Here is a 144,179-nt window from a genome sequence, read left to right as displayed (position 1 = left end):
GGATATGAAATGTGAAAAAATAGTCTCTTCAATAAATGGTGTTTGGAAAACTGGACAGCCACATGCAAAAGAGTGAAACTGGATCACTATCTTACACAACACACAAAAATCAACTCAAAATTGATTAAATACTGGAAGGTAGGAACCAGGAGATAGGGGATTAGCTCATTGACATTGGTGTTGGAAATTATTTTTTTGGATTTGACACCAAAATAAAAGGCAACTGAAGGCAATACAAATAAATGGGACTACATTGAACTAAAAAGCTTCTCTTCAACAAAAGAAACCATTATCAAAATGAAAACGCAATCTACAGAATAGGAGAAAATATTTGCAATCATATATCTGATAAAAGGTTAAATCTCAAATATATAAAAAACTCGTACAACTAATAGGAAAAAAAGCAATCCAATTTTAAAATGGGCAGATAATCTGAATAAACATTTTTCCAAAGAAGACATTCAAATGGCCAACAGGCGTATGAAAAGATGTTCAACATCGCTAATCATCAGGAAAATGCAAATCAAAACCATAATCAGATCTCACACACCTGTTATGATGACTGTTATCAAAAGGTCAAAAGATAAGTGCTGGCAAGACAGTGGAGAAAAGGAAACATGTACAGTTGGTGGGAATGCAAGTTGTTACAATTATGAGGAAATATAGTATGAAGGCTACTCAAAAAATTAAAAACATTAACAATAAAAGACCCTGAATAGCCAAAGGAATCCTGAGGAAAAAGAACAAAGCAGAAGGTCTCACACTCCCTGATTTCAAACTATACTACAAAGCTATAGTAACCAAAACAGCATGACACTGGCACAAAAACAGACACACAGATCAATGGAAGAGAATCGAGATCCCAGAAATAAACCCACACGTATATATGGAGAACTAATTTTCAACAAGGGAACCAAGAGCATACAATGGAGAAAGGAGAGTCTCTTCAATAAATGGTGTTGGGAAAACTGGACAGCTCCATGCAAAAGAATGAAAGTAGACCATTACCTTATACCATGCACAAAAATCAACTCAAAATAGATTAAAGATTTGAATGTAAGACCTGAAACCGTGAAACTTCTAGAAAAAAACACTGACAGTATGCTCTTTGACATCGGTCTTAGCAGCATATTTTCAAGTACCATGTCTGACTGGGCAAGGGAAACAACAGAAAAAATGAACAAATGGGGGGCTGGCCCCGTGGCCGAGTGGTTAAGTTCGTGCGCTCCGCTGCAGGCGGCCCAGTGTTTCGTCGGTTCGAATCCTGGGCGCGGACATGGCACTGCTCGTCAGACCACGCTGAGGCAGCGTCCCACATGCCACAACTAGAGGAACCCACAACGAAGAATACACAACTATGTACAGGGGGGCTTTGGGGAGAAAAAGGAAAAAATAAAATCTTAAAAAAAAAAAATAATAAGTTTGAATTAAAAAAAAAAAATGAACAAATGGGACTACATCAAACTAAAAAGCTTCTGCACAGAAAAGGAAACCATCAACAAAATGAAAAGACAACCCAACAATTGGGAGAAGATATTTGCAAAAGATATACCACATAAGGGCTTAACATCCAAAATATACGAAGAACTCATATGTCTCAACAACAAAAAAAAACAATAACCCAATTAAAAAATGGGCAGAAGATCTGAACAGAGATTTCTCCAAAGAAGATAATGGATGGACAACAGGCACATGAAAAGATATTTAACGTCATTAGCTATCAGGGAAATTCAAATCAAAACTACAATGAGATATCACTTCACTCCAGTCAGAATGGCTATAATTAACAAGACAGGAAACAGCAAGTGTTGGAGAGGATATGGAGAGAAGGGAACACTTGTACACTGCTGATGGGAGTGCAAACTGGTGCAGCCACTATAGAAAGCAGTATGCAGTTTCCTCAGAAAATTAAGAATCGATCTGCCATATGATCCAGCCATTCCACTGGTGGATATTTATGCAAAGAACTTGAAAACATAAATGCATAAAGATACATGCACCCCTATGTTCATCACAGTCTTACTCACAAGAGCCAAGACTTGGAAGCAACCTAGGTGCCCATTAAGGGACAAATGGATAAATAAGATGTGGTATATGTACACAATGGAATACTACTCAGCCATAGGAAATGATGAAATCCGGCCATTTATGACCACATGGATGGACCTTGAGGGTATTATGCTAAGTGAAATAAGTCAGAGGGAGAAAGTCAAATATCATATGATTTTACTCATAAGTAGAGGATAAAAACAATGACAAACTAACACATAGCAACAGAGATTGGATTGGTGGTTACCAGAGGGCAAGTGGGGGGGAGGAGGGCAAAAGAAGTGATTAGGCACACTTGTGTGGAGATGGATTATAATTAGCCTTTTGGGTGGTGAACATGATGTAGTCTACACAGAATTCAAAATATATTACAATGTACATGAAAAAATTAATTAATGAGTTAATTAAAATAATAATAAAATTAAAAATAGAACTACCATATAGTCCATCAATCCCACCTCTGAGTATATATCCAAAGAAAATGAAATCAATGTCTCAAACAGATATTTACATTCCCATATTCATTGAAGCATTATTCACACTAGCCAAGATATGGAAGCAACCTAAATCTACTGATGAATGAAAGGATAAAGAAAATATAATATAATATATAGTGTAATTTATTTAGCCATAAGGAAGGAAATCCTGCCATTTGTGATGATGTGGATGAAACTGGAGGGATTATACTGAATTAAATAACCCAGAAAGGGAAATAGCAATACAATGTGATATCATTTATATGTGGAATATTAAAAGAAAAAGTTGAAATCACAGACTCACAGAATAGAATGTTGGCTGCCAGGGGTTGGGGGTGGGGGAAATGAGGAGATATTAGTCAAAGGGTACAAACTTTGCATTATAACGTAAATGACTGCTAGAGATCTAGATGTACAGAATGGTGACTATAGTTAATAATACTTTATTGTATACTTGAAATTTCCTGAGAGTAGATCTTAAGTGTTCTTTCCAGGACCAAAAAAAAAAAAAAGGTAACTATGAGATGATGGATGTGTTAATTAACTTGATTGTGGTAATCGTTCACAATGTATATCAATCCATCACATTGTACCTTACATGTATTTTTTACATACATATTACATACAATTTTTATTGGTCAATTATACCTCAATAAAGCCAGAATAACAATATGAAACTTCTATTTAATATTTTTTAACATTTTCTGTTTTTTATGCTGGAATTCTTCATCTTTCCATTTATATTTCTATAAAAATTTTCACCATACTTGCTATATTGCCACTTTCAGATAATTCTACAACTTAGACTTAACAGATTTTTCTTTCTATGGTCTACTCTTTATTCTCACACCTTTGTAAGTATCTTGTTTTCTGCAGGTTTGTTTATTTGATTTATCCTTTGCTCTGTTGGAATATAAAACCCATCCAGTAAACTGCACTGATTTTATGTAGACATTTTGGTATTTTACGTATGTATACACCTTGTACATATCTATGTCCAGATCTAGAACATTTTCCACCACCCCAGGAGGCTCTCTCATGGCCTTTTCCAGTCCATTCACCCTAAGGAATAAACCATTATTCTGAATTCTGTCAACGATAGTTAGTTCTGCCTATTCTAGAAATGTGCAAAAATAGAATCTTACAGAACATATTTTTTGATGTCTGCTCTCTCATTCAATCTTATATCTACGAGATTCATCCGTGTTTCCACTGGTAGCAGTGGTGTGTTCTTTTTTACTGATAGTAGTATTCCATTGTATGAATATGACATGATACGTTTATCCGCTGTAGTGTTAATAAACATTACATTGGTTCCAGTTTGGGGCTACTATGAAGAAAGCTATTGTGAACACTCTTGTTCAGGTATTTTCTTTGACGTATGCACAAATTTCTCCAGGGTATACAACTAATAGTAAAGTCCCTGGACTTTAGGGGTAGGCACATGTCTAGATTTAGAACATACGGTCAAAGGTTTCAGAGTTTTGAAACAAGTTATGCCCCCACCAGCAATATACAAGAGTTCTAGTGGTAGCACATTCTCACAAACACTTGGGATTTTCAGGATTTTTTTTTCCATTTTAGTAGGTATGCATTAGTAATTCATTTGTGGTTTTAATTTTTATTTCCCATATAACTAATAAAGTTGAGTACCTTTTCTCATGACCATATGGATAGCCCCTTCTGTGAAGTGACTGTTCAAACATTTTTCCCAATAAAAAATATTTGGGGCCAGCCCCATGGCCAAGTGTTTGAGTTCGCATCTTCCGCTGTGGTGGCCCAGGTTTTCACCAGTTCAGATCCTGGGCGCCGACATGGTACCACTCCATCAGACCATGCTGAGGGAGCATCCCACATGCCACAACTAGAAGGACCCACAACTAAAAATGTACAACTATGTACCAAGGGGCTTTGGGGAAAAAAAGGAAAAAAAATAAAATCTTTTAAAAAAATATTGGGGGTGTTATTTTTTTTTCAGTTCTTTATGTAATCTAGATATAGGTCCTTTCCTGGATATATCTATTGCACATATTTCTCCCAGCCTGTAGCTTGCCTTTTGAGTACCTTAAATGATACATTTTGATGAAAAGGAGTTTAAATATTAATTTAAATCAAGACCTATTTATTCATCTCCTACAATTAGTTATTTGTGTGGCATATTTTAAAAAATTGTTTGCAGAGTTCAAGGTCATAAAGACTTGCTCTTATGTTTTACACTAGAGGCTTTATAGTTTTATTTTTCACACTTCTGTCTATGATCCATCTCAAATTACTGTTTGTAAACAACTTGTAGGGAACAAATTGAGTTTTCTTCTGACTGAATACCCATTTTGTCTAGCATCAATTATTGAGAGTATCCTTTTCCTACTAAATTAAGTGGTACTCTCATTTGATTATATATGTGTTAGTCTGTTTCTAAATTCTACTCTATTCCATTCCAATTTGCTATCCATGTGCCAATACTACATGGTCCTAAATAGCATAGCTTTAAAATAAGTCTTTACACCTGATGTGTGAGTCCTCTGCCCTTCTTCTTCAATATTGTCTTGAGCATAATCGCTTCTTTGCATTCCACACAGATTTTAGAATCAATTGACCAATTCCCACAGAAATTCTGGTAAGACTTTAATTGAGAATTCGTGAACTTTATAGTATGCATTGAGAACTGACACCTTAACAATATTAATTTTAATTTCTTTCAATTTACGAACATGGTATAACTCTCCATGTATTTGAGTATTCTTTAATTTCTCCCAGAAGTATTATGTAGTTTGCAGTGTTGAGGTGTTACACATTATACAATAGACATATTTGCAGGAATTTGAGAGGGTTTTAGGTTATTTTAGATGGTTATTTTAATAATATCATCATCTAATTATTTGTTGTTAGTATAAAGAAATTTATTTTTGTATTAATCTTGTATCCAGGTCCTATAGCAACACTTCTTTACCACCAGCTGTTTATTTCTTCTATTCAGCTACACATTTACACCCTCAAGACCTATAACATTCTTTGCAGTTTACTTTGTTTATTTTTCTTTCATGACTACTCTGAATTAATTTTGTAAAGTTTCTATTCTTTGTCATGTGCACCCACTAAAGCCGCTGCTCAGTTAGCTTAGTGGTCATCTAATACCTGGACAGATATTTCCTTAGTAGTCTAGACCAATAAATCTCCTAGTCCTTGCAAGATGCTCAGTGTGTTTGTCGGAACATGCCTTCAACACTCATCCAGGCAGTTTAGAATTCTGCCTTAGCCTTCACTCCCTCCTTGCACAGAGCCTCAAAGTTAACCAGAGATGAGAGCTTAGAGTCTTCTCAGGTCTTTCTGAGAATGTATGGACTTGTAACGTCTCAGTAATATGTCAGAGTTTTTCAAAGCCTCTTATCAACATCTCATTTCCCAGCTTTTCCTTGTAAGTTTTTTGGTTAATCTATTGATTTCCCCAACTGCTATCCACAGCTTCAGGCACCCACCCTCTTCAAAAATTGCCTCAAGTTGTTTTCAACAAAGTCCTCTGGGGAAAAGGCTGTTTGTAATGGGCAAGCTCATAGTCAGATAAAATAAAGACAACCCTGCATGTGGGGTGTTCCAAGGAACCATACGATAGGTCAAATAATGACAATTGTCTCGTTAGAGGGCTTTGAAATAGCTCTAACCCCATTCTGCCACCTCCAGCGGCTGTTAGGCTGCTTCTTTTCACCATGATTATGGGCTATAGCTTTTCAAGTTACCTCAAGGCAGGAGACGTAATGGAAGGGAATGAGGCAAGTTAAAAGACCACAAAGGTCACTGTTCTTACTGAGATTTATTCATTTCACTTCAATAAACATTCTGCAGATTGTTGTAAGCCTTTGGCTAATTTTCAGAATTCTGAAAAAATTGATCTGTGCTTTCATTGTTTTTTACTGGAGAGAATTTTCAGAAGTCATTACTTCACAGCATTTTGCTGACATCTTTCAGTCTAATATTGAGTAGAAGAAATGAGAGTGGACATCCTTACTATTTTCAAACTTATGGGGACAGGATTGAATATTTCACTATTATGTAAACATTGTCTAGGATTTTGGAGATATCCTTTTTGAGATTTAGGAAATTTCATATTTTTCTCAATTTTCTAGAGTGTTTATCATAAACAAATGTTGAACTTTATCAAATTTTGGACATTTATTGAGAAGATTACATGTTTTGTCAGCTAGGTTTTCCTTTTTATTGTGCACTACACATTGTATATCAGATAATGCAATGACAATTTGGGACTCTGGGTGACCTTACCTTTCTCCAGCCAAAAATATGCTCTCAGCAAGCAGAAAACATTTAGGGGTGGAACAATGTAATGAAATCAGTGATTGAAATTATTTAAAGCAGGACTCTAGTCTTATAAGGATTCTTCAGCTTCAGGCTGATTCTTAATCTTTGGTTGCAGACCTTCATTCTCACCTTCAGGCTTCAACTGAAGGCAAAATGTTTACTTGGTCTTTCCTACTGGGCTACCTCTGGGCTCCATTTTTTTTCCTACTATCCCTGGGGATGTGCCAAAAACTCTTTTCAGGTTCTAAAGCTCCTAAGTGACATTTTATAATCAGCCTTTCAGCCTCTCAGCTCTTGATTTCAAATGAGCCATCACCTTAAGGGTAAAATCACATCAAAAATCATTCTTCCCAATGTGGATTTTGCAAATGCTATATTACCTTGTCCCCACAAATCCTCACAACTTTCATCACTTTCCCATACTTACAAATATTTATATAAATATATGTGTGCATATGCATGTGAGATGTCAGACAGAAGGAGATCTGTGTATCTATGAAAAATAAATGTGCACCTATATGTGCAGCCACATCACATCTAGGAAACTATCATGAAGAAATAGTACAGGAATAGTACTATTCCTACTAATACTAGTAGGAATAGTTAGTAATAATAATTAGTAGTAATACTAGTACTACTAATAGTACTTAAAAGATAAATGCACATAGTAGCACATAACAAAAGTTTGAAAGTTGCAAAAAGTCCAAAATAATCTAAATAACCTAGAATAATGGGATAATTTTAAAATTATTATATATTATAAAATTATTATAGGCACTCAAAAGGGTTTTATGAGATAGTTATTTATACTGCTTGTAAAACTATCCATATGTTACTATATAAATGTCACCATCAAATCACAGATATATATAAATATATATGTATATATACATATTTATATTACATATATACGTGTGTATATATGTATATATGCACAAACATAGACATAAAAACACACATGTATTTCAGTATGTGTGTGTTCAAATATAAGCATTCACACATATTATATTCTGCTCTTTGCCTTAATATGGCTGTATGCATGTGTCTTTAACTGTTGGGAAGAAGAGGAGAGATACCCTTGGACAGATCAACAAATTCATGCTATTTCCTCTGGACGGAATGATCTTCCCTTGTTTTCTCCCCACATGTATATACATATACATACATACACCTATACAAACATACATATGCAAACATACAAAGCACATGCATAATTATATTTTTAAAACCATAGGGAAAATATAGAAATTGTACACGCCAAACTGTCAAGAAATCGTTCCCCTGGAGAGCTAGGTAGGAATAAGAAATGAGTGAATTTCATATTTTATTGTTTTTAAAATATTTTACCTCATGGAATAATTTTCCATTTTTAATTTTTAATAAAACAAAATGTGATATTTATACAGAGCCTTCCATTTTGTGTACACTGCAGATGAGATATAGCTTGAGATCTCAAAATTGTATTACAACAAGAAGTTTATTGGAGACAAAACAGTGAGCTTTACTTCATGCAGAGAAATTTGAACTGAATCTTAACGGATGGGGAAAATTAGAAGAGACAGGGCTCAGGAACGTCATTTCTGCTGTTAAGGGAGAGTGGATAATGGCTAACAAACAGGACAGAAGGCATCTGGCTTGTTTAAATAAGGCTAGAGAGGCTGGCTCTGTGATCCGGCAGCCTGCCCTTTCTTCAGACTGGAATGAAACAGAGCTCATAGAAGGGTGGTACAGCGGTTATCCCACTGGCAGGTGGGGTAGTGTTAATGTCCTTTGGGTCAACCAGAGGTTTCAAGGTAAAATGCTGTAAAATATTGGTCAGGAGTAGAAACAGCTCCATGCGGGCCAGGCCTTCTCCAACGCAAACTCTTTTTCCTAAAAAGTGACATATAAAGTAAATGTTCATTTAATTCTATTTCTGAGTTAGCACACAGGGAGGCTTAAATAAATGGAATTAATCAATTAATTAATTAAGGACTAATTAACTGATGGCTTCTTCCATCTACACTCAAACCTGGCTTCCTTCATTTCCTCAGCATGTATTTCTGTGCACATGCTCTATAAAAAAGTCTTTTCCATACCCCCACATTGAAGTTGTTTTGCTGAGGCTTGCCAGTGAAATCTTTCTATACACACACACAAACACAAATAGACACTTACCTATCTCAATCGGCATGAGACACACACTATACATCTACCTCCCAAGACCCAACAATAGATTTATTTCTCTTTATCTGGATTCTAAAGGATAATCTGAATCTTGTCATGTCTCTACTTTAAAAAATTTCCAGAGCTTATCATTGCCAAGTATAAAAATAATACAGTAAACTAGCCAAAAGCATTACTAAGTCTTCACAAATCTCCAAACAGACTGGTAATTTCAAATATTATCTGAGATTCCAGTCATTCCTCAACTGAAATAGTCTTCCTCTCCACTCTGCCTGATGATCTTCTCCACACGCTTCTAGAATGAGCTCAGATGTCATTTATTCTAAGCAAACTTCCTTCACCTGCTCAGGGTATACAATTCACTCCCTTATCTGTTCTCCACAACACTCATTAGTGCTTTTAATACAATACATTTCACATGAAATTATGATTATTCATCTGTATCACAGACTGGAGTATAAACTCTTAAGGTAAGGCCTTAGATCTTGTCATGATTGCCACAATGTCAGGACAAAAGCAGGCCTGCGAGCCCTGTGAAATGAATAGAAATCTTGAGCAGGCTCGTTCTGCAATGTGGGCCCAAAATACAAGAACAAAGTCCGGGAGTAGTACAGCAGTATCTTGCTTTGAGATCATCTCTAGACACTGCAAATGATCCTGGGACCACAATACCAAGAGTTCCAGATACCCATTTCCTTACATATGGGTATTTTCAACAAAGAGCAAATCTCCTATTTTTGTCCCAGTCTCAGTTACTTGAGTAAGAGAGGCCCGTCAATCTATACTCTTCCCCACGCTTCTCCTTTGGACTGCGCTGAATATTCTTCATTTTCCTTCCTTCCAGATCCATTCTGTGTTTGTTTGTCTTCCATGCCTAATGCCTACTCTGTGTTCAGGAAGACGATTCTATGAACTGCACAAACCCAGAAGTTAGTTCCCTTTCAGGATCTGAAAACATTCAGAGGATTAGATATCGAAAGGGTCAGAGTATGTATTCTCTCAATCCCTCCCTGCCAGGACACAGTTTAGGCACTGGCTCTAATCCTCTACTTATAGATGCACCTGCTGTTGAGAGATCCACTCTCTCCTTGCTAAAGGTCTCTTTGTGTTCCAGTCATTCCAGTAAAAAGCTCCTTCCCTGGATCCTTCTGACCTAGCATGGCAACATCTTCCTGCTGATGGTGATTCCTGAGTACTTCACCATACTTTGTTACTTCCCTTAATCCTGCCCACATCTCTGAAAACAGTCTGTTCGTTAAAATCTCTTTAATTAAACTTTTTCAAGGGTGTACCCGTTTCCTTCCAGGCCACTGACAAATTGAAGGAAGATATTCAAATGCTACTTCCTGCAAGAAAATTTGCCTTACCCTCCAACTACTCTACCTTCTTTCCCTGCCCTGCAAGAGGCAGGAGTCAGGAGCTCCTCTCTCTGGGCTCCCACAGCTGCACCTCAAAGAGCATTTGTCACTCAGGAGTCTCATTGCCTGTCAATTTGCTCTCCCCTCTCCTAGAGAGAGGATCTGTTGCTGATTCACATTTGTGTCCCAGGATCTGAACATGCAGCTGTTACATATAAGGGTCTCAGTGAAGTTTACTGAGTGAACTGACTTCTTAGGGGCGGTGAAAAAAGTCTTAGCAGAATTGGACTTCTAGGAGAAACTCTTAAAACTCTCAGTGGTGGGTTATGAGGCAAATATAGTGAATGAAGCCTCCAATCCAATGAGAAATAACCTGGGCTTTGCGAGCAGTGTCTCTGGCCTCATACACATGACAATTCATCCAGCCCAGAGTAGCCTTCATGCAATGCTCTTCCTCATCTCACTTGACCCCTGTTGACAGATAAAAATGAAGTTTGCTTGCCTGCTGAAAAAGCCATGAAGTAGTCACTCTTCTTAAAGTTACCACTTGCATCAAGGAAGTGACCAGGGTCAAACTGCTCTGGGTTGGGAAACTCTTTGTCATCGTGCAGGACAGAAGTCAGAGACAGTAATATTGCTGTGCCCTGATACAAAGAGAAACAGATAAACTGGATTATAAAGAAGGTCATGCAGCTTGAAAACAAAAAAGCCCCTCATCTAATCCTGTTGCTTTATGGAAGAGGAGATTGAGGCACAGAAAGGAGAATTTATTTGTTTCATGTCACACAACAAATTAATGATCAAGCCTAATAGGTCTTATATCATATAATTTCAGTCCAGGTACTGTTTCGGGACTCCATCCTCTTCGGTTTGTAGCTGGACACCAGCACTTCCATTTCAGAAACCACAGAGCTCTCTGGAGTGCATTGTTCTTGACCAATAAATTGCAGTATTGTCTAAAAGGGCTGATGTCACTGAAAATCTAGTTCATTTATTTAGAATCAAGTATTCAGTCTTCTTCAAAATTCTGCTTCAGCGGCCATATTCTTGAAAACCCTTCACTTTCTTATCAAGATGAGACCCTTGGTAAGTAAGGATCCCCCTCCTTCTGCGATGTTCTTTCAACTGAATTGTTGCATATTCTTGTGGAAATGAGAGAGCATTTCTGGTTTCTAGTAGAGTTTTCCAAAACCCAAACATACAGTATAACATAATGATTTTGAGTTAATTTTCAGAATCAATCGAATCTTTCTCTCAATGACCATAAGTAAGTTGTTTAAAATTCCCATGCCTCATTTTCATCACTAGTAAAATGTAAACAACATTTTACTGGATCAATTTATTGAAAACATAAAATGAGGTAATATATTAAATACACCTTACACAAATATTACTACACTCTAAAATGCTCAATAAAGAGAAATTTTGTTAGTTATGGGGATAATGATTTCACTTACGATATCTTGGGATCTTTTAATAAAGTCATACATTTCTTACATAGCAGAGACAAAATTAAAATCCACGTCTGTCTGAACGCATTCTAGTATACTGTATGGCCTTTCCAAATATATGATGCAGTTCTCATTCCAGAAAGGTCATGGATAGAATGCACAGACTGTCATTTCCATGTGGACAAATGAAACAGAAACTGAAGTTTCAGTCTGTCCTAAACCTCTTCCCTATAACACAGCTACTCTTGTGATTCATTTTCTGTCCTCGGTGGACTAAGAGAAATGCCCTGAATATGAAATATAGGTATGATAGTACGGTCAGTCCTAGAACAGGCTTCCTCATAAACTTAATTTGGGACAAAACACTTCTCCTAGTTGATGGGACCATCGACTTCAGGCTATAATACGGTAACTGCTTTGGAGTTGCTCTCACAACTAAAATGGATGAAAATTCAGAAAAAAAAACATATGAAATAAGAGTTTTCCAGCATTGAACAAGAGGCAATCCAGTACTGTGATGCTTTACTGAAGAAAATTAGGCAGGTAATACAATCGTTCTAAGTTTCTATGTGAGAACACTTTCCTCATAGAGTGCAGGGAGGTAAGGGCCAAGTAAAGTGGTGCTTTTTTAAGCTAAAGAGACAGAAATCAAAATGTGGGACCTAGAATTCATGACAGGAGAAATCTAAAAACAGGGAGGATGTCAAAATTGAAACTATTCTCTGCAAGTCTGTGGCTTTGTGTTGGGCGGCACATATGCAGGAGGAAACCCATGAAGCCTGTCAGAGTATGACTGCTGGAGAGTTGAGAACTGAATATGGATACTAGATGTTGTGCAGTGATAGAGATGATGGAGTTCCAACCCAGCTAGTGTGGAGAGAATGTTCTTGACACCTCAGAATTTCTGTGGTGACTCCAAAAATTCTAAGATGTTGGATTGAAGAACCCACTCTGGAATAAGGGCAATGCCCAAAGACTAAATTCAAATTTGAAATTACTCCATCATAACAAACAATTACAGGAAGTCTAACAGACTGGAAAACATCTGTGGGTCATTTACCTGCCTGTGAAAATAAAAGTCAACATTCTTTAAATCCAGAATCCTCACAAGGCATCACTTCAAAAGTTCAGCAGCCAATAGGTGCACTGTTTGATTGTTTATTTGAAGTTTTTCTTGTTTCTTAAGGCAGGCTTGTATTGCTATAAACTTCTTAGTATTTCTTTTGCCCTATCCCATAAATTTTGGCATAACATATTCTCATTTTCATTTGTTTTGAGGTATTTTTGTATTTCTCCTTTGATTTCTTCATTGACCTAATAGTTCTTCATTAGCATTTTGTTTCACCTCCACATATTTATGGCTTTTCAAGCTTTCTTCTTGTAGCTGACTTCTAGTTTCCTACTGTTCAGCTCAGAAATGAAACTTGGTATTATTTCAATCTTCTTAAATTTATTGAGACTTGTTTTGTGGCCTCATGTGTGATCTATCCTGAAAAGCATTCCACGTGCATGCAAAAAGAATGTGTATTCTGCAGTTTGGGGATGGAATGTACTGCATATATCTACTAAGACAGTCTGATCTAATGTTTCATTTAAGGCCAATGTTTCCTTATTGAGCTTCCGTTTGGGCCATCTATCCATTTATGTAAGTGGAGGCTTAATGTCCCCTACTATTATTGTGTTACTATCAATTTCTTCTTTTATATCTGTGAATAATTGCTTTATATGTTTAGGTGCTCCTATGTTGGGTCCATAAATATTTACAAGTGTTATGTCCTCTTGTTGGATGTTCCCTTTATCATTATCTAGTACCCTTCTTTGTCTTTTGTTACAGTTTTTGTTTTAAAGTCTATTTTTTCTTTAAAAAATATTGCTACTAGCTTTTTTTCATTGCTATTTGCATGAAGTATCTTTTGTATCCCTTCACTTTCAGTTTGTGAGTGTCTTTACATCTAAAGTGTGTCTCTTGTAAACAGCAAATATATGGGTCTTGTTTTTTTATCCATTCAGCCACACTATCTCTTTTGATTGGAGCATTTAGTCCATTGACATTTAAAGTAGCTATTGATAATAATGTACTTATTAACATAGGCTTACTTTTATTCTGGGTGTTTTAGTAGTTCTTTTTTCCTTTCTTCTTCTCTTGCTGCCTCCTCTTGTTATTTAATGGCTTTCTTTTATATTGAACTTGGGTTCCTTTCTCTTTGTTTTTTGTGTATTTATTATAGGTTTCTGGTTTGTGATTACCATTTGGTTCACATGTCAGAACCTACGTAAATAAAAGTCTATATTAAGTTGATTGTCTCTTAAGTTTGACCTCTCACTAAAAGACCTACAATTTTACTCTCCTCCCCACATTTTATGTTTTTCATGGCATATTTAACCTCTTCTGTGTGTGTGTGTATATGTGCGTGTGTATTCCTTAACCTCTTATCATAGAGATAGATATTTTTAGTACTTTTGTCTTTTGACCTTCATACTGCCTTCATATGTGGTTGATCCACTACCTTTAATGTGTATTTGCCTTTACCAATGATAATTTTTTCTTTGACAATTTCCTTAATACTATTTGTTGTCTTTCCTTTCCCACTTAAATAAGTCACTTTAACATTTCTTATAAAGACAGTTTACTGGTGATAAATTCCTTTAGTTTTTGCGTATCTGGAAAACTCTTTATTTCTCCTTCCATTCTGAATGATAATCTTGCCGGGTAGAGCATTCTTGGCTTGTTTTGTTGCCTTTCAGCTCTTTGAATATATCACGCCACTCCCCTATACCCTGTGAGGTTTCTTCTGAGAAGTCAGCTGATAGCCTTATGGATTTTCCTTTGTATGTAACTTGTTGCCTTTCTCTTGCAGATTTTAAGATTCTCTCTTTATCTTTAATTCTTGACATTTTCATTATAATGTGTCTTGTGGGTGCCTCTTTGAGTTCATCTTGTGTGGTGCTCTCTGTGCTCCCTGTAACTGGACACCTGTTTCTTTCCTTAGGTTAAGGATATTTTCAGTTATTATTTCTTCAAATAGGTTTTCTTCCCCTTGTCTCTCTCTTCTCCTTCTGAGACATCTATAATACAGATGTTACTATGCCACTGTTGTCCCAGAGGTCCCTTACTTTGTCTTCTTTCCTTTTAATTATTTTCTGATTTCTGTTCAACTTGGGTGATGTCTTCTAATCTTTCATCTAGATAACTCATCCATTCATTTGTGATGTTTAGTCTTCTGTTGCTTACCTCAAGCGAATTTTTCTTTTCCATTATTGTATTCTTCAGTTCTGATTCGTTCTTTCTTATATTCTCCAATTCTTTCTTGAAGTTCTGACTGTGTTCATCTATTCTTCTCCCACAAGCACTGAGCACCCTTATGAGATACTTCATACTCTTTAACAAATACATTGTTTATCTCTGTTTTGTTTAGTTCTTTTTCTGAGGATTTGTCTTGTTCCCTTATTTGGAATATATTCCTTTGTGTCCACACTTGGCCTAATTCTCTCTGCTAATATTTATGTATTATGTATATTGGCTATGTCTCCTGATCTTGGAAATTTTGCTTTATGTAAGACTAGCCTTATGGGGCCCATCAATATGCTTCCCTCATGTCACCTGTTCAAATATTCCAGGAGTTTCCCCAGTGTTTGTTACATGAGCCCTTCTGTTGTGGCGGGCGTTTTTTTCTTCTTCTTTTTTGCTTCAGGTGCATGCATAGGCTAGGCTGGCCCCAGGCCAACTGGTTTTAAGGCTCAGATATGTGTAGCTGCTATGGTCACCTTATTGGATGAGGCCTGCCCCAGCATGGCTGCCTGCAATGTCAAATATCACACAACTACTGCTGTTTTGCTTTTAAGTGAGTCAAGCACCCAGCATGGCTGGTTGCTAGGCTCAAGGACTCACAATTGCTGCAGGCCCCCAGAGTAGCTCTCTTTAGCATGAAGTTGTTTTCAGCTCTCTTAGGAGCAACTATGGGAAGGGCCAGCCACAAGCACAGCAGCACAGAATCTTCTCAGCTTTGGATGTGGGGCAGGTCCCCTGTGTGTCTGTTTGACCAAAACTCAATGTTCGTGAAAGGAATATAACTGAATCAAGAGTTGCTACAACAAATCATTCAAAATATCTAGGATAAAATCCAAAATTATTAAACACACAGACACACCAGGAAATTGTGACCCATACTCAAGAGAAAATGGAGAATAACACTAACAGTAAAATAACATTGAGAATAGAATGGACAGTAAAAAAATTTTGAATGCTCTATTATAACTATAATCAAGGAAATAAAGAAAAATTGTCTCACAATCCATTAAAATACTAATTGCTATCATCAAAATATGTTACAAAAAGAACAAAATGTAAATTCTCAAACTGAAATTTACAATTCATTATATTAATTAGTAGATATGCTTTACAGCAGTTTCAATATGACAAAAGAAAGAATTCGTGAATTTGAAGACAGATCAATAGAAATTTCCTGCTCTAAAGAATAGAAAAAATTGAAAAGAATACACAAAGTCTCAGAGACCTGTGCAAAAATATCATAAGGTGAATGGAGTGCCAAAAACAAAGGAGTGGGCAGAAAATATTTGAGGTAATAATGGAAAAAAGTTCTTCAAGTTTAGATGAAGACAAGCAGAATAAATAAAAACAAAACCACATAAACATATTGTAGTTAAAAGTCAGTCAAAGATACAGAGACAATTTTAAAGCAGTCAGATAAAAATGGCACATTACCTACAGAGGAATAATTACTCAAATGGCTGCTGACACCTCTTCAGAAACAGTGGAAACCAGAAAACACTAAAATTAAATATTTAAAGAGATGAAAAGAATTTTAACTCTGTCAATCCATTATTCTATATCCAGACTTCCACCTGTTTATGTAAATAAAGATTTATCGGAAAACATCCATGCCAGTTTGTTTATATATTTTCAGTGGTTTCTTTCATACTACAGTGGCTGAGGTGAGTAGTCACAACAGAGAGCATATGGCCCATAAACTCTAAATATTTATTATCTGAACTCTTTATGGAAAAGTTTACCAACACTCGTTTAAAGCAAAAACTATACTATTGATGGTAGGTTTATAATATACATAGATGTTACCTATGTGATAATTATAGCATAAAAGAAAGTGAGAGGGTTAAATAGTTATCTGTGATTGCAATGTTCTTGTATTTTTAATTGAGATATATTTGACATAAAATCATGTTAATTTCATGTGTACAACATAACGATTCAATATTTGTATGCACTGTGAAGTTTCTTGTATTTTCAAAATATTTTTTAGTATTGATTTCATGAAGGCTATGTAAAATGAAGGCTGCGTATTGTAATCTCTGGAGAAATCAGTAAAAAGAATAGTTAGGTGTCAATGGAAATTTACAATTCTAAATACAGGAATTCAGAAGAAAGCAGGAAAGGACAAACAGGAATATAAAACAGAGGAATTAAAAGAGAGCAGTCCTTTAAAAATGCAACTATTCCAGAAGAAAAGGAAAGGAGTAGTAATGGAATATAAACTGAGAAGATGAACAGGAAAAAAATGATAGAATTGTTGACATAAAACCACCGTATCAATAATTACATTCCATTTTAATGAACTAAACATTCCAATTTAAAAAGTGGAAAGCACTTAACAGAGATACAGAGCATTCAATTCAAAAGCAACAGAGTACACATTCTTCTCAAGCATGCGGGGAACAATCACCTGGATAGGTCATATGTTAGGGAAAAAGACAAGTATTAATAAATTTAAGAAGATTGAAGTCATTTCAAGCATCTTTTCTGACCACAATGGTATGAATCTATAAATCAATTACAAGAAAAAAAACAAAAATTTTTTGATTCTCCAACTAACATGCCACTGAAAAACCAATGGGTCAAAGAAGAAATCAAAAGACAAAGTGAAAAATACTTCAAGAAAGTTGAAAATGGAAACACCTCATACCAAAGCTTGTGGGATGCAGGGAAAGCAGTCTAAGAAGGAAGCTCATAGTTATGAATGCCCACATCAAGAAACAAGAAAATTCTCAAATTAACAACATAATGTTACACCTCAAGAACCTAGAAAAAGAACAAGTGAAGCCCAAACTTAGTTTGTTGTTAGTGCATCAAGTCAATTCTATCTCCTAGCAACCCTGTGTACACCAGAGAAGAACCCTGCCAAGTCTTTTTGTGCCATCCTCTCACCTTCTGGCACTGTATCTGACACTACTCAACTGGTATTCAAAGAGTGTCCATGGCCGATATTTTTGGAAGTTGGTGTCCAGGTCCTTCTTCCTGGTATGTGTTAGTCTGGAAGCTCCATGAAAGCTGTCCATTACTGGTGACCATGCTGTTATTTGAAATACTTGTGGCATAGCTTTCAGGATCACAGCCACAACATGACAACTGACACACAGGTGGTATAGTTCCCTGACCAGGAAACAAACCCAGGCCATGATGGTGAGAGTGCTGAATCTTAACTGCTAAATCACTAGGACTGGCTCCAAAGTTAGTAGAATGAGTGAAATAACAAAGATCAGAGTAGAAATAAATGAAATTGAGACTAAAGGACATTTTAAAATATTTATGAAACCAAGAATGGATTTTTTAAGAAAGGTAAACAAAATTGGCAAACCTTTAAATACAGTCACTAGCAAAAAAAGAGAAGACCCTAATAGAAAAATCAAAAATAAAAGAGGAGACATTACAACTGAGACAACAGAAATACTAAGGATCCTGAGAGACTACTATGAACAACTATACAACAAAAGTTTGAACGCCTTAAAGAAGTGAATAAATGCCTAGAAACATACAACTTACCAAGACTGAATCATGAAGAAATGGAAAGTCTGAACAAACTGATTACTAAGAAGGAAATTGAATCAGCAACCAAAAGTCTCCCAAAAAACAAAGTCTAGGACAAGATGGCTTCTCTGGTGAATTCTAACAAACATTCAAAAGAGATTTAATACCTATCCTTCTCAAGCTATTCTGAAATATTGAAGAAGATGCAGGCTTCCTAACTCATTCTACGAGGCCAACATTACCCTGATACCAAAACCAGACAAGGACAGCACAAGAAAGGAAAGTTACAGTCCAATACCACTGGTGAGCATACATGCAAAAATCCTCAAGAAAACGTGAGCAAATTGAATGCAACAATACATTAGAAGAATCATACATCATGATCAAGTGGGATTTATCCCAGGGATTCAGGGATGGTTCAATAGCTGCAAATCAATCAATGTGATACACCACATTAACAAAATGAAGGATAAAATCATGTGATCACTTCAATAGATGATAAAATATAAAAAAAGTTTGACAAAAATCATCATTTATTCGTGATAAAAATTCTGAAAAACGTTGGTAGAGAGGAAACGTACCTCAGCATAATAAAGGCCATATATGAAAAGTCCATAGCTTATGGCATACTCAACAATGAAATGCTGAAAGCTTTTCCTTTAAGATCAGAAACAAGAAAACTATGCTCATTCTTGCCGCTATTATTCACCATAGAACTAGAAGTCTTAGCCAGAGAAATTTGGCAAGAAAAAGAAGTAAAGGGCATTCACATCAATAAAGAAGAAACGAAACAGTCACTACTTGCAGATAGCATATTAGAGATGGAAAACTCTAAAGACTCCACCAATACTGTCAGAACTAATAAATGAATTCAGCCAAGTGCCATGATACAAAAATAAGTGTGCAAAAATCTGTCATTTTTCTACACACTAACAAGGAACTATCAGAAATAGAAATTAAGAAAATAGCATCAAAAAGAATGCTTTACCTAGGAATAAATTTAACTAAAGAGGTGAAAGACCTGCACATTGAAAACTATGAGACACTGATGAAGAAATTGAGGAAGGCACAACAAAGAGAAAGATAGTCTGAGCTAAGGACAGGAAGAAATAATATTATTAAAATAGCCATAACAGTCAAAGTCAACTACAGATTCAATGCAATCCCTATCAGGATTCCAATGACATTTTTCAGAGAAATAGAACAAACAATCCTAAAATTTGTGTGGGACCAAAAAATAATCTGAAAATTCAAAGTGATCTTAAGAAAGAAGAGCAAAGCTGGAAACATCATGCTTCCTGATTTCAAACTATATTACAAAGTTACAGTCATTAAAATAGTGTGGTACTGCCATAAAAACAGACACATAGACCAATGGAATAGAACAGACAGCCCAGAAATAAACTCAAGCATGAATGGTAAATTAGTTTAAAACAAGGGAGCCAAGGATTTGAAACAGGGAAAGGACAATCTCTTCAATAAATGGTGATGGGAAAACTGGACAGCCACACAGAAAAGAACAAAACTGGACCACTACCTTATCCCAAGCTCAAAAATCAATTCAAAATGCAGTAAAGACTTGAAGGTAAGAGCTATAAGATAGGGGATAAGCTCAGTTTTGGCCATGATATTTTTTGGATTTGACACCAAAATAGGAGGCAACAAAAGAAAAAAGAAAAGTAAGTGCAAATACGTCAAACAGAAGAACTCCTGGACACCAAAGGAAACTATCAACTGAACGAAAAGGCAACCTACTGAATGGGAGAAAATATTTGCAAATCATTTATCTGATAAGCAGGTAATATCCAAAATCTATAAAGAACTCATACAACTCAATAGAAGTAAAAACATCCAATTAAAAAATGAGTAGAGGAGGATGGCAAGGGAGCTGGCCCAGTATTGTAGTGGTGAAGTTCAGTACACTCTGCTTCAGTGGCCCAGGTTTGTAGGTTCAGATCCCTGGCACAGACTTACACCGTTCATCAAGCCATGCTGTAGCAGAGTGCCATATATGAAATAGAGGAAGGTTGGCACTGATATTAGCTCAGCGCCACTCTTCCTCAAGCAAGAAGAGGAAGATTGGCAACAGGTGTTAGCTTAGGGCTATCCTTCCTTAAAAAAAAAAAAAGAGAAAACAACACTGGAAAGCAGGGAAGTGAAGAGCAGATTGGTTTAACGGACAGGCAGAGTGTGGAGCTATCAATGTCCAATATTGCGGTGGTCTAAGCACTATCATATTTACAAACTTTTATCAACAAACTGGAAGGGAAGGAGCATGTGGTCAAAGGGTGAAATGCCTGAGTTATGATTGTGCAAGATCTGTGGAAGGTTAGGCAATCTGTAATTGTACAACCGTGATTGTTGTTATTCTAAGACCCCTAAGGTAGAGTTTAAATGAAATATCTCTTACCTTGGGAATTAGGTATTCTCTGAACTTAACGTCCCAAGTTGTTGCATGGGGCACATTGTTGGGGACGAGGTCGATGTATCTCTGGATCTCATGCACCACAGCATCCGTGTAGGGCATGCGGCTCCTGTCCTGCATGCATGGGCTCCGGTGTCAGCCAATCACACGGTCAATCTCTTCCTGGACTTTACCTGGCAAGGTAGGAATCAGAATTCATGTGAAATAGAAAAGATTTTTATCTGATCTTCTTAAGCAGGGTTACATTTAGGTGGGAGGTAGGGAGAAGGGATAGTTATGTATGGCTGCCACCACAAGAAAAAAATAGAAACAAAATTTAAGTTTCCTGAGCAAACTGGAATCTCATTAGAGACTTAAACAAATGTACGTGTAAAACACAATTGTACCATGAAATTCATTTCTCAACTCTGAATTCTATTTTGTATACTTTAGTCTGATAGACTCAGGGATCTATGATCTTCAAGGTTCACTATAGACCCTGTAGTTCAATCAGTTCATGTATGCCGGTTTTTGATTTAAAAATGTAAGTTCCAAGAAAGAAGGAACTACACAGTGCAGTAAATGCTTCAGAAATACATCAATTGAATAAGATGCTTAGTAGACTCAGTACATAGGAACAAGACAAAAGTTGACATTTATTTAGAATGAAGACTATGACAGGCATGCTGCGCTATTTGTTATTATACTTTATAATTCCTCAAAATAGTTCTGCAAGTTGGGTATTACGTTGTGCATCTTAAAAATGACCAAAAAGATAACCCACCAACTGGGAGAAAACATTTGAAAATCGTACATCCGACAAGGTGTTCATCTCCACAACATATAAAGAACTCACAAAACTGAATAACAATAAAACAAACAGCCCGATCAAAATCTGGGCAGAGGCTATGAGCAGACATTTTCCCAAAGAAGATATACAGACGGCCAATAAGCACATGAAAAGATGTTCAACATCACTAATCATCAGGGAAATGCAAATCAAAACTAGACTAAGATACCACCTTATACAGGTTAAAATGGCTATAATCACTAAGACTAAAAATAACAAAGGTTGGAGAGTGTATGGAGAAAAGGGCACCCTCACACACTGCTGGTGGAAATGCAAAGTGGTACAGCTGCTATGGAAAACAGTATGGAGATCCCTCAAAAATCTAAAAATAGAAATGCTGTATGACCCAGCTATCCCAATACTGGATAGCTATCCAAACAACTTGAAATCAACAATCCGAAGTAAAATATGTGCCCCTACGTCCATTGCAGCTCTGTTCACAACAGCCAAGACATGGAAGCAATCCAAATGCCCATCGACCAACGATTGGATAAAGGAGATGTGGTATATATAAACAATGGAATATTACTCAACCACAAAAAAAGATGAAATCATCCCATTTGCAACAACATGGATGGATCTGGAGGGTATTATGTTAAGCAAAATAAGCCAGGCTGAGGGAGACAAATACCATATGATTTCACTCATATGTGGAGGATAAACAAACACACATACAAAGACAACAGTCCACTGGTTACCAGAGGTAGGGGCTGAGGGGTGGGCACAAGGGGTGAAGGGGAGCACTTATATGGTGACGGACAAGAAATAATGTACAACTGAAATTCACAATGATGTAAACTATTATGAATTTGATTTAAAAATCGATAATAAAAAAATGAGGAAATATGCCTGGAAAACTATATGTATTTCTTAAGGAAATAGAGTTACTAGAGTTTTTAGAGTCTATAACACATTTTCTTTAATATCAAGTTGCTAATTTGGTCAAATAGTATTTATCTACTACTTGAGAAATGTGTCTTTGTAATGGAGCATGTGAAAATTCTATGGTTTAGTAGCTACAAAGAAGAAAATTTTAGGGACTTCAGAGAAGTTTTAAACTTCACCTTCTCAGGTGAGAGGCTGGAGTTCTATCTAGAAGTCAGTGGTTATATAAAATGGTTAGGAACTGCTTATAAAATCAGAAATCTCAGTAGAATAGTACAGTAAAAGATGAAGATGAGAAGAAAGAAAAGGAAAATATGAATGGATATAGGGAAAGAATAAATCCAAATGGAAAATGAAAAGGGAAGCATGGGGAAATATTACACAAGAAGGGCTCTTGCAATGTATACAAGATTTAAAGGTTTGGAGAAAAATTTCATATACTATTTATAGTCATAATCAACATAGGTCTCATAAGGGTGAAATTATTTGGCTGAAACAGTCTGTTACATCAAAGAAACACAGCATTGTCATATCCTACAATGTGTGTGAGCAAAAGAATTTGGAGGCTATGCTTCTAAATTGTACCATTTGGAAAGCATCTCCTATCTATAATGGAATGGCAGAAGGAACTTCAGCAAAGTAGAAAAACCTGGTGCTGATGTCAGGGAGATAAGCTTATGAGGTTTAATTTTCCTAAAAGTGGCTTTACGTGCCAGAGCACAAAACCTGATATAGGAGTGAAGGAAGCGTCCTCTTATATGAGGACTCAAGGAAAATAAAAAGAGGAGGAAAAATGTATATAATGTGTATAATTTTAATTAGAGAGTGAGTCTCTTTGATAGAGAAATATTGTAATTTTCTTGAGTTCATCTTTGCATTAGAAATGCGTTTGAGTGGAAATATCTTTTAACAGAAATATATTTATCTGCACATGGAAAGTACATCAAGCGATATCTTTTTAGAGAAAGGTTAGTTCTTTCCAGATCCTAAGACAAATGAGATTACTACATCTGTCCCAACCCATATCAAGGAGACCTCACCATGGCAGTGTGAACAGTGACGTCTGCCCTTCAAATCTCCACTGCTGTTTAAATACCTCATTCTCTTTTTGTACTATAATCTAATTTGAATTTAATTCATCCAATAAGAAGATGTACTACTTGCGGGAAATTTTCTTGTACATTGTCTAGACAGGTAAAGAGTGGAATAATTATCAGTCTTGCCTGCCAGTTTCCACCTGGAATTTCAACCTACCCATCATCTGTGATCGTACCTGTGACCTCTGGATGCTTCAGCAGGAGCAGGAGTCCATATCTCAGGGTGGTGCTCGTTGTCTCTGTTCCCGCGCTAAACAAATCCCATATGGTAGTGATCAAGTTGTCCATGGTAAATTCAGACTGTTTGTTGTGTTTTTCCTAGCAATGATGTGTTAGAATTAATTGAGAAATAAAAAACTTTAGAGGTAACATAAAATACCTCAATATAACATCATTATTTGCTCAATTTGCTTATATGGCAAATTAAAGCCAGACATTAGAGACTGCTGTAGCTGAAAGCAAAAGTACATGAGTTGTTAGGCTTCCTTCTATCAGTTAGAGTATAATCAGTTACAAACTTTCAACAAGTCCTTTCTGATTCCTCACTTTTTCACCCACTAGCCAATCAGTTTCTCTACAATTTCTTTCAACATAATTTTTATCAAGTCATCACTGATACTCACTGTCAAATCTAGCATCTATTGTCTACTTTATCATGTTTAAATTTCACGTTCAAGCCTCCAGACCCAGTCACCCTCAAACTGCAACACTAGTCCCAACCTCATCAGTCACTACACCGATGACAGCTCCTCCATTACAATCAAGATAATCTCTTTGAAAATTCGACACACTTGATCACTGCACTTATCATTCCCTGGACATATTTTGTCATCTCTGTTCATCTAAGCCAGAGTTTCCTCAAAACCTACCTCATCTGGGACGATTTCCTAGTATGTATCCAAGGGCAAGCCTTTCTAGTTTCCTGTCCATTCTTGTGTTCCCCCTTGTGTTACATCTTCCATTCATGGAACTTATTTTATAAATGATAATATGTTCTCTATCATTAACCTTGGATGTTTGTGTGTATGTGTATTTTAATCTACCTCTAAATAAAGAACAAGCTTTAACATGGTAAATATAAAGGCTTCTAAGTTATTTTCAGACAGAATTTAGAAATATCTCAAGACATCCAATACGGTTTTCACAAGCAATAGATTGCACAAGGAATTAATACCTCTTTAGGAAGGAGTATTTGCTTTAAAGTCCCAATTTCACTGGGAAGAGCAAAGCTAATCTAGGAGTCACATCTCATACAAAGATGAAGTTGCAAATCAGAGTCACATGATACCTTTTCCATTTTAATCAGGAAGTAGTCAATAAAGTCTCGAGGGTTATTGAGGTCCAGGGATTCTTGGTGTTCTTTTATTTTCTCCAAAATAAACTTTTGTTGGCCAGCAATGTTGTTAAATAATGCATTATGACTTCCTGGGAGATAATGTATTAAAAAGGGGAGAGCGTTGTAGAGCGGAAAGAGGAAAGAGTTATTTTTTAATTCACTCGGCAAACTCTTACAGGCCCATATTACATCTCAGACCGTTTGCAATACGCTGAGTAGATAAGAATAATAAAATATGCTTCCTGCACTAGAACATACTTGGAGTTTGAAGGAAAAGGAACTAATAAAACGGCCATACTTGCAGTATGCACAAGTTACAAAGCAATTTCAAAAACATTTAAATGCATTTCATAACCGTAATTCTCTGAAGGAATTCAGCAGCATGCCACGTCTTTCCAAATGAGGAGACTGACGCTCAGAAAGCTTAGTCAACCTGTCTAAAACCCTAAACTATGATAGAGCTAGAACCCAGTGTTCATCCCATTTACCTTACACATATTTCTACAAAGAGTCACCTGAAAAGCTTGCAGGGCTCATATCCTTTCATTATAATGAAGAAACTACATCAGAAAGATTAAGGAAATACCAAAATACTTAGCCTACTTTTATTTAGGCATTTTACATCCTCAGGAATGTGCACATTGCCCATATTCACCTGGCCATTCCCAATCCTAGAGTTTACTGACTCTGCTTTAGACAGCACCTTCATGACTTAAAACCCTTGGTAGACACTGAAGCAATTTAGTCAGTCTGGTAGCTTCTATCAATCTAGAGAACTGAGAAATCTAACTTCTAGGTCTAGCTCATTTCATGTCTTTGCTACACTACTTTGCAAAATATGCTTAACATCTCTGGGTGAGAGTTTCGTGTTTGAAAGGAATGAGAAATAGGCTATTTGTTCTCTAGGATCCTTCCCAGGTGGAACACATCATAACCTTGTGATCCATACAGGATTTTAGTTGTTAGTGATTGCACAATTAGGTTACTACCTTTCTCTGACAGTGTACTGTAGTAAGAAATACATTTTACATCACCACCCTCTTCATCTCTAGATATAAAAATCAAAAAGTTTATCAGAAAAATACCTTGCTATAATGGATGATTGATGATATTATAGTTTTCTTTCTATCACTATATGGCATGCTTTAAATTTCATTTTAAGACATTAAATTGATTTGATAACTCACTAATTGATTACAAGTGCTAGTTTGATAAACATTACTTTAGCCATTTGGAAACAGGGCAAATGGACGAGGTAGGCATGAACAATAGATTACCTAGAAAATTAATTTTGACATAAAGAGAAACTTGACGTTACCGTTATCCAGGCAGTGCTTGCAATTTTCATGTTTTCATCAAGATAATTTAACAAGGTTAGCAATTTCTCATCACTGTACTCAAAGCGACAGTGGAAAACAACGGAGCAGATCACATTGCAGGGAGCACAGCCCAGTAGTAAAGTAGGATCACAGGGAGATGCTGAAAACAACGTAAGTTAGAAGTTAGAACACAATTTTCACGTAAATCATAAGCTAACTGTTTTAAATAATTGAAAAGGTTGACTTCTAAGATTTTTTTAAGCATAGGAACTACCTGGACCTGCCATCATCAGTATAAACTCAAAATGCTTAAAATAAAATTCATTGTGTTTCCCCAAACACAGCTGTTTAATCCAGTGCAATTTCCTTATTAATTTCCCCAAAGTATTCTTGTATTTACGTCATTCTCCAAATAAGAGCCACAAGGTAATTCACAATAAGGAGGTTATTTAAAAATGACTTTAAATTGTAAAATTTAGCTCTCATCGTGGATACTTCATTATGCCCAGGAGGAAGTGAGCAACATAATAAGAAAATCAGGAGACTGAGGGAACTTGAAATCATATTTTCCAAAACATAGTGGAAAAAAGTTGGGTGTATTTTACTTGCAGAAGAGAAGAATAATGAGAGAAATCAGAGTTACATTCAGAGATATTCAAATATCCAGAGATATTTGAAAGAAATATGTTATAATATTGGAAACAGGCTTTCTCTATGTAACAAAGAATGTGTTCCAAATTTAGGTGTTTGGCTGCTGACAGCTTTTAAGCCCCACATTTTCTTCTTTTCTACTCACATCTAGATAAGCTGATAAGAAAGCTCAAGTGCTCCCTCCTTTAGCACAAGCAGGAAGTTTGAACCACAAAACCCTGGCTTCACACAGGAACACCTATCCCCTCCCCACCACCTAACCACCATGAAAACCTCAAGCCAGTATCCTTTTATTGATCTTTCTAGCTGTTTTTGGATCTGCTTAGGAGCCACTCTATCCTCCACAGAAAGATTCATCTTGTAAGTAATAAACTTTTTCATATCAAATTGGGGTGTGTGTGTTACCATCCTCCTCTGTGAGGGGACAACCACAACACAACAATTTAAAAAATAATACACATAGAAGGGATCAAAAAAGTAAAAATTACAAAGAAAAAATGTTCTGCTCAACATGTGAAAGAAACTTCCAACAGTTAGAGTTATCCAGTGATGGAATGGGCCAAGAGTTTGGGGTCCCCATAGCCAGGTGTATTCTAGCAGAGTCTCGGTGATCATAGGTCTGGAAGCTGACAAAAGGTCATATTCACTATGGGAAAAGCTGAACCAGTTAACAGAAAATTGTGCTTGAAATATAACTCAAGTACACAAAATTTTTATGTTACTAGCAACATAGAACAGAAAACAGTCTATCTGGCAAAAAATAAAAGACTGGTGAAATAAACGATGGTACATTCAAAATAACGTAATACTGTACTACTTCAGTACTAATGCACTTAATAAACATTTAAAAGCTACACATGTGGAAATATTTATTTAATATATTAAGTTTAAGCATAAGGTTATGACACAAACTACGCAGAATAAGCCTCATGTGCCTATCCCTTCTTCGGCCAGGTCTCCCACCCATTCCTAAGTAATATGCATCAAAAGTCCAAACGATGTTCATTGACACTCTGCTGCCATTCCCAGAAATTTAGTCTAAGGAAAAATCAGAATCATGCAAATATTTGTAATAATTGCATCTTTTAATATTAATATCAGAAAAAAGCGAATCAACTATGTGGACAATAACATAGCAGTTAAAGAACACAATGGCAATTCACCACACACAATACAGTAGTACCAAGTCAATAATGTTCTTCAAAAAATTTTCAAGTATTGAGGTTTAAAAAACCACATATTTCTTATGATTCTGATATTACTCCTTCCTGCCAAGTCTTCTGCCCTCCCCTTTCTCCTCTACCCCCTGCCAGTCCTGCATGTGCATATACACACACACACGCTGAGCAGATTTGCACTACTGCAGCTCCCTCTCTCCCTCTCTCACATCCACTCTCCTCCAGGCAAGCTGTAATGCATCCCCACGATGACAAGGATTTGGTGTGAATTCCTCTACTGAATCACCAATGCTTTCTTTTTCAATTTTATTGAGATATAATTGATATACAAGACTGTATAGTTTCAGGGGCACAGCATAATGATCTGCCATACGTATATTAAGAAATACTTGCAATTTTTCTCAAGAAGTTACTAGAAAAATTGCTTACTTTTTCAAAATACCGTGGCCAAAACTACTAGCTGATTACTAAAGTCCATGTTCTCCTCTTCTTCCTGTGCACACAGATAGCCACATTTCCCAGCCCCTCTCACAGTCAGTTGTGGCCCTGTGATTGAATTGCAGCTCAGGGAAAGTGAAAGAAGTCTTGTGTGCCACTGCATTGCCTGGCCTATTAAAAGCATTATTTGCTCTTTTCCTCATTCTTTTCTCCTCCACTAGATGCAGAGAGATGCATCATGGGTGACACTGGAAGCCACATGTTGAAGATCTCAAAGCCCTTATCAACCTGGTGCCTGAAAAGACTGTTAGGCCAACCACTTCACCTCTCACTACTGTTATCTAAGCAAAAGTAAATTTCTGTTGTACTTGAGCCATCATATCTCTCGGTAGTATAACTGTAATAGCATTTAACCTATCCAAATTACTACTGTTAATGACACGAAGAAATACACACCATTGGTTTTTCTTAATGCTTCCACCAGACACAAGGCTTCCTCTTGAATTCTGTCTTCGATAGTGTTCTTCCCCATCCCCATATTCTGCAAAACTGTGAGGGAGAAACGCCGGGTTTGCTTCCACCTTTCTCCATTACTGAAAACAATTCCTGTGATGACAGAAAAATAGAGAAAGATAACTTCCATTGTCATGAATTCTAGCTGAGAGTCTTTACCTTAGGAAATAATGACACTTAAGCAGGGAGTCTTAAGCAACATCAAGAATTTCCATCCATCCCTACTTCACCTCCCTCCTCTCTTGATCAAGCCTACTATCTTACTGTCAGGACTCTTGGTTTTACATATTACTAAACTCTTCATCCATTAGCTCCTGCAAAGCTCAGAATAACTCTGTGAACCAAGCATTCTGTCCCCATTTTACTGATGAGGATGCCAAAGATCATGGAGGCAATATGCTTGCTCTGTAATCAAACAGCTATTAAACCATGATGAGTACAAATCATAGGTTAAATTTTCAGGAATGACTTTAATGCATTGTAAGGGAAGTGTAGGAGAAGGAACAAAAGGAGTCAATTCTCAAGGAAAAGAGAAAGCGCTTGTGCATTGGAAGGAAGTGCAAGAAAATCCATTCCTCAGAGAAAGGAAACAGCCACAGCCCCTCTCATTTAACATTCTCCCCCATTTGTTAAATCTCATCCATGAAATGTGGTCATAACAGCAAAGAAGTTCAATATCAGACAACCAGAGCTAAGACAAGATCGGGGAAAAAACAATGCTCATAAGAAAATTGTCCAGAAAGATCTTAAAGAACAACGTAGAGGAGGAAAGGACCCCATTCAGGCTTTATCTCTTTTTGAAGGAACCCAGTGACACACCGAGGGTGAGACAGCTTAAGTTCAGCTCCAACAACAAATGGAAGATAGTTCAAGTACTTAATTGAAAAAGCCTTACCTAACATCAATTCCAAACCATACTCACCGTGTGTTTCTCCATGATCCTCCTTTCAGGGCATATTTGTGCTTTATGCTCTATTTTGTACAGGACTCAAATATTTCCTATGCTCTTTTAGAAGAATAGAAGATTGAAGGCAAGAGCGGAAATATTCAAAACCCAGGTTGGTTCCAAGCATACTATGTATGCAAACTTCCTAAATTAGTATCTTGGCAACCATGACTCAGGCCAGAAAGCAAAATGTTTGGAGACTAAGCTAATTTAATCATTTCCTCCCTTCTCTTTTCTCTCTGTCTCTTTTTCATTATCTTAACTGGCCATAATTTAAAATGAACATGGTTTAGTCACAAATTCTTAGAAGATTAATTTGCTTTCATAGAAGATAGTTTGCTTTCATTGCTTTTAATGTTTCATAGGGACATTATGCCACCTTTATATTTTTAAATATGGATTAATGATCCTCTAAGATAAATTTGAAATTAGGTTGCTTTCATTAATTCCTCTAAAATACTTACAATTTCTCAATTCTTTAGCCTAGTTGGAGTCTTTGCAACTTACAAATCCACACACATTCGCCAAATGGAAGCATACCTAATCCCTGGGAGACTTTGTCGAACACTGGCATACTGCCTCTGCCAGAAAACTCCTCACTCTGATCAACCAGGGCTTCCTTCACTGCTTCATATCCATGCAAGACCACTGTGGGCTTCATGCCAAAATACACAGTGAACACAGGGCCATAATCTTCTGCTAGCTGGAAAGGAACAGGAGATGCAAGAATAGTGAGAATTTCAAAACTAAACATGTAGATAAGTAAGGGAAATATCTTTAGTATTACCGAACAGATTTTTTAATACTCATTCACCTATTGTAAAAGATTTCCACTCCTAGAAGCAGTAACTTAATAAGAAATCACATTTATTAAATGGTAATTATCATTATATTTTAATAATATTGCTATTATTTTTATCATCGTCACTAGCTATCCTTTCTTCAGCTCCTACTATGTGACAGGCGATATCATGGGTTTTAAGCATTGTTTAATTGAGTTTTTTTTGCCAAGCTTACACTCACAACAAATTTTCCTTCTTTCCTATAGTTACTATTAATGAAGTGTTTCTCCTCCTGTTTAAAGGAAGTTCATCCATTCTCCATTGTCCTCCGTGTGTAGACTAATAGTCATCCCTCATTGACCACTATACACATCTTTTTAGCATCAGAGACCTCTAAGTTTTATATGGCAACATAGTCACAGATATTTCCCAGCTTCCCTGTGCTGTGATGTGACTACGTTTCCATGAACTGATGTTAGGAGAAGTGATGTGTGCTAATCCTAGACTTGCATAAAAGGTAATTGCACAGCTTCCATTTCTCCCTGTACCGGTGGGTTGAAATGACAGCCTGGAGAGGGCCCCACTGTGACTATACAAATGAGCACAAGAGCCTAGGGGCTTTTAGGGGCAAATGATGATAAACTACAAGAATGAGAAAAACTGGGTCTCAGAATGACCTCACGGAAGAGAGGCAGCCCACCAGCACCCACCTCTATATCATTATGTGAGATAAAAATAAGCTCTTGTCTTGTTAAGCCATTGTACTAACGGGATCTTTCAGTTATGGCAGCTTTTTCAGCATACGAAATGGTGCAGGACTTATACTCTTTTGACTTGTCCAATGTTTGAGTCCTTCCGTTCACCTTACAATTCATTCTTGTAAAGCAATCAGACTGATCTTTTCACAAAGCAAAAGTTAACTCGACAGTTTTTTTGGCACATTAATAGCATCACATTGATCTTATACTAAAGACTAATTTTCTTAAAATCCTTTTAAGACCTGCATGCTCTGGCTCTTGCTTCCCTCTCCAATCTCATGTTTTTACTTATTCTTAGGGCTACAACCAAGTCGGTCTTCTTTCAGAGATTCTAAGAAGCAATGCTCCTCCAGATTGAAAAACCTGAAATCTACTTTTACCTGTATTTTGTCTGGTTAAAGCATATCGTTCTTTAGATCTCAGCTCCGACCTTATTTCCTCAGAGAAACCTTTGCTGACTGTTGTTCTCTCCCCTAGTCCTCCAAGCTACATAACCTCTTTCTACCATGTCTCTGTTACAAGGTTTGCAATCATATGCTTATTCACACGATTGTTTCATAAATATGTGCCTTCTCTTTAGACTGGAAATTCCATAATACTAAGGTCTTTTTTCTCAATCACCATCGAAACTCTGCAGCATCTAGTATAGTGCCTAATGCGAAAGAGGCAGAATAGGGAGGGACTCTACCCCTCACCCTTCCCCACCAGATCTGGCACCTCCCAGCCTAGCTGTTTTTGGAGTCAAGGTAAGCTACCTTCCAACAGCAAAACTTCTTCCAAGCAGTCGACCCCAACTCCTGCATGTGTGCATAGCCTGGAGATGACCACTATACGACCTTCCTGGGGTGGCAGTAGTGAGCAACTGAGCCTGAGCCACCTGAATAGACATCTGAGTGATTGATTGAAAAGGAGGGCTCCCTCGGCCTGATCAACCCAGTGCACCATAGGCCAGTTGCATCTCCCCATTGGCCCTTTGTAGACTTGGTGGCCTTTCAGGTGGTGGACAGCTTGCACCTCTCCATTGACCTTGGTACTCAGGTGGTGGATGGGTTACACTGACCTCAGTATTCTGGGATAGGAACTCTTCCTTGGTACTCTGGCCAATGAATGTCTTGTCACTTTATTTGATACTCCCCTGTATTTTTCTATCTTATGCTCGCACACTGAGGGAGAAAAATTTTCTCATTGCTTCTGTCACCTTTCTGTCAACTCCTGTAGACCATAAGGATCCCATTGCTGCCCATGTGAACGATGGTTGAATAATAACCAAATTCCCGCCCTCTACAGCCTGAAATGCCAGTCTTCTCACTCCTTGACTTGTAAAACACCTTGTCTCTTGTTTCTCAGTTGAGAAGGAATTCAGTCTTGATGTAAGTAAGACCTGGACTTGGTGTGAGGTAGAGGAAATCAGAAGGACTATGGAGGTTCAGTCCCAGGGGTCCTTGAGTCTGCTTCCCATCTCTGCCCTTGTCTGCCTTTCTTTCCTCTGTTGTCTCTATGTACAGGCCATTTGGGATTGAGAATGGACTTATATTCATATAGATGCTTGGTCCCAAGATTTACATCCAGCCCCAGCATCCCTGCTGATAGGACATAGATTTATCAATGACCTAAACATGGGAAATGAAATTTCTGGGGTCCCAAAGGACTCTCCCTTGGGATGTATCATTTCTAATTTATACCAAGTCAAATTAGATAGGATTAAAAAGAAAAAACTGATATTCTTTTGCTGAGGCAGCAAGAACTTTGGCCTGAAAATGGTTCCCTCAGCTACAATACCATCCCTCAGTTCAACCTGTTTTGAAAGGGTAAGGGATATGGGAGGAGATCCCCTATGTGAAGACCATTATGAAACTATACCAAGATCCAAAGCTAAGAGATTCTTGCTGGATGTGTGTGGCCTCCATTTCTAGACCTCAGTCCCAAGGAATCTGAACCAGACTTGCTAACAGACTCCCTTTTTCAGGCCCCAGCTAAATTACACCAGTGCAGCCCAACCCCCATATCTCCCTCTGCCCCGGGGCCCCCACCTTATCCCAGCCAAGCCCCAGAGGGAATGGTGCCCCCAGCATTGTCTCCAATGGGGTTACCATCAGGTGCCAAGCTGGCAACCTCCTTTGCCTCACACACAGTTCACAGTTGTTTTCCTCTCTGGGAAGTGGCAGATGGGAATGAGGGAATTACCAAGGTGCATGTTCTTTTCTCCATAGAGAATATGGGGCTGTGCAAATAAAATTTTGTAGATTTTCAGAAGATCCAGAAAAATTCTGGGACTAATTTGTTAGACTGACTTTGGCATTCTCACTAACCTTGTGGGACATTACTGTCATTCTGGCCCACTGTTGTACCTCAGAAGAGAAGGACCACAGACTAAGGAAGGATAGAGAATATGCTGACAGTTTAATGGCCACAAGCCCCTGCCACAATGTTTGTTGGGCAGTGAGGATGTGGTCCCTGGGCAAGAAACCTGTTGGGATCATGAAGATGCTGTTGTCAGGGCTAGGATGGGACACTATGTTACCTGCCCACCAGGAGGGATGAAAAGTGTATAATAAAGCCTGTAAATTATGACAACGTGAGGGAAGTTACTCTAGAAAGACAGGAGACGCAGCAGTTTTCCTGAGTTGTATGACGGAGGCTTTTAGAAAATATACTAACACTGACCCAGAGTTGGCAGAGGGAAGAGCTTTGCTTTCCATGCACTTCATTATTCATTCCATCCCAAACTTTAGAAGGAAGTTACAAAACCTGGAGGCAGGACCCCAGACCCCACTGTTCACCTTGATGGAGGAGGCCTTCAAGCTCTATAACAATAGGGACAGGGGAGAGGAGGATAATAAAGAAGGAGATGGCTAAAAACACACTACTTTTGGCTGCTTTGATTCATCCACCACCTCAGGGTGACCCCAGGAGGCCCAGAAGACTGGACAATTGAAAGGAGAGATCAAGCCTAGGGTGGAACCAATGTGCACACTGCAGGAGGTAGAGACACTGGGAAAAGGAATATCCTGATCATCTTCAAGCACGGCGACCACGGGACAACCTTGGGCAACCTCCCCTCCTTACCAGCCTCTCAAACAAGAGGCAAGCCCTCAAGGATTGACGAGTGGGAAAAGCCCTCCTGGCTCCGACATTGACTTGCTCCATCACCACGACTCTAGTAGAAACTCGGGTCACTCTTGATGTAGCAGATGGGATGATTGAGTTCTTTGTGGACAGCAGAGCCACCTACTCTGTCCTGACCCAGCCTGTAGGCCCCATCTCCAATCGTGACTGCATGGTAACCAGGACAGACAGACGGCCAAAGGTAAGACTATTTCCTTTCCCTGTTACTTGCACTGCCAGGTCAACTACCATCACCTACTCAATCCTCTATGTCCCAGAATGCCCTATTCCTTTGGTAGGTAGAGACTTATTAAGCAAATTAGGAGCCACTGTTTCTCTAGAGACAGACAGAATTCAGGTTCCACCCATTTCCCTCATCTCAAAGAGATTGCAAGCCCTCTGGGGACTATCTAGCCCATCACTAATTCCTAGGACTGAAGGGAAAAAAAGGAAAAAGAAAGGAAAATTGGCCATAAGAGCACCCTCACCAAAAATCTAGCAACTTGAGTGTCTTCTCCACAAATACTAGTAAAAAGGCTTAAAACAAAATTCAAATTCATAACTAGGGAGCCCTGTATTACTCTACCTGATTCATGACAGTAATTTGAAAACAAGAGCTGTGGAGTCTCTGGGTGTGTCTGCCAATATGTATGCCATATGTGTCTATATGTTAAAATATTATACATGTGATATTTTACCTCCAGAAGGTATAATTTCTGAAGAGCTCTATTCAACTGGCTTAATCACTTATATACATTATTTCCAAATGTATTAGAAATTAACACAAATGTCTTTCATGTTAACATGATATAAATTAATCTCTGTAACTGAAAGCTTATTTAAGATTGTTAGTTTGATTAAAATGAACATGTCTTCTGAGTCATCAGCATTGAATATGTTGCAGACATGAAGCCTTTATCGTACATTTATTGGTCAAATAAGCTGATGTTATCTCTATTATGAAACAGGTTAGCAAAAATAACTTAAAATGATAGCTAATTTTGACTAACATCTCATGATGTTTTGTAGGCAAACTAAATAAGTATTGGGAAAGAGTAAACTAAATAGATGTGAAAAAGATAAAAGTATTGGGTGAACTTTTTATGTGTTAAGGCATGTATATTTAATATAACTTCCAAAATTTCTTGAACTTGAAAATTTGAAGTTTTGCTAGGTGAAACTAAATGATAAAAATTCAGTGAGTATCTGGGTCGTTTTTCACATAATATAAAGTACTGAAACATTATCACTAAACATATCCAAGTTTATCTACTTTTATTTCTTCTTACAAAGACATTAAAAGATCTTTGGGGGGCTGGCCCTGTGGCCGAGCGGTTAAGTTCGCGCGCTCCACTGCAGGCGGCCCAGTGTTTCGTTGGTTCGAATCCTGGGCACGGACATGGCACTGCTCATCAGACCACGCTGAGGCAGCGCCCCACATGCCACAACTAGAAGGACCCACAACGAAGAATATACAACTATGTACTGGGGGACTTTGGGGAGAAAAAGGAAAAAATAAAATCTTAAAAAAAAAAGATCTTTGGGTCTGTTAGTAAAAGTCTTGTATTTTATGAAAAGCTTGGACTGGGAAGTAACATGTTTCTAGAAATTATGAGAAGTGTTTGGAATGCTAATGTAAAAGATAGTTCATAGTTGCCTACTTCTTAGTTTTCACTGAAAACCAAGATCTATCAGGGTTAAGATTTCTAATTGATATATGTGCTTAAAGCTATTAAAAACTAATAAGAAAAACATCTTTGTATTCAAGGAAAGTAAGAGGTATGTTTTCAATGAAGAAGGTAAAAAGAGTGGAAATATTCTTGTTTGTTTTGTTAAGAAAGATAAATTTGGCCTAAGGTAATAGAAGGGATAAAAGAAGGCCTGGGACAAATTCTAAATGTGAAAAGAAAGTCATACAAGGTTTTTGGATGAGGAACCCTAAAAAGGGCTTTATGCATGGTCAAGTTGGTTAAGATTGAAGTAAATCTAGTTAAGTGAATGAGTTTTAATGTCAAAAGTAACCTGGCACAAAATTATAATTTGATTTTCTCTCTCTTAAAAGGATAATTTTCTTGAACTTTTAGTCTTCTCTTGATAAACAGATTTTGAAAGATTTTTGTCTTTGAGTAACCCACCAGAAGGGTAGGGATTTTAGGTTTTATCAAAATTAATTTCCTGTATTGCTTTTATCATGTCGTTAATCACAGGTGCTAAGGTTTTTGTTACTGCTATTTAAATTTCGGCAATGGTCTGAAAATCTTTAATTGTCACCATGGTTAAAAGGATAACTGAGCATTGCTTCATAAGGACCTACAATATTATGTAAGTAAATGTTATTGATATGTTGCGGTTTTAAAAAGAGTTATAAACATTCCTAAAATTCTGATCTGTCCTGCTTGTCACCCATATTTCCATTATCTTCTTGAAGTGTTGCGTTTCACAGAAATAGCCAAGTTTCTTTGTCAATTGCCCTTTTGGGTCTTTTGTTGCTGTTTTACTCTGAAGCTTTCCCAATATTTTTCATCTTCAGAGAGATGCGTGGAAAGGTATGTGACACTTACTATAGAATATAGGCTTCTCATAAACTTTCAGATCATAAAACTGAACTGGGTAAGAAACGACAGAACTCTAACAAAGAAACTGATGACTTCATAAAACTGCCAACAGAAGATTAAAATGAAGAATCAATTACACAGGATTGAAGTAATTGGTGAAGATGGTTATAATTTCTATGAATTTCTGTTTGAAATAGTGATGATTTTCTGACTTTTTGTTTTCTAAGGATTTAAGGAAATCTTCTCTTTTCCTAAAGCTAATTATGACTTATAGCAATTTGGTAAAATTATAGCTTTGTAAGCAGATTTGAAATATTTATCTTTTTTCTCCCTACCAGATCCCTCCAGAATTTGGAATCTTTTAATGAATGAGTATTGTTTTCATGCCAATACACTTATTTGCGTAAGTTCAAAAAGAATCTCTTCTCCTTAAAACAGGGCCCAATTGGAAACGTTGCCTATATTACCAAAGCTTTGAATGTAACATCATATATGAGAGAAACATGCAGACTCAGAAATGACAAAATAGTTTTTGAGGAATAAAGGTTGACCTTATGGAAAAGAAACACCTGGAAACATTGGCCTGGTATCTTGCTCACAGGATTCCCAGAAACATTACCGCATGAGTAAACAAGGTTACTTACTGCCAGGTACAAGAATTCTAAGGATATTGGGGAGTACCTCAAGAAAAGAGAGTAATCCACCCAAACGTATAGGTATAGGAGGCAGACTCTGATGACAAGACATTGGCTTGGTTTTCCTGGCCTCCAGAGGCTTTTAAAGTTCAATCTGAGATTCCTTATAAAAAGTTGAAGCAAAGCAGATTTCAAAGAGCCTATATAATCAATTGTTATTTTTGCTGAACTTATGTAAATAATAGGGCCAGTTTGATTGAAACTAAACCAGTTTGGCCAACCAATGAGTCTTAATTGGCTATCTTTGGTAAAAATGAGGGTGATTTTAGAGAGAAAAATTATGTTGCAGTAGAAACTATAATACATCCTTGGAAATTAGTCTCTATTTCTGATAATCGTCCTTGAGATTGTTGTTTTGTATCTATTAACTGGACAGGATCCTGAGTTCTAGTCTCCTGAAATATCTGGCAACAAATCTCCAAAATAATGTTTTCAATTTTCTCCATCATCTTCAATTGGAATAACTGAGAACTGATCCTCCCCTTTTTCCTGAGGACTTGCAAATGGAACCTAGACAATTTGTTATAAACTTAAGAGAGATTCATGTCTGTTCCTGTGTAAGCCACTCAGAAAGATACCTGAATACCTGATGACATCATCAGAGACATTTCAAACAGAAAAAGATTCTTCAAGCCTGACGTCTAGAAACCCTTTGACTGGCTGCTCTCTGGGCTCAGAAACGGGTCTATAATTTTCTACAACTATTAACCTGTTTTCTTATTAAATATCTGGTTCTTGCTTACACAATATAGGCCTAACTTTGGAATCCCACCTGCATCTACAACTGACTAAGAGACTGCTCCAAGGAGATGGAACAACTGATGCCCCTACTCAGCAAGAAGTAGCTCCAGAAGACAAGACCACCAGTCTCGTTACCCTAGAGATAAAGAGAGACTGGGGCCGGCCTGGTGGTACAGTGGTTAAGTTTGAAAATACTGCTTCCATGGCCCGGGGTTCACTGGTTCAGATCCTGGGAACATGGCTACGCACCACTTATCAAGCCATGCTGTGGCAGGAATCTCACATATAAAGTAGAGGATAATGGGCACCGATGTTAGCTCAGGGACAATCTTCCTCAAGAAAAAAGAAGAGAATTGGCAGTGGATGTTAGCTCAGGAATAAGCTTCCTCAAAAATAAAAAAAGAAGAAGGAGAGTAAAACTTCTCAGGAGGGGGATGAGACAGAATAATGATGGCACTCTGCCTCTCACTCTTTGCCACCAGATCTGGCACCTCCCAGCCCAGCTATTTCTGGAGTCGAGATAAGCTACTTTCCAAGGGCAAAACTTTGCCCAAGCAGTCAACCCTGACTCCTGCATGTACATATGTACAGCGCATCGAGAAGAGAGCTATATGACCTTCCTGCGGTAGCAATAGTGAGCAGCTCCACCTTGTTAGACCTACTGGGCAGGTGCAGGGACTGAAACCCCAAGGGGGCATGTGCAGCAGAAGCCACGAGAAAGAGGGAAGAAGAATGTCTCTGGAGGCAGAGAATCATGACACCAGTCTTCTCCCCTCACCCCTGAAAGACTCAGGATAGCTCCTGTCAGAGAGCCAGCCAGAAAGCCTCTTCCCTGTGCTGTCTCTCTTGTGCTTAAGCATAAGCCCCAACAAAACCTCCTCTGAGACTTTGGTTGTGCCTCTTGCCAATCTCTATTACACAGAGAGCCTTAGACCCTAGGGTCATTATCTCAAAGTAGGGATTCGATAACTTGTTGAGTATATTGTATACTCAAGAAACCTATGCAAAATTATTATTATTCACATTTTTAAGAAATATGAATTAAAGCTCAAAGAGATTTTAAAACTACCCAAGGCTCTGTGTTAACAAGAGGATGAGCTGGGATGCTGATATAATCTCTTCAACTGCCAAGCCCAAACCACAGGAAGGATCTTCCAGGGACAGTGCTCTGGTAACTAGCTGTCTCAGGGAAGATAGAGTTTAGATAATTCCTTCAAGAGTTAGAGAGCCATTGCTATAAAAACGGCTAGGAGTAGAGCAGTTCTTCACTCATTCATGGAGCAATTATAATGGAAACTGTGAAATTTCTTGAACCTTTACTTGTTTCCTCAATTTCAAATCAACATGTGTTTTTAGAACAATTTTAGTGTTGTGACTCTGAGAATTAGTAGATTTCTTTAATTGAAAGCTGTTTCATTAGCATTAAGTTCACCAAGGAATAATTACTGGGAAAGGAACCCAGGTCACAATACGGACAGGGAATTCTTACTTTTGGCAATGGCAACAACCATTTCATAGATCTCATTCCATCTGGCAGCCTTCTAGCTGGATACTTTTAAAAATCATGTCTGGGTTTCCAGTGGACATTTCCCTTTAAAACCACCTCTTTAAAACATGGTACCTGGGACCATATAATACTTAGATATAAAGCTGTCTTCTTTACTTTTTTGGAGCAGTTGGAAGAAAATTAATCATACTTACCTTGCTTAGAGATTTGCTGATGTTCTTGGTATTTATCTGTAAAATGTTTCCAACATTTGGCAGAGGAGTGGGGCCAGGTGGCAGCTTCCCTTTCACATAGCTTTGATTCCACAGAAAAAGAAGAATCAAACAAGAAAGACAAATCACCAGGACTATGAAGGGATCCATCGATGTGCTTTGCATAAATGCAATGGAAAGCTTGGAATCCACAGATTTTATAAATGCCACATGCAAGCTGATTACAAAACTTCACTAAGTCTTTGAACTTTGAATAAATATTGTCTTATCTTTAGAGGACTTTGGCCTACAGGTGCATTAAACAGATAGTCACCATAGTATTGATAAACTTCTAAATTTTCAGTTAAATAACCAACTGAAAAATAACTCTCACTTCTTCAGAGTTGGCCTTGCTTTAATAGTGTTCATGAAAGATGTCAGATTTTCAAAAAGATGGAATTCATGATCCTGACAAATGATGAAAGAGAATGTCTCTTGTATCAGAATTCATCATCATATGTGCAGATGAAAGAAGCTCTCTCTTAGTGACTTTTCCCAGAAAATCCAGGGAAAGATCAGAATCAGAGGCAGTAAGGAGGAGGCAGGGTAAACAGATGAGTATATGGCACCGGTTTGCTGTTACAGGGGAGTGGATATATCCCAACTCTCTTGGCAGAACCCTTTTCTATATGTCAGGAGTTCTGACACCACTTACTCCCAAAGGGTGTGCAGGGTCAACAGGCAGTAGACAGTAGACAAGAACCTACCAAGTCAAGGAAAGAAGTCACTCAAACACAACAGTGGAAAGTCACTTGGTCCAATCACTCATCCTTCTCCTTGCACATCCATTTCCACTGAGGGTCCTATAACCAGACCCTACACTGCCTGTTCTTACTTGAGTGAGGAAAGATGCTTGAGCATTCAATGCTATAAATATGTAAAAGTGTCTACAAACTCACAGACATCAACAAAACTCAAAAAATATTTGAGGAAATTCAACAACATAACACATATAAAAATTAGAAATCAGAAAACTGGACACAGCACCATGGACAAGTGGTCAAGTTCACATGCTCTGCTTCGGTGGCCTAGGGTTTCACCAGTTTAGATCCTGAGTGTGGACATGACCCCACTCATCAGGCCATGCTGAGGTGGCATACCACATAGCACAACCAGAGGCACTCACAACTAGAATATACAACTATGTACTGGGGAGCTTTGGGGAGAAGAAGAAGGGGGAAAAAAGAAGAGGTTTGGCAACAGTTGTTAGCTCAGTTTCCAATTAAAAAAGAAAAACCAGAAAACTAATCCATGGAGAAGATAACTTAGAGAAAACAGAAAAATGTTCAGGTAAGTACAGTATCATCAGATACATTTAGCCACATAAGAATAAATTATTAGAAAAAAGAACCCTTGCCAATTAAGAATATGATCGCAAAAATATTTTCTAAAATAAACAGATATGCTTAGTAACAACATGTATTTAGCAGCAGTTTGACTTAGTTAGCAAGAAGCTATTGGGAAAACAAGAGTTTCCTCAAGAATAGAGTACAAAATAATAACGATGAAAACCATAAACAAAGCTAAGCGGGATGCAAAATAGTTCCATAGTTCTAGTGATTTATTATAGGACTTTCTAGACGAGAGTAAAAAATAATCAAATGTAAAAAGAAGCAAAGGAAATTGAAGAAAATTTTCCTAAACAGATGAAAAATCTGAAGGATCCACCACGTTCTAAGTAAAATTAAAATTAAATAACAAAAAAAAAACCCCATAATCTTGTGAAACCAGAGAACACCAAGAAAAACAAAAAAAAACACTAAGAAGTTTTAGAGAAGAAAAGGAATTTATGAAGAATGAGACTCGGTTTAGAATCAAGCTTCCCATAAACAATGCTTATAAATGATAAACCTTAGTGGAGTAAAATCTTCAAATGTTCAACAGGAAATGATTTTCAAAATTATTATTCTATGCAAGATACACTAGAGTTCAAGAATAAGGTCAAAGTACAGACATTTTTGCACCTGTAAACAGTCACACATTTTATAATCTTGAAGCCATTTTGGAAATAATTACTTGAGAAAATTTCAACAAAATAAATCTACATCCAGGAGAAGGGAGAATGTGGGATACCAAAAGAATAATGGGCAAAAGACAAGTGAAACATTTGGAGTCTAAATAATGATGGAAAATGTGGGAGTAAAGCTTAAAGAAATTGTTGTTACTTTTAAAAGGAAAAGGGACTAAAATTCCAGAAGTTTTCAAAAAATATGTAAAACATAGAATAAAGGGGTTTGTTGGCAGTCTGAGAACTGTGTGTTATATTATAGTAAGGCTGTTGATATTAATTATCATCTTTGTATAGATAGATACAAAACAATTAAAATACAAAATTTGTTAACTAAAAGTTTAAAGTACGCCACCTGGAACAAAATACACCTTTCATTTTAGTAGGGCAAAATCAAAATGAAACAAAGAAATCTTGATCAATGCAGCTAAAGGCATATAAAAGTATGAGGTCTATTAAGCATGTCATAAAAATCATCAGGTGAGGGACTATGATTTCTCATTTCCTGCAAAGATTGGATGGGTATTTGAAAGAAGCACCTCCTGAATATATTGCCCAATAACCACTATGAACCATAAATATGAAGGCTAAAAACAAATTCTGGGTTTCAAAAGTGCAAAATAACAATGATGAAAACGACAAAGTTAAGTGGTATGGACAACAGTTCTAGAAGGTTCTTCATTGCTACCAAGTACATCAATAACAGTTATTTTGGATGAGTGTTATCCAAACTTATCCAAAATAAGTGTGTTTTGAATATTTCAGTATCCTAATTTCATAATATTGCTACATCAATATTCAACAAACATATAACCAACACCACAAGAATGAATGAAGAAATACTTTAGAGGCTCTTCTATACCAGATATTTTCCACCCTGTTGGCTCACTGAATCTTCAAAAGATGCTTTGTAATAGAAATTTTTAGGCTGAGTTACCCTGATAGATTCAGATATCCCCCTGGCCAGTTAATAAAGAGTAGGGCTGGAATCTAGGATATCTGACACATCACATATGCCAATTATCATTTCAGAAAAGAAGGAATGAGTTCCCATACAACAGCAGCATGGAGGGAAAGAAGTCCCCATCTTAGCAGCCATGCCATATATACAGCCCAGCACAGGACTCCCAAATGTTGCTTAATCTGCTACACCGCCAGGGATGAACAGTGCTCAGTCGCACAGCAGGAAGAGTTAATCTAGAGGAAGTCAACAAAGAGGTCCTGAGAGACAAGGGCTTCCCTCCATAGCTTCTGTAGCAGCAGAGAAGCAAGGCTAATGAGAAGTCAACAGGTGTGAGAGCTGAGGGTGGAGAATAGGTAACTAACCACATCAAAAATACTTCAGTCTGCAAAGATCACCATGTGTAGATTCCACAGACAAGAATGTAATAGATTTAGACCAGCACTAAAGGTAATAAAATCAAAATGCCACTTTATACCACATAAAAGAATCTAATTGAAGAAGTCTTCTGTAAAACCACTATTAGAATCTTAGATGAAGTGTCTAGAATTGTAAAGTGCTTTGTAAAAGGAAAGAAATTGCTTTCCTTAATTCAAAAGGAATAATTTCTTTTATGTGTGAAGTTTGTGGAGCACTTTGTGAATATCTTATTGTTTGAATCTCATAATGAGCCCATGAGATGGACATTTTTTGTCCATTTTACAGATGAGGAAAATGAGAATCAGAACTGAAAGGATTCACCCGAATCTCCACAAGTCTCCACTTCTAAGATGGGATGAAGACTTCAACTCTGATTTTATAACTTGTGAACTCTACACTGGAAAGTAATTCAATTCAATGACATGTCACAAACATGTGTTGGGTAATTATTATCTATCTTGCAGTCTCACTATGGCAATAAACAATTTCTTCAAAATTAAACAGTTACAGAGTCAACAATTTCACCATGGGTAAATAAAAATGAGAGTTCAGAAAAGTTTGTCCCTTTGTGATCTGTAAAACTTCAGGAAGCCAGGATTCAAAGACTCAAAGAACTTGATTTCAGAGAAATGCAGCTATTAGCTGTCCAATCCCATATCTGATGTACACTGCCTCCTGACATTTCTGGTCTTGGAAGAAGAGCAGATATTGAAACAATATATATTTTCTCTCCCTCTCTCTATCTCTCTCTCTCTCACTGTCTTCAGAGCAGTCCCTTTGCCTGAGGAACTTGCGTCTTAGCTCTGTTTATGCAACATTTCTGGGGGTTCATATGTTGAGCCATGTTACTCTTCATAGAAGAAAGAAAACACAGAAATAATTGAGCTAGAATGGATCTTAGAAATCATCTAACAAAATTCCTTACTTCTTTCTTTTAAGAGCAATGTATTAATGGTTAAGAGAGGCAAAACTCTGCCTATAGTCACACAGTGGGTTAATATCAGAACTGCTAGTTGAAGGGTCTTTGTGTCCTCAAATATAAGATTTTTTAAATCATCCACATCTAAAGAAATTTTAAACCTAATGTTGAATGTAGGAAACATTTCCTTTTAAATTTAACACTTTCTTATACACACACATGAGATAGCTGAAAGGTCGTGAAAGTTTGTAATGACCTGTCTTACCCTAGATGGTACAGACATCAAAGTTTAGGGAGCAGCATTCTTTTACCTGAAACTCTCAATCAGAACTCAAAAAGAAACTGAGGTATTCATCCAAGATATATTCTCTTGCCTCCTGCTCTTGGTGACCATCAAAATGTTTAACAAAAATACCTAGGAATATTTGAGTACAGAATCTACCTTCTAAATACCCTGCCAAGGATTCTAATTTGTGGGTGGGTAGGGGATAGGCATAAGTTCATCTTAAAAATGATCCCACCCCTCAAGCCAGGATTATTCAGTACAAAGAGGGAACTTCCCTGCTAGAAAGAGTTCTCCTACCAGGAAAGGAAGAGCAAGTGAGCAACGAGCTTCTCTAGTTTTTCAGGTCACTGCGCAAATGTCCAGCTTCAGTCTCGCCCCACCCAGACTGGCAAAGCTGAGGTGTATAGGGATGGCTAAGAACAAGGAATAAAAGTAGGGACCACTAATAGCAGCCACACAGCAGGAGTGATTATAATCCACAGTAACCTGCTCAGGAGACAAACCCAGCAGATTTCACCATTGATAAAACCAACAGCCAGCACAGCCACCTTGGACCCCCTGCAGCTTACACCAGCTTTTGCCCCAAGGTATTCACATTCACTGATGCCAGCTACTGGAGTCCCTCCACACTCTCTGACCCATGCCATCTAGAGTTTGAGAACCACTCCAGAAGCCAGTTCAGGCTTCCGATGCCATGGGAGTGCAAGACACTGATATAGACCCCCCGGGTGACACCCATGCTAGGTGAACACTTGGACCTAACCCTCCAGTTGAGCACCTGCAAGTCCCCAGCCCAAATCCCATTGCCAGAATTCACTGCTGTGCACACACTTGGTGGGAGAGTGTGGAGCCACAAGAGAGCATGCTGGCAGTCAGAGTCTGCAACCATTTGTGGGTCCAAATCAGGCCCTGTCTTCTGCCACTGGCCTACATCACCATACACACCTATAGCTAGCCCCTCTAGCTGTGCAACTGCACACCCTTAGCCTAATCCCCATCCCCAACCTTCACCACACTGCACACACCTGGGAGTGGGGAGACTGAGCAGCCATGGGAGGGCATGCGAACATTCAGGGCCCTGCAACTTCCAGTGAGCCCTTAGTTGGCCTGACCCTTGCTGCCTACCCTCGTCCCTACAGACTATATAAGTGTCTGCACTTGGCCATGACACACATAGGAACTGCAACTCAGTTTGTGCATGCTGCTGGCTCTGGCCACCACTGAGGCTTGCACAGGTCCCTGGCCTCTAGTGCAGCCACTGCAGACTTCCATCTTTGACCACCAAGGTCCATACAGCTGTCAATGCTGTGGACTAATACAGCCTGAGCCAGAAAGACATCACGCCCCTGTGCCCTCACTGCTGCCACATGCTCCCACACTTTGCATACAGCACCGCTTGACCTGGGGTCACAGCATTTTCCAGCATGCCCCACCCACAGGTGAAACTCCTCTCTTACCAAAGTCAGTCCATAAACAACAGAAAAGGTGACTGCTTTTTCAAATGTTCACACTCCTATGCAAGCATCCAGAGATCATGAAGAATCAGGGAAAAATGACTCCACTAAAGGACTACAGTAAGTCTTCAGTAACTGGCTTCAAAGAAATAGAGTTCCAGGAACTGCCAAACAAAGATTATAAATAGTTGTTCTATTGATGCTCAGAGAGCTACAAGAGAACATAGATAAACAATTTAATGATATGTGGAAACAATAAAAGAACAAAATGAGATGTTCAAGACAGAGATAGAAAACATAAAAAAGAATCAAAGAAATTTCAGAGCTGAAGAATACAACGACTGAATTGAAGAATTCAAAAGAGAGTTTCAAGAGTAATGTTAAAATTTATATAATGTATAAACCAATGTTAACTCAATGAAAACATTAAGTATTTTAAAAAATGATTTTCTTAAGATACACAAATGAGCAGTATATTTGTGGATCATTTACAGAAACTTGAGATTTGTTGGAACATTTGATTATTACTTATAGTTGAATTCTTTTCAAAACACGCTTACATTAACCTCATTTTTGTTTACGCTACATTAAACATGAGCAAATTAGTTACAAGAATGTACTTTAAATCTGTCTTCAGAAAAGGACACACATATCAGGTTTGTATTCAGTGCTGACGTCTCATTAATGGATCTATATTGTTTTAAGAAATATAGAGATTCAAAACACTTTTTAAAATAGAAAACTTTGAAAATAAACAAACCAATTTTGAAGCTGAAAGATACAATGACTGAACTTAAGAATTCAAGAGAGAGTTTCAACAGCAGACTGAAACAAGTAGAGGAAAGAATCAGAGAGAATCAGAGTAAAAAGAAAAGACAATAAAAAGAAATGAAGAAAGCTTATGGGACATGTGGGACACCACAAAACAGAAAAAATGTATGTATTATTGGGTCCAAGAAGGAAAAGAGAAGGGAAAAGGGGTAGAAGGCTTATTTAAAGAAATAATGACTGACAAGTTCTCAAATCTGGGAAGAGATGTGGGCATCAAATTTCATAAAGCTAATAGGTCACCCCAAAATTTCAATCCAAAATTATTTCCTCCAAAACACATATAATAAAACTGTTTAAAATCAAAGACAAAGAGAGAATTGTAAAAGCAGAAAGAGAAAATATATTTCTCTCATGGAAATAACCCCTTCTCGCAGAAGGTTATCAGACATCTTTGAGACCGGGGAAAATGGGAAAGAAAGAATCAGCCAAGAAAGAATACTTTACCCAGCAAAGTTATCCTTCAGAAATGAAGGCAAGATAAAGACTTTCCCAAATAAACAAAGGCTCAGGCAATTCATCCTCAATAAATCTGCAGTAAAAGAAATGCTGTCCCTGTGTGCAGGCCTCTTAGGCTCAGTTTCTCTGGAGAGTACACCTCACTTTCCTGTGAGAGGAAAACAACTATCTGCTCCAAAAAACTTCCAGAGAGAACCTGTACAATTGTACAAACTTGTACACACTGTAGAGGGAAACTGTCTTCTGAGTCATTCTCCCCTAACTTACTAGACACCTGATACTTCCAAGTAGTGAGACTTGTGAAGATTTGGGGACACAAGTTAGCCTTTCCACAGTGATAAATCTGGTTGTGACATTCAGGTTAAAACTTCATCCTTTCTCTGGAGTAATTACCACCCTCCCCTCTGCTCTCTGTGTTTCAGAAATTTTTTGAAGTCTTGTTAGCTGCTCCCTGTACTCTTCCACTTCGTCTTCCAAGACTAATTAATTTTCATTTGTCATTAGTTTATAATCATTTCAATGAGATCCTGACACAAGAAAAGATAATGAAGTTTTCTAATCTGCTATGTACACTGGAACTTTTCTGAGGTAAATTTCTAAAATAAAGTTGTTCATAAAAGAAAAAATTAAAATAAAAATTATTTACCTCCCTCAAAGTTCTTATTTTGGAAACCTGGTTTCCCAGAAATAGACTTCTGGACTAACAAAATCCTTTAGGTACATCTTCTGCCTAAATGGCAACAGCATTCTTATGAGTCTAACCTTTTAGAATACTTCTCAGACTGTAGAAATTTTTCCAGGCTGTCTCAATAAATTCCTGGAATTTCCACTTATGCTTCTATAAAAAGAGTTCCCATCTTCCCTACCCCAGCATTACAACACTGTATTTTCAGAATGAGGAACGATTTCTGCAAGAACATACCTATCATTGAAAGTGGCCTCTTTTTAGGAAAACCAATATACAATCTTAGGCCAATTCATGATGGCTGTTGCTTGACACAAAGCACCTCCCAGTGGAATCCAGACACTGCACCAAAACTTTATTGCTTTCCTACTTCCCACACCGCCCTTCACTTCTCAGTCACCAACCCCTATTCTACAAAATTGTCTCATTTTTATCCCTTAATTAAATTTGGACAAATGATAGCTAGTGGTACAGAATTTTCAATAATGAAGCTTTTCAAAGAGAAATAAGATGCAGGAAACTAACAGTGTCTTGCCAGATTTCTATTCTGAAATTCACCCCATTTGCCATCTCTAGTCACAGCTGTGACCTTGGGTGCTTTATCAGAAGCAGGAGTGCACATCTCAAGGTGGTGCTTGTTGTCTCTGTCCCAGAAGAAAATAAATCAAATGCAGTGCTTATCAAATTTTCAATGGTAAATTCAGACTGTTGATGGTGCTTTACCTAGGAATGATTTAGTGAAATTATTTGGCAAATTAGTTTGCCAGAATATTTAATAACAATAAATACAAAATAACTTACATTGTTATAAAGTTAAACCATCATAGAAACTGAATAGCACAGTATTAGGAAAAGCTGCTGTATGGTATGGTAGGCTGCAGATTAGTTGGCCCAATCTTCATTTCCAACCACCTTACCCTTTCCTTGCCTAAAAATTCCATTCACCTTCCTTTTTGCAGTTAAGACGGGCATGCAGTATATGTTTTCTGAATGAGATATGAGCAAAAGCCTGTTGGTGTCACTTCTCTTTCCTTCTTCTTACTCAAAACATGGATGCGAAGGTGGAGGTGACGCAGACATCATCTTGGGACTGCAGTATTTAAGCATGAAGATGAAGGACAGCATACTAAGTATGGAGAAAGAAAACGGAAGGAGCCTGAGTCTGTGATGTGTCAGGCCTCTGTACTAACCCTAGACTGACTCACCACAAGACTCCTTGTATGTAAGATAAATAAACAACTATTTTTTAAGACACTGTTATTTGGGCTGTCTCTTATTTGTAAACAAACATCATCTTAATTGGTAAAAAATGGGTAAATTAGGGCCATATCATGGACAACATCAAAAGACTAAATCAAGAGCATGAAATTTTCTTCTCTGTTAAAGAACTTAGTTGGACTCAGTATTACCTACAGACTTGTTATGAAGTTGAAATTGTTCAAAAGCTAATATGACAGCACTTCCTAGAATAGATTATAGAGAAAGAGAATGGAATCCCAAAGACGAGATGGGGCTGACCACTGTTTTATTCCAGATGTGAGGCAATAGGCAACTCGGTCCAGGAAACAAATGCAGGAATGAATAGGAATTACAAATAAAAGGGACAGTATAAACAGGAAGACAGAGGGGTTGGGGAATTAATTATCCAGAAGAGATGAAACTAAGGGTAGGGGTAGTGTGGATGCTGAGGATAAGGGACTGAGTAAACAGTGCTCTCACAAGTTGATGATTATGTGAGGGAATGAACTTGATAAGGACAACTAAGATTGATTTAGGACTGAGGAGATTATGTGAAACAGAATTGACAACAAGGGGCTAATTTTAAATATTGACTAGAGGGTCAAAAGAATTGTGTGTGTGTATATATATATGTATATATATATATACATATTATTATATATTCTAGCCAGTCCATAGGCCAGCATTAATTTATAATGCTCTTATAATCTCAAGGTGACTTGTGGTATGTCTAATATTATGTAACCAACAACACTAAGGCAGGCATTACCCTCTGAACAGGTGTACATCTTAGACAGTTATCTCCCTTATTAACATTGGCTTTCCACAGTTTTCTAGCTTGTCAAATCAAAATTACTTTGAAGTCAGTGAGAAGAGCAGTGTACTCATAAACCAATATTAATATCTCCAGCTGTTGACATGAATTTGGATATTTAGTGGCTACATACACATATCCCATAAAAATTAAGCTATACTATATAGAAAGCAGTGTTAGAAGAAATCAAGGAAAGCCTAAGTAAATAGAAACATATTCCATGCCATGAATTGACTTAATGTTGTCAAGACAGCATTACTAGAGTAATGCTACAAAGACAGCAGAGTAGGAAGATCCTGGAATCACTCGCTCCACAGAAACTATTGACCTGGTGTTAACTGTGTGAAGTAAGGATTTGGGGATTCTGGAGTCAAATGAACACTTACAGCATCCAGAGGAGTGGTTGATAAGAAAGAAGTTGATAAATTTCAGTGTCTAGCGACAACCATTCCCCATACGCCAGGTCCCCTGCAGGCAGCTATGAGGACAGTGCCTCATATACCAGTGGCAGATTGCTAGTCTTCGGGTGACCAACAGGGACCTTGTCCGACAAAAATCAAGGTTTTGTGTTGATCACCTGCTTTTGATTACTGAGGGGCTGGCACAGAGCCTGGCCATTATACAAGGGCCCACAGGCTGAACAAACTTCCTGAAGAGTGTAGGATAGGGGGATTTAAATGGACAGATTGTTTTTTTAAGAAATTCTTATTAGATTCAGGCATTTGAGGAAATCTGGTCAGGTAAATGACTGGCTGTGCAGATCACAGAACAGAGACTTCAGTGCCTACATAAGACAAGAACAATTGTTTGGAAAAATCACTAAAGAAATAGATTACTGAAGACTTTATCAAGTAACAACAGCAATCCCTGGGAGCAGAAAGAATGCCATTTCCAAAGTTACCACATTACATTATTCAAAATGCTCAGCTCTCAACCAAAATTACAACACTTTCACAGAAATGTGAAAGGATGGCCCTTAAACAGGAACATAATAAGAATAAATTAACAGAAGAAAAGAAGAAATTAACAGAAATCATCCCTGAGGGTGCCTGTATATAGGACTTACTGGACAAAAATTTTAAATTCAATGTCTTAAATATGCTGAAAGAGCAGAAAGAAATCATGGAGAAAGAAATAAAGGAAATTAGGAGAATAATAATGAACAAGTAGACTACGTCATTAAAGAAATAGAAAACATAAAAAATAACCAAATATAAATTCTGGAGCTAAAAAGTATAATAGGTGAAAATTTTTTTTAAATTCACTACATTGGTTCAACAGCAGATTTGAGCAGGTAAAAGAAAGAAACAACAAGCTTGAGGACAGTGAAGCTGGAATTACCCAGTTGGAATAGCAGAAAGAAAAAAGAAGGAATAAAAATAAACAGAGACTATGGTACACTGAGAGACATACTGAAAAACACATTATGGGAGTGATATGGAGACTCTTCTACAGGAGAAGAGAGAGAAAGGCTCAGAAATATATTTGAAGAAAGAATGGCTGAAACATCCCAAACTTGATGATTGACATGATTCTACATAACCAAGAAGATCAATGAAATCCAAGCAGAATAAACTCAGACTCATACCAAGACAGTTTTAATTTAAAAAAAACAACAAGAGAAAGAGAGTATCTTGAAAGCAGGAGGAGAAATTTCCTCATCTTGTACAAAGAATCATAAAAAAGTAAGAGCTGATTTCTCATCAGAAACATTGGAGCTCGGAAAACAATGGGAGAATATTTAAAGTGACAACAGAAAAATGATTTATCATGTCAAAGGATCATCAAATAATTAATAAGATTACAGTTTCTGTCAAGGCATGTGAGGAGCTGACAGATTGCAACTCCACCCTAACAACAAATAAAAAGCTGAGCAAACTGAAACATCAATAATTCTTCTTGGATCCAAAGAGAAGTGAAGTCACAGGGAAAACCACTGCTTTCACAATTGGAGAGACAGAAAAGTAGATACAGACAATCATGATTTAGCAGAACAGAAACCTCTGTGGGAACCACTACCAGGGTGGGAAACCTAAACTGCAATAACTATTTCCTGGACGCTTAGTGTGGACAAGTCTGAGAGTTAAAAACTCTAGAGGGATCCAATCATATAGGAGAACCCACACTTCTGAGTATTTTACTTTCAGGAGCTCTAACAGGTCCTCCCAGTTAGTATCAAAGTACTCTTTTGCTTCTGGCAAGGAGAGGAGCCAAGGAACCATTTTGAAATATACCAGAGCATTTCGTTGTTCTTCACAAGGTCCACCCTCAGAAGAAACTATTTTACCAGAGCCTGACCTGCCTGGGTTTTACCGGAGCCTAAGACAGCTGAGTGAAGAGGATACCCAACTGCAGCGGGCTCTAGGCTTCCACGAGAGAGAAAGGACATTCACAACCCCAGTCTCCCCTAGCCATTCTGTTCCACCTAAGAGGAGAGAGGAAAAACTGAGAAGTGCTGGTGAAGTTCACAGTCCAAGGGCACAGGATCAAAAAAAAAAAAAAAAAAAGAATGAGACCTAATTATAGGATATTTAAGTCTTTAATTCATTTTGATTTTATTTTTGTTTATGGTGTAAGATAGTTTCTTTTGCATGTAGCTATCCAGCTTTCCCAATACCATTTATTGGAGAAACTGTCTTTTCCCTGTTGTATATTGTTGCCTTCTTTGTCAAAGACTAATTGATGATATATGGATAGTATTATTTCTGGGCTCTCTATTCTGTGCCCTTGGTCTATGTGTCTGTTTTTTAGCCAGTATCATACTGTTTTATTATTATAGCTTTGTAATATAGTTTGAAACCCGGGAGTGTCATACCTCCAGCTTTGATATTGTTTCTCAAGATTGCTTTTGCTATTCAGAGTCTCTTCTGTTTTCATATAAATTTCAGGATTATTTGTTCTTGTTCTGTGAGAAATGCCATTGGTATTTTGATAGGGATTGCATTGAATCTGTAGATCACTTTGGGTAGTAAGGAAATTTTAACAGTGTTAGTTCTTCCAATCCATGAGCACATTGTATCTTTCCATTTATTTGTGTCCTCTTCAATTTCTTTCATTAATGTCTCTAGTTTTCAGAGTACGGTTCTTTCACTTTCTTGTTTAAATCTCTTCCTAGGTATTTTATGCTTTTTGTTACAATTGCAAATGGGACTTTTTTTCTTAATTTTTCTTTCTGATAGTTTGTTATTAATGTATAGAAATGCAACAGACTTCTGTATATTAATTTTGTATCTTGCAATTTTACTGAAATCATTTATTAGTTCTAATAGCTTTTGGTGGGGCCTTTAGGGTTTCTACATATAGTATCACATCATCAGAAAATGGTGAGTTTTACTGCTTCTTTCCCAAATTGGGTGCCTTTTATTTCTTTTTACTACCAAATGTCTCTGACTAGATCATCCAATACTATGTTAATAAAAGCAACAACTGTGAGCATCCTTTTCTTGTTCCCGATCTTAGAGGAAAGGCTTTCAAACTTTTCACCACTGAATATAATATTAGCTGTGGGTTTGTCATATATAACCTTTATTATATTTAAGTATGTTTCCTCTATACCCACATTGTTGCAAGTTTTTCTCATAAGTTTAAGTTGAATTTTGTCAAGTGCTTTTTCTTCATCCATTGAGATGATCATATGACTTTTATCCTTCTCTTTGTGGTGTATAACATTGATTGATTTGCAGGTATTGAGCCATCCTTGCACTCTTGGAATAAATCCCACTTGATCATGGTATATTATCCTTTTAATGTATTGTTGAATTTTGTTTGTTAATATTTTTCTCAGGGTTTTTGCATCCATATTTCACCTGTAATTTTATTTTTGTAGTGTCTTTGTCTGGTTTTGGTATCAGGGTAGTGTGGGTCTTGCAAAATGCACCTGGAAGCATTCTTTCCTCTTCAATATTTTAGAATTATTTGAGAAGGATAGGTATTAACTCTTCTTGAAATCTTTGGTAGTATTCACATGTGAAGCCATCTGGACCTGGACTTTTGTGTGTTGAGAACTTTTTGATAACTGATTCAATTTAATTGCTAGTAATCAGTCTATTCGGATTTTCTCTTGCTTCCTGATTCAGTCTTGGAAGATTGTATGTTACTATGAATTTATCTATTTCTTCTAGGTCGTCCAATTTGTTTGCATATAATTGTTCATAGTAGTCTCTTATGATCCTTTGTATTTGTGTGCTATCAGTTGTAACTTCTCCCCTTTCATTTCTTTTTTCTTTTCTTTTTTTTTTTTTGAGGAAGATTAGCCCTGAGGTAAGATCTGCTGCCAATGCTCCTCTTTTTTTGCTGAGGAAGATTGGCCCTGAACTGACATCAATGTCCATCTTCCTCTATTTTACATGTGGCACACCTGCCACAGCATCCTTGACAAGTGGTGCATAGGTCCACACCCAGGATCCAAACTGGTGAACCCTGGGCCGCCAAAGCAGAACGTGTGAACTTAACCTCTGTACCACTGAGTGGGCCCCTCATTTCTTTTTTTAAATTATTTATACTTTATCTCTTTTTTTCTTGATTCATCTAGCTAAAGTCTATCAATTTTAGTTATTTTTTCAAAGAATCACCTCTTAATTTCATTGATGTTTTCTATTGTTTTTTTTAGTCTCTATTTCATTATTTCCACTCTGATATTTATTATTTCTTTCCTTCTGCTAACTTTGGGGGTTTTTTGTTCTTCTTGTTCTAGTTCCTTTAGGTGTAAGGAAAGATTATTTAATTACAATTTTCCTTGTTTTTTGAGGTAGACCTGTATAGCCATGAACTTCCCTCTTGGAACAGCTTTTGCCACTTCCCCTAGATGTTGGAAAGTTGTGTTTCCATTTTGATTTGTCTCAAGGTATTATTTGATTTCCTCTGATTTCTTTGTTGACCAATTGGTTTTTCAGTAACCTCTTGTTTGGTCCCAACGTGTTTGTGTTTTTTCCAGGTTTCTTCTTGTAACCGATTTCTATTTTCATACCATTGTAATCAGAAAAGATGTTTGATATAATTTCAATATTTTTAAGTGCATTGAGACTTGTCTTGTGACCTAAAATGTCATCTATCTTGGAGAATGTTCCATGTGCACTTGAAAAGAATGTGCATTCTGCTGTATTTTGATAGAATGTTCCGTACATATCTGTTAAGTGCATCTGATCTAATGTATCAATTAAGGTCACTGTTTTCTTTCTGATTTTCTATCTGAAGGATCTATCCATTGATGTTAGTGGGGTATTAAAGTCCCCTAGTATTATTGTGTTGCTATCAGTTTCCCTCTTTCTGTCTAATATTTGGTTTATATATTTAGGAACTCCTATTTGGGGCACATAAATATTTATAAACATTATAATCTCCTGTTGGATTGACTTCTTTATTATTATGTCATGCTTTTCTTTGTCTTTCGTTACAGTCTTTGTTTTAAAGTGTATTTTGTCTGCTATGAGTATTGGTGCCCTTTCTTTCTTTTCATTTCCGTTTGCAATAAATATCTTTTTCCATTCCTTCACTTTTGGTTTGTATGTGTTTTTAGATCTGAAGTGTGTCTCTCATAAGCAACATATAGATAAGGGGGTTTTCTTTATCCATGTAGCCACCCTGTCTCTTTTGACCAGAGCATTTAGTCCATTTACATTTAAAGTGATCATTTATACGTATGTACTTAGTGCCATTTTGTTAATTATTTTCTGGCAGTTTTTGTAGTTCTCTGTTCTTTTCTTCTCTTGCTTTCCTCTCTTGTGGGTTGATGACTTTCTTTGGTTTCTTTATTTATGTTTGGATTTCTTTCTCTTTATTTTTTGTGTATCTATTATAGGTTTTTGTTTTGTGGTTACCGTGAGTTTCACGTATAACAACCTATATACATAGCAGTGTATTTTAAGGTGATGTTTGCTTACATTTAAATGAATTCTAAAAGTTCTATATTTTTAATACCCCCACCCCGACTTTTATGTTTTAGACATCACATTTTACATCTTTTTAATTTTTGTATCCATTAAATAATTATTGTAGTTATAGATGATTTTACTACTTTTGTCTTTTAATTTTCATACTAGTTTTATAATTGGTTGAACCCCTACCTTTCCTATATATTTGGCTTTACCAGTGAGATTTTTCTCTTTAATATATTTTCTTATTTCAAGTTATGGGCTTTTCTTTTTCACTTAAAAAGTCCCTTTAACATTTCTTGTAATGGTGGTGTAGTGTGATGGATTACTTTAGCTTTTGTGTATCTGGGAAACTCTTTATCTCTCTTTCAATTCCAAATGCTCAACTTGCTGGGTAAAGTATTCTTGGTGTAAGTTTTTTCCTTTCAGCACTTTGGGTAAATCATACCACTCTCTTTTAGCCTGTAAAGTTTCTGCTGAAAAATCTGCTGATGTCTTATGGGGGTTTCTTTGTATGTAACTAGTTATTTTTCTCTTGCTGCTTTTAAAATTCTCTTTTTCCATTTAAGTTTTGGCAATTTAATTATGATTCCTCTTGGTATGGATCTCTTTGGATTTATCTTGTTTGGGACTTTCTGTGCTTCCTGGACCTCGGTTTAGGTTTCCTTCCCCAGGTTAGGAAAATTTATAACCATTATGTCTTCATATAAGATTTCTACCCCTTTCTCTCTTTTCTCCTTCAGGGACCCTTTTAATGTGAATTTTAGTACACTTGATGTCGTCCCATTGGTACCTTAAACTAGTCTCACTTTTTTTAACTCTTTTTTCTGTTTGCTGTTCTGATTGGTTGATTTTCACGACCTTGTCTTGGAGGTCACTGATCTGCTGTATATCATCTAGTCTGCTGTTGATTCCATCTGATGTACTTTTCATTTAAGCTATTGTATTTTTCAGGTCTGATTGGTTCTTTCTTATATTTTCTATCTTTCTTTGTTGAAGTGCTCATTGTGCTCATCCATTCTTTCCCTGACTTCAGTGAGCATTCTTATGACCATTACTTTGAACTCTTTATCAGGCAGGTCACTTATCTCCATTTTGTTTAATTCTTTTTCTGATATTTTGTGTTGCTTTTTTGTTAGGAACATATTCCTCCATTTTCTCTTTTTTGCCTAGTGCTCTGTGTTTATTTCTAAATATTAGTTAAGTCAGCTACCTTTCCAAGCTTGAATGAGTAGCCCTATGTAGGAAATTTTTTATAGGCGCCAAAAACATAGACTTCCCTGGCCACCTAGGCCATGCACTCAAAGGATGTCTCCTATGTGGGATACATGAGCCCTCCTGTTGTGTCCAGGCTGTGACTATGGTTTGTTGCTGTGTGGGACTGGATCTCAGCTCACTGCACAGATGTGGTTGTAACCACTGCAGTGCATTGGTAAGTAGGGCAGGCCCCTGGCCTGGCTTCAGGGAGAATCCACAGCTACTGTAGCACATGATGTGTGGTGCTGTCCCATAGCCTGCTGCTAGGCACATTTCTGACTTCAGCAACACATCGGTGGGCAGAACTCGCCACCTGCCTGTCTGAGAGGCACATCTGCAACTGCTGCAGCAATTTGATGTGTGGGGTGTTCAACCCAATGTCAATAGCAGGTTGGAGGGAGAATTTCAAAATGGCACCCGCCAGCTCCGTATTAGCAAGGTAGCCTGAGATTGCAAAAGTGGCTCCTGTCGCTATCTCAGTCCCTGGGGTGGAGTCTTGACTGAGTCATGCCTCTCTGGCAGATGCTTTCAAGTTAGCAAATCGGTCTTCTTCACCTGTAGTCTAGGCACTTTTCAAACTGGTGTTTTTGTGCTGTTTTCTGGTTTGTATGAATCTGTATGAAAACTCCTTCAGAGTGGGTTTTTCATTCCCTATAGTTTTATAATTTTCCTGGATATAATCCCCATTGATTTCAAAGCCTGGTATTTGGGGTCTCTCCTCTGTAGGATCTCAGGGTTGTGGTGCCTGATACAGAGCATGAATTCCTTGCTTTTCAGCAAAACATTAAACTACTTTGAGACATCTCCCAATTGTACATTGCTGCAGGTGGGGGGTGGTTTTCCTTTGGTGAGCCCCTGAGTCTGCCTCTTTTATTTGTCTCAATTATGACACTTTATCATTTGCTGTGGAGGGTCTGCTCATCTAATCGTCAGATCACTTACAGAGGGTATTAGACCAAAGGTAGTTGTATATCTGTTGTCAGTTGGAGGAGGTGTCTGTGTGAGTTCAGGATCTTCCTATGCTGCCATCTTGAACCTCCTCCCATATAAAGAATCAATTTAAAATGGATTGTTTGGTCCGCCCCAGTGGTGTGGCAGTTAAGTTTGTATGCTCCACTTTGATAGCTGGGGTTCACAAGTTTGGATTCCAGGCACAGACCCTACACACCATTCATCAACCCATTCTGTGGGGGCATCCCACACACAAAATATTGGAAAATTGGCACAGACGTTAACTCTGCAAGAATTTTCCTCAAGCAAAAAGAGGAAATTGGCAACAGATATTAGCTCAGGGTCAATCTTCCTCGCCAAAATAAATAAGTAAATAAATAAAATGGATTATAAAACTAAATGACACAGCTAAAATTATAACACTATGAGAGGCAAACATAGGCATGAATCTTTGTGACCTTGTACTAGGTATTTTTTTCTTAGATATGACACCAAAAGCATGAGGAAATCCCCCAAAAAACAGATACAGTGGAATTCCTCAAAATTAAAAAATTTTCTGTTTCAAATGAAAACATCAAGAAGTAAAAAGAGAACCTACAAAGTGGGATAAAATATTGGCAAAATATCTGATAAGAGATTTCTATCTAAAATACATAAGAACCTTTACAACTCAATAACAAAAACAAATAACCAGAGAATAAATGGGCTAATAATCTGAATAGACATGACTCCAAAGGTTATGTACACATGGCCAATAAAAACATGAAAATATGATCAACATAATTAATCATCAGGGGTTGCAAACCAAAACTACAATAAAAGACCATTTCACACGCATTGAGATTGCTATAATCAAAACTAAAGATAATAACAATTGTTGATGTGGATGTGGAGAAATTGGAACCCTCACACAATGCTAGTGGGAATATGAAATGGTGCAGTTGCTTTTCTGCCTGTTTTCTCCTAAAAGTTTTATTGCTTTAGCTTTTCTATTTGGATTTTTGATCTAGTCACAGTTCCTCAAAAGGTTAAACATAGAGTTACAACATCACATAGCATTCCATGCCTAGGTGTACATCCAAGAGAAATAAAAACATGTCCGCACAAAAACTTGTACACAAATGTTCACAGAAGCATTACTCATAATAGTCAAAAAATGGAAAAGTGAAATGCCCATCAATCTGTGAATGAATAGTGTGGTATACCCATCCAATGGAATATTATTCATCCATAAAAAGGAACAAAGTCCTGATACATGCTACAATGATGACAAACCTTGAAAACATGCTAAGTGAAAGTAGGTTTTCAGTTATGTTAAGTGAAAGAAGCTAGTCACAAAAGACCACATATTGTAAATTCAACGTCTCTAAAATATCCCAAATAAGCTGATCTACAGGGACAGGAAGTAGATGAGTGGTTGCCTAGGGCTGGGATATTTGGGAAAAACTAGGAAGTGACTGCTAAATGATATAGGGCTTTTTTTAGGGCGTTAAAATGTTCTGAAGTTGATTGTGATGATGATTTTGGAACTCTGAAAATACTAAAAAGCCATTGAATTGTGTGCTTCAAGTAGGCAAGTGGTATGATATGTGAATGATGTCTCAATAAAGCTGTTACCAAAAAATAAGTTAATCTGAACCTTAAATACATTGTGAGGCCAGAGAAACAATACTGTTCTTAAGTATAGTGTTCAAGTAATATACACTTGAAATAGAAATACCAGAGATCTAAGAACTAGTCTTGACTTGAGATTAATGAAGAGGCTTCATAGCATTAAGGAATCCCCAATAATTGTGTGCAAAATATGGAGAACTGGTGTAGGTGCATTCTTCTGGAAAAGTGTCCACACATTTAATTAAATTCACAAATTAACAGGACCCAGAAAAGAATAAGAATCATTGCTCTAGCAGAAGATGAGGCAGAGAGCAAAAACAATTTGCTTCTTTCCTCTTCAAGTTTCTTCGAATCATTTCATCTTCTCACTTTATTATATCTAGAGCACATGATTTAAAGGTCTATCTCAAATTCTATGGGTAATACTTTGAATTTCATATCCTTCAGCATCTTTGACTCACTTAACATCTTGCCCTAATAACTCATTTTTCACGTCTTTGCAGTGCTACAAAGTAGTTGAATAAAATAAGGATGACTCACCTCAACTTCTATCTATGAGAATTTGGTACAAACACAAGTGTCCTCATGGTATCTACATTAACTTTGTCATAGTTTTTCAACTTGATCCTACCACTATTTAAATTCACCATCCAAACCTTTCCCTCTTTGGCTAAACTTCACATATGAGACTTTTGGTATCATCCTTGAAATTTCCTAACCAATCCCCGGAAATTTGTTTCCCAACTTTCCCTCTTTACTAAAACCAGTCTCTATAGGAATCCTCTGACACAAAGTCTAGTCAAATCCAACGACCTTTCCAGGGACAGCATTTTTTACTTCCCAATTTTTCTGTTCCGTTTCTTCTGAAATGTTACTACTGCTTTGACTTGCATCAAAGCAGACTTCGGCACAGCCTAATTGATTCTTGTCCTATGACTCTGAGAATATGACAAGATGAAAAACCTTGATTTTGTTTCAGATTCCTCTGAACTTCTGTGGCCCAGATTGTCATCAAGTACAAGTTTAAAGAAATGAAAAATCACCAAACTAGTCTTTGAACCTTATTCTCATCATATAGATCCTTCTATGCACAGGATAATTTTTCCTAATAATTATCTGAATTCCATTCTTGCCTTTGCTCATATTTCTTCCTTATCCAATCAAAATTTTCTGTGACAGCATTCATGCTTACAGATTACTTGGCAAACACTAATTTCCAGCTCTTTATCTTTCCAAGTTCATTTTGGGTTACACTCAATTAAGGCTTCCCTTTTCCGTCTACCTAAATTTATGCACTTCTTTCTCTCTCATTATTGTTTTTATCTTCAGGTCCGCTTTATCTGATATAAGTATGGATACACCCACTTTCTTTTGCTTGCCATTTGCTTGGAGATTCATCTTCCATCCCCTCACTCTGATGCTATGTTTGTCTTTAGAGATGAGATGTGTTTTCTGGAGGATGCATATTGTTGGGTATTGTTTTTTAATCAATCCAGCCATTCTGTCTTTTGATTGGTGAGTTCAGTGCATTTAAATTCGCAGTGGTTATTGATATTTGAGGGCTTAGTACTACAATTTTATCTCTTGTTTTCTAGTTCTTTATTTTTATTGTTTCTTTCTCCTTGTATTTCTATCTGCCATTTCAATTTGGTGATTCTCTGTGATGGTTTTCTCTTTATTTATGATTTGTGACTCCACTCTGATTTTTTGTTTTGTGGTTAGCATGAGGTTTTCATAAATGAGATATTCCTTTTTCTGAAGCCTTATATCTCCATTAGCCTATGCAGGTTCCATCCCTTTCCTCTTCCTCTTCTATGTTTTGTTGTCACAAATTATTCTTATTTGTGTTTTGAACAAATTGAAGTAGTTATACTTATTTTTCATGTTTTTTTTTCTTTTTATCTTTTTGGTTTAATAAAATGTTTGCTAACTTATTCTGACATATAACTGAAATTTTCAAAATTTTCTGTCTATGTACTGGCTCAGGATTTGTAAACATTTTCCTTTTTCTTTCAGGTAGGAGGGTTCCCTTCAACATTTCTTGTAGGGCACGCCTAGTGGAACACAGCTTATCAATTCGTATGGGATGTAGCAAAAGCAGTACTAAGAGGGAAATGTACAGCAATACAGTCCTACCTCAACAAACAAGAAAAATCTGCAACAAGTAATCTTAAACCACACCTAAGAGAACTAGAAAAAGAAGGAAGGAGACCTACACAGTCTGTAGAAGGAGAGAAATATTAAACATCAGAGCAGAAATAAATGAAATAGAGACCAAAAAAAAAAAAAAGCAATAGAAAGGATCAATGAAGCTAAGAGGTGGTTCTTGGAGAGGGTAAACAAAATTGACAAACCCTTTGCCAGACTCACTAAGAAAAAAAGATTCAAATAAATAAAATCAGAAGTGAAAGAGGAGAATTACAATGGATACCACATCTCCTTCCATTTCTTCCCATTGCTGAATGCTATTCCTATCTGAGGGAAAAGAGGAACTAGAAGGGAGATTCTCCACAAGGAAGAGGAAGCAGATACTTGGCAGCCTTGGAGCTGGGCAAAGCTCTGCTGAGGAGATCCTTAAATTCATATTTTCCATCCTCCCCACCCCATTGCCAATGCTGACCATGAACACACACACTTACCACATCCTCTCTTAGCTCTTTCACTCACTGAGAAATGACCTCTTACAGAAAACTCCTCTCTCAGATAAATCTGGGCTTCCTTTACTGCTTCAGGTCCATGCAGCACCACCGTGGGGCCCAAGCCCAAATTCTGAGTGAACACAGGGCCATACAATATTGAGAGCTTGGAAGCGGAAAGAAAATGCAAATATTAGCAAAAGAAGTCAATCTGCATGATTCAGACTTACATTATCATCATATATTTTATGTTTCTATTCAGCCATCACAGCTTTAAATACTTCCGAATTTCATTCATGAATGTGATTATTATTATAGCTGCTACATATGAATGGCCTATGATGTGCCATGCAATGACCTAGGCCGTCAGCACACAGATTATATAATCTTCACGTTGACACATTCACAAGTTTATTTGCTCTGTTTTACAAATAAAGAAACTGAAATCATAGAATTACAAATTCTTTTGCATGTACGATGGCTAAAAAAATAGAAGATACAAATTTGGACTTCTCTTTCATCAATATCTGGTGCTTGAACGATTTATCAGTCTGAATGCCTCCCATGTTTGGAACAATATGAGGCTGATTGCTTCAGGATCACCTGTAGAACTCTAACCATGGGAATTCAGATTTAGTAGTGTTGTAATGAATACTAGAACTCTATATTTTTAAAAATGAGCCCAAATGATTCTAACACCCACTCCAATTTGAAACCAGTGGCATTACAAACACAGAAGGAGAACAAGCATCACAAAGAGAGTGCCAGAAACATGCACCATCTCACGGACAAACAATTTCTTTTATCCTGCAGCATTCATAGGGTACAGACAGCAGCTTTGTGAAAATCCAAAAGGACTCTGTGACCACTCAAGAGATCCTCAATGATTATTTCTTTCATTCATTTATGCTGATCCTGAGCCCATAGCTATTTCTTAAAATTAGACATAATTTTCTTCTTCAGGGAAGTTTAATTTCCGTGATTCGTCAGAACAAAATCTATACCTCTTAAAGCAGATAGCTTTTTTTCTTCATTTTTTATGGTGAGGTAGATTGACCCTGAGCTAACATCTGTTGCCAATTGAACTCTTTTTTTTTCTTCACAAAACCCTGGTACATAGTTGTAGGTCATTCTAGTTGTTCTGTGTGGGATGCTGCCACAGCATGGCCTGATGAGTGCTGTGTAGGTCCACACCCAGGACCCAAAACAGCAAACCCCATATCTCCAAAGCAGAGCATGTGAAGTTAAACACTCAGCCCAGGGCCAGCCCCAGATAACCTCTTGAATGAAATCTCTAATCACAAAACACTTCCATTACCATTTGCCTTCAGAAAAAAATCAAAACAAATGACTATGAAACAATTAAGAGCAGCAGCACTCCAGATATTTGCCACGTTATTATTTTGATCCTGTCTTACAATAAATCAAATATTTCTCTTCTCCCAAAATGCATTACTTCATTCCACAATATGACAAAGGCAAACTAAAGAAACAGTGAAATTGTTGAAATACACAAGGAGTCTTTTCTGTACAATGATCTATTTTAATCATTTGCCACTAGGAATACATGTTATTTAAAAGGATGTGTCAATTTACCTATGGTTGCAAGCTACAGAGGGAGCATAAAGCATATTTACGTTGATTAAAGATTTCCTGATGTCCTTAACATCTAACTGTAGGATATTTCCAATAGTAGGGAGAGGAGGGGGGCCAGGCAGGAGCTTCCCTTTCCTGGAGCTCTGGTTCCAGAGTGAAAGAAGCAGGAGAGACAGAGACCAGATCTATTGTCACTTCTTAGTCAGACAACTGGGAGGCTGAAATCCAATGCTTTTATAACATGCCCTGCTAATTCAACATGTGCCACTCTGAGGTATAAAGTGACCTATCAATCAGCTAGGTCAACTCTAATGCCTTCTGAGTGGACTTTTGGTCCACTGATAAAGATAAAAACAAAGTGTTCTTTAGCCTTGCTTTTCTTTCCAATCTCTTATCTTTGAGATTCTGGGATAGGGCCCAAGAAGTGATAATTAAAACACAAACACAAAAACCCTCAGTTCGTTTCAAGTACAGCCCGGATTAAGAACCACTGAAGTAAGTGATTTGATCCAAAATATTGCTCAATATTCTGGATTCTCAGACTGATGACCAGTTGGAAAATTAGAACTTTAGAGGAAATCAGTGCATTCTATTTCTTACATATAAAAAATTTTACCTTGTAATGTTTTATCAAAGACTAAGATACTTTGTCCTTGAAAATGGAAGTCTTTTAAATATTTTAATGTACTGTGCTAACATTATAGCTGCCTAAACATAAAATAGCTAGCATAACTCACATCTGGAATAACCAACATATATCAGGTCATTATCTAAGTCAATATACACACCTTTTACTATTAAGCCCCCTAAAAATCACAGGAGAATGAAGTCTATTAATTTTTATTTCTAAAATGGATAAAGGGAGACTCTGGAATCACACAGCTCATAGGCGGCAGGACTGAGATTAGAACTGAGACCTCTGATGCCCACTGTGGTGCACTATGGCTTACACCACAGCTGCCTCAACAACAATTTAAGAAAAGGGAAAAAAACCCTCGAAGTACCAATTAGTTTGAATTTACACCTCACTGACCTTGTTCACAAAAGAACAGGCTTCACATCAAATAGATGTCCCTTATATGATGCCAAGGATAAAAGGGCCATAGAGTCTCCACTCTCTCTATCACTGCAGAAGTGAAACATGCTCAGTGTAACTGAGGGAAGAGCCAATCCATGAAATTTAGAGGGAACAGGTCTTGAGAAACTATGGCTTCCCCCGCCTCACAGTCACCTCTAGAAACAGCTGCTTCTGTTGCTTTTTTGGACTGTCATTGTCAGAAATAATGAAATGAAGTAGAGTCAGCAGATGGCGATTGTAGACAGAACAAAAAGCGTGGCTTCAGTGAAGGATGAGAGGCAGGGACTTCATTAAATAGACCCACAGCACGAACCACCACAAAATGCCGTCCTGCCAAGAGAAAATATTTAGTGGTCATGAGGATCTAAATATCACTAGAATGATATAAATTGTAGATAACTAAGGGCAATGTTTATTCAAAGGCATGTTCTGTCAAGATATCATTGTATTTGTTCTAAATTGATTAGTGTAGTTATTTCTAAGCTCTTTTAGGAAGGGAAAAATTAAGATTTGTCAAAACCCTAGTTATAAAATAGTTTAGTTCTCACATTTACAGGGAGACTGACAAAAAAATTTCACACCATAATAAGCGTTTGGTTCTCTAAATTATCTTTGATGAAGGTAAAATTACTCCCATTTTAATGATGAGGAAGCTGGCTTTGGACTTTGAGCATCTTGGTCAAGGACACACAGTCTGCAGGTGGTAGAGTTCAAGCCCCACATCCCCTGAGTCCTGCATGCTATCTCCAAGCAAAACATTGAGTTCAGGCAAGTTCCCCAACAATTACTGAGTGTGGACTATGATTCAGTATTATCTGATTCACTCTAAAAAGTGATATTAAAAATCAACATTAATTTAGTTAATAATTACAGCAACTACTGATTAAACTAGGTTAGAACTTGAGTGAGTCCAGGTCTCATTAAACCCTTTATCTACAACAAAGAGAAACAGTAATTTTCTGCTTGACTCACATAGATGTAAACTCTAAGAGATATTCACTAGCTCAGTCGCTCTCTTTAGAATAATCATTTTATTCCCAAAGCAGCAAGTATCTCTTCCCTGCTCCTCATTCTCTCTACTGAGGCTCCTCCCTGGCCCTTTCTTTGAAAGGCCATAGAATGAAAACTCCATAGATAATTTGAAGAAAGAAGATATCTCTGAGGAAATCTAGTCTAATCATTATTTTTAGGAATGATCAATTTTTAAATCAGTGAAGTGAAATGTCACCAACACATCCATTCAAGACCTTGTCTTAGAATCCAGGTTTCCCCATTCCAGGTCAGTGATTTCTCATGTTGAAGAGATTTCCCATTGCTGATCAAATGGATGGACAGGGGAGCATCAGTATAAAGCCCTCTACAGTCACAGAGTGATGCAAACTTTGAGTTGGCTAGAGTTGTGGATTAGAGCTATTATATATATATTTTTTTAATTAATAGACTATTTTTTAGAGCAGTTTTAGCTTCACAGCAAAATTAAGCAGAAAGTCCCCACATACTCCATCCCACACTCACACAAAGGATCTCCCACCACCATCGTCCCACAACAGAATGGAACATTTGTTACAATTGATAACCCATCATCAAGACATCACTATTAACAAAAGACCACACTATACATTAGGGTTCACTTTTTGTGTTCTACATTCTATGGGTTTGGAAAAATATACACTGACATTTATCCACCCTTATAGTATTATACACAATAATTTCACTGCCTTAAAAATCACATCCCAGTGTGATGTCAGCATCAGGATGGAGTGAGCTTTCCAAGTAATCTCTCCCCTCCACCGTACAATGAAAAAGACATTCATACTCCATCAGAGGATATTCAAACACAACACAAAAGACGTCTGAGAGACACACATAGGCATACAACAGAGGGCAGAGAGGCTGGACCCACCCCCCCACAGAAGAGGTGGAATGAGGTAAGAGACAACTTCACTCCCTCCCTGAAAGACTGGGATGCAGGACCAGGGGCAGCCTCCGAGAGGGAAGGAATGGGGGAGGGGATGTTCCTTCATGGGAACTTCAAAGATCCCTGAGGGCTCTTGCAACCTAGGTGAAAGCCCCTGCCGAGGTGAAAGCTAACATGTGGGCAACCTCATCAAGCCAACAACCCAGGAGAGAAGATAGCAAGGGCAGAACAAGAAAACCCCGAGAGCAAGTAGAAGAAATAGCCCCTCCCCCCACCCACCCAGCACCAGCTCCAGTGCGTGGGATGCCAACAGAATGCAAAGGGTTCAGAATATGCCTCTCTTGACCCCCACCCAGTGCCAAGAGGCAGTAACTGTGACCAAATAATACTATGATGCACAAAAACACAGCCAAGCCCTCTAGCAGTATCAAAAATTATATTAAATATCCAAACCAGTGAGAAAATGACAAGTACCCAGGAATCAGTCTTGAGGACACAGAAACACGTAATCTAGATGACAGAGAATTCAACATAGCTGTAGTGAAAAACCTCAATGAGTTAAAAGAATGTAGAGAAACAATTCAACAAGTACAGGAGCTACTTCACAAAAGAGATTGAAACTATAAAGAAGAATCAGTCAGAAATATTGGAGATGAAAGACACAATGGAAGAGAAAAAACAAAATATGGATTCCCTGAATGCTCAAGCAACATCATAGAGGGTTAATAAGCATAATTGAGGATAGACATGTTGAAATGCTCCAGATACAGGAGGAGAGAGAACTAAGACTAAAAAGAAATCAAGAAAATCTCTGAGAACTATCTGACTCAATTAGGAAATGCAACATAAGAATTATAGGTATTCAAGAGTGAGAAGAGAAGGAGAATGGAGCAGAAAGCTTGTTCGAAGAAATAATAGCAGGGAACTTCTGAAACCTGGGGAAGGAGATGGAAATCCATGTGGAAGAGGTTACAAGACCTCCTAAATATGTCAATGTAAAAAGACCTACTCCAAGGCATATAGTAGTGAAACTGGCTAAAGTAAATGACAAAGAAAAAATACTAAGGGCAGTAAGGCAGAAGAAAATAACCTACAAAGGAACCCCTATCAGGCTTTCAGCAGATTTCTCTGCATAAACTTTACAGGCTAGGAGAAACTGGAATGACATATTCAAATCATTGAAGGACAAAAACTTTCAGTCAAGAACACACTATCCAGTGAAAATATCATTCAGATATGATGGAGAAATAAAAGCTTTCCAAGATAAACAAAAGCTAAGGGAGTTCAAGTCACAAGACTCCCTCCCCTACAAGAAATCCTCAAGAAGGCCCTCATACCTTAAAAAAAAAGGAGAAAGGGGTTACAAAGCATGGAGTAAGGAGAAAAATTGGTAGAGAAAATCAGAAAATTGTAGCTATACATCAGAACAAGTTAGCAAATACTCAAGAATAGCATTAAAGATAAAGGGAAGGAAAACAACAAAAACAAAGATAGTCTTGTCATTTTAACCACAAACTGACAACACAAGATGGAATAAGATGTGACAAAAACAACTTAGGAGGGGAAGAGGAAAGGGATGGAATTGGCTTAGTCTAAGGAAATAAAGAGCCATCAGAAAATGGACTATCTCATCTATGAGATTTTGAATACAAACCCGTGGTAACCACTAAACAAAAAAGAACAGAGACAAAAATAATAAATAAGGAGAAAACAAAGAAACACAACATTTAAAACTGCATAAGTCAATTGGTAGACCAAAATAGACAGGACAAGAAACAAAGGAAATGCAGGAGAACCAGTAAAAGAGTGAGAAAATGGCATCAGTAAGGCCTCACATATTGATAATCACCCTAAACATAAATGGAATTAATTCTCCAATAAAAAGGCATAGAGTGGCAAAATGGATTAAAGAACAAGATCCAACAATATGCTGCCTCCAGGAAACACATCTCAGCTCCAACGACAAATGCAGGCTCAGAGTGAAGGGATGGAAGATGATTCTCCAAGCTAATGGCAAACGAGAAAGCAAGTGTCTGAACATTTCTATAAGACAAAGTAGACTCCAAGATAAGACAGGTAAAGAGAGACAAAGAAGGGCAGTATATAATGATTATAAAGACACTCCACCAAGAAGACATAACACTTATAAATATATTTGCACCCAACACAGGAGCACCAAAGTACATAAAGCAAGTATTAACAAACCTAAAACAAGATATTGATAATAACACAATAATAGTAGGGGAGCTCTACACTCCACACACAGCAGTGGATAGATCATCCAGGCAAAAAATCAGCAAGGAGACAGTGGACTTAAACGAAAAGCTAGACCAGTTGGACTTGATAGACATATATAGAACACTCCATCCAAAAACAGCAGAGTACACACTCTCCTCAAGTGTGCACAAAATTTTCTCAAGGATAGACAATATGTTGGGAAACAAGACAAGCCTCAGTAAATTTAAGAAGATTGAAATAATAACAAGCATCTTTTCTGATCACAACACATGAAGCTAGAAATTAATTACAAGAAAAAAGCTGAGAAAAGGACAAAGATGTGGAGACTAAACAACAGATTATTGAACAAGCAATGGATCATTAAAGAAATTAAAGGAGAAATCAAAAAACATCTGGAGACAAATGAAAATGAAAGCATACTGCACCAACTCATATGGGATGCAGCAAAAGCCATATTAAGAGGGAAATTCAGCACAATCCAGGCTCAACTTAACAAAGAAGAAAAATATCAAATAAGCAATTTCAAACTACACCTAACTGAGTCAGAAAAAGAAAAACAAATAAAGCCCAAAGTCAGCAGAAGGAGAGAGAGAATAAAAATCAGAGCAGAAATAAATACTATTGCAAGAAAAAATGCAGTACAAGGGATCAATGCACCAAAGAGATGGTTCTTTGAGAAGATAAAAAAATGGAAAAACCCCTAGCCAGAAGTACAAAGAAAAAAAGAGAGAAACCACAGATAAATAAAATTAGAAATGAAAGAGGAGAAATAACAACAGATACCACAGAAATACAACGAATTATAAGAGAATACTACAAAAAGCTGTATGAAAACAAAATGGACAATGTAGAGGAAATGGATAAAGTCTTAGACTCTTACAACCCCCCAAAGCTGAACCAAAAAGAGATAGGTAATCTGAATAGACCAATCACAAGTAAAGAGATTGAAATAGTAATCAAAAGCATCCCAAAAAATAAAAGCCCAGGACCAGACAGTTTCCCTGGAGAATTATACCAAACTTTCAGAGAGGATTTAATGCCTATCCTTCTCAAGCTATTCCAAAAAATTAGGGAAGATGGAACACTTCCTAACACATTCTATGAGGCCAACATCACTCTGATATGAAGGCCTGACAAGGACAGCACAAAAAAGGAGAACTACAGGCCAATATCGCTCATGAACATAGATGCAAAAGTCCTCAACAAAATTTTGGCAACCCAGATACAGCAATACATCAAAAAGATCATACAGCATGATCAAGTGGGGTTTATATCAGGGACACAGGGATGGTTCGACATCTGCTAATCAATCAACGTGATACACCACATTAACAAAATGAGGAATAAAAACCACATGATGATCTCAATAGATGCAGAGAAAGCATTTGACAAGATTCAAAAGCAATTTATGATAAAAACTCTTAACAAAATGGGGGTAGAAAGAAAGTACCTCAACATAATAAAGACCATACATGACAAACCCACAGCCAACATCATACTCAATGGGAAAACACTGAACGCCATCCCCCTGAGAACAGGAACAAGATGAGGATGCCCACTATCACCACTCTTATTCAACATAGTACTGGTGGTTTTGGCCAGAACAAATAGGCAAGAGAAAGGAATAAAAGGAACCCAAATATGGAGTGGAGAAGTGAAACTTTCGATGTTTGGAGATGACATGATCTTATATATAGAAAACCCTAAAGAATCCATCAGAAAACTATTAGGAGTAATTAACAACTACAGTAAAGTTGCAGGGTACAAAACCAACTTACAAAATCAGTTGTATTTCTATAGTCTAAAAATGAACATACAGAAAGAGAATTCAAGAATCCAATTCCATTTACAATTGCAACAAACAGAATAAAGTGTCTAGAAATAAATTTAACCAAGGAGGTGAAGGACTTATACAATGAAAACTATAAGACATTATTGAAAGAAATAGATGATGACATAAAGAGATGGAAAGAGAGTCCATGCACACAGATTAGAAGAATAAGCATAGTTAAAATGGCCATACTACCCAAAACAGTTTACAGATTCAATGCAATCCCAATCAGAATCCAAACGACATTCTTCACAGAAATAGAACAAAGAATCCTAAAATTCATATGGGGCAACCAAAGACCCCAAATTGCTAAAGCAATCCTGAGAAAAAAGAACAAAGCTGGAGGCATCACAATCCCTGACTTCAAAATGTACTACAAAGCCATAGTTATCAAAACAGAATGGAACTGGTACAAAAACAGGCACACAGATCAGTGGAACAGAACTGAAAGCCCAGAAATAAAACCTCATATCTACGGAGAGTTAATCTACGACAAAGGTACCAAGAACACACAATGAAGAAAAGATAGTCTCTTCAATAAACGGTGTTGGGAAAACTGCACCACTACACGCAAAAGAATGAAAGCAGACCATTATCTCATGCCATACAAAAAAATAAACTCAAAATGCATCAAAGACTTGAAGATAAGTCCTGAAAACATAAAACTCCTGGAAGATAATATAGGTAGTACACTCTCACATTGAACTTAAAAGGATCTTTTCAAATACCGTGTCTTCTCAGACGAGGGAAACAAAAGAAAAAGTAAGCAAGTGGGACTTCATCAGACTAAAGAGCTTCTTGAAGCCAAAAGAAACTAGGATCAAAACAAAAATACAACCCACCAATTAAGAGAAAATAGTTGCAAATCATAGATCCCACAAGGGATTAATCTCCTTAATATAGAAGGAACTCACACAAATGAACAACAAAAAAAAAACCAGCCTGATCAAAAAATGGACGGAGGATATGAACATTTTTCCAAAGAAGACATACAGATGGCCAATAAACACATGAAAAGATGTCACTAATCATCAGGGAAATCCAAATCAAAACTACACTAAGATACCACCTTACACCTGTTAAAATGGGTGTAATCACTAAGTCTAAAAACAAATTTTGGAGAGGGTGTGGAGAAAGGGAACTCTCATACACTGCTGGTGGGAATGCAAACTGATGCAGCCACTATGGAAAACAGTATGGAGATTTCTCAAAAAACTAAAAGTATAAATACCATATGACCCATCTATCCCACTACTATCTACCCAAACAACTTGAAATCAACAATCCAAAGTAAGACATGTACCCCTATGTTCGTTGCAGTACAACAAATGATTGGATAAAGAAGATGTGGTGTATATTTATACAATGGAATACTACTCAGCCGTAAAAAAGACAAAGCCATCTCATTTGCAACAACATGGATGGATCTGGAGGGAATTACGCCAAGTGAAATAAGCCAGAATGAGAAAGACAAACACCCTATGATTTCACTCATACGTGGAATATAAATAAACACATGGGCAAAGAAAACAGTTCAGTGACTACCAATGGAAGATGGGTGGGGGGTGGGCGCAGGGGTGAAGGGGAGCATTTATGTGGTGACAGACAAGAAATAATGTACAACTGAAATTTCACAATGATATAAACTATTATGAACTCAATTAAAAAATTTTAATTTTTTAAGAAATCTCCTCCCCTGTGCTTCACCTATTCATTGCTCCCTCCCTCAAATGCTTGGCAACTGCTGATCCTTTTACTATCTCCATAGTTTTGCCTTTTCCTAAATGTCATATAGTTGAAGTCGTACAATATATAGTCTTCTCAGATTAACTTCTTTCACTTAGTAACATGCATTAAAAGATCCTCCACGCCTTTTCATAACTTGATAGCTCATTTATTTTTAGTACTGTATAATACTCCATTGTATAGTTGTGCCATGGTTTACTTATTAATTCACCTACTGAAAGAGATCTTGGTTGCTTCCAAGCTTTGTCCATTTGGATGAAGCTTCAATAAAAATTCATGTGCAGGACTTTGTGTTCTCAAATCATTTGGGTAATACCAAGGAGTGTGATTGCTGGATCATGTGGTAAAATTATGTTTAGTTTTTAAAGAAATTCTCAAACTGTTTTTCAAGCTGGCTGTACCATTTTGCATTCCCACCAGCAATTCATAAGAGTTCTTGTTTCACATCTTGTCAACATTTCGTGTGGCCAGTGCTTCAAATTTTAGCCACTCTATAATTATGTTTCAATATTTCACTGTTGATTAATTTTGAATTCCCTAATGATGGATGATGAACATCTTTTCACATGCATATTTCTGATCTGCATATCTTCTTCAATAAAATGTTTGTTAGATTTTTTGGCCATTTTTCACTTGGGTTATTCATTTTCTTACTGTTGACATTGTGGACTTTTAAAGTTTCTTTGCGTATTTTTTATAACAGTCCTTTACCTAATATGATTTTGCAACCATTTTCTCCCAGTTTGGGACTTGTCTTACCATTCTATTGATGATGTCTTTCACAGAGTAGAAATTATTTAATTTTAATGAAGTCTAATTTATCAATTCTCTTTTTTTTTCATAGATATTAGGTTTTGTATATCACCAGACATCAGCAAGATGGGAGAATAGAAGATCTCCCATTCATATCCCAGCAAAGAAACAATAATTTATCAGCAATCCATGCACAAAACTGCCTTTGTAGGAGCTTTAGGATCCAGGAAGGAGAGTGCAGGACCCCAGTGTAGCTAAAGGCCAAAGAAGGCTATTTTGAGAAGGCAGGCCTGCAACCAGGATGCAGGCTTGCCAACCGTGGTCTTGACAACAGATCCTAAAACAGCACCATTCCCCTGTGGACTCAGCTGGAGCCCCATTAGCATTGATCCTACCACCAGCACTGTCCACCAAGGACAAGCTGACAACCACAGACCTTAGTGCAGACCCAGCAGTAATCATGACAAGAGGCTCCAGCCTCACTCACCTGAGACCAGAGACGCAATCCCATCAGCCTAGGACCAAACAGTAGATCTTTACCCATTGAAACCAGTCTGTAAAGACTACAATAGATATCTGTTACTTCAAATGAATAGATACAAATACAAGGCTACGCAGTTCCTAAAAAAATCAGTCAAATTTAACACCACCAAAGGAAACTAATAAGCTCCAATAACCAATCAAAATAAATAGAGATCTATGAATTGTCTGGAAAGGATTCAAAATAATCATCTTAATTAATCTAAATAAAATGCAAGAGAACACATACGGCTAAACAAAACAGGAAAAGAATACATGAACAAAATGAGAAGTTTAATAATGAAATAGAATTCATAAAAAATAACCAAACAGAAGTCCTTGAACTGAAGAGTATAATGACTGAACTGAAAATTTCAACAGAGAGTTTCAAGGCAGACACTATTATGCATAAAAAAGAATCGGCAAACTTGAAATGAAACACTTGAAATTAGATGGTTAGAGGAACAAAAAGAAAAAAGAATGATGCGCCCAACATAGGAGAACCTAAATATATAAAGCAAATATTAACAAATCTAACGGGAGAAATAGCAATATAATAACAGTAGAGGGTTTCAATAACCCATTTTCATCAAAGGATATATTATCCAAACAAAAAATCAGTAAAGAAACTCTGGACTTAACTGACACATTAGACAAGACAGACTTAAAACATATTTACGGGGCTGGCCCCGTGGCCGAGTGGTTAAGTCAGCGCGCTCCGCTGCAGGCGGCCCAGTGTTTCGTTGGTTCGAATCCTGGGCGCGGACATGGCACTGCTCATCAGACCACGCTGAGGCAGCGTCCCACATGCCACAACTAGAAGAGCCCACAGCGAGAAATATACAACTATGTACTGGGGGGCTTTGGGGAGAAAAAGGAAAAAATAAAATCTAAAAAAAAAAAAAAAAACATATTTACAAAACATTCCACTCAAGGCAACAGAATACATATCCTTTTCAAGCACACATAGAACATTCTCCAGACTAGATCATATATTAGGCCACAAAATGTCTTAATATATTTAAGAAGATTAAAATCAAATCAGGACAAATAGCACGAAACTGGAAATGAATTATAAGACGAAAACTGGAAAATTCAACAGTATGTGGAGATTACAAAAAATGCTACTGAACAACCAATGAGGCAGAGATGAAATTAATAGAGAAATTTTTAAAATCTTCACACAAAGGAAAACGGAAATATAACATACCTTTCTTGAGTTTTTTTTGTTTTTGTTTTTGTTTTTTAAAGATTTTATTTTTTTCCTTTTTCTCCCCAAGATGCCCCGGTACGGAGTTGTATATTCTTCATTGTGGGTCCTTCTAGTTGTGGCATGTGGGACGCTGCCTCAGCGTGGTTTGATGAGCAGTGCCATGTCTGCGCCCAGGATTCAAACCAATGAAACACTGGGCCGCCTGCAGCGGAGCGCGTGAACTTAACCATTCGGCCATGGGGCCAGCCCCAACATACTTTTCTTGTTTTACTTTGCTTTACTAATTGTTTTATAACCACAGCAAATTAGTAAAGAGAATTCCTTGTAAAAATTACAGAATAAAAGTTTAAAGGTTGAAGTGTTTCCTTAGACAAGGCTGAAAATTTCATTCTCTGCTATAAGGAATTTAGGCTGCAGTCACAGTTTTTGGATATATCTATGGGTGTATGGCACAAAACTTACGGGATGCAGAAAAAGTAGTTCTAAGAGGATAGTCCATAGTGATAACCGCCTAATTTAAGAAATAAGAATATTTCAAATAAACAAAATAAATTTAGACACCAAGAAACTAGGAAAAGAAAAAGAAACTAAGCCCAAAGTTAGCAGACAGAAGGAAATAACAAAGGTGAGAGTGAAAATGAATAAAATACAGAGTAAAAGACAATAGAGATAATAACGAAACTGACAGTGGATGTTTTGAAAAGGTAAACAAAATACACAAACCTTTAGCTAGACTCTCAAGAAAAAGAAGAGAGGACTCAAATAAACAAAATCAGAAATGGAAGAGGAGATATTACTACTGACACAGAAATACAAAAGATTATAAGAGACTACTATGAACAATCACATACCAGCAAAGTGGCCAACCTAGAAGAAATGGATAAATTCCTAGAAACATATAACCTACTAAGACTGACTCATGAAGAAATACAAAATCTGAACAGACCAATTACTGGTAGGGAGATTGAATCAATAATCAAAAACCTCCAAAAATACAGCATGGTGACTATAGTTAATAACACTATATTGCATACTCCAAAGTTGCTGCAAGAGTAGATCTTAAAAGTTCTCACCATAAGAAAGAAAAATTTTGTAGCTATGTGCAGTGACAGTTGTTAACTAGACTTATTCTGATGATCATTTGGCAATATATACAAGTATCAACTTATTATTTTTATTCACTCGAAACTAATATAATGTTATATGCCAATTATATCTCAATTAAAAAAATTTAAAAACAAAGTAAATGAGCTCACCTAAGTAGTTGGTACTGGATTTTTATAAGAATTTTATAAAAGTAGGTACAACATAACATAACTATGGAGGAGACTTATTTTTCCTTTCTTTCTTTCTGCTCTGGGATCAATGCTTTCTGTGTATTGTTTGAGCAAAGCAGAACTTAAATTCATTTTTCACAACATATTTTCTTAGATTTCACCCAAAGATTAAAGCTAACCTCAACAGATGTATACATCTGTAAAACAAAAATAAATGTACAGAATCAATATCAGAATATTTTTACGTGGAATTTTCCTAGGACTAAAACCAAATATGTAAATAGTTTCTTGATTTTTCTTTAATATGAACAGACTTTTTCATGATTCTTTGTTAACAAAGAATTCTCAGTTCCACATTCTCGTCCATTCCACTATTTCTATTTTTTTAATTGAGCTACAAAAAAATGAAGGGCACAAAGTATATAAATCAATGTGATGTAAAATCACTTCTGACATTATTCCCAACATACTAGAAGGATCCATTGTGCCTCTTCCCTGTCACAGGTTGCAAAGAAAACCACAAATTCTGACTTCTGTCACTATAATTTAATCTCTTCTTTAATTTTTTATAAATGAGATCGTAAGGATGGATTCTCTGTGTTGGCTTCTTTTGTTAATCATTGTGACTGTGGGTTTCATTCATACTTGCATGTAGCAGCAATTGCAGTTTTTTGTTGGTACATAATCAATTATATGAACCTACCACAATATATGTATCCATTCTACTGTTGATGGGCAATTGAGTTGTTTTCAATCTGGACAATGAGAAAAAAAGCCACTATGAGCATTCTTGGACATATCTCTTAATAGAAATACACATTCAATCCTCTTGAGTGTTTAACTAGGAGTGGAATTACTGAGTCACAGGATAGAAATATATTCTGAGTAGACATTGTCAAAAAGTTATGCAAACGGGTTGAAATTTCTGGCTATTTTTAAAATTAGGTAGGTTCCCAGGATGATTGTCTGTAAGACAAGGAAAAAAATAAACCAACCTCCCAACATACAAAACTCCTGGACCAAATGGCTTCACTGGTAAGTACTGTGAAACACTTAGTGAAGAATTAATACCAATCCTTCTCAAACACTTCCAAAAAATAGAAGAGGAGGGAACACTTCCAAACTCATTTTGCAAGCCCAGCACTAGCTTGATAGCAAAACCAGACAAGGACATCACAAGAAAAGAAAGTTGTAGGGCAATATCCTTGATAAACAAAGATGCAAAAACCCTCAACAAAATATTATCCAACTGAATTCAACAATACCTGAAAAGGATCATACACCATGATCAAGTCAGATTTACTCCAGGGATGCAAGGGTGGTTCAACATCTGCAAATCAATCAACATATGATCCTTTCAACAGCTACAGGAAAACCATTTGATAAAATTCAAATTTGTATTCTTGATAAGAACTCTCAACAAAGTGGCTACAGAGAGAATGTACCTGAACATTACAAAGGCTATATACGACAAGCCCACCTCTAACATCATGTTCAGCAGTGAAACACTAAAACTTTTCCCCTAAGATTAAGGATAAGACAAGGTTGCCACTCTCATCACTTTTATTCAACATGGTGCTGCAAGTTCTAGTGAGAACAATTTGGCAAGAAAAACAAATGAAAGGCATCCAAATAGGAAAGGAAAAAGCCAAACTCTCTCTCTTTGCAGATGACATGACATTATATAGAGAACATCCTAAAGACTCCACCAAAAAACTGTCAGAACAAATGAGTGATTCAGTAAAGTTGCAGGATACAAAATGAGTATGCAAAAATCAGTTGTGTTTCTACACACTATCAGTAAGTTATCAGCAAGAGAAATTAAGAAAAGAATCCAATTTGCAATTTCACCAAACAGAATAAAATACCTAGGAATAAATTTAACCAAGCTGGTGAAAAATGTGTACCCTGAAGCTATGAGCTATTGTTGAAATAAATGGAAGACACAAATTAATGAAAAGATATTTCTTGTTCATGGACTAAAAGAATTAATATTGCTATAATGTTCATATTACCCAAAACAATCCATAGATTCAAGGTAATTCCTATCAAAATTCCAATGGCTTTTTTCACAGAAATAGAACAAGCAATTCTAAAATTTGTAGAGACGCATTATGACCCCAAATAGCCAAAGCAATTGAGAAAGAAGACCAAAGATGGAGGCATCACAATTCCTGATTTCAAGCTATACTACAAAGCTATTTAATCAAAGCGGTCTGTTATTGACATAAAGACAGACATAAATTGGGGCCGGCTCAGTGGTACAGCGCTTAGGTTCACACATTCCACTTCAGCGGCCTGGGATTTGCCAGTTTGGATACCAGCTGTGGACCTACGCACTGTTTGTCAAGCCATGCTGTGGCAGGCGTCCCACATATAAAGTAGAAGATGACGGGCATAGATTTTAGCTCAGGGCCAGTCCTCCTCAGCAAAAAAGAGGAAGATTGGCAGCAGATATTAGCTCAGGGCTAATCTTCCTCAAAAAAAAGAAGACACAACTCAATGGAACAGAATAGAGAGCCCAGCAATAAACCTACACATATACAGTCAATGATTCATGATGAGGGAGCCAAGAAAATATTGTGTTGAAAAAACAGTCTGTTCAATAAATGGTGTTGGGAAAACTGGACAGCCACAAGCCAAAGAATGAAACTGGACAACTATCTTACACAACACACAAAAATCAACTCAAAATTGGTTAAATACTTGAAGGTAAGAGCTAGAAGATAGGGGATATGCTCCTTGACATTGGTCTTGGCAATGATTTTTTGGATTTGACACCAAAATAAAAGGCAACTAAAGGCAATATAAATAAGTGGGACTCCATCAAAATAAAAAGCTTCTGTACACCGAAAGAAACCATTATCAAAATGAAAAGGCAATCTACAGAATAGGAGAAAATATTTGCAAAATAAAGGATTCATATCCCAAATATATAAAGAACTCATACAATTAATAGGGGAAAAAATCCAATTAAAAAATGGGAAGATAATCTGAATAGACATTTTTCCAAAAAGGACATCCAAATAGCCAGCAGGTACATGAAAAGTTGCTCAACATCACTAATCCTCAGGTAAATGCAAATCAAAACCACAATCAGTTATCATCTCACACTGTTATGATGGCTGTTATCAAAAAGTCAAAAGATAAGTGCTGGCAAGAAAGTGGAAAAAAGGAAACATATACTGTTGGTCGGAATGCAAGTTGTTACAATTAGGATGGAATACAGTATGGAGGCTCCACAAAAAATTAAAAATAGAACTCCCATATAATCCATCAATCCTACCTCTGAGCATATATCCAAAGAAAATGAAATCAGTGTCTCAAAGAGATGTCTACATTCCCGTGTTCACTGCAGCATTATTCACAATAGCCAAGGTATGGAAACAACCTAAGTCTGCTGATGAATGAAAGGATAAAGAAAATACAATATAATGTATAGTAGAATATTATTTAACCATAAGAAAGGAAATCCTGCCATTTGTGATGATGTGGATGAAACTGCAGGGATTATACTGAATTAAATATCTCACAAAGGGAAATAGAAATACTATATGGTATCACTTCTCTGTGAAATATTAAAAAAAAAGTTGAAATCACAGAAACACAATATAGAATGGTGGTTGCCAGGGCTGAGGGTGGGGGAAATGGGGAGATATTAGTCAAAGGGTACAAACTTTGCATTATAACCTAAATGAGTTCTAGAGATCTAGATCTACAACATGGTGACTATAGTTAATAATACTTTATCATATACCTGAAATTTCCTGAGAGTAGATCTTAAGTGTTCTCACTACACCAAAAAAACAAAAAAATGAACTATGAGGTGATGGATATGTTAATTAACTTGATTGTGGTAATCATTCACAATGTATATCAAAACATCATATTGTATCAAATATATACAATTTTTATGTCAATTATACCACATAAAGCTGGAAAAATAAAATAAAACTTTTATTTAATATTTTTTAATATTTTCTGTTTTTTATGCTGGCATTATTTATCTTTCCATTTATATTTCTATAAATATTTTCATCACACTTGCTATATTTCCACTCTCAGGTAATTCTAACATTTGGATTTAACAGATTTTTATTTCTATGGTCTACTCTTTATTCTCATATCTTTGTAAGTATCTTGTTTTCTGTAGGTTTGTTTATTTGATTTATCTTTTGCTCTGTTGAAATATAAAACCCATCCAGTAAACTGCATTAATTTTCAGTATATGTTTTGGTGACTTTTTACATATGTATACACCTTCATAATATATACATATGCATACACCTTCATAAGCACCGTCCACATCGAGATCTAGAACATTTTCCAACATCCCAGGAGACTCTCTCATGGCCTTTTCCAGTCCATTCATCCTAGAGAATAAACCACTATTCTGAATTCTATCAACGAAGGCTAGTTTTGCCTATTCTAGAAATGTACAAAAATATAATCTTACAGAATGTATTTTTTGATGTCTGCTCTTTCATTCAACCTTATACCTATGAGATTAATGGATGTTTCCACAAGTAGTAGTGGTTTGTTCTTTTTTTATTGATAGTAGTATTCCACTGTATGAAAATGACATGATATGTTTGTCCACTGTAAATTTAATAGACGTTGGGTTGGTTCCAGTGTGGGGCTACTAAAGAAAGCCATTGTGAATACTCTTGTTCAGGTCTTTTCTTTGATGTGTGCATATGTTCTCTGGGATATACAACTGAGAGTAAAGTCCCTGGTCTCTAGGGGTAGGCACGTGTCTACATTTAGGACATATAGTCAAACACTTCAGAGTTTTGAAACAAGTTATACCCCACCAGCAATATACGAGAGTTCCAATTGTAGCACATTCTCACAAACATGGGATTTTCAGGATTTTTTTTTCCATTTTGATAGGTATGTAATAGTAATTCATTTGTTGTTTTAATTTTTATTTCCAATATAACCAATAAAGTTGAGTACCTTTCTCATGACCACATGGATATTCTCTTCTATGAAGTGATTGTTCAAACATTTTGACAGTTTAAAAAATATTTGGGTGCCTTTTTTTTCTCAAGTTCTTTATATAACCTGGATATAGGTGCTTCCATGGATATATCTACTGCAAATACTTCTCCCAGTCTGTAGTTTACCTTTTGACTACATTAAATGATATATTTTGATGGATATGACTTTAAATATTAATTTAAATAAAGACCTATTTATCAATCTCCTGTAATAAGTGATTTCTGTAACCTATTTTTAAAAATTATCTGTTTGTAGAGTTCAAGGCCATAAAGACTTGCTCTTATGTTTTACACTAGAGGCTTTATAGTTTTATTACTCACATTTCTATCTATGATCCATCTCAAATTACTGTTTGTAAACAACTTGTAGGAAACTAGTTGCATTTTCTTCCAACTGACTATTCACTTTATTTAGCATCAATTATTGAGATTATCCTTTTCCTACTAAATTAAGTAGCACTCTCATTTGATTGTATAGGTGTGAGTCTGTTTCTAAACTCGATTCTATTCCATTCCAATTTGCTATCCATGTGCCTATCCCACATTGTCCTAAATGCTATAGCTTTAAAGTAAGTCTTTATACTTGATATGTAAGTCCTCCGTCTTTCTACTCCTTCTTCTTCTTCTTCTTCTTCAATGCTATATTGAGTATAATAGCTTCATTGCATTTCCACACAGGTTTTCCAATCAATTGGTCGATTCCCACAGAAATTCTGATAAGACTTTGGTTGAGAATTCATTAACTTTATAGTGAGCTTTGGGAACTGACACCTTAAGAATATTAATTTTTTTCGACTTATGAACATGGTATAACTCTCAATGTATTTGAGTATTCTTTCGCTTCTCCCAGCAATGTTATGTAGTTTGTAGTGTTGAGGTGTTGCACATTATACAACAGACATATTTGTAGTAATTTGAGAGGGTTTTAGGTTATTTTAAATGGTTATTTTAATAATATCATCATTTAATTATTTCTTGATAGTGTAGAGAAATTCATTTTTGTATTAACCTTGTAGCCAATTCCTATAGCCACACTTCTTTACCATCAGAAGTTAATTCTATTCAGCTACACATTTACACCCTCCAGACCTAAACAGAATATTCTTAGCAGTTTATTTTCTTTATTTTTCTTTCATGACTACTCTGAAATAATTCTGTGAAGTTTCTGTTCTTTGTCCTGTGCACCCACTAAAGCCTTTGCTCAGTTAGCCTAGTGCTCATCCACTAGCTGGACAGATATTTCCTTAGTAGTCTAGAACCAATAAATCTCTTTGTCTTTATAAGATGCTCAGTGTGTATGTCAGAACATGCCTTCAACACTCATCCAGGCAGTTTAGAATTCTGCCTTAGCCTTCACTTCCTGCTTACACAGGGCCTTAAGGTTAACCAGATGTGAGAGCTTAGGGTCTTCTCAGGTCTTTCTGAGCATGTATGGACTTGTAATGTCTCGATAATATGTCAGAGTTTTTCAAAGCCTCTTATGAATATCTCATTCTGAAGCTTTTCCTTTTAAGCTTTTTAGTTGGTCTACTGATTTCCCCCAACTGTTTCCCATAGCTTCAGGCATCCACTTTCTCGAAAAATTGCCTCTAATTGTTTTCAACAAATTCTTCTGGGGAAAATGCTGTTTTTACTGGGTAAGCTCATAATCAGATCAAATAAAGACAACCCTGCATGTGAGGTGTTCCAGGGAACCACAAGGCAGGTCAAATAATAATTCTTTGGGAATAGGGCTTTGAAGGAGCTCCAACTCCATTCTGCCATCTCCAGTGGCTGTTAGACTGCTGCTTTTCACCATCATTATGGGCTATATCTTTTCAAGTTACCTCATGGCAGGAGAGACAAAAGAAGGGAATAAGGCAAGTTAAAACACCAGAGTTCACTGTTCTTACTGAGATTTATCCATTTTACTTGAATAAACATTCTGCAGATTGATGTAAGCCTTTGGCTAATTTCAAGAGTTCTGAAAAGTTGATCTGATAATTTTTGCCTGTGCTCTCATTGTTTTATGTTGGAATTTTCACAAGTCACTACTTCACACAATTTTGTTGACATCTTTCAGTCTCATATTGAATAAAAGTAATGAGAGTGTATATCCTTACTATTTTCAAACTTATGGGGATAGGGTTTAATATTTCATCATTATATAAACATTGTCTAGGATTTTGGAGATATCCTTTTTCAGATTTAGGAAATCCTATATTATTCTCAATTTGTTAGAGTGTTGAGCTTTATCAATTTTTTGTACATTTATTGAGAAGATCACATGTTTCTCAGTTGCATTTTTATCTTTATTGTGTCCTACACATTGTACAATAAATAATGCACTGATAATTTGAGGCTATAAATGGCATTACCTTTCTCCAGCCAAAAGGATGCTTCCAGCAAGCAGAAAACATTTAGGCGTGGATCAATGTAATGCAAACAGTGATTGAAATTCTTTACAGCAGGACTGTAGTCATAAGGATTCTTCAACTTCAGGCTGATTCCTAACCTTTGGTTGCAGACTTTCACTGTTACCTTCAGGCTTCAACTGAAGTCAATATGTTTACTTGGTCTTTCCTACTTGGCTGACTCTAAACTCCATTTTTTTTCCTACTAGCCCTGGGGATGTGCCAAAAACTTTTTTCAGGTTCTAAAGCTCCTATGTGAGATTTTATAATCAGCCTTTCAGCCTCTCAGCTCTTGATTTCAAATGAGCAATCAACTCAAGGGTAAAATCACATCAAAAAGCATTCTTCCCAATATGGATTTCCCAAATGCTGTTATCTTGTCCCCACAAATCTTCACAATTTTTATCACTTTCCCATGCTTAAAAACAAATATTAGTGTAAATATATGTGTGTATATGTGTATGTGATGTCAGAGAGAGAGAGATACAAAGGTGTAGATGCTATTTATAGAAATTTCTGGTCATTGCAATGAAATATTATTTGCAGATGGTAGGACTTCCTACTTGAAAAAATCCATGATAGGTAATTAAAATTATTAAATCTACAAAAAAAATTGCCCTCAGTATAAGAGTTTGGTCAAATAGTGTTTCTATTACACTCATGACAGAAAAGTAAACATATATAATTTTTAGTGCAATATTCTTCATATATATCTATGAAAAATAAATGTGCACATATATGTGCAGCCATATCACATCTAGGAAACTATCGTAAAGAAGTAGCACAGGAATAATAAAAGATATATGCACATAATAGCATGTAACAAAAGTCCAAAAGTTCCAAAATTTCAAAAATAATCTAAACAACCTTGGATAGTGAGATCATTTTAAAATTATTATGTAAAATTATTATAGGCAATCAGCAGGGTATATGAGACACATTTATTTATACTGTTTGTGAAACTATCTATATGTTACTATATAAATGTCACCGTCAAATCATAGCTATTATGATACATATATAATGTGATAAACATATGTTTATATTACATGTAAATATATACATGTGTGTACATATGTATATTCACACAAACATACACATAAAACCACACATAAATTTCTGTATGCATGTGTTCAAATATAACCATTCATATATATTATATTCCCCTCTTCTGTGCCTTAATATATCTGTGTGCATGTGTCTTTAACCACTAGGGCAAAAGAGGAAGGACATCCTTGGACAGATCAACAAATTCATGCGATTGCCTCTGGATGAAATGATCTTCCTCTATTTTCTCCCCACATGTATATACATATACATACATACACCTATACAAACATACATATGCAAACATACACAGCACATACATAGTTATATTTTAATAATCATAGCAAAAGTATAGAAATTCTACATGCCAAACTGTCAAGAGAGCATTCCCCTGGAGAGCTAGATACGAATAAGAGATGAGTCAATTTCATATTTTGTTATTAAAATGTTTTAACCCATGGGATAACTTCAAATTTTTAATTTTTAATAAAACAAAATATGACAACTATAAGGTGCCTTCCACTTTGTGTACACTGCAGATGAGATGTAGCTTGAGATCTCAAAATTGTGTTACAATAAGAAGTTTATTGGAGACAAACCAGTGAGCTTTACTTCATGCAGGGAAATTTGAACTGAATCTTAACGGATGGGGAAAATTAGAAGAGACAGGGCTCAGGAACGTTATTTCTGCTGTTAAGGGGGAATGGATAATGGCTAACAAACAGGACAGAAAGCATCCGGCTTGTTCAGATGAGGCTAGCGAGTCTCGCTCTGTGATCAGGCGGCCTGCCCTTTCTTCAGACTGGAATGAAACAGAGCTCATAGAAGGGTGGTACAGCGGTTATCCCACTGAGAATTGGGGTAGTGTCAATGTCCTTTGGGTCAACCAGAGGTTTCAAGGTAAAATGCTGTAAAATGTTGGTCAGGAGTAAAAACAGCTCCATGCGGGCCAGGCCTTCTCCAACACAAACTCTTTTTCCTAAAAAATGACATATGAAGTAAATATTCATTTAATTCTACTTCTGAGTTAGCACACAGGGAGGCTTAAATAAATGGAATTAATTATTAAAGGACTAATTAACTGATGGCTTCTTTTATCTACACTCAAACCTGGTTTCCTTCATTTCCTCAGCATGGATTTCTGTGTACATGCTTTCTGAAAAAATCTTTTCTCTACCTCCACATTGAAATTGTTTTGCTGAGGTTTGCCAGTGACATCTTTCTACACACACACAAACACAAATAGACACTTACTATCCCAACTGGCATGAGACACACCCTATACATCTACCTCCCAAGACTCAACAATAGATTTATTTCTCTTTATCTGGATTCTAAAGGATAATCTTAACCTCGTCATGTCCTACTTTAAAAAATTCCTAGCCTTACCATTGCCAAGTATAAAAATATAAAAAAGTAAACTAGCCAAAAGCGTTACTAACTCTTCACAAATCTCCAAACAGACTGGTAATTTCAAATATTATCTGAGATTCCAGTCATTCCTCAACTGAAATAGTCCTCCTCTCCACTCTGCCTGATGATATTCTCCACACGCTTCTAGAATGAGCTCAGATGTCATTTATTCTATGCAAACGTCCTTCACCTGCTCAGGGTATACAATTCACTCCCTTATCTGTTCTCCACAACACTCATCAGTGCTTCTAATACAGCACATTTCACATGAAATTGTAATTATTCATCTGTCCCACAGGCTAGAGTATAAACTCTTAAGGTACGGCCTTAGATCTTGTCACGATTGCCACAATATCAGGACAAAAGCAGGCCTGCAAGCCCTGTGCAATGAACAGAAATCTCGAGCAGGCTCTTACTGCAATAGCGGGCCCAAAATACAGGAAGACAGGCCAGGACTAGTGCAGCAGTATCTTGCTTTGAGATCATCTCTAGACACTGCACCTAACCCTTGCTTCTCCTTTGGAATGTGCTGAATTTTCTTCATTTCTCCTTCCTTCCAGATCCATTCTATGTTTGTTTGTCTTCCATCCATGCCTACTTTGTGTTCAGGAAGATGATTCTATAGAATTCATAAACCCAGAAGTTGGTTCCCTTTTGGGTTCTGAATACATTCCGAGGATTAGATATTGAAAGGGTCAGAGTACTTATTCCTTCAATCCCTTCCTGCCAGGAGACAGTTTAGGCACTGGCTGTACTCCTCCACCTATAGATGCATCTGCTGTTGAGGTATCCATCCTCTCCTTGCTAAAGGTCAGTTTGGGTTCCAGTCATTCCAGTAACACCCTCCTTCCCTGGATCCTTCTGACCTAGGATGGCAACATCTTCCTGCTGATGTTTGTCCCTGAGTACTTCACCATACTTTGTTACTTCCCTTAATCCTGCCCACATCTCCGAAAACAGTCTATTCGTTAAAATCACTTTAACCTTTTTTCAAGGGTGCACCTGTTTCCTTCCAGGCCTCTAACAAATTGAAGGAAGATACTCAAATGCTACTTCCTGCAAGAAAATTTTCCTTACCCTCCAACTACTGTGCCCTCTGCCCCTGACTCCCAAAAGGCAGGAGTCAGGAGCTCCTCTCTCTGGGCTCCCACAGCTGCCCCTCAAAGAGCATTTGTCACTCAGGAGTCTCATTGCCTGTCAATTTGCTCTCCCCTCTCCTAGAGAGAGGATCTGTTTCTGATTCACATTTGTGTCCCAGGATCTGAGCATGCAGCTGCTACATATAAGGGTCTCAGTGAAGCTTATTGAGCGAACTGGCTTCTTAGGGCCGGTGAAAAATACTTAGTGGAATTGGACTTCTAGTGGAAGCTCTTAGGAATCTCAGTGGTGGGTTATGAGACAAACTTAGTGAAGGCAGCCTCCAATCCAATGAGAAATAACCTGGACTTCGGGAGTGGTGCATCTGGCCTCATACAAATGACAATTCATCCAGCCCAGAGTAGCCTTCATGCAATGCTCTTCCTCATCTCACTTGACCCCTGTTGACAGATAAAAATGCAGTTTGCTTGCCTGCTGAAAAAGCCATGAAGTAGTCACTCTTCTTAAAGTTACCACTTTCGTCCAGGAAGTGGCCAGGATCAAACTGCTCTGGGTTGGGAAACTCTTTGTCATCGTGCAGGACAGAAGTCAGAGACAGTAATATCGCTGTGCCCTGATACAAAGAGAAACAGATAAACTGGATTATAAAGAAGGTCATGCAGCTTGAAAACAAAAAAAGCCCCTCATCTAATCCTTTTGCTTTATAGATGAGGAGATTGAGACACAAAAAGGAGAACTTATTTGTTTCATGTCACACAACAAGTTAATGACCCAGCCTAACAGGTCTTATATCATATAATGTCAGTCCAGGGCTCTGTTCATGGACTCCATCCTCCTCAGTTTGTAGCCAGACACCAGCATTTCCATTTCAGAAAATTCACGGAGCTCTCTGGAGTGCATTGTTCTTGACAAATAATTGCAGTGTTGTCTAAAACAGTTGACGTCACTGAACATCCAGCTCATTTATTTAGAAGCAAGTATTCAGTCTTCTTCAAAATTCTACTTTAATGGCCATATTCTTAAAAACCCTTCACTTTCCGACCCAGATGAGACACTTGGTAAGCAAGTATCCCCCTCCTTCTGCGATGTTCTTTCAAATGAATTGTTGCATATTCTTATGGAAATGAGAGAGCATTTCCTGTTTCTAGTAGGGTTTTGCCAAACTCAGAGACACAGTGTAAGATAATGATTTGGAGTTTAGTTTTCAGAATCAATTGAATCTTTCCCTCTATGACCATGGGTAAGTTGTTTATTTCCATGCCTCATTTTCATCACTAGTAAAGTGTAAACAACATCTGGATTGGTTTATTGTAGACATAAAATGAGGTAATATATAAAATACTTCTTAAACAAATATTAAATACTTCTTAAACAAATATTACCACATGGTAAAAGGCTCAATAGAGAGACATTCTTTTACTGTTGTGATGATAATGATTTCATTTATGATATCTTGTGATCTTTTAATAAAATCATACATTTCTTACATAGCAGAGAAAAAATTCAAATCCACCTCTGTCCGAGGCATTCTAGTATACTGTACAGCCTTTCCAAATGTATGATGTAGTTCTCATTCTAGAAAGGTCATGGATCGAATGCATAGACTGTCATTTCCATGTGGACAAAGGAAAAAGAAACTGAAGTTTCAATATTTCTTGAGCCTCTGCCCCATAACACAACTACATTTGTGATTCATTTTCTGCTCTGGGTGAACTAACAGAAACGCCCTGAGCATGAAGGATAGGAGATAGTATAGTCAGTCCTAGAACAGGCTTCCATATAAATTTAATATGTGGCAAAACACTTCTCCCAGCTGATGGGACCATCTACTTCAGGCTATAACACAGCAACTGCTTTGGAGTTGCCCTCACAACTAAAACAAATATAAATCCAGGAAAAAAATATGTGAAGTAACAGTTTTCCAGCATTGAACAAGAGGCAATCCAGGATTGTGATGCTGTACTGAAGAATGTTACGTAGGCCCTACAATCACTGTGAGTTTCTACCTGAGAATACTTTCCTACCAGAGTGCAGGGAGGTGAGGGCCAAGCAAAGTGGTGCTTTTTTGACCTAAAGAGACACAGATCAAAATGTGGCACCTAGAATTTGTGACAGGAAAAATCTACAAAAATGAGGATCTCAAGACTGTACAGGACTATTCTCTGAAAGTCCATGGTTGGGTTGCACACATGCAAGAGGAAATTCCATGAAGCCTGTCCGAGTATGACTGCTGGAGATTTGAGAACTGAAGGTGGATACCAGACATTGTACAGTGATAGAGATGTTGAAGTTCCAACCCAGTTAGAGTGGAGAGAATGTTCTTGACACCTCAGAATTTCTGTGGTGACTCCAAAAGTTCTAAGTTGTTGGATTAAGGAACCCACCCTGGACTAAGGACCATGCCCAAAGACTAAATTCAAATTTGAAATTAAGCCACCATAACAAAGAATTATAGTAAGTCGAACAGACTGGAAAACACTTGTTGGTAATTTAGCTGCCTGGGAGAATAAAAGTCAATGTCCTTTAAATCTAGACTCCCCACAAGGTACCATTCAAAACGTTGCGCATATAATAAAAAATTATTAAACATGTGAAAAACAAGGAAACATGACCCATAATTAAAGAAAAAAATAGTCAATAGAGGCAGACCCCATAATATCCTAGATGTTAGAATCATGCAAGAACTTTATATTAGGAGTCTATCGAAGCACTTAAACGAACAATTAGTAATAATAAAGAATAGATGGCAAATATCAGCAGGGAAATTAAAACTGTAAAAATAGAAATTCTAGAAAGGAAATTTTTACTACATGGCATTAAAAGCATTAGAGACTGCAAAAGGAAATGTTAGTGAAGTTAGAGGCATATCAATAGAGTAACGGCTGAGAAGCTCCTATTGGAAGAGTTCCCCAAGAGATAATAACTATAAACTCTGAAATACACATAAACACACACGCACACATTTCTGGAGGGTGACCAAAATCATGAAGGTACTGAAATGCAGAAAACACTTGAAAAAAAGCAAAGGGAACAGGTCGGTTTTCTATTTTCATGTTGTTGTGTTGAGCACAGGCCCCAGGCAGCAAACTATTAGGTGACTAAAACTTGGCTGTAAGCCAACTGTCTCGCTGGTTCTTCAAGCCAGTGACAACGTTCAGGTCCATCACCTGTACAGAAGCTGAAAAGATTGGGGATAAATCCTAGAAAAGAAACAGCTGTCCAGTTTTCCCAACACCATTTGATGAAGAGAATTTCCGTCCTCCACTTTGACGTTTTGGCTCCCTTGTTGAAATTTAGCTGTCCATAGGTGTGTGGGTTTATTTCTGGGCTCTCAATTCTATTCTGTTGATCTCTGTGTCTGTTTTTGTGCTAGTACCATGCCATTTTGATTACTATAGCTTTGTAGTATTTTTAAATCAGGGACTGTGATACCTCCAGCTTTGTTCTTTTTTTCTCAGGATTGCTTTGGCTATTTGGGGGTTTTATTATTCCATATAAATTCTAGGTACCTTTGTTTTATTTCCAAGAAAAATGTCATTGGGATTTTGAGAGGGATTGCATTGAATCTGTAGATTGCTTTAGGAAGTATAGACATTTTAACAATGTTTATTATTCCAATCCATGAGCACAGAATATCTTTTCATTTCTTTGTGTCTTGTTCGATTTCTTTCAACAATGTCTTAGAGTTTTCAGTGTACAAGTTTTTCACCTCTTCAGTTACATTTTTTCCTATGTACATTATTCTTTTTTTTTTTTGCAATTATAAGTGGGGTTGTATTCTTACTTTCTCTTTCTGCTATTTTGTTGTTAGTGTATAGAAATGCAACTGATTCTTGTATGTTGATTTTGTACCTGCAAATTTACTGTGTTCATTTATTATTTCTAATAATTTTTAGTGGATTCTTTAAGATTTTCTGTGCATAAAATCATGTCATCTGCAAATACTGACAGTTTTACTGCATGTTTTCCAATTTGGATCCCTTTTATTTCTTTTCGTTGACTAATTGCTCTGGCTAGGACTTCCACTACCATGTTAAAGAAGAGTGGTGAAAATAGGCATTCTTGTCTTCTTCCTATTCTTAAAGGGATAGCTTTCAGTTGTTCACTGTTGAGTAAGATGTTGGCTGTGGATTTGTCATATACGGCCTTTATTACATTGAAGTACTTTCCTTCTATACCCATTTTATTCAGAATTTTTATCATAGATGAATGCTGTATCTTGTTGAATATTTTCTCTGCATTTATTGAGATGATCACATGATTTTTATTCTTCATTTTGTTAATGTGGTGTATCACATTGATTGATTTGTGGATGTTGAAAAAATCCCTGCACCCATGGAATAAATCCCACTTGATCATGGTGTATGAATTTTTCAACGTATTGTTGTGTTCAATTTGCTAGTGTTTTGTTGAGAATTCTTGCATCTATGTTCATCAGTGATATTGGCCTATAATTTTCTTTTTTGTGTTATCCTTGTCAGGTTTTGGTATAAGAGTAATGCTGGTCTCATACAATGACTTAGGAAGCTTCCCTTCCTCTTCAACTTTTTGGAAGAGTTTAAGAAGGATTGGTATTAAGTCTTCTACGAACATTTGGTAGAATTCACCAGGGAAGCTGTGTGGTCCTAGACTTTTGTTTTTTGTGAGGTTTTTGATTAATGTTTCGATCTCCTTACTAGTGATCGGTCTATTCAGAGTCTCATTTCTTCATGACTCAGTTTTGGAAGGTCGTGAGATTCTAAGATTTACCCATTTATTCAGGATTATCCAATTTGCTGCCATATAGCTTTCCATATTAGTCTCTTATAATCCTTTTGTGCTGCAGTAGTCTCCATTGTAATATCTCCTCATTCATTTCTGATTTTATTTATCTGAGCCTTCTCTCATTTTTTCCTGGTGAATCTAGCTAAAGGTTTGTCAATTTTGTTTATCTTTTCAAAGAATCAGCTCTTAGTTTCATTGGTAATTTTCCTACTGATTTTTAGTCTCTATTTCATTTATTTTTAAATGCTCTGATTTTTATTTCCTAATTTTTACTGATTTTGGCCTTTGTTTGTTCTTATTTTTCTAGTTCTTCTAGGTGCACTGTTAGATGGTTTCTTTGAAATTTTTCTTGTTTCTTAAGGTAGGCCTGTACTGCCATAAACTTTCCTCTTAGTACTACTTTTGCTCTATCCCATAAATTTTGGCATATTGTATTTTCATCTTCATTTGTCTCCAGGTATTTTTTTATTTCTCCTTTGATTTCTTCATTGGCCTAATAGTTGTTCATTAGCATTTTGTTTAATCTCCACGTATTTATGGTTTTTTCAGCTTTCTTCTTGTAGCTGATTTCCAGTTTTCCTACTGTTCTGATCAGAAAAAGATACTTGGTATTATTTCAATCTGCTTATATTTATTGAGACTTCTTTTGTGGCCTCATATGTGATCTATTCTGAAGAATGTTCCATGTGCATGAAGAAAGAATGTGTATTCTGCAGTTTGGGGATGGAATGTACTGTATGTGTCTACAAAGAAAATCTGGTCTAATGTGTCATTTAAGACCAATGTTTCCTTATTGATCTTCTGTTTGGACAATCCATCCATTTACGTAAGTGGAGGTTAAAGTTCCCTACTATTATTGTGTTACTATCAGTTTATCCTTTTATGTCTGTTAATAATTGCTTTATATATTTAGGTGCTCCTATGTTGGGTGCACAGATATTTACAGGTGTTATATCCTCTTGTTAGATTGTTCCCTTTATCATTATGTAGTGCTCTTCTTTGTCTCTTGTTACAGCTGCTGTTTTAAAGTATATCTGAAATAAGTATTGCTACCCCAGCTTTCTTTTCACTTCCCTTTGCATGGAGTGCCTTTTCAATCCCTTCACTTTTAGTTTGTGAGTGTCTTTAGTTCTGAAGTGTATCTCTTGTAAGCAGCATATAAATGGGTCTTGTTTTTTTAATCCATTCAGCCACCCTATGTCTTTTGATTTGAGCATTTAGTCTATTGACATTTAACGTAGCTATTGATAATAATGTACTTATTACCACGTTTTACTTTTTTCTTGGTGTTTTAGTAGTTCTCCTCTTTTCCTTTCTCACTTTCCTGCTGTCTCCCCTTGTGATTTAATGACTTTCTTTAATATTATATTTGGGTTCCTTCCTATTTATTTTTTGTGTATTTATTATAGGTTTCTGGTTTGTGGTTACCACTTGGTTCCTATAAAATAACCTAGGAAAATAGAAGTCTATATTAAGTTGATTGTCTCTTAAGATTAACCTTTCACTAAAACCCCTACAATTTTACACTCCTCCCCACATTTTATGTTTTTCATAGCATACTTATGCTCTTTGTGTGTGTGTGTGTGTGTGTGTGTGTGTATCCCTTAACCTCATATCATAAAGATAGATATTTTTATTACTTTTGTCTTTTGACCTTCATACCAGCTTTATATGTGGTTGATCCACTACCTTTACCGTAGATTTGCCTTTACCAATGATATTTTTTCTTTGACAATGTTCTTATTCCTACTTGTGGTCTTTCCTTCTCCAGTTAAATAAGCCCCTTTAACATTTCTTGTAAGTTCAGTTTAGTGGTAATAAACTCCTTTACTTTTTGCCTTTCTGGAAAACTCTTTATCTCTCTTTCCAATCTGAATGATAACCTTGCTGGGTAGAGCATCCCTGGCTTGATCTATTGCCTTTCAGCTCTTTGAATATATCATGCCACTCCCTTCTAACCTGTAAGGTTTCTGCTGAGAAGTCAGCTGATAACCTTATGAAGTTTCATTTGTATGTAACTTGTTGCTTTTCTCTTGCAGCTTTTAAGATTCTCTCTTTATCTTTAATTCTTGACATTCTAATTATAATTTGTCTTGATGGGTGCCTCTTTGGCTTCTTCTTGTGTGGTGCCCACTGTGTCTCCTGTAATTGGATGTCTGTTTCCTTCCTTAGGTTAAGGAATTTCTCAGTTGCTATTTCTTCAAATAGGTTTTCTTCTCCCTGTTTCTCTCTTTTCCTTCTGAGACACCTATAATACAGATCTTAGTATGCTGGTGTTGTCATAGAGGTCCCTTAGACTGTCTTCCTTCTTTTTAACTATTTTTTTATTTCTGTTCAGCTTGGGTGATGTCCTCTACTCTTTCAGCCAGATCACTCATCCCTTCCTTTGTGACATTTAGTCTGCTGTTGATTCCCTCTAGAGAATTTTTCTTTTCCATTATTGTATTCTTCAGTTCATATTGGTTCTTTTTTATATTCTCCATTTCTTTGTTGAAGTTCTCACTGTGTTCATTTATTCTTCTCCAAAGATCAGTGAGCACCCTATGACTATTAATTTACACTCTTTACAAAGTAGATTGTTTATCTCTGTTTTGTTTAGTTCTTTTTCTGAGGATTTATCCTGTTCCCTTATTTGGAATATATTCATTTGTGTCCTCACTTTGCCTAATTCTCTCTGCTAATATCTCTGTATTAGGTATATTGGCTACATCTCCTGATCTTGGAAATTTTGCCTTATATAAGAGATGTCTTATGGGACCCAGAAATATGCTTTCCTCTTGTCACCTGTTTCAAATGTTCCAGGAGTTTCCCCTGTGTTGACTACATATGCCCTTCTGTTGTGGTGGGTTTGTTTTTGCTTCAGGTGCATGGGTAGACTAGGGTGGCCCCAAGCCAACTGGTTCTAAGGCTCAGACATGTGCAGCTGCTATGGTCACTTTACTGGGTGAGGTGTGCCCCAGAATGGGTGGCTGCAAGGTCAAATAGCACACAACTACTGCTGTTTTGCTTTTAAGTGAGTCAAGCACCCAGCATGGCTTATTGCTAGGCTCAGCAGCTCACAGACAGTGCAGGACCCCAGGGTGGCTCTCTTTAGCAAGCAGTTGTTGTCAGCTCTCTCAGGAGCACAGACAGGTGGGGCCAGCCCCAAGCACAGCAGCACATAATCTTTTCAGCCTTGGAAGGTGGGACAGAGACCCTGTGTGGCTGTTTGAGTAAAACTGAGTGTTCTTGAAAGGAATATAACTAAATCAAGAGTTGCTACAACAAATCATTCAAAATATCTAGGATAAAATCCAAAATTATTAAATGCATACAGACACAAGAAAAGTGTGACCCATACTCAAGAGAAAATGGAGAACAATACTAACACTAAAATAACACTTAGAATGCAATAAAAAGTAAGAGAAATTTGAAAGATCTCTTATTACCATAATCAAGGAAATAAAGAAAAATTGTCTCAACATTGATTAAAATGCTAATTGCTATCATCAAAATATGTTACAAAAAGAATCAAATGGAAATTCTCAAACTGAAATGTATAATTGGTTAAATGAATTATTAGATAGGTTTTACAGCAGTTTTAATATGACAAAAGAAAGAATTGGTGAATTTGAAAATAAATCAATAGAAATTTTCTGGTCTACAGAATAGAAAGAAATTGAAAAAAATTACAGAATTTCAGGAACCTGTGCATTAATACCAGTGGAATACCAAAAAGGGAGGAGAGATTGGGCAAAAAATATTTGAGGAAATAATGGACAAAAATTCTTCAAATTTAAATGAAGACAAGCAGAATAAATAAAACAAAACCACACAAACATATTGTAGTTAAAAGTCAGTCAAAGATAAAGAGAAAATTTGAAAGCAGTCAGATAAAAATGGCACATTACCTACAGGGGAATAATTACTCAAATGACTCCTAACTCCTCATCAGAAACAATGGAAACCAGAAAATACTAAAGTGAAATATATAAAGGCTAAAAAGAAAAAGAAAATCTAAACTTTGTCAACTCAGTATTCTACATCCAAACTTCCACCTGTTTATGTAAATAAAGTTTTAATGGAACACATCCATGTGAATTTGTTTATGTATGATCTATCGTTACTTCAATACTACAAGGGCAGAGGTGAGTAGTCACAAGAGAGCAGATGGCCCACAAAGTCTAAGTATGTATTATCTGAACTCCTTACAGAAGAGTTTGCCAAGCCTGGTTTAAAGCAAAAATTATACTATTGATGGTAGATTTATAATTTACATAGATATTATGTAAGCGATAACTATAGCCTAAAAGAAGAGGAGAGGGTAAAACAGCAATCTGTGATTGCAATTTCCCTGTATTTTTTTATTGAGATATAATTGACATATAACATTATGTTAGTTTCACGTGTACAACATAATGATTCAATATGTGTACACACTGTGAATATTCTTGTATTTTAAAAAATTTTATAGTATCAATTTTATGAGTGCTATAAAAATTGAAGGATGCATATTTTAATCTCTGGAGAAATTGTAAAAAAAAATAGTTAGGTGCCAATGGACATTTACAATTCTAAAAAATTCTAGTGATTCAAAAGAAGTCAGGAAAGGAGAAACAGGAATATAAACCAGGGGAGGAACAGAACACAGTTCTTTGAAAATGCAATTATTCCAGAAGAAAATAGGAAAGGAGAAAGAGTGGAATATAAACTAAGCAGACGAACAGGAAACAAATGATAGAACTGTTGACATGAACCCACCATATCAATAATTACATTCCATTTTAATAAACTAAACATTCCAATTTAAAAAGAAGAAGGTACTTAACAGGCATATACAGAACATTCCATCCAAAAACAACAGAGTACACATTCTTCTCAAGTACACAGGGGATATTCACCAGGGTAGAGCATATGTTAGGGCACAAAACAAGTACTAGTAACTTTCAGAGGATTGAAATCATTTCAAGCATCTTTTCTGACAACAATAGAATGAATCTACAAATCAATTACAAGAAAGAAAACTGGAAAATTTTTTCATTTGCCACTGAACATGCTACTGAACAACCAATAGGTCAAAGAAAAAATCAAAAGACAAAGTGAAAAATACCTCAAGAAAACTGAAAATGGAAATACAATATACCAAAACTTAGGCAATGCAGGGAGAGCAGTCTAAGAAAGAAGCTCATAGTGATAAATGCCTACATCAAGAAACAAGAAAGTTCTCAAACAAACAACCTAGCTTTACACCTCAAGGACCTAGAAAAAGAAGAACAAATGAAGCTCAAACTTAGTTTGTCATTAGAGCACCAAATCAATTCTAACTCCTAGCAACCCTGTGTACAGCAGAGCAGAACCCTACCCAGTCTTTTTGTGCCATCCTTTCACCTTCTGGCACTATATCAGATACTGCTCAACTGGTATTCAAAGAGTGTTCATGGCCAATTTTTTTGGAAGTTGGTGCCCAGGTCTTCTTCCTGGTCTGTCTTAGTCTGGAAGCTCCACTGAAACCTGTCCATCATGAGTGACCCTGCTGTTATTTGAAATACTTGTGGCATAGCTTTCAGTCTCACAGCAACATGCAGTTGCCACAATATGACAACTGACTGACAGGTGATGTAGTACCCTGACCAGGAAACAAACACAGGCCATAGTGGTGAGAGTGCTGAATCTTAATCACTAGATCACCAGGATGGGCTCCAAAGTTAGTTGAAAGGAGGAAATAACAAAAATCAGAGCATAAAAAATGAAATTGAGACTAAAAGACAATAGAAAAGGTCAATGAAGCCAAGAACAGACTTCTTAAGAAAGATAAACAAAATTGACAAAACTTTAAAAGCAATCACCAAGAAAAAAAGAGAGGACTCAAATAAATAAAATAAAAAATAAAAATACATTACAACTGAGACCACAGAAATACTAAGGATCCTAAGAGACTACTATGAAAAACTATACACCAAAAAATTGGACATCTTAAAAAATTGGATAAATTCCTAGAAATGTACAATCTACCTAGACTGAGTAATGAAGAAATAGAAAGTCTGAACAAACTGATTACTAACAAGCAAATTGAATCAGCAATGAAAAGTCTCTCAAAAAACAAAAGTCTGGGAGCAGATGGCTTCTCTGGTGAATTCTACCAAACATTCAAAAAAGATTTAATATCTATCCTTCTCAAGCTATTCTGAAATATTGAAGAGGATGGGATGCTTCCTAGCTCATTCTATGAGGCCAACATTAATCTGATACCAAAACCAGACAAGGACAGCACAAAAAAAGGAAAATTACAGTCCAATATCACTGATGAGCATACATGCAAAAGTCTTCAATAAAATATGAGCAAATTGAATGCAACAATACATTAAAAGAATCATACACCATGATCAAGGGATGCAGGGATGGTTCAACATCCACATATCAATCAATGTGATACACCACATTAAGAAAATGAAGGATAAAAATCATATGATCATCTCAATAGATGATAAAATAGAAAAAAAGTTTCACAAAAATCAGCAATTTCTGATAAAAATTCTCAAAAAAGTGGGTGTAGAGGAAATGTACCTCAGCATAATAAAGGCCATATATGAAAATTCCATAGCTAATGTCATACTCAACAATGAAATGCTGAAAGATTTTCCTTTAAGATCAGAAACAAAAGAATGCTCACTCTTGCCACTATTATTCAACATAGAACTAGAAGTCTTAGCCAGAATAATTTGGCAAGAAAAAGAAATAAAAAGCATCCAAATCAGTAAAGAAGAAATAAAAGTCACTACTTGTAAATGACGTATTATAGATGGAAAACTCTAAAGACCCCACCAAAACTGTCAGAACTAATAAATGAATTCAGCAAATGCCATGACACAACAATCAACGTGCAAAAATCTGTCACGTTTCTACACATTAATAAGGAACTATCAGAAATAGAAATTAGGAGAAAATCCAACTTAGAATAGCATCAAAAAGAATGAATTACCTAGGAATAAATGAAAGACCTGCATGCTGAAAACTGTAAGACATTGATGAAGAAATTGATGAAGTTACAATAAATGGAAAGACAGTCTGTGCTCATGACCAGGAAGAAATAATATTGTTAAAATATCCATAACACTCAAAGTCAACTACAATTCAATGCAATCCCTATCAAGATTCCAATGACATTTTTCGCAAAAATAGAACAAACAATCCTAAAAGTTGTGTGGGACCACAAAATATTCTGAAAAGCCAAAGTGATCTTAAGAAAGAAGAACAAAGCTGGAAACATGCTTCCTGATTTCAAACTATATTACAAACCTATTATCACTAAAATAGTATGGTATTCACATACAGACACATAGATCAATGGAAAGACTAGAGAGCCCAGAAATAAACCCAAGTATGAATGGTAAATTAGTTTACAACAAAGGCGCCAAGGGAAAGGATAGTCTCTTCAATAAACGATGTTGGGAAAACTAGACAGCCACACAGAAAAGAATGAAACTGGACCACTGTCTTATGCTACACACAATCAATTCAAAATGGATTAAAGACTTGAAGATAAGAGCTAGGATATAGAGGACAAGTTCCCTTGACATCAGTTTTCGCAATGATTTTTTGGGGTATTTGACACTAAAACAAGAGGCAACAGAAGCAGAAAAAAACAAAAAGTAAGTGTGACTACATCAAACTGAAAAACTCCTGGACACCAAAGGAAACTATCAACAGAATGAAAACCTACTGAATAGGAGAAAATATTTGCAAATCATATATCTGAAAAGCAGTTAATATCCAAAATATATAAAGAACTCATACAACTCAATAGGAAAAAAATAAATCCAATTAAAAAATGGGTAGAGAGGGCTGGCCCAGTATTGTGGTGTTTAAATTCAACACACTCCACTTCAATGACCCAGGTTTGCGGGTTCAGATCCCTGGCACAGGTTTACATCACTCATCAAGCCATGCTGTAACAGCATGCCACATTTAAAATAGAGGAAGATGGGCACAGATGTTAGCTCAGAGCCACTCTTCCTCAAACAAGAAGAGGAAGATTGGCAACAGGTGTTAGCTCAGGGTCGATCTTTCTCACCAAAAAATTTTAAAAAATGGGGAAAGGATCTGAGTAGACATTTTTTTCCAAAGAAGACAAATATATGGGCAACATGTACGTGAAAAGGCACTCAACATCAATAATCATCAGGGAAATGCAAATCAAAATCACGATGAGGTATCACCTCACACCTGTTAGAATGGCTCTTACCAAAAGACAAAAGAGATAAAGAGGATTGGCAAGAATGCAGATAAAATAAAATCCTTGTCCACCATTGGTGGAAACGTAAATTGGTGCAGCCACTCTGGAAAATAGCATCGAAATTCCTTGAAAAAATAAAAATAGAACTACTATATAATCCAGCAATTCCACTTCTGGGCATATATCTGAAGGAAACAAAGTCAAAGGGATATCTTCACTCCCATATTTGTTGCAGGATTATTTACAATAGCTGAGACATGAAAGTAATCTAAGTGTCCACTGACAGATAAATGGGTAAAGAAAATATGGTATATACACATACAATGAAATATTATTCAGCCATAAATAGAAGGGAATTCTGCCATTTGCAACATCATGGATGAAACTTGAGGGCATTATGACAGGTGAAGTAGGTCAGACAAAGAAAGACAAATATTGCATAATATCACTTATGGGTGGAATTTTAAAACAGCTGAACTCGTAGAAGCGAAAGTAGAATGGTCACTGCCAGGTCCGGGGGTGGGGGAAAAAAGGAGACGTTGGCCAAAGGGTACAAACTTCCTGTTGTAAGATGAATAAGTTCTAGGGATCTAGGATATAGCCTGGTGACTACAATTAACAATACTGTATGGTATACTTCAAAGTTGCTAAGAGAGTAAATATTAAATGTTCTACCCCAAAAAAGGCAATTATGTGAGATAATGGATGTATGAACTAATCTTATTGTGCTAATCATTTCATAATATATATGTGTATGAAATCATCACAGTGTATGCCTTAAGCTTACAAAGTGTACCAAGCAATTTTATCTCAACAAAGCTGGAAAAATAAAAGAAAAAACTAGAGGGAGGAAGAAAACATTTCTTAAGGTATTTTTAAAGTCAGCATAATTCTAACACCAAAACCTGAAAACATTACAAAAAAAGAAAATTACAAACCAGTGAGGTAATATTAAGGCATTGTTAGACAGACATAAGTTAAAACACCTTTCTCAACACACCTAGAATTCAACAAACACAAATCATTCTAGAAACAAAGGGAAATGACATCAGATCGGCCACAAATCCAAGAAGGAATAAAGAACATCAAAATGCAGTGGTAGGTCAAAATAGTTTTCTTAAAGTTTTAAAAATTATTTCTAATTCTATGTGCATATATATATATATGTTTAAGTCTCCTTAAAACGATTGGCTTTTCAGAGTAAAAATAATAACATATACAACTAAAACATATGCCAACAAGAGCATAAAGGGTGGGATGGTGTAAAAGGAAATATTTTGCTGTAAATTTCAAATTTTTCATGAAGTAATAACATATTTTTAGCATATACTGTGACAGGTTAAAAATTCATATTGCAATCTCAAAATCAACTACCAAAAAAGAAAAAACAAAAAGAACAACAGAAAAAGAAGCGTAAGTAAAATGTCAAGAGGCATAAATATAGAGTCATCAGAGGAAATAAAATGAAATGGCACCAAATCATTGATTGACTCAGTAAGGGAAGGATAAATACAAAAAGAAATCACAAATAAGAATTAAAGCCAGGATAATAGACTCAATGCAAATATACAGAAATTTAAAGTAAATGTAGATGACATAAACTTCACAATTTAAAAAAAGTCTCATAATTAAAGATTATCAGACTTGATAAAAAGGCAAGAAGCAACTATGTGCTGTTTGAAGTTGCAGGCTGAAATGAAGAGAATGGGAAATGATTTATTATGCATGCTTTACCCATAAGAAAGCTGGTAAGGTTCCATTAATGACAGACAAAGTGGACTTCAGGACAAAAAGTATTACCAAAGATTAGAAACGACACTTCACAGTGATAAAGAGATTAATCAATCATAGAGACATTACAATACAAAATATATGCGTCCAGGAACAAATTTGCCAAACATGAGGCAAAATTTTACGAGACCTATAGACAAATCTATTAGCCACTTTAAATGCCTAGTACACGATTTTTAAGTTTTTGCATTGAAGTGTGCTAATTAAACTTCTAACATCCAAACTCTTCAGTGAAGCCACATTGCTCATAGTCACTCTTGTATGATGTGATCCATTTGAGGGAAAATTTGCCCTGAAACCTGAATTGAGCTGGTATCATTCAGGCAGAAGCACAGGCAGGGGTACTGCAAGCTGAGGACTGTAACCTGGGTTATACATATTTGAAAGTGCTTTGAAAACTGTAAAAGACCAAAGAAAAGAGCCACGGCCTGTAATTCTCCAATCCAGCCAGAGATAAACCTAGATTGGGAGGTTCTTATTCAAGAACACTGACGTTCAAGATCCCGATAGTCTAGACAACAGAGTGATAACTTAGTACCTCAGCCCAAACTTCAAACTTGGGAGTGGAGGAATCATTCTGAAGGAAAGCATAAAAACTGAAAAAACTAGAGGCCAACAGTAAAACCCTGAGAAACATCAACATTTAAGTTACATGGAGGGAGGCAGAGAGAGCAGAGAATATGCAGAACAAATACCCAGAGAGATAGGAGGAAAACTAGGAGAGCATCACATCACTGAAGTGAGAAGTGAGTATACCCATATGGAAGACATTCCTAAGGGTGTTAAATGCTGCCATGAGGCCAAGTGAAATTAATTCTGGAAAACATTCATTGGATTTAATAATATGGAGGTCATCAATGGCTTTGATGAAAATGTTATCACTGGAATGGAAAGTATACTTCAATGGGTTGATGAATAAGAGATTGATTAGGAAATGTTTACAAGACTATAACCAATTTCTTCCAAGATTTTGAATCTGAGGGAATAGACAAGACAGAATTGAACAGAGGGGTCAAGATTTGGGGAGGATTTTTTTTTTTTAGATGTAATAGAATTGAGCATGTTTGAATGCTAATGGAAAGGGGGCAGTAGGGAGGGAGAAAATAAAGACAAGGAAAAAATAAGAAATGATTATTTGAGGAGGATCCCAGAAAGAGTGAAAGGAAAGAGATCCATGCCACAGGCAGAAAGATTTATTTTATATAAAAAGAGAATCCTTTTACAAAACAACAGACATGAAAGAGAAATCAAAGGGTGTGGATGTAGCAAAATTGTAAATCTAGTGGAAGGGAATTGAGAGAGTTCCCTTCCAATGGCTCTGAGTTTCTCTGTCAGGTAGAAGCCCAGGTCACCTGAGAAAAAGGGCATGGAGAATTGGAAGGGAAGAGTTCAGGACTGAAAGAGTCATTGTCAAGCACGGTGGTGCAAGCTTTGTTAAGTTATAAAGCATGATTGCTGGATAGGATTGAGGACACATCTGGGATTGGTGATAATACCAATCTGCTGGGCTGTATGGTCCTTTCCAGATGGGATCATTAGCACATGGGCAGATAGGAAGGAAGGAAACTGTTGGATTGGACTTTTGACAAGTAAATGAAATGGATAGGTGGGGAGGCTGGGGTTGGGGGGCAGGGGAGGCAGTTATGGGATACTAGTTAAGTGGTAAGAGTAATAAAACATACACTAGAGAGGCCAGCCAGTGACATAGCAGTTAAGTTCACACACTCCACTTTGGCAGCTGAGGGTTCACTGGTTTGGATCCTAGGCCCGGACAGACACACCATTTATCAAGCCATGCTGCAGCAGACGTCCCATATATAAAATAGAGGAAGATGGGCACAGATGTTAGCTTAGGGCCAATCTGCCCCAACAAAAAGAGGAAGATTAGCAGCAGATGTTGGCTCAGGGCTAATCTTCTTCAAAAAAACACACACTGGAAAGCAGGGAAGTGAAGAGCAGATTGGGTTAATGGACAGGCAGAGCATGGAGTTGTCAATGTCCTGAAACTCCTGTGGGAGTGTAAGCACTATTATATTTCTAAAATTGTATCAACAAACTAGAAGGAAAGAAGCACGTGGTCAGAGGGTGAGATGTCTGAGTTTTGACTGTGCAAGACCTGTAGAAGGTTAGGCAATCTGTAATTCTATGACCATGATAGTTGATATTCTGAGATTCCTAAGGAGGAGTATAGATGAAATATCTCTCACCTTGGGAATAAGATATTCTCTGAACTTAATGTCCTGTGTTGTTGCATGGGGCAAGCTGTTGGGAACGAGGTCAATGTATCTCTGGATCTCGTGCACCACAGCATCTGTGTAGGGCATGCGGTTCCTGTCCTGCATGCTTGGGCTCCGGTGTCTGCCAACCACACAGTCAATCTCTTCCCGGACTTTACCTGGCAAGGTAGGAATCAGAATTCATGTGAAATAGAAAGGATTTTTATTTGATCTTCTTAAGCATAGTTAAGTTTAGGTGGGAGATGGGGAGAAGGGAAAATTATGTAAGGCCACCACCATAAGAAAAAAAATAGAAACAGAATTTCAGTTTCCTGGGCAAAATGAAATCTCATTAGAGACTTAAATAGACGTACATTTAAAACACAATTATACCATGAGATTCATTTCTCACCTCTGGATTCTATTTTGTATACTTTGCCTGATAGACTCAAGGATCTGTGATCTTCAAGGCTCACTACAGACCATGTAGTGTAACCAGTTTGTGTATGCCACTTTTTGTTTTACAAATGTAAGCTCCAAGAAAGAAGGAACTACACAGTGCAGTAAATGCTTCATAAATACAACAATTGAATAAGATGTTTAGTACTCAGTACATAAGAACAAGATATAAGTTAACATTTTATTTTGAATGCAAAATATGAAAGGCATGATGCACTATTTGTTATAATACTTTATAATTCCTCAAAATAGCTCTGCATGTTGAGTGTTATTTTGTACATCTTAAAAATGAGGAAATAGAGGAGTGACGTCAGCATCATGACTAAGTGAGTTTGCCCAGGACTTTCTCCACTCCAATATACAACAAAAATGAGCAACAATATTCCAACAAAAAATATCCTACTAGCACAGGAATCCTCGGAGACCCACAGCAGCCAAACGCCAGAGGGCAAAGAGGCTGAAGCCCCCCTGGGAGGAGCTGGAATGGGGCAAGAGAGAACTTCCCTCCCTCCCCTAAAGCCTGGGATAGCTGCAGGAGGCTCTATGAGGGAAGGAGTAGGGGAGGGGCCATGCCTCAGTGGGATCACCCAGCACTCCCTAGGGCCCTTGAAGCCCAGATGGAAGCCCTCTAATGGAGTGAAAGCTTTTGTGTGGGGTCACCTCATCAAGCCAAGACCCCAGGAGACCAGATAGCAAGAGCTGGTCGGGAAACCCAGGTCTGCATGCAAGAGAAAATGCCTCCCCCAAAAACCCGTGCTGTGCCATGTGATCTCGGCTGAAGTCGGAGGGTTCAGAATACACGGCTCTCAACGCCCATCTAGTGGTGACAGGCTGTAACTACAACCGAACAATATCACAATGGGCAAGACCCATTCCAGCATCTGGCAGTTCATAAAAGCTCCAGACCAGAGGGAAAACAAGCACCCAGAATTATGTCCTGAGACCTCAGAACTAAGTAAACTAAATGACAATGAATTCAGAATAGCTATCGTCAAACTCAATGAGGTAAAGGAAAATAGAGAGAAACAAGTCAATAGAGTTCTGGAGTTACTTCACAAAAGAGATTGAAACTATAAAGGAGAATCAATCAGAAATACTAGAAATGAAAAATACAATGGAAGAAATAAAACATAATATGGATTCTCTGAATGCCCATGTGGACCCCATAGAGGAGCAAATCAGCATAATCGAAGATAGACAGGTTGAATAGCTCCAGACAGAGGAAGAGAGAGAACTAAGACTAAAAAGAAATGAAGAAAGTCTCTGACAAATATCCAACTCAATGAGGAAATGCAACATAAGAATTACAGGTATCCCTGAGGGCAAAGAAAAGGAGAATGGAGCAGAAAGCATGCTCAAAGAAATAACTGAAGAAAATTTCCAAAATCTAAGGATTGAGGGAGAAATGTGTGTGGAGGAAGCTTTCAGATCTCCTAGATCTGTCAATGTAAAAAGACCTACCACAAGGCATACAGTAGTAAAACTGTCAAAAGCGAATGACAAAAAACAATACTCAGGGCAGCAAGGCAGAAGATAATAACCTACAAAGAAACCCCTATCAGACTTTCAGCGGATTACTCTACAGAAACCTTACAAGCTAGGAGAGATTGCAATGACATAGTCAAAACTTTAAAAGATAAAAATCTTCAGTCAAGAATACTCTATCTAGCAAAAATATCCTTCAGATATGAGGGAGAAATTAAATCTTTCCCAGACAAACAAAAGCAAAGGGACTTCGCAGCCCTGAGATCCCCCCTATAAGAAATCCTCAAGAAGGCCCTCATACCTGAAAAAAGAAAAAAAAAGGAGAAAGGGGTCACAAAACACACAGTAAGGAGACAAATAGATAGAATCAGAATAGGATAGCAAATATTCAACTATAACATTAGGATACAGGGAAGGAAAACACCAAAAACAAAGACAATCTTGAGACTTTAACCACAAACTCATAACACAAGTTGGAATAAGAGATGACAAGAATAACTTAGGAGGGGAGGAGGAAAGGGACTGAATCAGTTTAGACTAAGGACACCAGAAAATGGACTATGTTGTGCACGAGATTCTGAATACAAACTTCAGGGTAGCCACTAAACTGAAAAACAGAACAGAGACACAAAAAATAAATAAGGAAAAAGATAAGAAACTGCAAAAGTCATTGGATAGGCCAAAACACACAGGACAAGAAATAAAGGAAATATAGGAAAGCTAGAAAACGAGTGACAGAATGACAGAATTAAGCCCTCATGCATCAATAATCACCCTCAATGTAAACGGATTGAACTCTCCAATAAAAAGACACAGAGTGGCAAGATGGATTAAAGAACAAGATCCAACAATCTGTTGCCTCCAGGAAACACACACCTCAGCTCCAATGACAAATACAGGCTCAGAGTGAAGGGGTGGAAGACAATAATCCAAGCTAATGGCAAACAAAAGAAAGGAGGTGTCACAATACTTATATCAGACAAAGTAGATTTCAAGCTAAGGCAGGTAAAGAGAGACATAGAGCATCAGTACATAATGACCAAAGGGACACTACATCAAGAAGAAATAATGCTTATAAATATCTATGCACCCAACACAGGAGCACCACAGTTCATAAAGCAACTATGAACAATCCTAACAGAAGATATCAAAAATAACACCATAATAGTAGGGGACCTCAATACCCCACTCAAATCATTGGACAGATCATCCAGACAGAAAATCAACAAGGAAACAGTGGAACTAAATGAAAAGCTAAAACAGTTGGACTTAATAGACATATATAGAACACTCCATCCAAAAACAGCAGAATACACATTCTTCTCAAGTGCACATGGAACATTCTCAAGGATACACCATATGTCTGGAAACAAGGCAAGCCTCTATAAATTTTTTAAAAATTGAAATACTAACAAGCATCTTTTCTGATCATAATGCTATAAAGCTAGAAATTAATTACAAGAAAAAAGCTGAGAAAGGGACAAAGATGTGGAGACTAAACAATGGATCAATGAAGAAATTAAAGGAGAACTCAAAAAATGTCTGGAGACAAATGAAAATGATAACATGCCATACCAACTCATATGGGATACAGCAAAAGCTGTATTGAGGGAAATTCATCGCAATACAGGCACACCTTAACAAACAAGAAAAATCCCAAATAAGCAATCTCAAATTACACCTACCTGAATTAGAGAAAGAAGAATAAACAAAGCCCAAAGTCAGCAGAAAGAGAGAAATAATAAAAATCAGAGCAGAAATAAATGCTATTGAAACAAAAAAGGCAGTAGAAAGGATCAATGAAACAAAGAGCTGGTTCTTTGAGAAGATGAATAAAATTGACTTACAAAGAAAAAAAGAGAGAAAGCTCAGATAAACAAAATCAGAAATGAAAGAGGAGAAATAACAACAGACTCCACAGAAATACAATGGATTATGAGAATACTATGAAAAACTATATGCCAACAAAATGGATAACCTAGAGGAAATGGATGAGTTCTTAGACTGTTACAATCTCCCAAAGCTAAGTCAAGAAGAAGCAGACAATCTGAACAGACCAATCACAAGGAAGGAGATTGAAACAGCCATCAAAAGCATCCCAAAGAATAAAACCCCAGGACCAGATGGCTTTCTTAGGGAATTCTACCAAACTTTCAAAGAGGATTTAATGTCTATCCTTCTCAAGCTATTCCAAAAAATTAGGGAGGATGGAACACTTCCTAACACATTCTACGAGGCCAACATCACACTGATACCAAAGCCTGACAAAGACAGCAGAAAAAAGGAGAACTACAGGCCAGTATTGCTGATGAACATAGATGCAAAAATTCTCAACAAAATTTTGGCAACTCAAGTTCAGCAATACATCAAAAGGATCATACATCATGATCAAGTGGAATTCATACCAGGGACACAGGGATGGTTCAACATCCACAAATCAATCAACGTGATACACCACATCAACAAACTGAGGAATAAAAGCCACATGATCATCTCAATAGACGCAGAGAAAGCATTTGACAAGATCCAATGGCAATTTATGATAAAAACTCTTAACAAAATGGGGATAGAAGGAAATTCCCTTAACATAATAAAGGCCATATATGACAAATCCACAGCCAACATCATACTCAATGGGCAAAAACTGAGCACCATCTCCCTGAAAACAGGAAAGAGACAAGGATGCCCTCTATCATCACTTTTATTCAACATAGTACTGGAGGTTTTCGCCAGAGCAATTAGGCAAGAAAAAGGAATAAAAGGAATCCAAACAGGGAAGGAAGAAGTGAAACTCTCGCTGTTTGCAGATGACATGATCTTATATATAGAAAACCCCAAAGAATCCATCGGAAAACTTTTAGAAATAATCAACAACTACAGCAAAGTTGCAGGGTATAAAATCAACTTACATAAATCAGTAGCATTTCTATACTCTAATAACGAACCAACAGAAAAAGAACTCAAGAATACAATCCCATTCACAATCACGACAAAAAGAATAAAATACCTTGTGGTGAATTTAACTAAGGAAGTGAAAGACCTATACAACAAAAACTAGAAGGCTTTCCTGAAAGAAATGGATGACAACATAAAGAAATGGAAAGACATTCCATGTACATGGATTGGAAGAATAAACATAGTTAAAGTGTCCATACTACCTAAAACAATTTACAGATTCAATTGCAATCCCAATCAGAATCCCAATGACATTCTTTGCAGAAATAAAACAAAGAATCCTAAAATTCATATGGGGCAACCAAAGACCCCAAATTGCTAATGCAATCCTGAGAAAAAAGAACAGAGCTGGAGGCATCACAATCCCTGACTTCAAAACATACTACAAAGCTACAGTAATCAAAACAGCATGGTACTGGTACAAAAACAGGTGCACAGATCAATAGAACAGAATTGAAAGCCCAGAACTAAAACCACACATCTATGGACAGCTAATCTTCAACAAAGGAGCTGAGGGCCTACAATGGAGAAAAGAAAGTCTTTTCAACAAACGGTGCTGGAAAAACTGGAAAGCCACATGTAAAAGAATGAAAATTAACCATTATTTTTCACCATTCACAAAAATAAACTCAAAATAGATCAAAGACCTAAAGGCAAGATCTGAAACCATAAGGCTTCTAGAATAAAATATAGGCAGTACACTCTGACATCAGTATTAAAAGGATTTTTTTCAGACACCATGTCTTCTCAGACAAGGGAAATAATAGAGAAAATAAACAAATAGGACTTCATCAGACTAAAGAGCTTCTTCAAGGCAAGTGAAAACAGGATTGAAACAAAAAAAATCTGACTAATTGAGAAAAAATATTTTCAAGTCCTATATCTGACAAAGGGTTAATCTCCATAATATATAAAGAACTCACACAACTCAACAACAAAAAATAAAACAACCCGATCAAAAAATGGGCAGGAGACATGAACAGACATTTCTCCAAAGAAGATATACGAATGGCCAATAGGCACATGAAAAGATGTTCATCATCGCTGATCATCAGGGAAATGCAAATCAAAGCTACACTAAGATATCACCTTACACCCATTAGGATGGCAAAAATAGCCAAAACAAAAAGTAACAAATGTTGGAGAGGTTGTGGAGAAAAAGGAACCCTCATATGCTGCTGGTGGGAATGCAAACTGGTTCAGCCACTATGGAAAACAGTATGGAGATTTCTCAAAAAATTAAAAATAGAAATACCATATGACCCAGTCATCCCACTACTGAGTATCTATCCAAAGAGCTTGAAGTCAGCAATTCCAAAAGTCCCATGCACCCTTATGTTCATTGCAGCATTATTTACAATAGCCAAGACATGGAAGCAACCTAAGTGCCCATCAACTGATGATTGGATAAAGAAGATATGGCATATATATACAACGGAATACTACTCAGCCATAAAAAAGAATAAAATCGTCCCATTCACAACAACATGGATGGACCTTGAGGGAATTATGTTAAGTGAAACAAGCCAGATAGAGAAGGACAATTTCTGCATGACTCCATTCATATGAGGAATTTAAACATGTAGACAAAGAGAACAGATTAGTGGCTACCAGGGGAAAGGGGGGGTGGGGGTGGGCACAAAGGGTGAAGGGGTGCACCTACAACACGACTGACAAACAATAATGTACAACTGAAACTTCACAAGATTGTAAACTATCATAAACTCAATAAAAAATTTTATTAAATAATGAAATAGATTTGGAAAAGTAAATATGTTTCCTAAGGATATCCAGGTATTATGTAGTCTTTCTCATTTCCAAACCCACAATCTTAGAAATTGAATGAGATTACTGAAAGTCTTTTGTGTTAGCAAATTATATTTTCCTTGTATCTGCAAAGTATATCATATTAATAATGAATAGTTTAAGAAGGACAATTCATTAGTTAAAACAACACTTATTAACCTTTTCTTATGGGAGAAAACTCTATGAATCTTAGGATTATTATCTCACTTAAACAGATGAGGGATCAAGATATGATAGAGGTAGTCACGAGTTGAGATCACACAGCTACTCACTAGTAGAGTCAGAATCTGCAGCTGCTCTTCTGAAAGTCTATGACACGTTTTTCTCCAATACCATTTTGCTACTTTGGTCAAATAGTATTTACCTACTACCTGAAGAATGTGTCTTTGTATTGGAGCTTGTGAAAATTCTGTGGTTTGATAGCTATAAAGAAGAAAACTTTAGGGATTTCAGAGAAGTTTTAAACCTCACCTTCTCAGGCGAAGAGGCTGGAGTTTTACCTAGAAGACAGTGGTTGTGTAAAGCGGTTTGGAACTACTGATAAAATCAAGATACTCAGTAGAACAGCACAGTAAAAGATGACGAGGAGAAGAAAGAAAAGGAAAATATAAGGGGATATGGTACAAGAAAAATTCAAGTGGAAAATGAAAATGGAAGCATGGGGAAATATGACACAAGAAGGGCTTTGCAATGTATACAAGCTTTAAAGGTCTGGAGAAAAATGTCATATACTATTTATAATCATAGTCAATATAGCTCTCACAAGTGTGACATTATCTGGCTGAAAGAGTCTGTTACATGAAAGAAACACAGCACTATCATATCCCACAATGTGTGTGAGCAAAAGAATTTGGAGGCTATGCTTCTAAATTGTACCATTTGGAAAGCATCTCCTATCTATAATGGGAGGAAAGAAGGATCTTCAACAAAGTAGAAAAACCCGGTGCTGATGTCAGATCGATAAGTTTTATGAGGCTTAATTGTACTAAAAGTGTCTTAATGCACCAGAAGACAAAACCTGATACAGCAGTGAAGGAAATATCCACTGTGATGAGGACTCACAGAAAAAAAAAAAAAGAAGAGGAAAAATGGAAAAGTTGCATTTGCAAGAGAAGTTATATTTGTGGGTAAAAACTTTTTTGCCCAAATTGGTATGTTTAAAAAGAATTTTTTGTTTGTGTATATGTTTTTTTATTTAGAAAGTGGGCCCCTTTGATAGAGAAATATTGTAATTTTCTTCAGTCACTCCTATTGCAAATGCATTTGCACAGAAACAGCTTTTAACAGAAATACATTTATATGCACATGAAAAGCATATCAAATGGTAACTTTTGAGAAAAAGAAGGTTAGTTCTCTCCAGATCCTAAGACAACTGAGATTACTACATCTGTCCCGACCCAAATCAAGGAGACTTCACCATAGCACGGTGAACAGTGACCTCTGCCCTTCAAATCTCTGCTGTTGTTTGAATATCTCATCCTCTTTGTACTATAATCTAATTTGAATTTAATTCATCCAGTGATAGGAAGATGTACTATTGATGGGGAACTTTCTTGTACATTGTCTAGACAGGTAAAGAGTGGGAGAATTCTCAGTGTTGCCTGCCAATTTCCACCTGGAATTTCATCCTGCCCATCATCGGTGACCTTACCTGCGACCTCTGGATGCTTCATCAGGAGCAGGAGTCCATATCTCAGGGTGGTGCTCGTTGTCTCTGTTCCTGCGCTAAACACATCCCATATGGTAGTGATCAAGTTGTCCATGGTAAATTCAGACTGTTTATTGTGTTTTTCCTAGCAATGATGTGTTGGAATTAATTGATAAATAAAAAACTTTAGAGTTAACATAAAATAACACAATATAACATCATGATTTGCTCAATTTGCTTATATGGCAAATTAAAGCCAGACATTAGAGACTGCTGTAGCTGAAGGCAAAGTTAGATCAGTTGTTAGGAATCCTTCAATCAATTAGAATATAATCAGTTACAAACTTCTAAGTCCTTTCTGATTCCTCACTTTCTCACCCACTAGAGCCAATCAGTTTCTCTAGAATTTCTTTCTAACATAATTTTCATCAATTCATCACTGGTACTCGCTCTGAATTCTAGCATCTATTGTCTATTTTATCGTGTTTAAATTTCACATTCAAGCCTCCAGACCCAGTCACCCTCAAACTGCAACACTAGTCCCAAACTGATCAGTCACTACACCCATGACAGTTCCTCCATTACAATCAAGATAATCTCTTTGAAAATTCTACACATTTGATCACTGCACTTATCATTCTCTGGACATATTCTGTCATCTCTGTCCATCTAAGCCAGAGTTTCCTCAAAACCTACCTCATCTGGGACGATTTCCTAATATCTTTGCAAAGGGAAGCCTTTCTGGATTCCTATTCATTCCTGTGTTCCCTCTTTTGTTACATCTTCCATTCATCGAACTTATTTTATAAATGATAATATGTTGTCTACCACTAATCTTGAATGTTTGTGGGTACGTATTTCAATCTGCCTCCGAAAAAAGAACCAGCTTTAACATGGTAAACATAAAACCTAAGTTATTTTCAGTGAGAATTTAGAAATATCTCAAGACATCCAATAAGCTTTTAACAAGCAACAGGTTGCGCAAGGAATTAAGACATCTTTAGGAAGGAGCATTTGTTTTAAAATATCGATTTCACCATGAAGAACAAAGCTAATCCAGGAGTGACATCTCCCACAAGGATGAAGTAGCAAATCAGTGTCACATGATACCTTTTCCATTTTAATCAGGAAGTAGTCAATAAAGTCTCGAGGGTTATTGAGGTCCAGGGATTCTTGGTGTTCTTTTATTTTCTCCAAGATAAACTTTTGTTGGTCAGCAATGTTTTTAAATAACTCATTATGACTTCCAGGGAGATAATGTATTAAAGAGGGGAAAGCGTTGTAGAGCTGAAAGAGGAAAGAATTATTTATTAATTCACTCGGCAAATTCTTACAGGCCCATATTACATATCAGACCTTTTGCTATACACTGAGTAGATAAGACGAATAAGATATGCTTCCTGCACTAGAACATACTTGGAGTTTGAAGAAGGAACTGATAACATGGCCAGAGTTGCAGTATGCACAAGTTACAAAGCAATTTCAAAAACAGTTAAATTCATTTCACAACCATAATTCTCTGAAGGAATTCAGCAGCATACCACCTCTTTCCAAATGAGGAGACTGACGCTCAGAAAGCTTAGTCAACCTGTCTAAAACCCTAAACTATGATAGAGCTAGAACCCAGTATTCATCCCAGTTTACCCTACACATATTTCTACAAAGAGTCACTTGAAAAGCTTGCAGGGCTCATATCCTTTTATTGTAATGAAGAAACTGCATCAGAAAGATTAAAGAAATGCCCAAATTACTTAGCCTACTTTTATTTAGGCATTTTACATCCTCAGGAATGTGCACATTGCCCATATTCACCTGGCCATTCCCAATCCTAGAGTTTACTGACTCTGCTTTAGACAGCACCTTCATGACTTAATACCCTTGGTAGACACTGAAGCAATTTAGTCAGGCTGGTAGCTTCTATCAAACCAGAAAGAGAATTGAGAAATCTTGATTCTAAGTCTAGCTCATTTCTTGTCTTGGCTAGGCTACTTTGCAAAAGATGCTTAATATCTCTGGGTGAGAGTTTCCTGTTTGAAAGCCATGAGAGATAGGCTATTTGTTCTCTAGGATCCTTCCCAGGTGGAACACATCATAACCTTGTGATCCATACAGGACTTTAGTTGTTAGTGATTGCACAATGTAAGTTAGTAACCTCTCCTGACAGTGTACTGTAGTAAGAAATACATTTTACACCACCATCCTCTTCATCTCTAGATACAAAAATTAGGAAAAAAAATTTCTCAGAAAAATACCTTGCCGTAATTGATATATTATGATATTATAGTTTTCTTTCTACTACTATACGTCATGTTTTAAATTTCATTTTAAGACATTACATTGATTTGATAACTCACTAATTGATTACAAGTGCTAGTTTGATAAACATTACTTTAGCCATTTTGAAATACGGCAAATGGATGGGGTAGGCATGAACAATAGATTAGCTAGAAAATTACTTCTGAGTTGAGAAACTTGACATTACCGTTATCCAGGGAGTGCTTGAAATTCTGAGGTTTTCATGAATATAATGTAACAAGGTTATCAATTTCTTATCACTGTACTCAAAACGATTCTGGAAAATAATGGAGCAGATCACATTGCAGGGAGCACAGCCCAGAAGAAAAGTAGGATCACAGGGAGATGCTAAAAAGAAGATAAGTTAAAAGTTAGAACACAATTTTCGTATAAATCGTAAGCTGACTGTTTAAAATAATTGAAAAGGGTTGACTTCTATGATTTTTTAAGCATAGGAACCACCTAGACATGCCATCATCAGTATAAACTCAAAATGCCTAAAATAAAATTCATTGTGTTTCCCCAAACATATTCAATCCAGTCCAATTTATTTATTAATTTCCCCCAAGTATTCTCCTATTTACATCATTCTCCAAATAAGAGCCACAAGGTAATTCACAATAAGGAGGTCATTCAAAAATTATTTTAAATTGTAAAATTTAGCTCCTACTGTGGATACTTCTTCATTATGCCCAAGAGAAAATGAGCAACATACTAAGAAAATCAGGAGACTGAGGAAAGTTGAAATCATACTTTACAAAACATAGTTGAAGTGGTGCACCTACAACATGAGTAACAATAATGTACAGTTGAAATTTCACAAGGTTGTAAACTATCATAATCTTAATAAAAAGCTTAAAAAAAATAGTTGAAAAAAGTTGAGTGTGCTTTTCTTGCAGAAGAGAAGAATAAGGAGAGAAATCAGAGTTACATTCAGATATTTGAAAGAAATATCTGTAATATTGGAAACAGGCTTTCTCTATGTAATAAAGAATGTGATTCCAAATTTTGGTTTTGGCTGCTGACAGCTTTTAAGCCTCACATTTTCTTCTGTTGCTTCTCACATCTAGATAAGCTGATGAAAAAGCTCAAGTGCTCCCTCCTTTGACACAAGCAGGAAGTTTGAACCACAAAACCCTGGCTTCACACAGGAACATTCATCTCCACCCCAGCCCCTAACCACCATAATAACCTCAAGCCACTCTCCTTTTCTTAATCTTTCAAGCTGTTTTTGGATCTGTTTAGAAGCCACCCTATCCTCCACAGAAAGCTTCATCGTGTGGGTAGTAAACCTTTTCATATCAAATTAAGGTGTGTGTGTGGTACCATCCTGCCTCCATGAGGGGCGTACCACATCACAATAATTACAAAAACAATAAACTTAGAAGGGGTCAAAAAGTAAAAATTACAAAGAAAAAAGGCTCTGCTCAACACTTGAAAGAAACTTCCAACAGTTAGAGTTATCCAATGATGGAATGGGCCAAGAGTGTGAGCCCTCCAAGCAGAGTCTCGGTGATCATAGGTCAGGAAGCTGAGAAAAGGTCATATTCACTATGGGAAAAACTTAACCAGTGAACAATGAGTTCTGCTTCAATTATAAATTGTGTACAAAATCATTTTCCAAATAGTACGTATCAAAATCCAGTATTTTTTTACTTCCTAATTCATTTCCAAAATATTATTCTAAGAAAGTAATGAGAAAGAAAAAGTAGTGAGAAATGCAATGATTAATTTGGATTGTCTTTTTTTATGTTAATAGCAACAAACAACTGAAAACAGTCTATCCGGCAAAAAATAAAAGACTAGTTAAATAAACTATGGTACATTCAAACTAATGGAATACTGTACTATTTCAGTACTAATGTACTTGATAAACATTTAAAAGCTACACATGTGGAAATATTTATGTAATATATTAAATTTAAACACAAGGTTATGAAACAAAATACACAGAATAAGCCTCATGTGCTATCCCTTCTTTAGCCAGGTCTCCCACCCATTCCTAAGTAATATGCATCAAAAGTCCAGACGATGTTCATTGACACTCTACTGCCATTCCCAGAAATTTATTCTAAGGAAGAAACCAGAATCATGCAAATATCTGCAATAATTGCATTGTTAATATTAATATCAGAAAAAAAGGCAGTCAACCATCTAGACAATAATATAACATTAGTTAAAACACATAATGGCGATTCACCATACAGATTATAATAGTATTATCAATTCAATAACGTTCTTCAAAAAATTTTTAAGTATTGAGGTTTTAAAACCAAATATATCTTGTGATCCTGATCTTACTCCTTCCTGCCAAGTCTTCTGCCCACCCCTTTGCTTCTCTACCCGCTGCCAGTTCTGCATGTGCACACACACACACACACACTGAGCAGATTTGCACTACTGCAGCTCCCTCTCTCACATCCACTCTCCTCCAGGTAAACTAGAATGCAGCCCTAGCACTGACAAGGATTTGGTGTGAATTCTTCCACTGAATCACCAATGCTTTTTTTTTTAAATTTCATTGAGATACGATTGATAGACAAGACTGTATAAGTTTCAGGGGCTCAGCATAATGACTTGGCATACATATATAGTGAAATGCTTGCAATGTTTCTCAAGAAATTACTTAGTTTTTCAAAATATTGTGGCCAAAACTACTAGCTGATTACTAAAGTCCATGTCCTCCTCTTCTTCCTGTGCACACAGATAGCCACATTTTCCAGCCCCTGTCACAGTTAGTTGTGGCCCTGTGATTGAGTTGCAGCTCATGGAATGTGAAAGAAGTTTTGTGTGCCACTGCATTGCCTGGCCTATTAAAAGCATTATTTGCTCTTTTCCTCATTCTTTTCTCCTCCACTAGATGCAGAGAGATGAATCCTGAGTGACACTGGAAGCCACATGTTGAAAATCTCAAAGCCCTTATCAACCTGGTGCCTGAAAAGACTGTTAGGCCAACCACTTCGCCTCTCCCTACTGTTATCTAAGCAAAAGCAAATTTCTGTTGTACTTGAGCCATCATATCTCTCTGTAGTATAACTCAAATAGCATTTACTCTGCCCAAATTACTACTGTTAATGACACGAAGAAATACACACCATTGGTTTTTCTTAATGCTTCCACCAGACACAAGGCTTCCTCTTGAATTCTGTCTTCGATAGTGTTCTTCCCCATCCCCATATTCCGCAAAACTGTGAGGGAGAAACGCCGGGTTTGCTTCCACCTTTCTCCATTACTGAAAACAATTCCTGTGAGGACAAAAAACAGAGAAGAATAACTTCTATTGTCATGAATTCTAGCTGAGAGTCTTTATCTCAGGAAATAATGACACTTAAGCAGGTGGTGCCAACATCAAGAATTTCCATCCATCCCTACTTCACCTTCCTCCTCTCTTGATCAAGCCTACTATCTTACTGTCAGGACTCTTGCTTTTACATATTACTAAACCTTCTTCATCCGTTAGCTCCTCTAAAGCTCAGGATAACTCGGTGAACTAAGCGTTTTGTCCTCATTTTACTGGTGAGGATGCCAAAGATCATGGAGGCAAAATGCTTGTTCTATGATCAGACAGCTATTAAATCATGATGAGTCCAAGTCATAGGTTAAATTCTCACGGCTGACTTTAGTACATTGTAAGTGAAGTGTAGGAGAAGGAACAAAAGGAGTCAATTCTCGAGAAAAAGAAAGACAGCACTTGTGAATTGGAAGGAAGTGCATGAAAATCCATTCCTCAGAGAAAGGACACAGCACCAGCCCTTCTCATTTTAACATTCTCCTCTATTTGTTAAATCTGTTCCATGAAATGCAGTCTTATCACCAAAGAAGTTCAGTATCAGACTTCCAGAGCCAAGGCAGTATTGGGGAAAAAACAATGCTCATAAGAAAATCGTCCGGAAATGTCCTAAAGAACAATGTAGAGGAGGAAATGACCCCATTCAGGCTTTATCTCTTTTTGAAGGAACCCAGTGACCCACCAGACGATGAGACAGTTTAAGGTCAGCTCCAAAAACAAATGGAAGATAGTTCAAGTACTTACTTTAATAGGTTTTACCTAAAATCAATTCCAATCCATACCATGTGTTTCTCCATATCCTCTTTTCAGGGCATATTTGTGCTTTATGCTCTAGAGTTTACTGGATTGAAATATTTCTTACGCATTTTTAGAAGAATAGAAGACTGACGGCAAGGCAGAAATATTCAAAACTTAGGTGGGTTCCATGCATACTATGTATGCAAACTTCCTAAAATAGTATCTTGGCAACCATCACTCAGGCCAGAAAGCAAAATATTTGGTGACTAAGTTAATTTAGTCATTTTCCTACCTTCTCTTTTCTCTCTCTTTTTCATTATCTTAACTGGCCATAATTTAGAATGAACATGGTTTAGTCACAAATTCATAGAAGATTAGTGATTAGATGGTTTGCTTGCATTGCATTTAATGTTTCGTAGGGACATTGTGCCACCTTTATATTTTTAAATATGGGTTAATGATCCTCTAAGAAAAATTGGAAATTAGGTTGTTTTCATTAATTTCTCTAAAATACTTATAATTTCTCAGTTCTTTACCCTATTTGGAGTCTTTGCAACTTACAAATCCACACACATTCCCCAAATGGAAGCATACCTAATCCCTGGGCGACTTTGTCGAACACTGGCATACTGCCTCTGCCAGAAAACTCCTCATTCTGACCGGTTAGGGCTTCCTTCACCGCTTCATATCCATGCAACACAACAGTGGGCTTCGTGCCAAAATACACGGTGAACACAGGGCCATAATCTTTTGCTAGCTGGAAAAGGAACAGGAGATGGAAGAATACTGAGAATTTCAAAACTAAAAATGTAAATAAGTGAGGAAAATATCCTTAGTCTCACTGAAGAGACATTTAATATTCATTCACTCATTGTAAAGATTTCCACTCCTGGAACCAGTAATTTAATAAGAAATCACATTTCTTAAATGGTAATTATTATTATATTATTAGTAATATTGCTATTATTATTATCATCATCACTAGTTATCCTTTCTTCAGCTCCTACTATGTGACAGGTGATATCATGGATTTTATTCATATTGTTTTATTAACTTTTTTCTGCCAAACCTACAATCACAACAAATTTTCCTTCCTTTCTATAGTTACCATAAATGAAGCGTTTCTCCTCCTGTTTAAAGGAAGTTCCTCCCTCTCACCCGGTGTGTAGGCTAAAAATAATCCCTCATTACCCAATTGACACATGTTTTTAGCACCAGAGACCTCTACATTTTAACAATACATGAGGACATGGTAATGTAGTCACACACATTTCCCAGCTTCCCTGTGTTGTCATGTGTCTTAGTTCCCATGAACTGATGTTAGGAGAAGTGATGCGTGCTAATCCTAGACTTGTATAAACAGAAGGGACCAGATTATCTGCCCACCAGAAGGGATGAAAAGTGTATAATAAAGTCTGTAAATTATGATAAGGTGAGGGAAGTTACTCAGGAAAGAGAGAAGACCCAGCCGTTTTCCTGAGTTTGATGATGGAGGCTGTTAGAAAATCTACTAACTCTGACCCAGAGTTGGCAGAGGGAAGAGCTTCGCTTGCCATGCACTTCATTACTCAGTTCATCCCAGACTTTAGAAGGAAGTTACAAAACCTGGAGGCAGGAGCCCAGAGCCCACTATTGACCTTGGTGGAGGAGGCCTTCAAGGTCTAAAAGAAGAGGGACAGGGCAGAGGAGGCTAATAAAGTTAGAAGATTGGCTAAGAAAACACTGCTTTTGGCTGCTGTGATTCATCCACCACCTCAGGGTGACCCCAGTAGACCCAGAAGACCAGCCAATCGAACAGAGAGATCTAGCCTAGAGTGGAACCAATGTGCACACTGCAGGAGGGTGAGACACTGCAAAAAGGAATGTCTCAATCGTTCTCAAGCAGGACGAGCAAGGGGCAACCTTGGTCAACCTCCCCTCCTTGCCAGCCTCTCAAGCAAGAGGCAAGCACTTGAGGATTGACGAGAGGGGAGAGCCCGCCTGGCTCCAATGTCAACTTGCTCCATCATCATGACTCCAGTGGAGCCTCAGGTAATCCTTGACATGGCAGGTAGGAAGACTGAGTTCTTTGTGGACACCAGAGCCACCTACTCTGTCCTGACCCATCTCTACTTGCGACTGCATGGTAACTGGGATAGACAGACGGCCAAAGGTAAGACAATTTACTTCCCCCCTTACTTGCAAGGCCAGGTCAACTACCATCACCTACGCAATCCTCTATGTCCCTGAATGCCCCATCCTTTTGCTAAGTAGAGATATATTAAGTAAAATAAGAGCAACTTTTTCTCTAGGGGGGGACAGAATTCAGATTCCACCCCTTTCCTTATCTCAAAGAGCTTGCAAAGCCTCTGGGTACTTAGACATAGCCCATCATTAATTCCTAGGACTGAAGTTAAAAAAAAAAGGAAAAAGAAAAGAAAAATGGCCATAAGAGCACCCTCACCAGAACTCCACCATCTTGAGTGTATTCTCCACAAATATTAGTAAAAAGGCTTAAAACAATATTCGGGTTTATAACTAGGGAGGCTTTTATTACTCTACCTGATTCATAGCAGTAATTTTTAAAAAATAGCTGTGGAGTCTCTGTGTATGTTGTCGATATGTATGTTACATGTGCCTATATGTTAAAATATCATATGTGTGATATATTACCTCCAGAAGCTATAATTTCTAAAGAGCCCTATTCAACTGGCTTATAGTAATCACTTAATTATAATAGTAAAAATTATTTCCAAATGTACTAGAAACTAACTCAAATGTCTTTCAAGTTAACATGATATACATTAATCTTTGTAACTGAAAGCTTATTCAAGATTGTTAGTTTGATTAAAATGAACATGTCCTCAGAGTCTTCAGCATTGGATATCATGCAGACATGCAGCCTTTATTCTACATTTATTGGTCAAATAAGCTGACATTATCCCTATTACAAAACTGGTTAGTAAAAATAATAACTTAAGATGATAGTTAATTTGGTCTAATATCTCAAGAAGTTTTGTAGGCAATCTAAATAATTTTTGGGAATGAGTAAACTAAATAGATGTGAAAAAGATAAAAGTGTTGGGTGACCTTTTTATGTGTTAAGGCATGTATATTTAATATAACTTCCAAAATCTCTTGGGTAACTTGAAACTTTGACGTTTTGCTAAGTGAAATTAAATGATAAAAAAATTCATTGAATATCTGGGTCATTTTTCAAATAAGATAAAATACTGAAACATTATCACTAAACATGTCCAAGTTTATCTACGTTTGGTTTCTTCTTACAAAGAAACTAAACGATGTTTTGGTCTATTAATAAACATTTTTTGTATTTTATTAAAAGATTCTACTATGAAGTAAAATGTTTCTAGAAATTATGAGAAGTGTTTAGGATGCTAACGTAAAAGTTCATAATTGCTTACTTCTTAGTGTTTGCTAAAAATAAATGTCTATAAGGGTTAAAGATTCTAATTAATATATGTGATTAAAGCTATTGAAATTAACAAGGAAAACATCTTTGTATTCAAAGAAAGTAAGATGTATGTTTGCAATGAAGAAAGTAGAGAATGGAAATATTTTTGTTCATTTTGTTATGAAAGATAAATTTGTCCTAAAGTAATACAAGGGGAGAAAGAAGGCGTGGGACAAATTCTAAATGCAAAAAGTAAGTTATAGAAAGTTTTTGGATGAGGACCCCTAAAAAGAGTTTTATGCATGGTCCAGTTGGTTAAGAGTGAAGTAAATCTAATTAAGTAAAAGTGTTTAAATGTCAAAAGTAAGCTGGTAAAAAACTAGAATTTGGTTTTCTCTCTCTTAAAAGAATAATTTTCTTGAACTTTTAGTCTGCTCTTTATAAAGAGATTATGAAAGGTTTGTGTACTTGAGTAACCTACCAGGAAGGCAGAAATCTTATATTTTATCAAAACAAATTTCACGTATTATTTTTATAAGGTCTTTAATCATAGGTGCTAAGGTTTTTCTTACAGCTATTTAAATTTCTGCTTTGGCCTGAAAATCTTTAATTGTCACCATGGTTAAAAGGATAACTAAGCATTGTTTCACAAGGATCTACGATATTATGTAGGTAAATGTTATTGATATGTCAGGGGTTTTTTTAAAGAATTTTATAACATTCCTAAAGTTCTGATTTGTCCTGTTGTCAGTCCTATTTCTAGTTATCATCTTGAAGCATTGCATGTCACAGAAATAGCCAAGTTTCTTGGTCAATGCCCTTTTGTTGCTGTTTTGCTCTGAAGCTTTTGCAAATATTTTTCATCTTCAGAGAGATTCATGGAAAGTACTCTGAGATTTACTTTAGAATACAGGCTTCTGATAAACTTTCTGATCATAAAATGAAACTAGGTAAGAAATTAGAAAATTCTAACAAAGAAACTGGTGACTTTATGAAACTGCTAACAGAAGGTTGAGATGAAGAAGTGATTACATAGGACTGAATAAACTGATGAGGATGGTTATAATTTCTATGAATTTTTGTTGGAGGTAGTGGTTATTTTTAGATGTTTTGTTTTCTAAAGATTTAAGGAAACATTTTCTCTTTTCCTTAAGCGAAGTATGACTTATACTAATTTGGTAAAATTATACCTTTGCAAGCAGATTTGAAATATTTATCTTTTTTCTCCCTACCAGATCCTTCCAGAATTTGGAAACTCTTAATGAGTGAGTATTGTTTTCTTGGCAATATGCTTATTTGCATAAGTTCAACAAGAATTTTTTCTCCTTAAAACAGGACACAATTGGAAAACTTGGCTATATTACCAAAGCTTTGAATGGAACATCACATTTGAGATAAACATGCAAAATCAGATATGACAAGACAATTTTTGAGGAATAAAGGTTGACCTTATGGAAAAGAACCACCAGGAAACATTGGCCTGGTACCTTGCTCACAGGATTCCCAGCAGCCCTACCAGGTGAGTAAAGAAGGTCTATTCCTGGCAGGTACAGGGAACCTCAGAATATTGGGGGGGGGTACCTCAAGAAAAGAGAGGAATCCACTCAAACATATAGGGATTGCCGGCAGAGTCTGATGACAAGACCTTGACTTGGTTTTCCTGGCCTCCAGAGGCTTTTAAAGTTCAATCTGTGATTCCTTATAAAAAATTGAGGCAAAGCAGATTTCAAAAAGCCTATATAATCAATTGCTATTTTTGCTGCATTTATGTAAATAATGGGGCCAAGTTTATTGAAACTAAACTAATTTTTCCTACCAATGAGTCTTAACTGGCTATCTTGGGTAAAAATGAGGGTGATTATAGAGAGAAAAATTATGTTTCAGTAGAAACTATAGTGCACACTCTTGGATATTAGGCTCCAGTTCTGATAAGTGACCTTGAGATTTTGTTTTCCATCTCTTAACTGGACTGAATGCTGAATTCTTCTAGTATCCTGAAATATCTGGCTACAAATCTCCAAAGTAATGTTTTCAATTTTTTCCATCATTTTCATTTGGAATCATCAAGAATTGAACCTACCCTTTTTCCTGAAGCCTTGCAAATGGAACCTAGATAATTTGATATAAACTTAGACATTCATGTCTGTTGCTGTGTAAGCCACTCAGAAAGATACCTGAACACCCAATGACATCATCAGAGACATTTCAAACAGCAAAAGATGCTTCAAGTCTGAGATCTAGAAATCCTTTGGCTAGCTACTCCCTGGCTCAGAAAGGGGCGTATAATTTCCTACAACCATTAAGCTGTTTTTCTTATTAAATATATGGTTACTCGCTTACACAATATAGGCCTAAATTTGGAAGCACACTTGCATCTCTGTCTTACTAAGAGACTGGTTCAATGAGATGGAACAACTGACACCCCTACTCAGTAGGAAGTAACTCCAGAAGATGATACCACCAGTCCCTATCCCCTAAAGATAATGAGAGTGGGGCTGGCCCAGTGGCACAGTGGTTAAGTTCACATGCTCCACTTCAGTGGTCCAGGGTACACCGGTTCAGATCCTGGGTGCAGACCTACACAATGCTTATCAAACCATGCTGTGGCAGGCATCCCTCATATAAAGTAGAGGAAGATGGGCACAGATGTTAGTTCAGGGCCACTCTTCCTCAAAAAAAAGAAGAGGGAGAGTAAAATTTCTCAGGAGGGAATGAGACACAATAAAGATGGGACTCTGCCCCTCACCCTTTTCCACTAGATCTGGCACCTCCCAGAACAGCTATTTTTGGAGATGAGATAAGCTACTTTCCAATCGCAAAACTTCCCCCAAGCAGTCGACCCTGACTCCCGCATGTGCACAAAGCCTTGGGACGACCACTATCCCACCTTCCTGGAGTGACAATAGAGTGCAATTCCACCTTGTTAGACCTACTGGGCAGGCAAGGGACTGCAACCCCTGAGGGTATGCACAGCAGAAACCACCAGAAAGAGGAAAGCAGAATGTCTCTGGAGGCAGAGAATCATGATACCAATCTTCCCCTCTCACCCAGTGAAAGACTCAGGACAGCTTCTGTCAGAGAGCCAGCCAGAGAGTCACTTCTCCTCTGCTGTCTCCCTTGTGCTCAAGCATAAGCCCCAATAAAACCCTGTCTGAGAATTTGGTTGGGCCTCTTCTTAATCTCTATTACACAGAGAGCCTAAGAACCTAGCTAGGGTCAGCATCTCAAAGTAGGCATTCAATAACTTGTTGAATATATGATATACTCAAGTAACCTATGCAAAATTATTATTATTCACATTTTTAAGAAGTGGGAATAAAAGCTCAGAGAGATTTTAAAACTTTCCCAAGGCTCTGTGTTAACAAGTGGATGAGCTGAAGTGCTGATACAAACTCTTCAAACCCGGAGCCCAAAACACAGGAGAAAGGAGCTTCCAGGGGCCGTGCTCTGGTAACTAGCTGTCTCAGGGAAGACAGAGTTTAGATAATTCCTTCAAGAGTTAGAGAGCTATTGCTATAAGAGCAGCTAGGAGTAGAGCAGTTCTTCACTCATCCATGGAGCAATTATAATAGAAACTGTGAAATTTCTTCAAACTTTACTTATTTCCTTGATTTCAAATCAATGTGTGCTTTTAGAAAACTTTTAGTGTTGTGACTCTGTGAATTAGTAGATTGTCTTTTAATTGAAAGCTGTTTCATTTGCATTAGAGTTCACCAAAGAATAATTACTGGAAAAGGAACCAGGGTCACAATATGGACAGGGAATTCCTACTTTTGGCAATGTCAATAACCATTTCATGGATCTCATTCACTTCTAGCAGCCTTCTATCTGGATACTATTTAAAATCATGTCTTGGTGTCCAGTGGACATTTCCCATTAAAACCACTTCTTTAAAACATGGTGTCTGGGACCCTATCATATTTAGATATGGAGCTGTCTTCTTTACATTTTGCAAACAATTGGAAGAAAATTAATCATACTTACCTTGCTTAGAGATTTGCTGATGTCCTTGGTGTCTATCTGTAAAACATTTCCAAAGATTGGGAGAGGAGTGGGGCCAGGTGGCAGCTTCCCTTTCACATAGCTTTGATTCCACAGAAAAAGAAGAATCAAACAAGAAAGACAAATCACCAGGACTATGAAAGGATCCATTGATGTGCTTTGCATAAATGCAATGGAAAGCTTAGAATCCAAAGACTCTATAAATAACATGTGCAAGCTGATTACCAAACTTGCACTAACACTTTGAACTTTTGAATAAATATTGTTTTATCTTTAGTGGACTTTGGCTGCACTAAACAGAGAAATCCTAGTATGGATAAAGGTCTAAGTTTTCAGTGAAAATTCCAACTAAAAAATAACTCTCACTTCTTCAGAGGTGGACTTGCATTCATAGTGAGATTGAAAGTTATCAGATTTTCAAAAGGCTGGAATTTATGATCTTCACAAATGATGAAAGAGAATGTCTCTTGTATCAGAATTCATCATCATATGAGCAGAAGAAAGAAGCCGTCTTTTGCTGCCTTTGCCCAGAAGATCCAGGGAAAGGCCAGAATCAGAGACAGAAAGGAGGTAGCAGGGTAAACAGAAGGGTATTGGGAGCTGGTCTTGTCTTACAGAAGAGTAGACATATCCCAACTCTCTTGGCAGAGCCCTTTTCTATATGTCAGGAATGCTGACACTACTTACTCCCAAAGAGGGTGCAGGGTCAACAGGCAGTAGACAGAAGACAGTAACCAACCAAGTCAAGGAAAGAAATCACTCAAAAACAATAGTGGAAAGTCCCTTGGTCCGATCACTCATGTTTCTCCTTGCATATCCATTTCCATTGAAGGTCCTATAACCAGAACCTACATTGCCCGTTCTTACTTGGGTGAGGAAAGATGCTCAAGCATTCAATACTATAAATATTTGAAAGTGTCTACAAACTCAGATATGAAGAAAACTCAAAAAATATTTGAGGAAATTCAACAACATAACAAACAACAAAATTAAAACTCAAATAACTGGGGCCAGATCCATGGCCGAGTGGTTAAGTTCACATGCTCCACTTTGGTGGCCCAGGGTATTGCCAGTTTGGATCCTGGGTGCGGACAGACAACGCTTACCAGGCCATGCTGAGATGGCATCCCACAGAGCACAAACAGAGGCACTCACAACTAGCATATACAACTATGTACTGGGGGGCTTTGGGAAGAAGAAGAAGGAAAACAAAGAAGAAGATTGGCAACAGTTGTTAGCTCAGGTGCCAATCTTTAAGAAAACCCCAAAAACTCAGAAAACTAATCCCTGGAGAATTTAATTTAGAGAAAACAGAAAAATGTTAAGTATAATATCATCAGAAAATTTAGCCACATAAGAATAAGTTATTAGAAAAAAGAAAAGCTCCTCATAATTAAGAATATGATTGCAAAAATATTTTCTAAAATAAACATATATGCTTAGTAATAACATAGATTTAGCTGCAGTTTGATTTAGTTAGCAGGAAGCTATGGTAAAAACAAGAGTTTCCCCCAGAAGAGAGTAAGAAATAATAATGATGAAAACCACAAAAGAAAGTTAAGTAGTATGCACAATAGTTCTACAAGTTCTAGTGATTTACAATAGGAATTTCTAGGAAAGAGAAAAAAATAATCAAATGTACAAGGAAGCAACGGAAATTGAAGAACATTTTCCTAAACTGATGAAAAATCTAAAGGATCCACCAAGGTCTAAATAGGATTAAGTAAAAAAAAGAAAAAGAAAAAACCACACTCCCACAATCTTGTAAAACCTGAGAACACCAAGAAAAACAAAAACAAAACCCTAAGAAGTCTGAGAAATGAAAAGGAATTTATGAAGACTGGAGATTCGGTTTAGAATAAAACTTCCCATAAATAATACTTACAAATGATAGACTATAGTGGAGTAAAGTTTTCAAAAGTTCAGCAGGAAATGATTTTCAAAATTATTATTCTATGCAAAATAAACTAGAATTCAAGTATAAGGTCAAAATACAGACATTTTTGCAGCTGTAAACATTCACACATTTTATAATCTTGAAGCCATTTTGGAAATAATTACTTGAGAAAAGTTCAGCAAAATAAAAATATATCCAGGAGAAGGGAGAATGTGGGATACAAAAAGAATAACGTGCAAAAGACAAGTGAAAATTTTGACTCTAAATAATGATTCATAATTTGGGAGTAAAGCTTAAAGAAATTATTATCATTTTTAAAAGGAAAAGGGGCTAAAATTCTAGATGTTTTCAAAAAATATATAAAATATAGACGAAAGGGATTTGTCAGCTTTCTGAGAGCTATGTGCGTTATGCTATAGTAAGGGTATTGATATTAATTCTCATCTTTGATTGGATAGATAGAAACAAACAATTAAAATACAAAATTTGTTAACTAAAAGTTTAAAGTACACTACCTAGAACAAAATATTGTTTTCCTTTTAGTACAGGAAAATCAAAATAAAATGAAGAAATCTTGATCAATCCAGCTAAAGGCAATATAAAAGTATGAGGTCTATTAAGTATGAGATAAAAATCATCAAGTGAGGGACTATAATTTTTCATTTCCTCCAAAGACTGGATGGTATTTAAAAGAAGCACCTCCTGAATATATTGCCCAATGATCAGTATGAACAAAATAAATATGAAGGTTAAAAACAAATTCTGGGTTTCAAAAGTTAAGTGCAAAATAACAATGATGAGAACTACAAAATTAAGTGGTATGGACAATAGTTCTAGAAGATTCTTCATTGCTACCAAGTACATCAATAACATTTATTTTGGATAAATTTGGATATTGATTTTGGATAACATTTATCCAAAATAAATGTTTTTTGAATATTTAAGTTTCCTAATTTCATAATAGAGTTACATCAGTATTCAACAAACGTATAACCAACACCACAAGAATGAATGAAGAAGTACTTTAGAGGCTCGTCCACACCAGATATTGTCCACCCTGTTAGTTCAGTGAATCTTCAAAAAGTGCTTTGTAATAGAAATGTTTAGGCTTAGTTACCTTGAAAGATTTAGATATCTCCCTGCCCAGTTAATAAAGAGTAGGGCTGGAATTTGAACCGAGGACATCTGACACATCACTTATGACAATTAGAACTTCAGAAAGGAAAGAATGAGTGCCCATACGACAGCAGTGTGGAGGGAAATAAGTCCCCATCTTAGCAGCCATGTACATATAGAGCCCAGTACAGGACTCCCAGTGTTGCTTAGTCTTCCACATTACTGGTGATGAACTGTGCTCAGTCCTGCAGCAGGAAGAGCCAATCTAGAGCAAGTCAGCTGGGAGGTCCTGAGAGACAAGAGCTTCCCTCCAGAGCTTCTGTAGCAGCAGAGAAGCAAGGCTAATAAGCAGTGTCCAACTATGAGAGCTTAGGATGGAGCCTTGGGAACTCAGACAACAGAAATACTTCAGTCTGGAAAGACCACCGTGTCCAGATTCCACAGACAAGAGCATAATAGATTTAGATCAGCATTAGATGTAATAAAATCAAAATGTCACTTTATACCACATAAAAGAACCTAATTCAAAAAGTCTTCTGTAAAACCACTGATTTTTAAATGAAGTGTCTACAATTTTAAAGCGCTTCTTAAAAGGAAATAAATTACTTTCTTTAATTCAAAAATAATAATTCCTTTTATTTGTGAAGTTTATGAAGCACTTTGTGAATATCTTACTATTTGAATCTCATAATCAGCCCATGAGATAGATATTTTTGGTCCATTTTACAGATGAGGAAAACGAGAATCAGAACTGAAGGCATTCACCCAAATTTCCACTTCTAAGACAGAGTGAAAACTTCAACTCTGATTTTATAACTTGTGAACTCTGCACTGGAGAGTATTTCAATTCAATGACATTTCTCAAACATGTGTTGGGTAATTATTATGTATCTTGCAGTCTCACTATGTCAATAAACAATTTGTTCAAAATTAAAAGTTACTGAGTCAACAATTTCACCATGGGTAAATAAAAATGCGATTTCAGAAAAGTTTGTCCCTTTGTGATCTGTAGAACTTCAGGAAGCCAGGATTCAAAGATTCAAAGAACTTGATTTCAAAGAAAGGCAGTTATTAGCTGTCCAATCCCATATGTGATGTACACTGCCTCCTGACATTTCTGGTCCTGAAAGAAGAGCAGATTGTAAAACAATATATATTTTCTCTCCCTCTCTCTCTCTCTCACTGTCTTCAGAGCAGACCCTTAGCCTGAGGAACTTGCATCTTAGCTCTGTTTATGCAACATTTCTGGGGGTTCCCACGCTGGGCCATTTTGCTCTTCATAGAGGAAAGAAAACACAGAAGTAATTAAGCTGGAATAGATCTTAGAAATCATCTAATGAAATCCCTTACTTCTTTCTTTTAAGAGCAATGTATTAATGGCTAAGAGAGGCAAAAACCTTTGCATATAGTCACAAAGTGGGTTAATATCAGAGCTGATATCTTAAGAGTCTTTGTTTCCCCAAATATAAGATTTTTTAAATCAGCCAAATCTAAAGAAATTTTAAACATAATGTTGAACATGGGAAACATTTCCTTTTAAATTTAACTCTTTCTTATAAACACATGTGAGGTACCTGAAAGGTCATGAAAGTTTCTAATAACCTGTCTTACTCCAGATAGCAAGGACATCAAAGTTTAGGGAGCAGCATTCTTTTAGCTGAAACCCTCAACCAGAGCTCAAAAAGAAACTGGGCTATTAATCCAAGACATATTCTCTTGCCTTCTGCTCTTGGCGACCATCAGAATTCTTAACAAAAATACATAGGAATAGGGGCTGGCCCCGTGGCCGAGTGGTTAAGTTCGCGCGCTCCGCTGCAGGCGGCCCAGTGTTTCATTGGTTCGAATCCTGGGCGCGGACATGGCACTGCTCATCAAACCACGCTGAGGCAGCGTCCCACATGCCACAACTAGAAGAACCCACAACGAAGAATATACAACTATGTACCGGGGGGCTTTGGGGAGAAAAAGGAAAAAAAAAAATACATAGGAATATTTGAGTACTGAGTCTACTTTCTAGGTACCCTGGCGAGAATTCTAATTTGTGGGTAGGTAGGGGACAGGCATAAATTCATATTAAAAATCATCCCACCCCTCAAGCCAGGATTGTTCAGTGCAAAGATGGAACTTCCCTGCTAGAAAGAGTTCTCCTCGCCAGGAAAGGAAGAGCGAGTGAGCAATGAGCTTCTCCAGTCTTTCAGGTCACTGCACAAATGTCCAGCTTCAGTTTTGCCCCACTCAGACTGGCAAAGCTGAGGAATATACAGATGGCTAAAAACAAAGAAGAAAAGCAGGGACTACCAATAGCAGCCACACAGCAGGAGTGATTATGATTCACAGTAACCTGCTCAGGAGACAAACCCAGCAGATTTCACCACTGACAAAACCAACAGCCAGCACAGTTATTTTGGGCCCCCTGCAGATTACACCAGCTTTTGCCCCACAGGTATTCACAGTCACTGATGTCAGCTACTGGAGTCCTTCCCCACTCTCTGACCCATGCTGCCCAGAGCCTGAGAACCACTCCAGAAGCAAGCTCAGGCTTCTGCTGCTGTGTAAGTGTAAGACACCAACCTAGACCCCAAGTTGACACCCATGTTAGGTGCACACTGGGACCTAGCCCCTCTAGCTGAGTAACTGAATGTCCCCAGCACAGCACCAATTACCAGCCTTCACTGCAGTGCACACACTTTGGGGGAGAGTGTGGAGCCACAAGAGAGCATGCTGGCAGCCAGAGCCTTTGCAACCGTTTATGGGTCCGGATCAGGCCCTGTCTTCTGCCACTGGACTACAACAAAATACACACCTGTAGCTAGCCCCTATAGCTGTGCACCTGCACACCCACAGCCTAAACTCCATCACCAACCTTCACTGCACTGCACACACCTGGGGCAGGGGAGTGTGCAGGCATGAGAGGGCATGCCAACAGTCAAGGGCCCTGCAGCTGCCAGCGAGCTCTTAGTTGGCCTGACCCTTGCTGCCTACCCTGGACCCTATATATTACATGTCCATCTGCACTTGGCCATGCCCACACATAGAACCTGCACCTGATTTTGTGCACACTGCTGGCTCTGGCCACCACTGATGTCTGCCTAAGTCCCTAGCCTCTGGTGCAGCCACTGCAGACTTCCATCTTTGACCATCAAGGTCCATACAGTTGTCAATGCTGTGGACTCATGCAGCCTGAGCCAGAGACACCATACCCCTGCGACCCCCTCAACTGCTGTCACATGCTCCCACATTTTGCACCCAACCACTTGACTTGGGGTCACAGCATATTCCAGCATGCCCCACCCACAGGTGAAACTCCTCTCTTACCAACGTCAGTCCATAAACAACAGAAAAGGTGACTGTTTTTTCAAATGTGCAGACTCCTATGCAAGCCTCCAGGGAAAATGAAGAATCAGGGAGAAATGATTCCACTAAAGGACTACAGTAAGTCTTCAGCAACTGGCTTCAAAGAAATAGAGTTCTGGGAACTTTCTAACAAAGAATTATAAATAATTGTTCTAAAGATGCTCAGAGAGCTACAGGAGAACATAGGTAAACAATTTAATGATATGAGGAAACAATAAAAGAACAAAATGAGAAGTTCAACACAGAGATAGAAAACATAAAAAAGAATCAAATAGAAATTTTGGAGCTGAAGAATACAATGACTGAACTGAAGAATTCAAAAGAGAGTCTCAGCAGTACCACCTAAAATTTATATAATGTATAAACCAATATTACCTCAATAAAAATAAAATATTAAAAAAGTGATTCTCTTAAAATATACATATGAGCAGTATAATATTCTTGGATCATTTACATAAACTTAAGAATTTTGGGAACATTTGATTTTTACTTAATGAGTTCTTTTCAAAACACACTTACATGAACCTCATATATATTTACACTTAATTAAAAGTGAGCAAATTAATGACAAGAATGTATTTTTAATCTGTCTTCAGAAAGGAATACACATGTCAGGTAGTTTGTATTCAGTGCTGATGTTTCATTAATGGATCCATATTGATCTTAAAAATATAGAGTTTCAAAAAACTTTTTAAAAAATAGGAAACATTACAAATAACCAAACAAAAATTTGGAAGCTTCAGGATACAATGATCGAACTGAAGAATTCAATAGAGAGTTTCGACATCAGACTTGAACAAGCAGAGGAAAGAATCAGAGAGCTAGAAGACAGATCAATTGGAATTATCATTTCAGAGGAGTATAAAGAAAAGACAATAAAAATAAATGAAGAAGGCTTATGGGACTTGTTGGATACCATAAAGAGGAAAAATGTACATATTATTGGGGGCCAAGAAGGAAAAAAAGAGGGGAAAAGTGGTAGAAGGCTTATTTAAAGAAACAATGGCTGACAACTTTTCAAACCTGGGAAGAGATTTGGGCATCAAAGTTCATGAAGCTAATAGGTCATCCCAAAATTTCAATCCAAAATTATCTTCTCCAAAACATATATAATAAAACTGTTTAAAATCAAAGACAAAGAGAGAATTTTAAAAGCAGCTAGAGAAAATATATTTCTCTCATAGAAGGAATCCCCCCCATAGGGCTATCAGCATATTTCTCAGCAGAGATATTTCAGACAAGGAGAAAACGGGAAAGAAAGAATCTGCCAACAAAGAATACTTTACCCAGCAAAGTTATCCTTCAGAAATGAAGGCAAGATAAAGACCTTCCCAAATAAACAAAGACTCAGGCAATTAATCACCATTAAATCTGCCTTACAAGAAATGCTGAAAAGAGTTCTTCAAGTGGAAACAAAAGGACACTAATAAATAATATGAGAAAACATGAATTTATACAATGCACTAGTAAAGATATACTAGTAAAGTATATATCAGAATCAGAGTACCCTAATACTGCAATGTGGTCATTTGTTAACTACTTAACTCCAGTAAGGTTAGACTTAAATCGTAATTTAGAGCAAATGGACCTAACAGACATATACAGAACATTCCTTTCAACAGCAGAGCACACACTCTTCTCAAGCACACACAGAACAGTATGCAGGAGAGATCATATGATAGGTCACAAATCAAATCTTAGCAAATTTAAGACAACTGAAATCATACCAAATATCTTTTCCAACCATAATGGTCTGGACTAGAAATCAATAACAGGAGGAGCTGGATATTTCACAAATATGTGAAAATTGAACAACAAACTTCTGTACAAACAACGGTGACAGAAAAAAATCAATAGAGAACTCAAAACAGGGCTGACCTCGTAGTGTAGTGGTTAAGTTTTCATGTTCTGCTTCAGCGGCCTAGGGTACACAGGTTCAGACCCCAGGTGATGACCTACATACTGTTCATCAAGTCATGCTGTGGTGGCATCTCACATACAAAATAGAGGAAAATTGGCACAGGTGTTAGCTCAGGGACAATATTCCTCAAGCAAAGAGAGGAAGGTTGGCAACAGGTTAGTTCAGGGCCAATCTTTCTGACCCAAAACAAAAATCATAAAACAAAAATGTAAGCACAACATATCTAAAGTTACGGGTGCTGTAAAAGCACTTCTAAAAGGAAAGTTTATAGTGATAAAAATACCTACATTTAGAAAATAAAAAGATGTCAAATAAACCACTAACTTTACACCTCAAGAAACTAGAAAAAGAACAACAAACAAATCTCAAAGTGTAAAGATTTGAGCAGAAACAAAGCAAATAGAGAATAGAAAAAGAATAGAAAAAATCAATAAAACCAAGGGTTGGTTTTTTAGATGATCAACAAAATTAAGAAACTCTTAGCTTGACTAACTGAGAAAAAAAGAGAGAAGACTCAAATAAATAAGAAAAGGAAGAGGAGACATTATGACTGAGGTCACAGAAATACACAGGATCATAAGAGACTACTTTGAATAATTATATGCCAACAAATTTGATAACCTAGAAGAAATAGGCAAATTACTAGAAACATACAAGCTACCAATACTGAATAATGCAGAAATTAAAAATCTGAACAGATGAATAACAAATAAGAAGATTGAATCAATAATCAAAAATTTCCCAAGAAACAAAAGTCCAGAACCAGATAGCTAACTGGTGACTTCTATCAAATACATATATTTTTAAATCTTGAAAAAGAATTAATACCAAATCTTTTCAAAATTCCAAAAAATATAAATGCAAGGGAAAACTCCCAAATTCATTTCATGAAGTCAGCATTACCCTGATACCAGAGCCAGAAAAGAACACTACAAGTAAACTACAGGCTAATATTACTAATGAACATAGACGCAAAAACCCTCAAAAAATTACTAGCAAAGTGAATTCAACATCAAATTTTAAAAATCTATAGCATAACCAAGTGAGATTTATCCCAGGGATGCAAAGATGGTTCAAAATCCACAAATCAAGTAATGTGACACACCACATTAACGGACTGAAGGATATAAATCATATGATCATCTCAATACACACAGAAAAAGCATTTGACAAAATGCAACGCCGCTTCATGATAAAAACTCTAAACAAACTAGGTATAGAAGGAATTTGCCTCACAATAAAGATCAAATGTGAAAAGTCCACAGCTAACATCAAACTCAATGGGGAAAAACTGAAAGTTTATCTTCTAAGATCAGAAACAAGGCAAGGATATCCACTCTCACCATTTCTCTTCAACATAACACTAGAAGTCCTAATCAGAGCAATTAGAAAAGAAAAAGAAATAAAAGACATCCAAATCATAAAGGAAGAAATAAAATTATCTCTGTTTGCAGATGACATGAATTTATATGTGGAAAACCCTAAAGCTCCAAAAAAAAAAAAAAAACACTATTAGAACTAAAATTCAGTAAAGTTACAGGATACGAATTCAACATGGAAAAACCAGTTCCATTTCTACATACTAAACATGAACTATCCAAAAAAAAGTTAAGAAAATAAGCCCCATTTAAAGTCCCTCTGCTCCGTCTACCCAGTCTCTTTGCCAACCCACTTGTCCAATCTGATACTTCTCCATCCTTCATGACCAATTTATGCCATCGGTTCTTTTAAGTGCACTATGATTGCACTAGTTCAATCGTTAACTACAGCTTCAGTTTAGAGCAGGTATTTTGTCTGTGCCGCTTTTTAAAAAATTATCATTTCATCCAAGAAGTAAGAATATGTATATTCTGCCTTTCCTCACTTAGACCTTTATCACTTACAAAACAGGGACCAAGTTTTATGATTCTTTAACATTACAAAACTGAAAATGCCCCACGGTGCTTAGTGTAGGATCCTACACACAGTAGCTGCTTAAAGTGCTTGTCAAGTAATATTTGCCCAATTAACTAAATGACTCCAGAAAGAACAAAATGATGACCCTCACAACCCAGTTCACTTTTTTCCTGTTCTTTAACCAGAAACAGTCAAAGAAATTCTAATGATTGTTAGTGTCCGTGAATTCTTAGTATTCCTTTACTCTCTCCAAAACAAAACGATTTAAATCACCAATATTGTTAAATAACTTGTTATGGCTTCCCTGTATATAATGAATGACAGGGGGGAAAGTCTGGTAAGCTTAATAAAAGCCTCTTTTATCTAATTAAAAACATAAACTTATTGGGGCTGGCCTGGTGGTGTAGTGGTTAAGTTCACAGGCTCTGCTTCAGTGGCCAGGGATTCATGGGTTCAGATCCTGGGTGTAGACCTACATGTCACTTATCAAGTCATGCTGTGGTGGCATCCCACATACAAAATAGAGGAAGATTGGCACAGATGTTAGCTCAGAGCCAATCTCCCTCACCAAAAAATAAAATAAAATAAAGTAAACTTACTGAGCACACTTATACCTGTGCCAAGCACTGCATAAGGCTTTGGGACCATAAAGATGAATGTGACATGGTCCCTACACTGGAGGTGAAACAGCGTGCATATAAAATTATTGTCTATACTGGAACTCAGAAACTAAGGGGAAAAAAACTATTATAATTAAAGACACTAATAATTCCTTACACTCATATATCATTTTGCTGTCTATAATCAACTTAACATCAATTCTTTCACTTTGTAATTTAAAATCAATTCTTTACACAATCCTGAGGCATTAAGTGTCAGGAATTACCATGATGCGTAATTTGCGGCTGAGGAGAGAGGTTGAGAAAATTTGGACAACCCTCTACAGAGCACACAGCTAGTCAGTGTTCTTTCTATCTATGAGCTGACTCTGGAAATAGATCAATACTTTAGAAATGAAAAAGTTCCCAAGATATCATGAAATTCAACTCAAGACAAAATCACCTTGGCCTATAGTAGGTAAGTGATTTCTCTAAAATCACTCAGTTAGTTACCAATTATGCAGAATGCAAAGCATGTCAGGTCAGCACAGGGTTAAAACTATGACATGTGCCCCTGATCCGAACACATCCAGTCATTTTAGCATCCCCAACCTAACTACATGGAGGCTGCCAAAGCCCCTACTGGAGCATCCAAACCCAGCCCTAGTCAGTGTATTCCTCACAGTATCACTTCTGCAAAGTTTCTCCATCCCCAAAACCCAAATGTCCTCTCTTCCTGGCGGTGATTCCTGCTCCCCAGGGTAAGGTCAGCTGAGTAGTTTGAGGATCCGGTCTCTGAAATGTTGATTAGAAGGCAACCTCATGGAATTTCAGCAAGGTTCTTGGGCCACTACTGACTGGTGTGGGCAGTCCTTTGAAAGTCCCAAAACACCTTATGGAGTCCCAGCCTAGGAGTAGAGTGGAAAAACTCTTGGACAGGAGGTCTTTGGGCTTGAGTATAGCCCTATTTTCTACTCTTGTTTTCTAAAAACCCTTAAAATTTTTTGCTTCATCTTTCTGAGAGTTCATGTCCTCATCCATGAAATAAAATGATAGGACTAAGTAATCCCCAGGATCTTTCCCAGATGGATGACTCTGAGCTAAGGGAAGGATTTTAGCATTAAAACACTAGATGCCACAGGTTGGTCTAGATAAATTTTAGACTTGGAAGAGGCAAGAACATGAATGAATATTCAGGAAGAAAGTATCTTGACCTCACTTAGACCCATGGCGAGCTCAGAATCCTGATGTTGTCAATTAATTTCTTCATTGAGTTACTACAACTCTGATCTTTATCATTAAAATGGTTCTGGAAAATAAAGGAGCAGATCACATTGCAGGTAGCATAGCTCAGGAAAACTAGTAGGATCAAAGGGTGAAACAAATAGTGTAAAATATTTTTTTAAAGCATAAAACATACACTGTCACTGTCTTTCCAATCAATGTCAAGTTAACTTTTGAAAGCTCTAAAGAAATATCCACTGAAAAAGCTCTATATCACCAAAAGTCAACATGTATAAAATTAAACATAACGTCTTCTCTCAAACCTCAATTAACTGGTCCATTCTAGTTCATTTAATAAGTCTTCCAAATACCCATTCACACGCCTTGCCTTTATTTACACTATTCTGCGATAAGAATCACCTGCAAAGCAAAAGAAAAATACTAAAAGAGGCCAGTCTGGGGCTGGCCCCGTGGCTAAGTGGTTAAGTTTGTGTGCTCAGCTTCAGTGGCCCAGGTTTTCACTGGTTCAGATCCTGGGTGTGGGCACGGCACCGCTCGTCAGGCCATGCTGAGGCGGCGTCCCACATAGCACAACCAGAAGGACCTACAATTAGAATATACAACTATTACTGGGGAGCTTTGGGGAGGAGACGAAGAGGAAAGAAAAAAAAAGAAGAAGATTAGAAACAGATGTTAGCTCAGGTGCTAATCTTTAAAAAAATAAAATAAAATAAAGCACATAGATGAGATGTTTTTTAAAAAAGTGTTCAAAAGAAGCCAGTCTTTTAAATCCTCACACATAGTAATTACAGCTATCACCACAGACTCAAAGCTGTTTGCAAAGCCTAGAGGTAATTAAGCATTGATATAAGAAAGAACAGAAGAGTTAAGAATCATGAAACCCTTTCATATATTTAGAAGTTGAAATAACTGAGGGTAGGACCAGAGAGAAGAGTAGAGAGAGAAGAGAGATGAAGTCAGATAGCTCAAAGATTACAGGTAAGAAAGAAAAAGTTGTTCATAGTGCTCTAAAAGAAAAAGGAAGAAAAGTGAGTAGAAATTACTAAAAGCAAACTTTATTTTATTTTCATTTTTTGTATAAAAAGAAAGTAAAACAAGAAGTTTTGTTTTGTTTTCAAACTACAAGCATAGGTAAGGAAAGGAGGGGAGCGGAAGGTCTGGTTTCCTTGTTTCAATGAAGCAAAAGAAGTAAGTCAGCTTTGTGGGAAGACAAGTCCGTTCAGGCCCAAAGCTTTGCTTCAGCAGTGGAAGGCACGCCATCTTGTGGAATTTTAGACTATTGCCACGTAAGGCCTTCACCAGAGCACAAGGTTTGCATGTTTTAAAACTTGACCATAATTTAGCTCAAGTCCTTTATTTTATAGATGAATTGATAAGAAATATGAAAGTTCCTTTTGGAGAGGGGCACCTGTAAAGTAAGACTATTATCATAGTCAGGCTAAAAACGGATATTCACTCTCTCTCTTCATTCATTTAGATTGAAGAATGGGACAAAACAAAAACAACAAATAACAAATGTTAAGGAGAGGATGTGGAGAAAAGGGGACCCTCATACACTGCTGGTGGGAATGCAAACTGGTACGGCCACTATGGAAAACAGTATGGAGATTTCTCAAAAAATTAAAAATAGAAATACCATACAATCCAGCTATCCCACTATTGGGTATTTATTCAAAGAACACAAAATAAACAATTCAAAGAGATTTCATTGCAGCACTATTCACAATAGCCAAGACTTGGAAGAAACACAAGTGCCCATCAATGGATGAATAGATAAAGAAGATGTGGTATATATATACAATGGAATACTACTCAGCCATAAAAATTACAAAATCATCCCATTTCCAACAACATGGATGGACCCTGAGGGTATGATGTTAAGCAAAATAAGCTAGACAGAGAAATACAAATACTGCATGATTTCACACACATGTGGAAGATAAACACATGGATAAGGGGCCAGCCCAGTGGCTCAGTGGTTAAGTGCCCACATTCCGCTTTGGCGGCCTGGGTTTCCCCGGTTCGGATCCCGGGTCCGCACCTGGGATGGCACTACTTGGCAAGCCATGCTGTGGTAGGTGTCCCACATATAAAGTAGAGGAAGATGGGCACAGATGTTAGCTCAGGGCTAATCTTCCTCAAAAAAAAAACAAAACACATGTATAAAGAGAACAGATGAGTGGTTACCAAAGAGGGAGGGGAGGGGAAGGTGGGGGTGAAGGGGGTAAAGGGGCAAGTATGTATGGTGATGGATAGACATTAAACTACTGGGGGTGAGCATGATGCAGTCTATACAGAAACTGATAAACAATAATGTACACTCGAAATTAGACAATGTTAGATGATTTCAATAAAATAAATGAAAAATAAGAAAGAAAAAGTGAAGGGACAATTTGGAATGCAAGGCAACAATCAGAGCCATTGTGTGAGTCTAATCTAGGTCCTTGCCCCAGCAAGCACCATATAAATCATTAGAGCTGGTAGTGGGGGTTAAATCATTGCCGCTAAAGTTTGAACCCATTATCCAATATGAATTTATTTTAAGATAAGCAATCCTGAGACTAGAAACAAATTATTAACAATGAAGAAAGGGGAAGCAGTGGTTATTAATTTATGCCCTGGTATCTGAGTATATTCCAGAATTGTTCTATAGCATATCTTTCCTTAAAATATACAGAACAAAACAAAAATTAATGAGTAATTAAAGAAATTTATGTGGCTAATTTTTATCTAAACAGAAACCACACTTGATAAGGTTTGCCATAACAGACAACTAAATCCATTAAAAGGCATATAATTGGTCTAATGGCACCAAATCACCATAGGCATGGACCCAGAGAGAAACAAGCAAATGTATGCTCATACAAATACAGTCTGATTAGGGGGCAAATGCATCTTCCGTATATGCTTGTTTTATGCTCCATGGGGATGAGATGATGTCATCCCAATAATTTTCACATAAAATATTCACAGAGCTATCACACAATTATTCTGTAAGAAATCATTGTCTTATAACTGGTTGTGTTACGGGGTAAGGGTCCACTGCCCGACACACAGAAGCCAGTACCACAGCATGGGCTTTTGAGAAAAGAAAAGGCTTTATTGTAGGATTGACCACCAAGGAAACAGAAGACAAGGCTCTCAAATCTGTCTCCTGGATCCAGAGTTTGGGGAAAAATTTAAGAGGTTAAAGAGAACAGGCTGGTATGCAGAAGCGCAAGTGGGGCAGATTTTGATTGGAGGGCTTTAAACATTTATGGTAAGGTGTGGAAAGGGGCTCTAACACCGGGTCTTCCTACACAACAGACTCCTTGTTTCTGCTGGGAGTCTAGCTTTCAAGTTCTGGTCATGTCCAGGCTCCCTGGGGGAAGAATCTTTGGTTCCAGGTGTATTTCAGGTCAAAATTTTCTCCTCTGTACACGCTCCAGCCACATGACTTGCAGTTTTGGCTCGCTGCACCTGCAAGGCAACTTCAACATTCTGCTGATAAGATGGGGTCAGTTTAAACTGGTCCTGTGCTTACAATTGTGAAAACGCCTTCAAGACGTTATGCCTTCATGACATTCTGTTTAAACTTTTAGAAAGCTGATTTATGGGGGAAAATACTTGGGGCATAATGGGACTAAAAAGTGAAGTTCCACTTCTTTTTAGATTGCAAATGATCACAAAAGACCATTGCTCCCATAGTTAAATCAAGAAAACAGTAGATAAGCAACAAGATCACATTTATCTAACAGAGAGTTGAAGCTGTAACTCAATTCCAGAGGAGGATGGGCTCTTCCTAGATGAGCCATTATTTTCCCTAAGGAGTAAGAAGAAATCAGCTGAATTTTGAATGACTGCATGGGCTAGAGTGACAGACAGTAATCTGAAGAGCCCTACACATAAAGCTATATATTCCTCACTGCCAGCCAATTTTCCCCACAAGACTTTTATCAAGCACACAGCAGAGTATGGGACACTGGGAGCTGGGCTGGAAGAAGAGATCTCCCATAGTGTGAAAAGCTGGGGCCTGAGTTGGCAAGAAAAGAAAATGCTTGTAGTTTCAGGCACTTAGATCCCAACACCTGCTGAAGAAAGAGGTCTAATCTTGCACTCAAGACAATGAAATGAATGATTAACTGAAAGAAAGTAAAACTGAGTCCTAACCCCAAAAGAGCCCTTGTGATTAGTGCAAAGAGCTCAGCTCTTCGCTCTGCCTGACAGAGGAAAGGGTTTGCCTCTTCTGGGAAGCAAATATTCAGTCTCTACTGCTGTTTTATACAGTTTTTAGCATGCAATCAAAATTTATGAGACATCCAAGGAAGTAAGAAAATATGACAGATAATCAAGACAAAAATCAATCAGAAGAAACAGACCCACAGATGATGAAGATGTTGAAATTAGCAGGTAAGGACTTTAAAATAGCTACTATAAATACATTAAAGAATAGAGAGGGGGAAAGAGGGTTAATGGATGAAAGGATAAAGAAATTTAGCAGAGAAAAGAACCCTAAAAGGAACCAAATGGACACTTTAGAATTTAAAATCACAATCTCTAAAGTAGAGAATGCATCGGGTGGGCATAACAGCAGATTGGACAAAGTAAAATAAAATATCAATAAAAATTACACAAATTGCAGTACAGAGAGAAAAAAGAACGAACCAAAAAGAAGAAAAGCACATCAGTGACCTGTGGTATTGAAACAGTCTAATACATGTTTAACTGGAGTCTTTGAGGGAGAGTAGAAAGAGAATGAGGGAAAGAAAATACTTAAAATAATGTAGAAAACTTTCACAATTGATCTTTTAAAACTAAATAAAATTACATGTTGAAAATATGCCTCAATAAAAATGGCTACATAAAAAGATCTTCAGATAATCTAAAACTAAGTAAATTCATCACCAGCTGTCCACACTAAAACTATGACTAAAAGAAATTATTAATGCTGAAGGAAAATGATCCCAGTTGAAAGCATGGATCTCCAAGAA

The 144,179-nt window shown here is 36.9% G+C and overlaps 1 protein-coding gene and 1 pseudogene across 2 annotated transcripts; both read right to left on the bottom strand.

Moving 5' to 3' along the window:
• Positions 1–8,054: 8,054 nt before the first annotated feature.
• Positions 8,055–40,764, bottom strand: LOC106842116 (cytochrome P450 2C21-like; annotated as a pseudogene).
• A 25,115-nt stretch (positions 40,765–65,879) lies between these two features.
• LOC106842115 (cytochrome P450 2C21-like) lies at positions 65,880–127,383 on the bottom strand. 2 transcript variants are annotated; one of them, XM_014858441.3, is made up of 9 exons: positions 127,164–127,375; positions 120,380–120,542; positions 118,854–119,003; positions 115,946–116,106; positions 114,574–114,750; positions 113,467–113,608; positions 105,102–105,289; positions 88,599–88,740; positions 86,081–86,595 (listed from the first exon to the last, which is right to left on the bottom strand). In XM_014858441.3, exons 1-9 carry the CDS (start codon positions 127,344–127,346, stop codon positions 86,414–86,416), a joined length of 1,488 nt encoding a protein of 495 aa, XP_014713927.3. In that variant the 5' UTR covers positions 127,347–127,375; the 3' UTR covers positions 86,081–86,413. The 2 variants fall into 2 exon arrangements, with proteins under 2 accessions (XP_070342775.1, XP_014713927.3); XM_070486674.1 differs by lacking the exons at positions 86,081–86,595; positions 88,599–88,740 and adding an exon at positions 65,880–66,008 and having other exon boundaries at positions 127,164–127,383.
• Positions 127,384–144,179: the final 16,796 nt, after the last annotated feature.

Source organism: Equus asinus, chromosome 2 (genome assembly GCF_041296235.1).
Source record: "Equus asinus isolate D_3611 breed Donkey chromosome 2, EquAss-T2T_v2, whole genome shotgun sequence".
In the NCBI taxonomy this organism is placed as follows: Eukaryota; Metazoa; Chordata; class Mammalia; order Perissodactyla; family Equidae; genus Equus; species Equus asinus.
The sequence above is the reverse complement of the archived record's forward strand: the minus strand, read 5'-3'. Positions and strand labels throughout refer to the sequence as shown.

Bases quoted from the DNA above. Each gene is read 5' to 3' on its own strand.
- LOC106842115 (XM_014858441.3), bottom strand. From the start codon at position 127,346: ATGCAAAGCACATCAATGGATCCTTTCATAGTCCTGGTGATTTGTCTT. The intron at 105,290-113,466 runs GTAAGGTCACCG...CTACCTTGCCAG, and splicing joins GAAGCATCCAGAGGTCGCAG to GTAAAGTCCGGGAAGAGATT. The intron at 88,741-105,101 runs GTGAGAGATATT...TCTTTGTATCAG, and splicing joins GAGAATATCTTATTCCCAAG to GGCACAGCGATATTACTGTC.